Here is a 128,692-nt window from a genome sequence, read left to right on the forward strand (position 1 = left end):
TTTTTTTTTTTTTCTCCGGGTCGTCCGGATACATTTTGGCAGTAGAATTATGTAGAGTTCGATGGAAATCTACTGCGTACGACCAACTCACCTTGGGAGGGATGTTCTAGTTCAACCAGTTCTGGATTTGAAGGTCTTTGTTGATTTCAGACATAGCATTCAATGTTATTTTTTTAAATGATTCTTATTATTACAGTTCTGATTGCTAGTATTATCGTTGTTGTTGTTGTTGTTGTTATTATTACTCTTATATTTATTTTCCTTGCTACAACTTTTAAGGGAGAATGCAGTTCTCATTTAATCTCCCTTGTATTTTTCAAAGACCATCTTTACTCTACTTTATTTTCTATGAGCCTGTTCACTATCGGCACCATCCAATGAGACTGTACAAAGCTCCAGGTGCACTGTGGGGACTGTAGGCTTGTCCGTGTGTTTTGTATTTGAACAAAAGCTGAAACAACCACAAACTATGGACTTGAAACCCTGGAAGAATTTGAACTACATCTCCCAGCAGCAGGCTTCTAACACAGTCCATCTTTTGATGGACAAAGAAGCAACTTTTTGATACCTGGAACTAGTTGCAGAAACAGACTTTTGACAGTGATATTTTTCTATGTGTCTGTATATGCATACTGCAACTTTTTGTGGGCATTTGTAGCCCATCATCACAGTGATGGTATGCTACTAAACGGCATTGCGGGTAATGTGCACAGGATATTTTCCCTTCCCCATGTGGATTACAAACTACTACCTGTTGTGACTGTTATAAATAAACTACAAGTCACATGAGCACACCACTACCCATTTGCCCCAGTAATGTCTACTTATCCTGCCTATAAGGATGCTGAGGAATGTGATCTGGCTTTTCCCGAAAACACCAATAAAGACTCATCCTTACTCATGGAGAAAGCTTTTGTGGTGTCTTGTATGTTGTCGTGATTTTATATCTTCTCTCTGTGTGAAACTGCAGTGAATCGAAGTCACACAGCATCAGAAAGTACAACAGAGCTCCAATGGGGGGCACTAAGGCCCATTTAACATGGCGCTATTCTCCAGACCATATTAGACATCATAAAATGGCGGCCCGACGCTCCCAGTGCCACCTGTGACCAGTGGGCTGGTTCAGCTGTTCGTCGACATGGATTGCGTCAAGCAGTCCCCCACGTAACTCCATCTGCCATCTGTCCAATCAGTAGCAGCAGCAACAACATACCACCACACAGGTGTTAACTAACATGGGTTCAAATGATAGATCCACACGGACTCCCAGAGCATCTGTTTTTCTGACCACAGTACCATTTCACCACGGAAAGTTTGCTAGACTTTGCTAGACTTTCGGGGCTCAACTTGATGAAAAGATGATAAACCTCCATCTGATTTCCCAGGTGAATAAACATTAGGTTGTACATAACCATTTCGGATGTTTGTAGTTCCTGAAAGACACTAGCGCAGGTTGACTTGACGTGTGACGACAAGGAACCGTCCACAACCACTGGATGCCATTACATTACAATGATGTGATGGCAATGCAGACAATGTCTGAGTAGGAAAACAGTCTAGACTAAGTCATTGATCATCTAGCAGAGCATGTGTCACAGCGTCACTATCGCAAGGTAGGAATGCAAACATATGAGGCTATTCGATAGGAGCAAAGCCAAAGGCAAGTTTGTCCCTCAGAGCAGTGATCATTGAGCGGTGATTAAGTGGCGGACACACTGCAACCCTTTCAATTACCAAGGCCTCATAGTGTCCTTGACAACACTGCTGGGGGGGGGGGGACAAACGGGTTTCCTTCCATTGAGAGGAGAGAGGCGACTGTGAGTGTGTCCCATATGGCACCCTATTCCCTTTTTAGTGCACTACTTTTCAGCAAGACCCTCTTATCCAGGGCTCTGGTCAAAAGGAGGGGACTATAAAGGGAATAGTGTGCCATTTAAGACGCATCCAGTGTTTTGACCGCGGTATCAAGGCCTCGGCCTGCTACTGATTAAACCAGTACGGAGTGTTATTCAGATGTTGTCACTGAGCGCTGTGTGAAAGAAACCATAGATGGTAGAGAACAGGAAGATTACTTGAGGGATATAATTGTACTTATTGTTTTACTGCAAGGAGGGATGGGTGGAAACTGTTTGTGGGGGAACCTTTGAGAAGACAATTAGTCTAGTAGCTTACAAAGAGAGAATGTGCGTGTGCAAGTGCAAGAGTTTGAGCCGGAGAGAGTTGAAGAGGGAGACAAAGAGCTCTTGCTTGAGAGTGTGGCAGTGTAATGTCTCTGCTTGTTGAATGTCTATATCTGCGCTCTTCAAAGCCTCGCTCAGCTCCCTACGGAACTGGAGGAGAGGTTCCCTTCATTACGGCTGTGTTATGTGCCATGCCTCAATGTAAGGTCCCTCCCAGCGGTGCCCATCTCTTCTCCACCCTCTCACTTTTACATTTAAGTCACTTAGCAGACGCTCTTATCCCAGAGCAACATACAGCTGCAAATAGGGTTAAGTGCCTTGCTCACCTAGCCGGCTCAGGGACTTGAACCAGCGACCTTTCGGCTACTGGCCCCACCTCGCTATCTCTCTATGTACCCCCATCTCCTTCCCCCTATTTTCCTCCCTCTCACTTTTCCCCAATCCTCTTTCTCCTTCTCTCTTTTTCTCCCATAGTCAAAACCCCACAAACACCCCTCTCTCACTTTCTCTCCCCATCTTTTTCACTTTACCCCCTAGCCTACTGGACACCCCCCTGCCCCCCACTAACTCCTCACCCCCCCCCCCTCTCTTTCACCCTACAGTTTTCTTCAATAACCATTTTGACAGCCAAGGAAGACGGTTTGTACTCTCCTTACCTCCTCCCCTCCCTTCTTCAGACTTTTCCATCTCCCTGGCAAACCAACCTGTAACGCTATAGGATTGGGTGTGTGTTTGTGTTTGTGTTTGTGTTGGGGGTGGGGGGGGTCAAGCTGGGTATCCTGTCACATCATAGCCCAGAGACTCAGAGCCACCGCACGAGAATGTCACTCCAAATTGTCTCGGCATGGCCTCGCACACAGACACCTCCTACCCCCTCCTCCTACTTTCTCCTCCACTGTAGCCGAGCGTGCCGATGGCCTGAAGAGCGCTTCTGCGGCGGTGGCACGGGAGGTTGGCATATCTGACAGGTCTGGAAAAGCTGTCTCGATAATGAGCGAGCCAAATGTCACGGGCATACTGATTACCGAATCATCCTTCTAATTGTTTCCGGGTGGTATCGAGTTCCGTGCGCAATCAGATTCGAAGGCCGCCCAGCATTAATGAGCGACGGTTGTAGTTGGAGACATAAATCCCACTGATGATGTGTGCCTATTCAATCCAGGCTGTAATGTAATTAAGGCAGTGTGAGTGATCACCAGTGTGCTGGATATACATGGTGCAAGCCTGTCTGACGTGCAGGGTTGTCAAGAAATATGACCCCTGACCTTTGTAGTTTAGGTTGCAGTGCAGAGTTGACAGCAAAGTGAGCGATGAGTAATGAGGGGTGGGATATAGAAGACACTGGTGAATAACCAAGTGACACGGACAGGAAGGCCATACGCTACTTATTAACTGCTATAAGTAGTTTATTAACCATTAGTAAACTGTAAATCGTTGCGAATCCCTTTCTCCTGTAAGTATCAACACGATTAAGTACATCTATACTGCAGTAAAGTAAAAAAGGGGCAACACACTCCATAATCTCTGTTGCCTGCAGTTACGGCAAATGTCTCCATTTGCTTTGGAGGTTGTGTTGCGATGTCTACGGAGAGATACGAGTGATGAAATAGGACTTAAATGTGTTCTCAAGTTCACCTTGATTGTACAGTTCAGTTTCAAGCTCAGGCACAGCATATCAATGCACTGGTGTGGAACACATCAATGTATAAGTATCATTACTCTATTGCTGTATACAGGAGTGCAACTTTCACTGGGTCGGGGGGGACCCCACATTCTGAAATAGTTATATCATTGGAATGTGATACAAAACGAGGCAACGGTGTGCTTTCGGACCATGCGGACGCTTGCGGTCGGGTAGGCTGTTTGGAGTTCCTATGCATGTAACGGATCGAGAAGGATCGGGAGGACCAATGCGCAGTGTCCATAATGTTTAATCAAAACACTACAGAACACTGGAACAAAACAATAAACATGAATAAACAAAACAGTCCCGTGATGGCAACAAGCACTGACACGGAAAACAGAAAATAAACACCCACGAAACACAGGTGGAAAAAGGCTACCTAAGTATGATTCTCAATCAGAGACAACTAACGACACCTGCCTCGGATTGAGAACCGTACTAGACCGAACACAGAAACCAACATAGAAAAACAAACAGACTGCCCACCCCAACTCAGGCCCTGACCATACTGAAACAAAGACAAAACAAAGGAACTAAGGTCAGAACGTGACAATGTAACTAGACAAAATAACATCTAATAATAAGTTATGTCCCTCCCCACTTCTAAAACCAAAGTTGCACCCCTGGCTATACACAACAAAAAATAGTGGGACAATATAGAGGATGCGTCACATGTCAATGCACACTACCGTTCAAAAGATTGGGGTCACTTAGACATTTCCTTGTTTTTGAAAGCAAAACACATTTTTTTGTCCATTAAAATAACATAAAATTGATCAGAAATACAGTGTAGACATTGTTAATGTTGTAAATGACTATTGTAGCTGGAAATGGCAGATTTTTAATGGAATATCTACATAGGCCGATTATCAGCAACCATCACTCCTGTGTTACAATGGCACGTTGTGTTAGCTAATCCAAGTTTATAATTTTAAAATGGCTAATTGATCATTAGAAAACCCTTTTGGAATTATGTTAGCACAGCTGAAAACTGTTCCTGATTAAAGAAACAATACAACTGGCCTTCTTTAGACGAGTTGAGTATCTGGAGCATCAGCATTTCTGGGTTCGATTACAGGCTTCTAGGCAGAGTTCCTCTGTCCAGTGTCTGTGTTATTTTGCCCAACTTAATCTATTATTTTTATTGGCCAGTCTGAGATATGGCTTTTCTTTGCAACTCTGCCTAGAATGCCAGCATCCCGGAGTCGCCTCTTCACTGTTGACGTTGAGATTGGTATTTTGCTGGTACTATTTAATGAACCTGTCAGTTGAGGACTTGTGAGGCATCTGTTTCTCAAACTAGACAATCTAATGTACTTGTCCTCTGGCTCAGTTTTGCACCGGAGCCTCCCACTCCTCTTTCTATTCTGGTTAGAGCCAGTGTGTGCTGTTCTGTGAAGGGAGTAGTGTACAGCGTTGTGCGAGATCTTCAGTTTCTTGGCAATTTCTCGCATGGAATAGCCTTCATTTCTCAGAACAAGAATAGACTGATGAGTTTCAGAAGAAAGTTATTTGTTTCTGACCATTTTGAGCCTGTAATCGAACACACTAATCCAGATACTCAACTAGTCTAAAGAAGGCCAGATGTATTGTTTCTTTAATCAGGAAGAGTTTTCAGCTGTGCTACCATAATTGCAAAAGGGTTTTCTAATGATCAATTAGCCTTTTAAAATGATAAACTTGGATTAGCTCACACACCGTGTCATTGGAACACAGGAGTGATGGTTGCTGATAATGGGCCTCTGTACGGCTATGTAGATATTCCATTAAAAATCAGCTACAATAGTCATTTACAACATGAACAATGTCTACTCTGTATCTATTTTGTTGTTGTTTTTTTGTTGTTGAATTTGACCCCTTTTTCTCCCCAATTTTGTGGTATCCAATTGTTTTTTTAGTAGCTACTATCTTGTCGTCTCTACAACTCCCGTACGGGAGAGACGAAGGTTGAAAGTCATGCAGACATTTTTTGGTACCCTCCCAGAGATCTGTGCCTTGATACAATCCTGTCTCTGAGCTCTACGGACAATTCATTCGACCCCATGGCTTCTTATATAGACAGGCGTGTGCCTTTCCAAATCATGTCCAATCAATTGAATTTAGCACAGGTGGACTCCAATCAAGTGGTAGAAACATTTCAAGGATGAGCAATGGAAACAGGATGCACCTGAGCTCAGTTTCGAGTCTCATAGCAAAGAGTCTGAAAACGTATGTAAATAAGGTTTTTCTGTTTTATTTTTAATTTTTAACACATTTGTAAAAATGTCTAAAAACTGTTTTCACTTTGTCATCATGGGTTATTGTGTGTAGATTTATTCAGATAATTTTTTTTTTTGGTAATCCATTTTAGAATTAAACAAGTAAAGGGGCGTGAATACTTTCTGAATGCACTGTGACTAAAATCTATTGTCCTATTGCAGCTTCTCAATGGGATGGCGGAAAACGAATGGAAGGGGAAAGGGGTAGATTCCTAGCCAGTTGTACAACTGAATGCATTCAACTGAAATGTGTCTTCCGCATTTAACCCAACCCCTAACGTGAGGGAGCGACTCTCAGTTTGGTCCCTGAAACACTCAAGCGTCAAAGGAGGCCAAGTTTCCAGGAACACCAGGAAATTCCCAGATTCTGCTGGAATATTGTTGAAAGGACGTGTTGCTAGCTTCAACTGTACAATCTCTATAACCATCCCTCCATAGGCCTGCTGGGTCAGAGACACTTTCCATACTCTCAGGATGACATCACCATTTTACTTCGCCTACACACAGGCCAGGATTCAATCAGATGCGTTGTCCACAAGCAAACCGCATTGCATTCACAGAGATTGCATTCACGGTGAAGTAAATTAAATTACCTTTAAAAGTAAATTGCAGTACGCTTGTCACACTGCGCTTTAATTGATTCCTGGCAACAGGCAATTTGACTAAGTGGTGGAAACCAACTCTTTCCTGAGGTCATGTGCTTTAGGTTCTGACTATAATCTCTGTAATGTTTACCCTGAAGGAGGTATAGGCTGTCTACACTACAGAGCCTTCACAACATGCTGACAGTAACGTACAGTGTAGAGGCACATGTGGAGATTTGACAGTTATCCAGTGGTGTGGGGTGTGGAAGTGAAAACTGTTCTACCTATCCCGCAAAGCTTCACGGCAACCTCTCACTTCTACACCCCAAGAGCTCCTCTTCTCGCCTCTCTTCTCCCGCTCTTCTGTTGGGGTTAAATTTGACCTCTTTCTTCCTGGCCCCTGCCCCAGAGCCTTTTTCCCCACCTCCTCCCCCCTGCTTCCTCATTCTCCTGCTCCATATTTTCCTGCACCTCTCCTTTCCTGGACTTCCTCTGCCAGTTCTGCTTCGAAGATGACAGACCCCCAGCTCTGGATTGGCTGTCGCTATGGAGACTGGTGCTGGAGTGCTGTGGGGAGGGCTAGTGATGTGAAACTCGCTCATGTGTGAGAATGTGTGTGAAGTGTGTGTGTGTGTGTGTGTGTGTGTGTGTGTGTGTGTGTGTGTGTGTGTGTGTGTGTGTGTGTGTGTGTGTGTGTGTGTGTGTGTGTGTGCATGCATGCTGTGTACAATATGTTTGTACGAGAGAGAGAGTGTGAGTGAAGTAGAGGCGGTAATGAGGCTCTTGCTTGTCAGCTGGTCTAGCTGCCTGTTCTGGAGGGCATTCTCCACACTCCTAGTTACCCAGCAATGTGTACTATCCGTTGAGTGTGTGTTACAGTTATATTTCTGTATTCAGCCCACTGTACACATGCCTTTTGTTTAACTCTAATCATATGTCTGCAGGCAGGCTACAGTGAAGTGAAGTGGCGGAGTGTGTGTGTGTGTGTGTCAATGTGTTTCTGCGCTGTGTGGGTGGCAGCTGCAGTGGAGGCGAAGCTTCTTGTGTGACTGCTCCTTTTACACACTGGAGAGCAGCTCAGCTCATCTGGAGCCCTGGCTCCTGGCTGCTTGCAGGGGGAGTGCACCCCAGCACCCTGGATTTGGCTCCTCTCCTGGAGCACGGCTCAAAGTCAACAGGCACAGGACTAGGGAGGGAGGGAGGGAGGGAGGGAGGGAGGGAGAGAGGGAGAGAGGGAGGGAGAGAGGGAGGGAGGGAGGGAGAGAGAGAGAGAGAGAATCTGTCAGGGCCCTGACAGTAATAATGGTGTTCCAAAAAAGGTCCAGTTGCCAGGACCACAAATACAAGTTCTATCAAGACACCGTTGCCCTAGAGCACACAAAAAACGATACGTACCTCGGCCTAAACATCAGCGCCACAGGTAGCTTCCACAAAGCTGTGAACGAGCTGAGAGACAAGGCAGGAATGGCCTTCTATGCCATCAAATGGAACATAAAATTTGACGTACCAATTAGAATCTGGCTAAAAATACTTAGAACCCATTGCCCTTTATGGTTGTGAGGTCTGGGGTCCGCTCACCAACCAAGAATTCACAAAAAGGGACAAACACCAAATTGAGACTGCATGCAGAATTCTGCAAAAAAATCCTCTGTGTACAACGTAAAGCACCAAATAATGCATGCAGATCAGAATTAGGCCGGTACCCGCAAATGATCAAAATCCAGAAAAGAGCCGTTAAATTCTACAACCACCTAAAAGGAAGAGATTCCCTAACCTTCCATTACAAAGACATCACCTACAGAGAGATGAACCGGGAGAAGAGTCCCCTAAGCAAGCTGGTCCTGGGGCTCTGTTCACAAACCCAAACACACCTCACAGAACCCCAGGACAGCAGCCAATTAGACCCAACCAAATCATGAGAAAACAAAAATATAATTACTTGACACATTGCAAAGAATTAACAAAAAACAGAGCAAACTAGAATGCTATTTGGCCCTAAACAGAGAGTACACAGTGGCAGAGTACTTGACAACAGTGACTGACCCAAACTTAAGGAAAAGGTTGATTATGTACAGACTCAGTGAGCATAGTCTTGCTATTGAGAAAGGCCGCCGTAGGCAGACTTGGCTCTCAAGAGAAGACAGGCTATGTGCACACTGCCCACAAAAGGAGGTGGAAACTGAGCTGCACTTCCTAACCTCCTGCCAAATGTATGACCATATTAGAGACACATATTTCCCTCAGATTACACAGATCCACAAAGAATTCAAAAACAAATCCAATTTTGTGTGAAATACCACAGTTTTTATTTAACCCTACCGGGGAACAACTGCCTTGTTCAGGGGCAGAACAACAGATTTTTACCTTGTCAGCTTCGTGATTCGATCCTACACCTTTTCGGTTACTGGCCCAACGGTCTAACTACTAGGCTACCTGCCACCGCAGTCTGCCATCATATTTGTGACCTGTTGCCACAAGAAAGGGGCAACAAGTGAAGAACAAACACCATTGTAAATACAACCCATATTTAATTTCCCTTTTGTACTTTAAATATTTGCACATTGTAACAACTGTACATAGACATAATGACATTTGAAATGTCTTTATTATTTTGGAACTTCTGTGAGTGTAATGTTTACTGTTAATTTTAAGAGAGAGAGAGAGAGAGAGAGAGAGAGAGAGAGAGAGAGAGAGAGAGAGAGAGAGAGAGAGAGAGAGAGAGAGAGAGAGAGAGAGAGAGAGAGAGAGAGAGAGAGAGAGAGAGAGAGAGGACCCAAATCGAGGGGCAGAGGTCTGTTGGAGACAGACGACTAATGGACACTGTAGATGTGATCACGTAGGGCCTATATGTTAGATCAATAGGGCCTATTATATAAGTGCACAGTGCATTGCAGTACACCGTTCCAAATTCGACAAAAATATAATTTATTTGTATAGCTGCGGATATCTCTCTGTACTGTTCTAATACCCCCATTTAGAGCAGTCCCAGTCATTACAGTCATTGGGAGTTGCATGCATATCCCAGTAAATGATTGTACAGTAGTTGGCTCCAGGTCATGATGTCTTTTTGCTACATCAAAGGAAAAAGAGAAGAGTTTTGCACACAAAGAAGACTCCAATATCTTCCTTTTGCAGTTGCACTGTCTCGTCTCGCTCGCAGTACTGCAGCTGGAAAATCCTGACACAGACGTGTTGGTGTGTGTATTCAGTGTGTTGCATCAAAGGAGTAGTGCTGTAATAGAACTGTACTGTTTGCTACCACAGTCGGATAGCTAACGGCCACAGAATTTGCCAAAATGCTTGCTGGTGATCGAATATACTTTTAAAGGAAGAGCCACTGTATCACCCCTCGTTGGTAGGTCTTTACGGACTGTAGTGGTTTGTGGAGTTTTTAAATGGCACAGAGTCCGAATCCGATCTGGGCTCAAACACGTTTTGTAAGGGGCTATTTGAAAGCAGCTTGCTGTAAGCGGCTTAGCATTATGTTGCCATGCTGGCTATAACCAGCTATAACTAGCTATAGCCAGATGACCAGTAAGCCACATACTGTGAAATGAGAAGCATCTGAAATCCGTTCAGATTGCATATCATAAAATTGTGGCCTTTTTATTCCAGTTATGGCCTAAATCACCTAATATTTTTAACAGCACGTAGAACATTGACCTGATTATCTAAAATCTACCGAAACACCATTTTTGCCCATTTTAGTGAGGTATAAACAAAAACAGTGGTTGTAGGCTTTACAGAAAATGTCTGAAAAGGAAAAGATATTTCACAAACCTTCTCTTCTCTCGACTGTACATAAAAAACATCTGAGAACAAACATGACCCCTGTTACAGTTTTTCATTTCTGTTTTTGGAGCCACAGGAAAAGCCAGTTTAGTTTAATTTTAATCTGTTAAATTGCAGACTCTAAGTGCTATATTTAGATTCCTGTAATGTTGCATATTTGAAATAAGCCAGAGGGAACCCTTTCAACCTCCCCCTTCACCCCCCCCCCCGGAGTATCAAAGTATTATTTCAACCATGTAGTCGTTAGCATCTCTTTGATATCGCTTTGGTACGGCATGTAGCATCGACCGCATTCCCGCTCACTGCTTTTTAATTGGGCAATGCTACGCTATGCTACGCTATGCTACGTTAGCCTCATGTGACTGCCTTGTGCCTGTTCATGTGGCTGGCCTGCTGGGTTTTATACTCAGACCTGCTTAAGCGAACAACATCAACATTTTGTTGTTGAGTGATGGTGGGCGGTGGGGCCTCTCCTTGGATCTTTCCAACAGCACTTATCTTCAAAGTGCATTCATTTCCTTTTAGATTACTTCACAACTCTTGTATCTCTCCTTTCCTTTCCTTCGTTCTCTCTCCCTCTTCCTCTTCCTCTCCTGCACACTCATTTCCGGTCCCCGTCTCTTTCTCTCTCTCTTTCTCCCACCCCTCTATATGTCTGTTTCTGTGTGAGTGCCGGGAAGATTCGTCAGTAAGGCTGTGAGTGTGCCCCGCTATTGCCAAATGAAGATGCCGTGTGGAGGGTATATTGCCCAATGTCTCCAGATGTGTCTCTAACCCTCTCGCACAGCTGTGCCGTGATTGCTCACAATGCTTTCGGACATTTAAACACACGCCTGCACGCACATGTACACACACACACACACACACACACACAAACACGCACGCACACACAAACACACACGTACAGACACATGCCCGCCTGCATGTACGTACATGTACACGCACACACACTCTAAAATTATCTCCTTCCCTCAGGCAGAGGGCTTAGACAGATTTCTCTCATATCGGCGTGTGTGTGTGTGTGTGTGCGTGTGTGTGTGTGCGTGCATGTGTGTATGCGTCAGAGATGGAGAGCCAGCCAGATCTGATTCAATGTGATTTGTTTACCTTCACTCATCATTACACTAATCCTTTAAATGCCTTTCATGCTATTTTCCAATCCTATCATGAGTAATGCCAAATCTCACTGCTTCATACCTGATCCACACACCCAAAAGGATTGGAATCACACTGAAAACATTGACAATACTGTAGATTGGTCTTAATGTGGTTCATTAAGGTTTTAGAAGAAAAAGGATATCCTGATATTGACAGAGAAGGAGAAACAGAGACTCCTTTCTGCCTAAACACACACACACACACACACACACACACACACACACACACACACACACACACACACACACACACACACACACACACACACACAATTTTTTTTTTTTTTCAATTCAAATGAATGGGGAAAAAAATTAAGAAATATGATTTACATGACTAATCTGAACACAACAGGACAATAGGACTATAGGACAGTCTAATATCAAGCTGTAGCAGGTTAAACTATGGTCCTTCTGTGGCTCAGTTGGTAGAGCATGGCGCTTGTAACGCCAGGGTAGTGGGTTCGATTCCCGGGACCACCCATACGTAGAATGTATGCACACATGACTGTAAGTCGCTTTGGATAAAAGCGTCAGCTAAATGGCATATATTATTATATTATTATAAACTGGTTGGTCCCTGGGATATACTTTACAGACAGTATGTATTTTCATAGAAGTATGAAAAGTTGACAAATTAAATACTTAAATTTTTTTTTTTTTTTACAGTTCCTCTGCATCTCAACAGGGACACACGTTTACTTTTTTTGAAATAATTTGCTGCGACAAGCCTTTGACATAAAATTGGGACTAATGCTGACTAGAAGCTTGTGTATTATGACCGTTTTGCTTTTTTCAGACCCAGACAGCCTTCGTCATGCAGAAGAGCTCTCAAAAATGCATATTTGCATGTAAAACATTCAACACATAAACGAGAACGTATTAGCATGTAAATTATCGCTCCTCGTCGCCCACTGATTTGCATTGCTAACTGTGCAAAATAAACATCTCATGAATATGTCACCAAGGTTGTCATTTCAAAGCCATTAGCCAATCGCTAAACACCTCTTGATCCCCCCTCTCTCCCTGCTCTCTCTCTTCTATACATCTCTCCCTGCTCTCTCTCTTCTATATATCTCTCCCTGCTCTCTCTCTTCTATATATCTCTCCCTGCTCTCTCTCTCCTATATATCTCTCCCTGCTCTCTCTCTTCTATATATCTCTCCCTGCTCTCTCTCTTCTATATATCTCTCCCTGCTCTCTCTCTTCTATATATCTCTCCCTGCTCTCTCTCTTCTATATATCTCTCCCTGCTCTCTCTCTTCTATATATCTCTCCCTGCTCTCTCTCTTCTATATATCTCTCCCTGCTCTCTCTCTTCTATATATCTCTCCCTGCTCTCTCTCTTCTATATATCTCTCCCTGCTCTCTCTTCTATATATCTCTCCCTGCTCTCTCTCTTCTATATATCTCTCCCTGCTCTCTCTCTCCTATATATCTCTCCCTGCTCTCTCTCTTCTATATATCTCTCCCTGCTCTCTCTCTCCTATATATCTCTCCCTGCTCTCTCTCTTCTATATATCTCTCCCTGCTCTCTCTCTCCTATATATCTCTCCCTGCTCTCTCTCTTCTATATATCTCTCCCTGCTCTCTCTCTCCTATATATCTCTCCCTGCTCTCTCTCTCCTATATATCTCTCCCTGCTCTCTCTCTCCTATATATCTCTCCCTGCTCTCTCTCTCCTATATATCTCTCCCTGCTCACTCTCTTCTATATATCTCTCCCTGCTCACTCTCTTCTATATATCTCTCCCTGCTCTCTCTCTTCTATATATCTCTCCCTGCTCTCTCTCTTCTATATATCTCTCCCTGCTCTCTCTCTCCTATATATCTCTCCCTGCTCTCTCTCTCTCCCTCTCTCTCCTATATCTCTCCCTGCTCTCTCTCTCCTATATATCTCTCCCTGCTCACTCTCTTCTATATATCTCTCCCTGCTCTCCCTGCTCACTCTCTTCTATATATCTCTCCCTGCTCTCTCTCTCCTATATATCTCTCCCTGCTCTCTCTCTCTATATATCTCTCCCTGCTCTCTCTCTCCTATATATCTCTCCCTGCTCTCTCTCTCCTATATATCTCTCCCTGCTCTCTCTCTTCTATATATCTCTCCCTGCTCTCTCTCTTCTATATATCTCTCCCTGCTCTCTCTCTCCTATATATCTCTCCCTCTCTCCCTCTCTTCTATATATCTCTCCCTGCTCTCTCTCTTCTATATATCTCTCCCTGCTCTCTCTCTCTCCTATATATCTCTCCCTGCTCTCTCTCTTCTATATATATCTCTCCCTGCTCACTCTCTTCTATATATCTCTCCTGCTCTCTCTCTCTATATATATATATCTCTCCCTGCTCTCTCTCTCCTATATATCTCTCCCTGCTTACTCTCTTCTATATATCTCTCCCTGCTCTCTCTCTTCTATATATCTCTCCCTGCTCTCTCTCTCCTATATATCTCTCCCTGCTCTCTCTCTCCTATATATCTCTCCCTGCTCTCTCTCTTCTATATATCTCTCCCTGCTCTCTCTCTTCTATATATCTCTCCCTGCTCTCTCTCTTCTATATATCTCTCCCTGCTCACTCTCTTCTATATATCTCTCCCTGCTCACTCTCTTCTATATATCTCTCCCTGCTCTCTCTCTTCTATATATCTCTCCCTGCTCTCTCTCTTCTATATATCTCTCCCTGCTCACTCTCTTCTATATATCTCTCCCTGCTCACTCTCTTCTATATATCTCTCCCTGCTCTCTCTCTTCTATATATCTCTCCCTGCTCTCTCTCTCTCTATATATCTCTCCTGCTCTCTCTCTTCGATATATCTCTCCCTGCTCTCTCTCTTCTATATATCTCTCCCTGCTCTCTCTCTCCTATATATCTCTCCCTGCTCTCTCTCTCCTATATATCTCTCCCTGCTCTCTCTCTTCTATATATCTCTCCCTGCTCTCTCTCTTCTATATATCTCTCCCTGCTCTCTCTCTTCTATATATCTCTCCCTGCTCTCTCTCTCCTATATATCTCTCCCTGCTCTCTCTCTTCTATATATCTCTCCCTGCTCTCTCTCTCTTCTATATATCTCTCCCTGCTCTCTCTCTCCTATATATCTCTCCCTGCTCTCTCTCTTCTATATATCTCTCCCTGCTCTCTCTCTTCTATATATCTCTCCCTGCTCACTCTCTTCTATATATCTCTCCCTGCTCTCCCTGCTCACTCTCTTCTATATATCTCTCCCTGCTCTCTCTCTCCTATATATATATCTCTCTGCTCTCTCTCTTCTATATATCTCTCCTGCTCTCTCTCTCCTATATATCTCTCCCTGCTCTCTCTCTTCTATATCCTGCTCTCTCCTATATCCTCCTCTCTCTCCTATATATCTCTCCTGCTCTCTCTCTTCTATATATCTCTCCCTGCTCTCTCTCTCTATATATATCTCCCTGCTCTCTCTCTTCTATATATCTCTCCCTGCTCTCTCTCTTCTATATATCTCTCCCTGCTCTCTCTCTTCTATATATCTCTCCCTGCTCACTCTCTTCTATATATCTCTCCCTGCTCTCTCTCTTCTATATATCTCTCCCTGCTCTCTCTCTTCTATATATCTCTCCCTGCTCTCTCTCTTCTATATATCTCTCCCTGCTCTCTCTCTTCTATATATCTCTCCCTGCTCTCTCTCTCCTATATATCTCTCCCTCTCTCTCTATATATCTCTTCTCTCTTCTATATATCTCTCCCTGCTCTCTCTCTCCTATATATCTCTCCCTGCTCTCTCTCTTCTATATATCTCTCCCTGCTCTCTCTCTCCTATATATCTCTCCCTGCTCTCTCTCTCCTATATATATCTCTCCCTGCTCTCTCTCTTCTATATATCTCTCCCTGCTCTCTCTCTCCTATATATCTCTCCCTGCTCTCTCTCTCTCCTATATATCTCTCCCTGCTCACTCTCTTCTATATATCTCTCCCTGCTCACTCTCTTCTATATATCTCTCCCTGCTCTCTCTCTTCTATATATCTCTCCCTGCTCACTCTCTTCTATATATCTCTCCCTGCTCTCTCTCTCCTATATATCTCTCCCTGCTCTCTCTCTCTATATATCTCTCCCTGCTCTCTCTCTCCTATATATCTCTCTCTTCTTCTATATCTCTCCCTGCTCTCTCTCTCCTATATATCTCTCCCTGCTCTCTCTCTTCTATATATCTCTCCCTGCTCTCTCTCTCTCCTATATATCTCTCCCTGCTCACTCTCTTCTATATATCTCTCCCTGCTCTCTCTCTCCTATATATCTCTCCCTGCTCTCTCTCTCCTATATATCTCTCCCTGCTCTCTCTCTCTCTATATATCTCTCCCTGCTCTCTCTCTCCTATATATCTCTCCCTGCTCACTCTCTTCTATATATCTCTCCCTGCTCACTCTCTTCTATATATCTCTCCTGCTCACTCTCTTCTATATATCTCTCCCTGCTCACTCTCTTCTATATATCTCTCCCTGCTCTCTCTCTCCTATATATCTCTCCCTGCTCTCTCTCTTCTATATATCTCTCCCTGCTCTCTCTCTCCTATATATCTCTCCCTGCTCTCTCTCTCCTATATATCTCTCCCTGCTCACTCTCTTCTATATATCTCTCCCTGCTCTCTCTCTCTCTATATCTCTCTCCTGCTCATCTCTCTCTTCTATATATATCTCTCCCTGCTCTCTCTCTTCTATATATCTCTCCCTGCTCTCTCTCTCCTATATATCTCTCCTGCTCTCTCTCTCCTATATATCTCTCCCTGCTATATATCTCTCTCTCTCCTATATATCTCTCCTGCTCTCTCTCTTCTATATATCTCTCTATATATCCTGCTCACTCTCTTCTATATATCTCTCCTGCTCTCTCTCTTCTATATATCTCTCCCTGCTCACTCTCTTCTATATATCTCTCCCTGCTCTCTCTTCTATATATATCTCCTGCTCTCTCTCTTCTATATATCTCTCCCTGCTCTCTCTCTTCTATATATCTCTCCCTGCTCTCTCTCTCTCTCCTATATATCTCTCCCTGCTCTCTCTCTTCTATATATCTCTCCCTGCTCACTCTCTTCTATATATCTCTCCCTGCTCACTCTCTTCTATATATCTCTCCCTGCTCACTCTCTTCTATATATCTCTCCCTGCTCACTCTCTTCTATATATATCTCCCTGCTCTCTCTCTTCTATATATCTCTCCCTGCTCTCTCTCTCTTCTATATATCTCTCCCTGCTCTCTCTCTCTCTATATATCTCTCCTGCTCTCTCTCTCTCTCTTCTATATATCTCTCCCTGCTCTCTCTCTCCTATATATCTCTCCCTGCTCTCTCTCTCCTATATATCTCTCCCTGCTCTCTCTCTTCTATATATCTCTCCCTGCTCTCTCTCTCCTATATATCTCTCCCTGCTCACTCTCTTCTATATATCTCTCCCTGCTCTCTCTCTTCTATATATCTCTCCCTGCTCTCTCTCTTCTATATATCTCTCCCTGCTCACTCTCTTCTATATATCTCTCCCTGCTCACTCTCTTCTATATATCTCTCCCTGCTCTCTCTCTCCTATATATCTCTCCCTGCTCTCTCTCTCCTATATATCTCCCTGCTCTCTCTCTTCTATATATCTCTCCCTGCTCTCTCTCTTCTATATATCTCTCCCTGCTCACTCTCTTCTATATATCTCTCCCTGCTCTCTCTCTCTATATATCTCCCTCTCTCTCCTATATATCTCTCCCTGCTCTCTCTCTTCTATATATCTCTCCTGCTCATTCTCTTCTATATATATCTCTCCCTGCTCTCTCTCTCTCCTATATATATCTCCCTGCTCTCTCTCTTCTATATATCTCTCCCTGCTCACTCTCTTCTATATATCTCTCCCTGCTCTCTCTCTTCTATATATCTCTCCCTGCTCTCTCTCTTCTATATATCTCTCCTGCTATCTCTCTCCTGCTCCCTGCTCTCTCTCTCCTATATATCTCTCCCTGCTCTCTCTCTCTCTCTCTTCTATATATCTCTCCTGCTCTCTCTCTTCTATATATCTCTCCTGCTCACTCTCTTCTATATATCTCTCCCTGCTCTATATATCTCTCCCTGCTCTCTCTCTTCTATATATCTATGCTCTCTCTCCTATATATCTCTCCCTGCTCTCTCTCTCCTATATATCTATATACTCTCTTCTCTCCCTCTCTCTCTCTATATATCTCTCCCTGCTCTCTCTCTTCTATATATCTCTCCTGCTCACTCTCTTCTATATATCTCTCCCTGCTCTCTCTCTCCTATATATCTCTCCTGCTCTCTCTCTCCTATATATCTCTCCCTATATATCTCTCCCTGCTCTCTTCTATATCTCTCTCCTGCTCTCTCTCTTCTATATATCTCTCCCTGCTCACTCTCTTCTATATATCTCTCCCTGCTCACTCTCTTCTATATATCTCTCCCTGCTCACTCTCTTCTATATATCTCTCCCTGCTCTCTCTCTTCTATATATCTCTCCCTGCTCTCTCTTCTATATATCTCTCCTGCTCTCTCTCTCTATATATCTCTCCCTGCTCTCTCTCTCTATATATCTCTCCCTCGCTCACTCTCTTCTATATATCTCTCCCTGCTCACTCTCTTCTATATATCTCTCCCTGCTCTCTCTCTTCTATATATCTCTCCTGCTATCTCTCTTCTATATATCTCTCCCTGCTCTCTCTCTCTCTCCTATATATCTATATATCTCTCCCTGCTCTCTCTCTTCTATATATCTCTCCCTGCTCCTCTCTCTCTCTTCTATATATCTCTCCCTGCTCTCTCTCTTCTATATATCTCTCCCTGCTCTCTCTCTTCTATATATCTCTCCCTGCTCTCTCTCTTCTATATATCTCTCCCTGCTCTCTCTCTTCTATATATCTCTATATATCTCTCCTCTCTCTCTCTCTCTCCTATATATATCTCTCCCTCCCTCTCTCTCTCTCTCTCCTATATATCTCTCCCTGCTCTCTCTCTTCTATATATCTCTCCCTGCCCTCTCTCTCTCTTCTATATATCTCTCCCTGCTCATCTCTTCTATATATCTCTCCCTGCTCTCTCTCTCCTTCTATATATCTCTCCCTGCTCTCTCTCTTCTATATATCTCTCCCTGCTCTCTCTCTCCTATATATATATCTCCCTGCTCTCTCTCTTCTATATATCATTTCCTTCTCTCTCCTATATATCTCTCTCTATATATCTCTCCTGCTCACTCTCTTCTATATATCTCTCCCTGCTTCTCTTCTATATATCTCTCCTATATATCTCTCCCTGCTCTCTCTCTTCTATATATCTCTCTCTTCTATATATCTCTCCCTGCTCTCTCTCTTCTATATCTCTCCCTGCTCTCTCTCTTCTATATATCTCTCCCTGCTCTCTCTCTTCTATATATCTCTCCTGCTCTCTCTCTCCTATATATCTCTCCCTGCTCTCTCTCCTATATATCTCTCCCTGCTCACTCTCTTCTATATATCTCTCCCTGCTCACTCTCTGCTATATATCTCTCCCTCTCTCTCTCTCTCCTATATATCTCTCCCTGCTCTCTCTCTCCTATATATCTCTCCTCTCCCTGCTCTCTCTCTCCTATATATCTCTCTCTGCTCTCTCTCTTCTATATATCTCTCCTGCTCACTCTCTTCTATATATCTCTCCCTGCTCTCTCTCTCTTCTATATATCTCTCCCTGCTCTCTCTCTCTCCTATATATCTCTCCCTGCTCACTCTCTTCTATATATCTCTCCCTGCTCTCTCTCTCCTATATATATCTCTCCCTGCTCTCTCTCTCCTATATATCTCTTCCTGCTCTCTCTCCTATATATCTCTTCCTGCTCTCTCTTCTATATATCTCTCCCTGCTCACTCTCTTCTATATCTCTCCCCTCTCTCTCACTCTCCCTGCTCTTCTTCTATATCTCTCCCTGCTCACTCTCTTCTATATATCTCTCCCTGCTCACTCTCTTCTATATATCTCTCCCTGCTCTCTCTCTTCTATATATCTCTCCCTGCTCCTCTCTCTTCTATATATCTCTCCCTATATCTCTCTCTCTTCTATATATATATATCTCTCCTGCTCTCTCTCTTCTATATATCTCTCCCTGCTCTCTCTCTTCTATATATCTCTCCCTCTCTCTCTCTCCTATATCTCTCCCTGCTCTCTCTCTCTATATATCTCTCCCTGCTCTCTTCTCACTATATCTCTCCCTGCTCTCTCTTCTATATATCTCTCCCTGCTCTCTCTCTTCTATATATCTCTCCCTCTATATATCTCTCCCTGCTCACTCTCTCTTCTATATATCTCTCCCTGCTCACTCTCTTCTATATATCTCTCCCTGCTCTCTCTCTTCTATATATCTCTCCTGCTCTCTCTTCTATATATCTCTCCCTGCTCACTCTCTTCTATATATCTCTCCCTGCTCACTCTCTTCTATATATCTCTCCCTGCTCTCTCTCTCTATATATCTCTCCCTGCTCACTCTCTTCTATATATATCTCCCTCTCTCTCTCCTATATCTCTCCCTCTCTCTCTCCTATATATCTCTCCCTGCTCTCTCTTCTATATATCTCTCTCCCTGCTCACTCTCTTCTATATATCTCTCCCTGCTCTATATATCTCTCCCTGCTCTCTCTCTTCTATATATCTCTCCCCCTCTCTCTCTCTCTATATATCTCTCCCTGCTCTCTCTCTTCTATATATCTCTCCCTGCTCTCTCTCTGCTCTCTTCTATATATCTCTCCCTGCTCTCTCTCTCTTCTATATATCTCTCCTGCTCTCTCTCTTCTATATATCTCTCCCTGCTCACTCTCTTCTATATATCTCTCCCTGCTCACTCTCTTCTATATATCTCTCCCTGCTCTCTCTCTTCTATATATCTCTCCCTGCTCTCTCTCTTCTATATATCTCTCCCTGCTCTCTCTCTCTATATATCTCTCCCTGCTCTCTCTCTTCTATATATCTCTCCCTGCTCACTCTCTTCTATATATCTCTCCCTGCTCACTCTCTCCTATATATCTCTCCCTGCTCTCTCTCTCTCTCTATATATCTCTCCCTGCTCTCTCTCTCCTATATATCTCTCCCTGCTCTCTCTCTTCTATATATCTCTCCCTGCTCTCTCTCTCCTATATATCTCTCCCTGCTCTCTCTCTCCTATATATCTCTCCCTGCTCTCTCTCTTCTATATATCTCTCCCTGCTCTCTCTTCTATATATCTCTCCCTGCTCTCTCTCTCTCTATATATCTCTCCCTGCTCTCTCTCTCTTCTATATATCTCTCCCTGCTCTCTCTCTTCTATATATCTCTCCCTGCTCTCTCTCTTCTATATATCTCTCCCTGCTCTCTCTCTTCTATATATCTCTCCCTGCTCTCTCTCTCCTATATATCTCTCCCTGCTCTCTCTCTTCTATATATCTCTATATATCTCTCCCTGCTCTCTCTCCTGCTCTTCTCTCTTCTATATATCTCTCCCTGCTCTCTCTCTCTATATATCTCTCCCTGCTCTCTCTCTCTATATATCTCTCCTGCTCTCTCTCTCTCCCTATATATCTCTCCCTCTCTCTCTTCTCTCTCCTATATATCTCTCCCTGCTCTCTCTCTTCTATATATCTCTCCTGCTCTCTCTCTCTATATATCTCTCCCTGCTCTCTCTCTATTCTATATATCTCTCCTGCTCTCTCTCTCTTATATATCTCCCTCTCTCTCTCTCTCCTATATATCTCTCCCTGCTCTCTCTCTTCTATATATCTCTCCCTGCTCTCTCTCTCCTATCTGCTCTCTCTCTCCTATCTCTCCTGCTCTCTCTCTTCTATATATCTCTCCCTGCTCTCTCTCTTCTATATATCTCTCCTGCTCTCTCTCTCCTATATATCTCTCCCTGCTCTCTCTCTGCTCACTCTCTTCTATATATCTCTCCCTGCTCTCTCTCTCCTATATATCTCTCCCTGCTCTCTCTCTCTATATATATATCTCTCCCTGCTCTCTCTCTATATATCTCTCTGCTATATATCTCCTCTCTCTATATATCTCTCTCCCTGCTCTCTTCTATATATCTCTCCCTGCTCTCTCTCTTCTATATATCTCTCCCTGCTCTATATATCTCTCCCTCTCTCTCTCTATATATCTCTCCCTGCTCACTCTCTTCTATATATATCTCTCCCTGCTCTCTCTCTTCTATATATCTCTCTCTCTTCTATATATCTCTCCCTGCTCTCTCTCTTCTATATATCTCTCCCTGCTCTCTCTCTCTATATATCTCCCTGCTCTATCTCTCTCTGCTCCTCTCTCTCTATATATCTCTCCCTGCTCTCTCTCTCCTATATATATCTCTCCCTGCTCTCTCTCTTCTATATCTCTCCCTGCTCTCTCTCTTCTATATATCTCTCTCTCTCTCTCTTCTATATATCTCTCCCTGCTCTCTCTCTCCTATATATCTCTCCCTCTCTCTCTCCTCTCACTCTCTTCTATATATCTCTCCCTGCTCACTCTCTTCTATATATCTCTCCCTGCTCTCTCTCTTCTCTCTTCTATATATCTCTCTTCTCCCTCTCTCTCTTCTATATATCTCTCCCTGCTCTCTCTCTCTTCTATATATCTCTCCTGCTCTCTATCTCTTCTATATATCTCTCCCTGCTCTCTCTCTTCTATATATCTCTCCATAATATATATATATCTCCCTGCTCTCTCTTATATATCCTGCTCTCTCTCTTCTATATATCTCTCCCTGCTCTCTCTCTTCTATATATCTCTCCCCTGCTCTCTCTCTTCTATATATCTGCTCTCTCTCTCCTGCTCCCTGCTCTCTCCTATATATATCTCTCCTGCTCTCTCTCTCTCTATATATCTCTCCCTGCTATCTCTCTTCTATATATCTCTCCCTGCTCTCTCTCTCTATATATCTCTCCCTGCTCTCTCTCTTCTATATATCTCTCCCTGCTCTCTCTTCTATATATCTCTCCCTGCTCTCTCTCTCTATATCTCTCTCCTGCTCACTCTCTTCTATATCTCTCCCTGCTCTCTCTCTCCTATATCTCTCCCTGCTCTATATATCTCTCTCCTATATATCTCTCCCTGCTCTCTCTCTTCTATATATCTCTCCCTGCTCACTCTCTCTCTATATCTCTCTCCCTGCTCTCTCTCTTCTATATATCTCTCCTGCTCTCTCTCTTCTATATATCTCTCCCTGCTCTCTCTCTCTATATATCTCTCCCTGCTCTCTCTCTCTTCTATATATCCCTCTCTCCTCTCTATATACTCTCTTCTATATATCTCTCTCTCTTCTATATATCTCTCCCTGCTCTCTCTCTTCTATATATCTCTCCTGCTCTCTCTCTTCTATATATCTCTCCTGCTCTCTCTCTTCTATATATCTCTCCCTGCTCACTCTCTTCTATATATCTCTCCCTGCTCTCTCTCTCTATATATCTCTCCCTCCTGCTCTCTCTTCTATATATATATATCTCTCCTGCTCTCTCTCTTCTATATATCTCTCCCTGCTCTCTCTCTATATATCTCTCCCTGCTCTTCTCTTCTATATATCTCTCCTGCTCACTCTCTTCTATATATCTCTCCCTGCTCTCTCTCTTCTATATATCTCTCCCTGCTCTCTCTCTTCTATATATCTCTCCCTGCTCTCTCTCTTCTATATATCTCTCCCTGCTCTCTCTCTTCTATATATCTCTCCCTGCTCTCTCTCTATATATCTCTCCCTCTCTATATATCTCTCCCTGCTCTCTCTCTTCTATATATCTCTCCCTGCTCTCTCTCTTCTATATATCTCTCCCTGCTCTCTCTCTCTCCCTATATCTCTTCTATATATCTCTCCCTGCTCTCTCTCTTCTCCCTGCTCTATATATCTCTCCCTGCTCTCTCTCTTCTATATATCTCTCCCTGCTCTCTCTCTCTTCTATATCTCTCTCCCTGCTCTCTCTCTTCTATATATCTCTCCCTGCTCTCTCTCTATATATCTCTCCCTGCTCTCTCTATATATCTCTCCTACTCTCTTCTATATATCTCTCCTGCTCTCTCTCTTCTATATATCTCTCCCTGCTCTCTCTCTTCTATATCTCTCCTGCTCATCTCTCTCTCTATATATCTATATATCTCCCTGCTCTCTCTCTCCTATATATCTCTCCCTGCTCTCTCTCCTATATATCTCTCCCTGCTCTCTCTCTTCTATATATCTCTCCTGCTCACTCTCTTCTATATATCTCTCCCTGCTCTCTCTTCTATATATCTCTCCCTGCTCTCTCTTCTATATATCTCTCCCTGCTCTCTCTCTTCTATATATCTCTCCCTGCTCTCTCTCTTCTATATATCTCTCCTATATATCTCTCCCTGCTCTCTCTCTTCTATATATCTCTCCCTGCTCTCTCTCTTCTATATATCTCTCCCTGCTCTCTCTCTGCTATATATATCTCTCCCTGCTCTCTCTCTTCTCTTCTCTTCTCTATCCCTCTCTCTTCTATATATCTCTCCCTGCTCTCTTCTCTATATATCTCTCCCTGCTCTCTTCTCTATCTCTCCTGCTATATATCTCTCCCTCTATATATCTCTCCCTGCTCTCCTATATATCTCTCCCTGCTCTCTCTCTTCTATATATCTCTCCCTGCTCTCTCTCTTCTATATATCTCTCCTGCTCTCTCTTCTATATATCTCTCCCTGCTCTCTCTCTTCTATATATCTCTCCTGCTCTCTCTCTCTATATATCTCTCCCTGCTCTCTCTCTTCTATATATCTCTCCCTGCTCTCTCTCTCCTATATATCTCTCCCTCTCTCTCTATATATCTCTCCCTGCTCTCTCTTCTATATATCTCTCCCTGCTCTCTCTCTTCTATATATCTCTCCCTCCTCCCTGCTCTCTCTTCTATATATCTCTCCCTGCTCTCTCTCTTCTATCTCTCCCTGCTCTCTCTCTCTATATATCTATATATCTCTCCTATCTCTCCTCTCTCTCTCTATATATCTCTCCTGCTCTCTCTATCTCTCCCTGCTCTCTCTCTTCTATATATCTCTCCCTGCTCTCTCTCTCTATATCTCTCTCCTATCTCTCTCTCCTATCTCTCCCTGCTCTCTCTCTCTATATATCTCTCCCTGCTCTCTCTCTCCTATATATCTCTCCCTGCTCTCTCTCTCTATATATCTCTCCCTGCTCTCTCTCTCTATATATCTCTTCTATCTATCTATATATCTCTCCTGCTCTCTCTTCTATATATCTCTCCCTGCTCTCTCTCTTCTATATATCTCTCCCTGCTCTCTCTCTTCTATATATCTCTCCCTGCTCTCTCTATATCTCTCCTGCTCTCTCTCTTCTATATATCTCTCCTCTCTTCTATATATCTCTCCTGCTCTCTCTTCTATATATCTCTCCCTCTCTCTCTTCTATATATCTCTCCCTCTCTCTCTATATATATCTCTCCCTGCTCTCTCTCTTCTATATATCTCTCCCTGCTCTCTATATATCTCTCTTCTATATATCTCTCCTGCTCTCTCTCTCTCTATATATCTCTCCCTGCTCTCTCTCTTCTATATATCTCTCCCTGCTCTCTCTCTCTATATATCTCTCCCTGCTCTCTCTCTCTATATATCTCTCCCTGCTCTCTCTCTTCTATATATCTCTCCCTATATATCTCTCACTCTCTTCTATATATCTGCTCTCTCTTCTATATATCTCTCCCTGCTCACTCTTCTATATATCTCTCCTGCTCACTCTCTTCTATATATCTCTCCCTGCTCACTCTCTTCTATATATCTCTCCCTGCTCTCTCTCTCCTATATATCTCTCCTGCTCTCTCTCCTATATATCTCTCCCTGCTCTCTCTCTTCTATATATCTCTCCTGCTCACTCTCTTCTATATATCTCTCCCTGCTCTCTCTTCTATATATCTCTCCTGCTCACTCTCTTCTATATATCTCTCCTGCTCTCTCTCTCCTATATATCTCTCCCTGCTCTCTCTCTTCTATATATCTCCCTGCTCTCTCTCTCTTCTATATATCTCCCTGCTCTCTCTCTTCTATATATCTCTCCCTGCTCTCTCCTATATATCTCTCCCTGCTCTCTCTCTCTCCTCTATATATCTCTTCCCTCTCTCTCTCCTATATATCTCTCCTGCTCTCTCTCTCTATATATCTCTCCCTGCTCTCTCTTCTATATATCTCTCCCTGCTCACTCTCTTCTCTTCTATATATCTCTCCTGCTCTCTCTCTTCTATATATCTCTCCCTGCTCTCTCTTCTATATATCTCTCCCTGCTCTCTCTCTTCTATATATCTCTCCTCTCTCTCTCTTCTATATATCTCTCCCTGCTCTCTCTCTCTATATATCTCTATCTCTCTCCTGCTCTCTCTCTCTATATATATCTCTCCTGCTCTCTCTTCTATATATCTCTTCTATATATCTCTCCTGCTCCCTCTTCTATATATCTCTTCTGCTATCTCTTCTCTCCCTGCTCTTCTCTCTCCTGCTCTCTCTCTTCTATATATCTCTCCCTCTCTCTCCTATATATCTCTCCCTGCTCTCTCTCTCCTATATATCTCTCCCTGCTCTCTCTCTTCTATATATCTCTCCCTGCTCTCTCTCTTCTATATATCTCTCCCTGCTCTCTCTCTTCTATATATCTCTCCCTGCTCTCTCTCTCTATATATCTCTCCTGCTCTCTCTGCTCTCCTATATATATCTCCCTCTCCTCTCTCTCTATATATCTCTAAATATATACTCTCTTCTATATCTCTCCCTGCTCTCCCTCTCTCTCTTCTATATATCTCTCCTGCTCTCTCTCTTCTATATATCTCCCTGCTCTCTCTCTCTCTCTATATATCTCTCCCTGCTCTCTTCTATATATCTCTCCCTGCTCACTCTCTCTATATATCTCTCCCTGCTCTCTCTCTCTATATATATATCTCTCCTGCTCTCTCTCTCTCTCTCTCTATATATCTCTCCCTGCTCTCTCTCTTCTATATATCTCTCCCTGCTCACTCTCTTCTATATATCTCTCTCCCTGCTCACTCTCTCTCTATATATCTCTCCCTGCTCTCTCTCTCTATCTCTCCTAATATATATCTCTCTCTCCTGCTCTATATACTCTCTCTCCCTGCTCTCTCTCTATATATCTCTCTCCTCTCTCTCTCTCTCCTATATATCTCTCCCTGCTCTCTCTCTTCTATATATCTCTCCCTGCTCTCTCTCTTCTATATATCTCTCCTGCTCTCTCTCTTCTATATATCTCTCCTGCTCTCTATATCTCTCCATATATATCTCTCCCTGCTCTCTCTCTATATATCCCTGCTCTCTCTCTTCTATATATCTCTCCCTGCTCTCTCTCTCTATATATCTCTCCCTCTCTCCTCTCTCTATCTCTCTCTCTCCTATATCTCTCTCTCTCTCTTCTATATATATATCTCCTCTCCTCTCTTCTATATATCTCTCCCTGCTCTCTCTCTCTCTCTATATATCTCTCCCTCTCCTCTCTTCTATATATCTCTCCCTGCTCTCTCTCTATATATCTCTCCTCCCTGCTCTCTCTCTCTCTCTATATATCTCTCCTCTGCTCTCTCTCTCTCTATATATCTATATATCTCTCCCTGCTCTCTCTCTCCTATATATCTCTCCCTGCTCACTCTCTTCTATATATCTCTCTCCTATATATCTCTCCCTGCTCTCTCTTCTATATATCTCTCTCCTATCTCTCTCTCTCTTCTATATATCTCTCCCTGCTCCTCTCTTCTATATATCTCTCTCTCTCTCTCTCTTCTATATATCTCTCTCTCTCTCTATATATCTCTCCCTCTCTATATATATCTCTCCTGCTCTCTCTTCTATATATATCTCCCTGCTCTCTCTCCTATATATCTCCCTCTCTCTCTTCTATATATCTCTCCCTGCTCTCTCTCTTCTATATATCTCTCCCTGCTCTCTCTCTTCTATATATCTCTCCCTGCTCACTCTCTTCTATATATCTCTCTCCCTGCTGCTCTCTCTCTTCTATATATCTCTCCCTGCTCTCTCTTCTATATATCTCTCCCTGCTCTCTCTCTCTCTATATATCTCTCCCTGCTCTCCTGCTCTCTTCTATATATATCTCTCTCTCTATATATCTCTCCCTGCTCACTGTCTCTATATATCTATATATCTCTCCCTGCTCTCTCTCTCCTATATATCTCTCCCTGCTCTCTCTCTTCTATATATCTCCCTGCTCTCTCTCTTCTATATATATCTCCCCTCTCTCTATATATCTCTCCCTGCTCTCTCTCTCTTCTATATATCTCTCCTCTGCTCTATATATCTCTCCCTGCTCTTCTATATATCTCTGCCCTCTCTAATATACTCTCTTCTATATATCTCTCTCTGCTCTCTCTCTTCTATATATCTCTCCCTGCTCACTCTCTTCTATATATCTCTCCCTGCTCACTCTCTTCTATATATCTCTCCCTGCTCACTCTCTTCTATATATCTCTCCCTGCTCACTCTCTTCTATATATCTCTCCCTGCTCTCTCTCTTCTATATATCTCTCCCTGCTCTCTCTCTCTCTTCTATATATCTCTCCCTGCTCACTCTCTTCTATATATCTCTCCCTGCTCTCTCTCTTCTATATATCTCTCCCTGCTCACTCTCTTCTATATATCTCTCCCTGCTCACTCTCTTCTATATATCTCTCCCTGCTCACTCTCTTCTATATATCTCTCCCTGCTCTCTCTCTCCTATATATCTCTCCCTCTCTCTCTCTTCTATATATCTCTCCCTGCTCTCTCTATCTCTTATATATATCTCTCCCTGCTCTCCTGCTCTCTCTTCTATATATCTCTCCCCTGCTCTCTCTATATATCTCTCCCTGCTCTCTCTCTTCTATATATCTCTCCCTGCTCTCTCTCTCTATATATCTCTCCCTGCTCTCTCTCTTCTATATATATCTCTCCCTGCTCACTCTCTTCTATATATCTCTCCCTGCTCTCTCTCTCTATATATCTCTCCCTGCTCTCTCTATATATCTCTCTTCTATATATCTCTCCCTGCTCTCTCTCTTCTATATATCTCTCCCTGCTCTCTCTCTTCTATATATCTCTCCCTCCTGCTCACTCTCTTCTATATATCTCCCTGCTCTCTCTCTTCTATATATCTCTCCCTCTCTCTCTCTCTATATATCTCTCCCTGCTCTCTCCTATATATCTCTCTTCTATATATCTCTCCCTGCTCTCTCTCTTCTATATATCTCTCCCTGCTCTCTCTCTCCTATATATCTCTCCCTGCTCTCTCTCTCCTATATATCTCTCCCTGCTCTCTCTCTTCTATATTATATATCTCTCCCTGTCTCTCTCTCTTCTATATATCTCTCCTGCTCTCTCCTATATATCTCTCCCTGCTCTCTCTCTTCTATATATCTCTCCCTGCTCTCTCTCTTCTATATATCTCTCCCCTGCTCTCTCTCTTCTATATATCTCTCCCTGCTCTCTCTCTTCTATATATCTCTCCCTGCTCACTCTCTTCTATATATCTCTCCCTGCTCTCTCTCTTCTATATATCTCTCCCTGCTCACTCTCTCTCTTGCTCTCTCTCTTCTATATATCTCTCCCTGCTCTCTCTCTTCTATATATCTCTCCCTGCTCCTGCTCTCTTCTATATATCTCTCCCTGCTATATATCTCTCCCTGCTCTCTCTCTTCTATATATCTCTCCCTGCTCTCTCTCTCCTATATATCTCTCCCTGCTCTCTCTCCTATATATCTCTCTCTCCTCATATATATCTCTCCCTGCTCACTCTCTCTATATATCTCTATATCTCTCCTGCTCTCTCTCTCTCTCTTCTATATATCTCTCCCTGCTCTCTCTCTTCTATATATCTCTCCCTGCTCTCTCTCTCTCTCTATATATCTCTCCCTGCTCTCTCTCTCCTATATATCTCTCCCTGCTCTCTCTCTCCTATATATCTCTCCCTGCTCTCTCTCTTCTATATATCTCTCCCTGCTCTCTCTCTTCTATATATCTCTCCCTGCTCTCTCTCTCCTATATATCTCTCCCTGCTCTCTCTCTCCTATATATCTCTCCCTGCTCTCTCTCTCCTATATATCTCCCTGCTCTCTCTCTCTATATATCTCTCCCTGCTCTCTCTCTTCTATATATCTCTCCCTGCTCTCTCTCTCCTATATATCTCTCCCTGCTCTCTCTCTATATATCTCTCCCTGCTCTCTCTCTTCTATATATCTCTCCCTGCTCTCTCTCTCTCTATATATCTCTCCCTGCTCTCTTCTCTTCTATATATCTCTCCCTGCTCACTCTCTTCTATATATCTCTCCTGCTCACTCTCTTCTATATATCTCTCCCTCTCTCTTCTATATATCTCTCCCTGCTCTCTCTCTCCTATATATATCTCTCTGCTCTCTCTCTTCTATATATCTCTCCCTGCTCACTCTCTTCTATATATCTCTCCCTGCTCTCTCTCTCCTATATATCTCTCCATGCTCACTCTCTTCTATATATCTCTCCCTGCTCACTCTCTTCTATATATCTCTCCCTGCTCTCTCTCTCCTATATCTCTATCTCTCACTCATCTCCATCTTTCTCTCTCTTTTCCTAGTCTGTCTGTCTGTCTGGGGTCTTCTGAGACATGTGTGTCACCATCAAATCCCATCCTTTCTTCCTACTCTCTCTCTCACATATCAGATTGTTGGACTCTGTCAGGGGACCAGGATCTGGCAGTGCCCTCGCCCCATCTGTTAGACAGAGACTGATTGAGTGAGAGAGCGAGGGGAAGAGAGAGGGGGGGCATGTGTGAATGTGGGATGTGTGTGTGTGTGCTTGTACAGGAATGTGTAAATGTGTCTGTGTGCATGAGAATTTACGTTCGATCATGTCTGTGCAAATGCACGTGCACCCATGTGGGTAAATGGAAATACCTGTGTATTTGTGTTCGGGACTTTGTGTTAGTGTGTGTATGGCCCATGGGAACTTATGTGTGAGCGTGTATGTGGTCTGTGTGAGTGCGTATGTATGTGCATTTATGGATGCCTGTACAACATGTGAGATCGCGTGTGCGCATGGACATTTATACATGTATGAGTGTCTATGCGGTGAGTATACGCCGGGAGATAGAGAGGGGAACTGTGTCTGTGTGACTACATGAAAGCCCATGAGGAGCCACATAGCTCCACTCACTAATCAAACGCTGAGAGGACAGCCTGCAGGGCCCCCCAAAAAATATGTTGCAACACAGTGCTGCCACCTGCTGTTCACCAGCTGTAACTGTGGCCTGATACAGTAAGTGCAACTGCACTGGTGCCAACAGACTGCCAGAGGCAGACAGGGTACACCCTGTCCTCGGGATATGGACTGCACTGCTCTGCTCTGCTCAGAGAACTGCAACCACTGGCCCCGTTCAAATTCTTTAAACACGCCTCCTTCCTTTATCCTGTCCCTGAGGTGCTATCCCCGATTAGAAATGGAGTGTCAGGTGAACGGGGCCTGTGTGTATCAGCGAGGAAGAGGAAGTCAAAATACAAGGTCCATATTTGGTCGATATTCCAGTGAGGCAAAAACAGGTGGGGAAAAAAAGGGGTAAGATATTCAGGCTGTTGTATCTCAGAAGAGTTAATACACATACTCTGTATGCTGGAATTCACTCCATATGATCACATAATCAGTGCCTAATTCATCCAAGATTACCCAACAGAGCCAGGGGAATGCAAATCAGTGTGATAGCAGCGATGTTTAATTCCAATTTAACTCAAACAGCAGATGGGTTTGACTGAGATGTGAGGTGGGAGATAGAAAGGAGAGCCGAAGATTCTCTTCGTCCAGAAATGAGATCATCACCCCTAGATAATGTCCATTGCAAATTAATTGACTCCTGATTTGTCTCCACATTCACGTTGAAGGAAAAAGGAAACCGCACACTGCTCTTGATAGTATCCCCGATCTTTAATAAGCTGACGTATCGGCCACACGGCCTTCGTCACATTCCACATTCACTTACCATGAAGATCAGCACATTTCTGGGTTCTGGGAATCCTAAGGGAGGAACGTAAAGCTCCAAAAAGTTATTTCCCGAAATAGTTGAGAGTATATAACTTGTGTCAACCTTCGGAATCGTTTTGTAAGCGCTCATTTAACAAGAACGTTGTCACATGAAAGCATGAAGTGAAAATGAAACAGTGCCCCTGAAAGAAATGATTAAACCACAAAAATAATGTGCTAAAGTATGTACTGTACTACGTTAGCACACTGTATTGTGCTAATAATTGCCATTTTTGCAGTAGGCTTTAAGGCTGCCGGTGCCATATTTGATCAGGCTGCAGCACCATTGTTTGCTACTAAGAGGGATTTCAGGGGTGTATTCATTAGTCGGATTCTGTTGCAAAAACGTTTTGCAACGGAAACTGCTTACCATATACTCTAGGAACCAAGTGGAAGCATGTACAGCAAACACAATCAAGCGGGGAGGGGCCTACCTGAATTTGTCCAATAGAAACTCTTGTTTCTGTCGCAAAACATTTTACAGCCGACCAAACATTTTGCAACGGAATCCGACTAATGAATTAACCCCAGCGGTCTTTTCTCTAGATTCCACACCTCTTTTAGCGGAAAATAGACAGAGTGGTTCAGAGCCATCCGCATCCCTTGGACCTTACATTTTCTGGGATTACTTCTTTTAAGGGTTTTACCTTTGGATTTCAAATAGTTCTTGGAATTTGGGACTTTTTTCCCAATACTACATTTTTCAGTTACATTGTGAATTTGCTCATTGGGGTTTGTGTCTGTGACAAGACTATTCATTAGTTGAATGAATCATTGTTGAGGATCATTATTGTGATGTTAATGTGGAACCATTTTGATTTTCCTTTCCATACAGAAGTATTACACTGACCTCAGTAAAATATCAAGTTTGAGGTTCACAAAACTTTGTTACGACATATTAGCTCTAATAGTTCTATAGAAGACAAATCCTCCCATCTCCATCCAGTGAGGAAAGAAGTGGTGTGATTGAAATATAATTCAACACAACAGCTACTGTAGGTCACCTATACCGGAGTTGAGACCCTACAAAAGAGTGTCCTTGAACACAAAATCCCATCATTTTACCACAAAGTCGACAAACATGCAGAGAAATTCCCGATAGCAAACCGAAATCATCATAGTCCTAGAAATGTAATCTCATGGAACTATGACACTAGTCACAAAACCATAAAATCCATGGTATTCAGGGAACAGATACAATTGAGGCTCTACGTGATCTTTTATTTTACCTTTATTTTACTAGGCAAGTCAGTTAAGAACAAATTCTTATTTTCAATGATGGCCTCAGAACAGTGGCTGTTCAGGGGCAGAATGACAGATTTGTACCTTGTCAGCTCGGGGATTTGAACATGCAACCTTCCGGTTACTAGTCCAACGCTCTAACCACTAGGCTACCCTGCCGCTCAGTCTCTCCTGAGTTACGTTCTGGGAGCCCCCTGTGCACACTGGTATTCATCCTAACTTTGATCTGTCAATGAAGCAAGCATACACTGCGTATACAAAACATTAGGAACACCTGCCTCATATGGAGTTGAACTGCCTTTTGTCCTCAGGACAGCCTTCATTTGGTCGGGACATGGACTCTACAAGGTGGCTCATGTTGACTCCAACGCTTCCCACAGCTGTTTCAAGTAAGCTGGATGTCCTTTGCGGTGGTTTCGTGATACACACAGGAAACTGTGGAGCGTGAGAAACCCAGCAGCCTTGCAGTTCTTGACACAAACCAGTGAACCTGGCACCCACGACCCCCACCCCGTTCAAAGGCGCATACAGTTGAAGTCGGAAGTTCACATACACGTAGGTTGGAGTCATTAAAACTAGTTCACATACACTTAGTTTGGAGTCATTAAAACTCATTTTTCAACCACTCCACAAGTTACTTGTTGACAGAATATAGTTTTGGCAAGTCGGTTAGGACATCTACTGTGTGCATGACACAAGTAATTATTCCAGCAATTGTTTACAGACAGATTATTTCACTTATAATTCACTCTATCACAATTCCAGTGGGTCAGAAGTTTACATACACTAAGTTGACTGTGCCTTTAAACAGCTTAGACAATTCCAGAAAGTGATGTTATGGCTTTAGAAGCTTCTGATAGGCTAATTGACATAATTTGAGTCAATTGGAGGTGTACCTGTGGATGTGTTTCAAGGCCTACCTTCAAATTCAGTGCCTCTTTGCTTGACATCATGGGAAAATCAAAAGAAACCAGCCAAGACCTCTGGTTCATCCTTGGGAGAAATTTCCAAACGCCTGAAGGTACCACGTTCATCTGTACAAACAATAGAACGCAAGTATAAACACCATGGGATCACGCAGCCGTCATACTGCTCATGAAGGAGAAGCGTTCTGTCTCCCTGAAGATGAACGTATTTTGGTGCGAAAAGTGCAAATCAATCCCAGAACAACAACAAAGGACCTTGTGATGGTGCTGGAGGAAACCGGCACAAAAGTATCTACAGTGGGGCAAAAAAGTATTTAGTCAGCCACCAATTGTGCAAGTTCTCCCACTTAAAAAGATGAGAGAGGCCTGTAATATTCATCATAGGTATACTTCAACTATGACAAACAAAATGAGAAACAAAAATCCAGAAAATCATTGCAGGATTTTTTATGAATTTATTTGCAAATTATGGTGGAAAATAAGTATTTGGTCAATAACAAAAGTTTATCTCAATACTTTGTTATATACCCTTTGTTGGCAATGACAGAGGTCAAACGTTTTCTGTAAGTCTTCACAAGGTTTTCACACACTGTTGCTGGTATTTTGGCCCATTCCTCCATGCAGATCTCCTCTAGAGCAGTGATGTTTTGGGGCTGTTTCTGGGCAACACGGACTTTCAACTCCCTCCAAAGATTTTCTATGGGGTTGAGATCTGGAGACTGGCTAGGCCCCTCCAGGACCTTGAAATGCTTCTTACGAAGCCACTCCTTCGTTGCCCGGGTGGTGTGTTTGGGATCATTGTCATGCTGAAAGAACAAGCTACGTTTCATCTTCAATGCCCTTGCTGATGGTAGGCTTTGTTACTTTGGTCCCAGCTCTCTGCAGGTCATTCACTAGGTCCCCCCGTGTGGTTCTGGGATTTTTGCTCACCGTTCTTGTGATCATTTTGACCCCACTGGGTGAGATCTTGCGTGGAGCCCCAGATCGAGGGAGATTATCAGTGGTCTTGTATGTCTTCCATTTCCTAATAATTGCTCCCACAGTTGATTTCTTCAAACCAAGCTGCTTACCTATTGCAGATTCAGTCTTCCCAGCCTGGTGCAGGTCTACAATTTTGTTTCTGGTGTCCTTTGACAGCTCTTTGGTCTTGGCCATAGTGGAGTTTGGAGTGTGACTCTTTGAGGTTGTGGACAGGTGTCTTTTATACTGATAACAAGTTCAAACAGGTGCCATTAATACAGGTAACGAGTGGAGGACAGAGGAGCCTCTTAAAGAAGAAGTTACAGGTCTATGAGAGCCAGAAATCTTGCTTGTTTGTAGGTGACCAAATACTTATTTTCCACCATAATTTTCAAATAAATTCATTAAAAAAATATTTTTCACATCTGGTTTCATTTGCGTTAATTTCTGTGTGTATAATGGTAACCTGTTGCCTGCCTAAGTTTGTTACGGGATTAGTCTTTTGTTGTGAGGTGCTCGGTTCGGTTCCCCCGTTATTTGTTTTCACGGGTATATATATCACAAATATATGAGTGTCGGAACTTTGTTTGTTCCTCCGTGCCCTGCACGGCTTCTCTGTGGTCGAGGGCGTTGTACCCTTTGATTGTGCCATTCCTGTGTTGGTGGACTTTCTTATTAAAAAAACGCCTCTCAGACATCCCTTCTCAGACATCCCTGCGTCTGACTCCTACACCTACCACCTAGACGCACATTGTCACAGATTGAAGTGGATTTAACAAGTGACATCAATAAGGGATCATATTTGTTCTTGGATTCACCTGGGCAGTCTTATGTTATGTTATGTATACTCAGTGTACATTCAGGATGTGATACTGATTTTCACATTGGATCTTGATAATGATCTCACAGTCATCCTATGAGAGTCCTCCAGCCTAGTGTGAATAAAAACCAGCAATGTACAGGGCATCTCACGACCAGGTTTGGGAGTAGCTAATCTAACTCAAACTACTAACGCACCCATAGGCTAAACACAGTACATACATAGTTCGGTACATTGACTGTAGGTCATTTCAGGCCACAGTCCAATATCTCTGGTGGCGAACGGAAAAGTCCTCTGACTCATGACAAAGAACTCTGGGATAGTTTTGAACAGATGTCTGATTAGACTTTTCTTTTCTTTGACTTCTCTACATTTATGGCCATTTATATGGGTCTGGGGAATAGATGGAGATGTACTCCGGTTCACAGGTGCACAGAGGTAGCCTCTATTGGTTCCATTCGTACATGATGTTCATTACGATTAATGAGCAGAAAACCTGCCAGGAGATAAAGGATGTCCAACGATAGAGTCAACCATGCAAATAAAAAGGAGGTTGTCGTGGGTTTGTGGCACAAAGATTAGACTCACCGAGACTATAAAACTGGAGAGGATTACAGTTTCACGCCACATTAGGACCCCCTCGCCAACTGAGTGGGGGGGGGGGGTCAAAGGTTATCGGCTGTATTTACAGAGTTGCTGGGTGTCAATCGGTCTATCTCTCAACCTGTTTGTCTCTCTGACTGGCTGACTTTCTTTTGACCTGTCTACCTCTTTTTTACCTGTCTGTCCATCTGTCCGTCTGTCTGCCTGCACTTGAAAAAAACAAAAACAGGGCTACAGAATTGATACGGTAAATGCATATTGAATTATTTTTTATTTCAACATACATTCAAGGGATGGAGACACTGATTTGACTTTTGGTGAAACTTCTATTTCAGATCGGGAACCGAAGAAATTGCAGGCTCCCTTATCAGGGAGATGTTGAGATTCTGCGATTGGGAGGTCTGAAAAATGGCATTTCAATGATTGGTTGTGGTAAGAAGCAATTCCGGATGAATGAAAATAATGTGACCTAATCACGGAGAGGGAATGTATAAAAGTGATCTGCAGAAAGCAGACAGGCTGAGATTCCTAAAGCTTTTGCAAAGTTAAGCTAATCGTTAATATCCGTTTTGTTGGCCAAAAACCAATGTTGCACTAAAGCTGATAAATAAATTATATATATATATATATAGTGACCGTCTCAAGGTGAATGCTGATGTGTTATTCCAATATGAGATATTCAGTATATTTTAACAAGCTTTTAAGACTGTTGTGTTATATGAAACACTCACGGGTTTACATTGAACTTTAGTAATGATGCATTGTAAATTTGCGTAGCAAGCGGTGCATAGCCAATGCTAAACCAGTGCTAAAACACAGTTTCAGCACCTTGGACCAGTCCTCATATGTATATTAACGCTGCACTTTGTAGCAACACACTTGAGCAATAATGACTCATAAAATGTGATGCCACATTAGAAATATTTCAGCACCATGGAAAGAGAAAACCCACTAAAGCCTTAAAGTCATTTTAGCTTGGACAGCGCCTCCATAGAGCTCTTAATGAGAGACTATTTCTCACAGCTCTGCTGGGCTGTGGTTATAGGCTGGAATGCCTGCTGATAGATAGACTGTCAATTGATTTGTTATTTTCCCCATTCCCCCTAAACTTCGAAGTGTTCAACTCTAGGTAATAAATTGAATGTCATTGGACATACTACTCTCGGACTTCTTGCAATCTCGCTACAGTTGTCAACATAGCAGACCTGGGTTCAAATAGTGTACATTTTCTTTGAAATACTTTAGCTGTGCTTGTTTGAGCTTGCCTGGTGCAATGGATTCAATGGAATATTAATTGTCCCAAAGGGGCAACCACCCACCTGACACACCAGGCAGGGACCCCAAACGCTAGAAGTAAACAAAATAAAACAATTAACGAGTAAAAGGTGGGTAGGGTTAAGGTTATGCAACATAAACACACATCTTCATTAGTCTTATTATACTGATGAGATGCACACTTACAACAGAGCTCACCGTGGACGGAATGTAAAGCTTGTTATAGGAACAGTGAGCGAGTTAATGAGCCAGGGAATGAGTGAGTGAAGGAGGGATCTTGCTCTTTTTTTGTTGTTGCTTAATTGTGTCATTAGTAACATACATGTCACCAGTGAATGCTCCTATCAAGGCTATACGTGTTCAGTGTATTACACGTCTCCATCGTTAAGTCTGCAGAGATACTGACATGCCGTGGATGTCGCTGTCTGGGCGCCTCTATTAGGTTCCCTCTCACCAAGGCTGGGAGTTTACAAATCATCCTCCCAATGATCTGGCAATGTCTCCTGTCAAATTAGCTTCGAGGCTTCCTTGACCTGGCCAAGTTGCAGATCTGGATCTACATGATATTTGGTGGTGAGAGAGACATGTTTGGTGAAAATGCACTATTAATACATTTTGATTTGATTTGTTTTTCAGGCGACTTTTTGTTGTTGTTGTTGCTTAAAATTGGTCTATTTTTGGGAGCAAGGAGTGTCACAAGACTTAAAGTGATAGTTCGCTCCAAAATCAAGGTTTGCCAGATGTTTTCAGAGCTCCACAGTGGGTTAACGGCCCCGTGCCCATCTGCTCCAGCTTTATATCCATATTCAGCTATATGCGCCTCGATCTCTATTTTCATCGTCTCTATTTACTTGGGATTGACGACTCGTCTTGACATCAGACCACTATTGAGCTCGGAAAGCATCTGACAAACTTTGAGTTATAGCCTTGTTAAATAGAAAATGGTATTGTCACTTCACTGTATTCAGTCAAGCTACCACTTCATTCATGCCTTTTGCCTCAACTTTCCTTTTCTGCCGTGAGGGGGAAAAATTAACGTGTCAATTGCTTGTGTTTTTTTAAATAGAAAAACTCAAGGCAATTAACTCCATTGTATTCCCAGTCAGAACAGAGAAAGGGAGAATTCTGACATAACATTTTTATTGTAGACTAAATTAAAAGTATGCCGTCATATTTCTCTGAGAATATCGCTTGCTTTTAAACTAAATTATTAACAAAGAATGAATATGCTGCTTTAATTGTGCCATTCCAGTACTGAGGCACCGCCTTCAAACGTGTGCAGAAGTGCAGTGAATTCTTCATGGCGGCTTTCCAATACAATTTGCCTGTAATTATTCTCTAAGATGAATAGATTGGTTAGCTTAGGAGGATTTGGTCAGCTTTCGGATCTCCTTGAGGTATTTAATGACACACTCAGAACCAGTGACTGTACAGAAATGATAGAGCTTGTAGGGTAACAGCCATGTGGTTTTATAGCCACTTAGTACTGTTTTACCTTTGGCAGCTTGTTTCAGCTGTTCAACGATTTGTAATAGATTCAGGAAAAGGCTCCTTCAGGTTCCTATCCCTCACCTCAATATTCCTCCCATTACTCTCGCTCTGACCTCACGACGAAGAGGTCAGTGCCCTGGTCTTCCAATTACAAAACAACAGGGTGACCAACCAAGACGAGTGTCCACTTTTCCCGTTAATTAGGCACTATTTTTTGTATGTTTCACAGAACCGATCGGCGGCGTGGCAGCTCTATATTTACGCAGGAAAACAAGCCTGTAGAAAAACACCAGTGGTTTCACAGAGAATGTGGATTCACTTGAAACATAACTGGAGACATAGACACAGAAGGCAGAGGCTCACGCTCGCGCGCGCCCCAGCACACACACACACACACACACACACACACACACACACACACACACACACACACACACACACACACACACACACACACACACACACACACACACACACTCACACACACACACCATTTCCCTTAATGATTACATCAAGATAAAAGGGACGTGCATGGTACAGAGGCGCATCTCTTCTCTTCCTCTCTGCTACAGTCAAACATTTTATGTCCAGCATAGAGGACAAAATGGCTGGTGCTCAGCAGAAAATATCAAAACAGGATTTCCCTCTGTTATTCCCCGTAAGGGCTAATTATAGCACCTATTTACAGAAGTAGAACAATTGCAAAAGCCTAATGTTGTGACATCAAATAATTACCAGATCAACGCAGACAGGATTACAGTAATTGAAAAACACATTATCCTTCAAAGGTGTGTCTCTAACATATGCATGAATAAGTTATTTATCCGTGTGTAACAGTTTCAAGTCCCAAAATTCCCTTACAGTGGAAAAAGTTCAGCCCAGAGTTGAATATTATAGCAAACAATAGCAATGATCATGTATTCCCCTAAGGCACACATAACCACAAAGTGCAAGGCTTGAATTCTCTTTAGTGTTGTTTTTTTATATTTTTTATAAAGGTATCTATAAACTGACTTATTTTTTGCTTGGAGAGAGAGAGAAGAGATGTGGGTGAGGGAGCAAGGAGGAGGAATATAGGTTTACAGATGGGTTATGGGTTTAAGGGGAGGGGAAAAGAGAGAGGGAAGGGAGGGGAAAAGAGAGAGGGAAGGGAGGGGAAAAGAGAGAGGGAAGGGAGGGGAAAAGAGAGAGGGAAGGGAAGGAGGGAGTGAGATGGAGGGAGAGTTCTAATAAATATCTTGACAGCATACTGATACACCACTGAGAGTGTGTATCCATCCACTCCATCGTAACAAAAAAAAAAATCCACAACGACAAGTTTAGCATTCAACACGTGTCGCGGGAGTGATGAAGAGGGAGGTTGCTAGGTGACGAGGCGTATATACTGAATTTTAACAAAATAACTGGTGAGAGGGGAAAGAGGGAGGGAGAGAGATGTAGTCAGCAACATGTAGACTCGCTGAGTAAAGAAAAGGTCGATACTGTGTATAGGTGCAACATTTGAATACATAGGCTACACAACGGGAGATAACCCGCAGGATATGGCCAGGAGAGGAATGGATGTATTGTGGATGGAGAGACGAGGGGAGAAGAGAGTCTCGGGCTCCTGAAAAACAGTGAGTATTTTACTCCTTGCTGTGAGGGTGATATGTTTAGGTTTCCTTTAAGAAGTGTTCCAAGATTTGCCCTTCAAAAATGTGCTGAATGTTATGCACGGGGGACCGGAATAGTGGCGTGGTGTTTCTCGAGGCTAAATGTGTTCATATTGGCAGCTAGTTTGATGGATAGGCAACAACCGGACCGGTGAGCGAGGCTTTGACCCCTCTGTCATTGATGCGCTTGCATACTCCAAGTGCTCTGACTGATTTCCAGACGAACACTGCACAGGCATAACCTACTGTACATACACACACTGGCACGGGCATTTGTTCACACTCAAACACACACACACGTTCTGAGTCACCACACATAACTTACATTAGTGATGAAAGAAATGTGGACCTTTTCTTATCTCCCACAAATCGGCGTTTTTAATCTGGGTACATTACCAGTCGCGGATAGTGATACACATTGCCTTCGCTTGAAACCGGTTTATGCGCATTTGTCCTTTTCGATCGTTTTCTTGTCCACAGAGAACACGTTGTAGCCTTCTTTTTTTGTTCATGACACATCTCTTGGTATTTGCCCAAGGCAGCTTTCAGATGTTGAATCAATCCTTGAGCTTTCTGTACGTACCCATCTGTCAGCTGTGCTCCCGACTTTGTGTGAATTTATTGGAAGACAGCTCGTTGAATTGCAATTCTGAACTGTGCAGAAGGTGATTTGCTCTGATCTTATCAGAATTGCTTCGGCAAACTATCCCACGTGCACTGTTGGGTGTATATTGAGTAAATAGCTTATCTATTGGCTGGTGGCATGTTTGCGTCCTTAACCGGGCCATGCATATATTCTGATTCTTTTGAAAACCAATATTGCAGGCCTTTTAATTCTATCCTTGAGCAAGTTGGAACACGTTTTTTTTCTTCAAAGATCATTATGTAATATATAGCCTTGAAGGGACACCCTCCTCCATGTTTGGGGTTCTCAAGACTGTCTGCCTGAAAACCCATTGTTCAGTTGATGACACTGTACCATACACGTTTTCTTTTGTCAGTTGTTCTGGACTGGACCTGTGAGCACGAAAGAGGGTGGGATTTGCAATTGGATTATAATGGACCTAGTTTCATGTGTCATACGTTTCCACACACACACAATGTGTACCAGGGCCATACAGTCTAATTCAGGTCGTTTTCAGTGAAACCGATTGTCGAACTCGTCCTAATCCAAAATGCACCATTTCATCCAGTTAATCCTGGAAGGATGTTGAAAACACGTGTTACTTTGTCGTCGGCTGATATCATGGCCTCCGAATGACTTCGGCAAAGCAATCTCTGAGGGATTCCTTTATGGAGAGAAACAAATCTGACAATGACAGGCCCAAGTTGCTCAGGGGAAGCTTCTTTCAGGCCGTTGTTTCAGCTCTTGAGTAACTCTGGACTTGTGGGGACGTGTCCCATTAAATCATCAGACTAATGTGACACTCAGAAGTGCAGGTCCACTGAGTAGGAGACAGAGGAGGTGGAGGAGAAGGGCTGCACCTGTAGCGTCACCTTGGGATTCAGCTCTGTGCTTCCAACTTCCAGTTAAGGGTGGGTTGTGTTCATTCGGGGCACACAACGGGAAAACGATTTCAAGCAACAGAAAACCTTTTTTCTTTATGGACAAGTCCAGGTAGTTCCTTCCTGTTTGTCTGTTTTCTTCCATTTGATGCCTGATGCTCCTTGCATATCGAGCTCCTTTAGAAAAGTTATTCTTCATCCCTGAGAATTGCACTCAGTCTGAGGTGTTCCATTGAGTCGTTCGTGTATAAACGAATGGTTGCTGGCTGTGTGACATTATCAGTTACGCTGGCAGCCTTGGACTGAAATCCCCTGTTCTGCTAAGAGGGGGAACTGAGGCCATTTTAGCTTCATCTTCTTTAGAGACAAGCCAAGTGGCCCTGGCTTTCCTCAATGGCGACGGTGGTCAAAGTGTTGGTTGGTTTGGCTACGCCCGGGGGAGCCACCTTGAAACTTGCTCAACTTTCCTGGCTGGGAAAAAAAAAATGGATTAAAGCCTTGGATCCAACTTAACGTTAAAGTAGTGAGCTGGAGGCGAGAGGCCTGCCACGAGGTTGCATCCAAAGACGATCGCCTGAATGTACGTGACAGAATCATGTGATCCGAACCTCGCCTTCGACACACCCAGACCCTGTTTGAAGGCCACTCTGAAACTTCTGAGCCATATCTTCATTCCAAGTGTTCTATAGTCCTTGTCTGGATTAGCCGAGCTAGGACTGCTGCATAGCCTAGTCCCTTCAAAATCAACTTTGGACCTCGAAGCCAGTTCCGCACTTTTTTCGTGGGTTCCCCTCTAATCAGGGACTGATATAGACCTGGGACACCAGGTGTGTGTGCAATTAATTCTAAGGTATAACAGAAAACCAGCAGGCTCCAGACCTCTTAGGGTAAGAGTTGAATACTCCTGGCCTATTCAGATAGCTTACAATATGCTAGGCTAAAGGTAGGCCTAAAGGCTATCGTTCTCAGTATCAGAGCGCAGTGACCAAAGAAGGCGACCCTCTCGTTTATCACAAGCATACATCTGGGAGACGATATGTCCAATGTTCCAATTAACTTTCAAAACAAAGAAATGCTCCTTTTTTTTTTTCCCGGCTGTTGTGTAGTTCGGCAGGTCATAAATAAATGAGGGCTGCAATGATAACCGACTCAAGCTTCTTACCTCGGCGACTCACCGAACTGGTGTTTTAACGGTGCCTTTTCTATCACTGTTTCCATGTCCACAGTGCAGCCAGCCAGTGTCTATCCGTTGCAGATAGGCCCGTGGTATACCACGGCTATGGTGTCGGTGTTGCCATTTCTACTCTACGTCTAAAGCACAAAACCTGACAATGTCCCAACGATGAGGAACGGCGGAATGTTCATGGGTGAATCATTTGCCTTTACTGAGCGCTCTTTCCAAAAAGTCTTCAGGTTAAAAGAAACGTCCGTCGGCTGTCGTCTTGATCTAGTACATTCAGGGGGCCATATAACCTTGGTGGTTATTTATTTAATTTGTCTCTTTTTTTTAGGCTTGGGCAAACAGTTTGGTATGGAGGGACTCTGTACTTGACTATGGTGGGGCTGATACTTTCTAAATATATAATGCTAGCGATAATGCTTGGTGGACATCGTGGAACGGATTGCTTTGCTTTCTGTTAACATTGCGTTTTAATCGGGTCATAAATTCCATCTCCCTTAGCAGAGAGAGCTAACGTTTGGCTAATGGCATCGATTGTAAATCCCTTTCGATCAAATGTAAATTGACATTGCATTTGCACCTTTTGGCTTGATGAAGTTACTGCTTCTACCTGCTAGGCCACAGCCTCTTCTACCAGTGCACCCGGAAACGTCTGTCTTCATTTCGCTTCCTCTGAGGAGAGCAATTGAGCTTCAGTCAGCTACACTACGACTCTGACCGGCACAAATGATTACACATCTCGGATCAGCTGTGTTTTTGTATTTCTCTCTGAGTCAGTTCTACTGACAGGCAGGTTTAGTGTTCAGTTGCTTGATTGGTAGCTGGTTGGACGAATCTGACAGAGCCGATGAATACCATTTGATGAATCAGTCTGTGGACCTTATACACACAGGCAGGTTTTTGGCACAAAACCCCTGTACAGTATGTGCAGTACCTGTCTAGGAATAGAGAGAGAGAGGGAGCTGAATGAGGCATAAGAGAAAGACAGTGTATAGAGACCAAAATAAAGAGTTGACGTGTGTGCGTTGCCTCTGCTATACATTTTGTTTTATTTTCTCTATTCTTTCGTCTACCCCAGGCGTACCTTCCCCGCAAAAGCTGTGTTTGTGTACAGACCCTGACGATTTCTTTGTCTCTGTTTACTCTGTTAAAACTTTTATTCCACCTTAGCACCAAACCATCCAACAACAAAACAACAGCCAAGGGATTTTTACATACTTCTATCTGAAATAAATAGGCCTACTGTCAGACACATGGATTTAATAAAGCTGGTCATAGAGCTTTGTGTAACAATAAGGCCGCTCATTTGGGAGTTTCCATTGTGCCCGGGAATGCAACAGGTCGTTAATCTGCAGTGGCACCGCATTGGGCATGTAGATAGGCACCTTTGCCAGTTCTTTACTGTGGCGTGACAACCTAGACACCCACTGGAGGAGACCTGTAATCCGCCAGCTCCCCTGGGGTCAAAGTTGAGGATCGTGAGCCAGCTAAATACCAACTCATTAGGCCTGGCCAAATGAGGCTCTGGAGAAATAAAACCCTTAGAAGCATGTGAGAGGCTGAGGGAGCAAGAAATAGGAGAGTGGAGAAGGAGACACAAGGGAGGGAGAGGGATAGAGAGGGAGTGGGAGCAAGAGTATTTGTAAAACAAATTTGGTGTTATTTCTTACATACAGCCGGAAATAACTTTTGGGTATCAGAACTGCGATAACCAGCATTTCGACCAGAAATATGACTTTCCAGAATCGGATCCTTTGTTCGTACTCTCCAAGGCAATTTAACTTATCCCAGATTGAACACCATCCACCATTTCCGAGTTTATTACTCGCTAATGTTCAGTCCATGGACAATAAAGTAGACGAGCTCAGGGCAAGGATCTCCTTCCAGAGAGACATCAGGGACTGTAACATACTCTGTTTCAAGGAATCACGACTCTCTCCGGATATACTGTCCCCGTCCATACAGCCAGCTGGGTTCTCAGTACATCGCGCAGACAGGAATAAAGAACTCTCGGGAAAGAAGAAAGGCTGAGGTGTATGTTTTATGATTAACTGCTCTTGGTGTGATTGTGATAACGTAAAGAAACTCAAGTCCATTTGTTCACCCAACCTAGAATACTTCACAATCAAATGCAGACCATATTACCTCCCAAGATAATTTTCTTTGGTTATAGTCACAGCTGTGTATATTCCCCCTCAAGCCGATACCACAACGGCCCTCAAGGAACAAGGATCTACACTGGGCTTTGTGCAAACTGGAAACCACATATCCTGAGGCTGCATTTATTGTAGCTTGGGATTTGAACAAAGCAAATCCGAGGAAAACGCAACCGAAGTTCTATTTACATATTGCCTGTAGTACTCGCGCTTCAAAAACTCTCAACCATTGTTACTGTCCCTTCCGGGATGGCTAGAAGGCCCTCCCCTGCCCTCCCTTTGGCAAATCAGATCACCGCTACATTCTGCTCCATCCTTCCTATAGGCAGAAACTCAAACAGGAAGCACCTGTGCTACGGTCTATTCAACGCTGTTCTGACCAATCCGGAATCCATGCTTCAAGATTGTTTTGACCTCGCGGATATGTTCCGGGTTGCCTCTGAGAATAACATTGATGTGTTCACTGACATGAGGACTAAGTTCATCAGGAAGTGTATTGGGGATGTTGTTCCCACTGTGACTATAACAATCTACCCAAACCAAAAAACTGTGGATAGATGACAGCATTCGTGCAAAACAGAAAGTGTGAACCCCCACATTTAACCACGGCAAGGTGACTGGGAATATGATCGAATACAGACAGTGCAGTTATAACACAGTGGCCCTGACGCTCTCCTTCTCCGTGGCCGACGTAAGACATTTAAGCGTGTTAACCCTAGCAAAGCTGCCGTCCCAGACGGCATCCATAGCCGCGTCCTCAGAGCATCCACAGACCTGCTGGTTGGAGTGTTTATGGACATACTCAATCTCTCCCTATCACAGTCTGCTTTCCCTACTTGCTTCAAGATGTCCACCATTGTTCCTGTACCCAAGAAAGCAAAGGTAACTGAACGAAATACCTATCTCCCCATAGCATTCACTTCTGTCATCATGAAGTGCTTTGAGAGGATAGTTAAGGATCATATCCCCTCCACCTTACCTGACACCTTAGACCAACGCAGGAGCTGATCGTGGAATTCAGGAGACAGCATTGGAGAAGGTGAAAATCTTCCAAGTTTCTCGGCAAACACATCACTTTGCAACAGCGTCTCTTCAACCTCAGGAGGCTGAAGAAATTTGGCTTGGCCCCTAAGAGCCTCACAAACTTTTACAGATGCACCATTGAAAGTATCAAGTCGGGCTGTATCACTGCCTGGTACAGCAACTGCACCGCCCCCAACCGCAAGGCTCTCCAGATGGTGGTGCGGTCTGCCCAACGCTTCACCGGGGGCAAACTACCCGCCCTCCAGGACACCTACAGCACCCGATGTCACAGGAAGGCCAAAAGGACATCAACAACCCGAGCCATGGCCTGTTCACCCCGCTATCATCCAGAAGGCGAGGTCAGTACAGGTGCATCAAAGCTGGGACCGAGAGACTAAAAAACAGCTTCTATCTCAAGGCCATCAGACTGTTAAATAGCCATCACTAGCCAGTCTCCACCCAGTACCCTGGCCTGAGCTTAGACACTGTCACTAGCCGACTACCACCCAGTTACTCAACCCTGCACCTTGAGGCTGCTGCCCTATGTACATAGACATGGAATCACTTGTCACTTTAATAATGTTTACATACTGTTTTACTCATTTCATATGTATATACTGTATTCTAGTAAATGCCATCCTGTTCAACTAATGCTGTATATAATACTATTCTATCCTATATATTCTACAGATATACTAAATATTCTATTCACATAATGTCTATACATCTACCTACCTACACACACACACACACACACACACGGACTCCGGACTCCAACATTGCTCGTCCTAATATTTATTTTAGATTTGTGTGTATTATTGTGAATTGTTAGATATTACTGCACTGTTGGAGCTAGAAACACAAGCATTTCGCTACACCTGCAATAACATCTTCAACATGTGTATGCGACCAATACAATTTAGTTGGATTTGATTTTAGAAGGAGAGCGAGAGGAAGAAAGAGGTTAGGGAAAGAGGGACAGGGAAGAGAGACTGAGGGAGAAAGAGAGAAATATGGAGAATAAGATACAAGAGAGGGATAGATAGAGGGATAGATGGAGAGGGAGAGGGAGGGAGGGATAGAGGGATAGAGGGAGAGGGATAGATGGAGAGGGATAGATGGAGAGGGATAGATGGAGAGGGGAGAGGGATAGATGGAGAGGAGAGGGAGAGAGGGAGAGGGATAGGGGGAGAGGGATAGATGGAGAGGGATAGATGGAGGGATAGAGGGAGAGGGATAGGTGGAGAGGGAGAGGGATAGATGGAGAGGGATAGATGGAGAGGGATAGAGGGAGAGGGATAGAGGGAGGGATAGAGGGAGGGGGATAGGTGGAGAGGGAGGGGGATAGGTGGAGAGGGATAGATGGAGAGGGAGAGGGATAGAGGGAGAGGGATAGATGGAGAGGGATAGATGGAGAGGGATAGATGGAGAGGGATAGAGGGAGAGGGATAGATGGAGAGGGAGAGGGATATATGGAGAGGGATAGATGGAGAGGGAGATGGGAGAGGGATAGATGGAGAGGGATAGATGGAGAGGGAGAGTGATAGATGGAGAGGGAGAGTGATAGATGGAGAGGGAGAGTGATAGATATAGAGGGAGAGGGATAGACGGAGAGGGATAGACGGAGAGGGATAGATGGAGAGGGATAGATGGAGAGGGATAGATGGAGAGGGATAGATGGAGAGGGATAGATGGAGAGGGATAGAGGGAGAGGGATAGATGGAGAGGGATAGATGGAGAGGGATAGATGGAGAGGGATAGATGGAGAGGGATAGAGGGAGAGGGATAGAGGGAGAGGGATAGAGGGAGAGGGATAGAGGGAGAGGGATAGATGGAGAGGGATAGATGGAGAGGGATAGATGGAGAGGGATAGACGGAGAGGGATAGACGGAGAGGGATAGACGGAGAGGGATAGGCGGAGAGGGATAGAGGGAGAGGGATAGACGGAGAGGGAGAGGGATAGAGGGAGGGAGAGGGATGGAGAGGGAGACGGAGAGGGAGAGGGATAGACGGAGAGGGAGAGGGATAGACGGAGAGGGATAGACGGAGAGGGATAGATGGAGAGGGATAGATGGAGATGGAGAGGGAGAGGGATAGATGGAGAGTGATAGATGGAGAGGGAGAGTGATAGATGGAGAGGGAGAGTGATAGAGGGAGAGTGATAGAGGGAGAGTGATAGATATAGAGGGAGAGGGATAGACGGAGAGGGATAGACGGAGAGGGATAGAGGGAGAGGGATAGATGGAGAGGGATAGATGGAGAGGGATAGAGGGAGAGGGAGAGGGATAGATGGAGAGGGATAGATGGAGAGGGATAGACGGAGAGGGATAGACGGGAGAGGGATAGCGGAGAGGGATAGCGGGAGAGGGATAGACGGAGAGGGATAGCGGAGAGGGATAGCGGGAGAGGGATAGCGGGAGAGGGATAGACGGAGAGGGATAGCGGAGAGGGATAGCGGGAGAGGGATAGAGGGAGAGGGATAGAGGGAGAGGGATAGAGGGAGAGGGATAGATGGGAGGGATAGCGGAGAGGGATAGAGGGAGAGGGATAGACGGAGAGGGATAGCGGAGAGGGATAGCGGGAGAGGGATAGACGGAGAGGGATAGAGGGAGAGGGATAGAGGGAGAGGGATAGAGGGAGAGGGATAGAGGGAGAGGGATAGAGGGAGAGGGATAGAGGGAGAGGGATAGAGGGAGAGGGATATACTGAGAGGGATATACTGAGAGGGATAGACTGAGAGGGATAGACTGAGAGGGATAGACTGAGAGGGATAGACTGAGAGGGATAGACTGAGAGGGAGAGGGATAGAGGGAGAGGGATAGAGGGAGAGGGATAGACTGAGAGGGATAGACTGAGAGGGATAGACTGAGAGGGATAGACTGAGAGGGATAGACTGAGAGGGATAGACTGAGAGGGATAGACTGAGAGGGATAGAGGAAGAGGGATAGAGGAAGAGGGATAGATGGAGAGGGAGAGGGATAGATGGAGAGGGATAGATGGAGAGGGATAGACGGAGAGGGATAGACTGAGAGGGATAGACTGAGAGGGATAGACGGAGAGGGATAGACTGAGAGGGATAGACGGAGAGGGATAGACTGAGAGGGATAGACGGAGAGGGATAGACGGAGAGGGATAGACGGAGAGGGATAGACGGAGAGGGACAGACGGAGAGGGATAGACGGAGAGGGATAGACGGAGAGTGACAGACGGAGAGGGACAGACGGAGAGGGACAGACGGAGAGGGACAGACGGAGAGGGACAGACTGAGAGGGACAGACTGAGAGGGACAGACTGAGAGGGACAGACGGAGAGGGACAGACGGAGAGGGACAGACGGAGAGGGATAGACGGAGAGGGATAGACGGAGAGGGACAGACGGAGAGGGACAGACGGAGAGGGACAGACTGAGAGGGATAGACGGAGAGGGACAGACGGAGAGGGACAGACGGAGAGGGACAGACGGAGAGGGACAGACGGAGAGGGACAGACGGAGAGGGACAGACGGAGAGGGACAGACGGAGAGGGACAGACGGAGAGGGACAGACTGAGAGGGACAGACTGAGAGGGACAGACTGAGAGGGACAGACTGAGAGGGACAGACTGAGAGGGACAGACTGAGAGGGATAGACTGAGAGGGATAGACTGAGAGGGATAGACTGAGAGGGATAGACTGAGAGGGATAGACTGAGAGGGATAGAGGAAGAGGGATAGATGGAGAGGGATAGAGGGATAGATGGAGAGGGATAGATGGAGAGGGAGAGGGATAGATGGAGAGGGATAGAGGAAGAGGGATAGATGGAGAGGAAGAGGGATAGATGGAAGAGGGATAGATGGAGAGGGAGAGGGATAGATGGAGAGGGAGAGGGATAGATGGAGAGGAAGAGGGATAGAGGAAGAGGGATAGATGGAGAGGGAGAGGGATAGATGGAGAGGAAGAGGGATAGATGGAGAGGGATAGAGGGAGAGGAAGAGGGATAGATGGAGTGGGAGAGGGAGAGGGATAGATGGAGAGGGAGAACGGGACAGGCCAGGGATAGATAGAGAGGGAGAGGGATAGATGGAGAAGGAGAGCGGGACAGGCCATGGATAGATGGAGAGCGGGACAGGCCAGGGATAGATAGAGTGGGAGCGGGAGATGGACTGGTCGATAGAGGAGAGAGAGATAGAAGGCGTCAGAACAAACATGAGCAACATACCAGGGGGGGGGGGGTCGAGGGAGCATCAGACACCCTCAGAATCCTATATCCCACTGGGCGCACACTGGTTGAATCAATGTCATTTCCACACCATTTTAATGAAATTGCATGGATCCAACATGGAATAGATGTTGAATTGACGTCTGTGCCCAATGGGATCCGTTCCGCGGCTCATTTTTTGTCCTCATGTCTCTCCTTCATAGAAAAGTCATTTAGCAGACGCGTTTATCCAATGTAATTTACAGTCCCGCACGCAAAGATTTTACATATGGATGGTACTGGAACTCGAACCTACTACCCTGGTGTTATCTGTGCCATGATTTGCCAACTGAACTACAAAGGACCATGACATTAGCTAATCCACCCCCCACCCCTTTTTCTCTCTCTCACTGCCTGTTTTTCCTTCTTCCCAATCTGTAATGTCCTGAAAACATATAGCCAAAATCTGTTCCTCTGCCCCTTTATCCGTAACTCCCTTCACCAGCTTCTCTTTCAATCTAATGAAGGTCATGTTTATTAAAAACATTATTAGCGAGGTCACCGGCCAGCCTGTTGATTGCTTCTTTGCAGAGAGAGCAGATGCTCTTAAATACCTCTGTGCTTCCTCCTCGGTGCTGAGCAGGCCCGCGTTCATTCCTTCCTTCCCCTCCCACCATCCATAGCCGCAGCATATGGGAAATGAAGAATGCCACCAATGACCGTCAGCAAATGCATTGTGGTAGGTATTTTTAGAGTAGCAATTATTTCTATAAATGATATTGCTTCTTTGTATGCAAAGTGCTATGGGGCAAAGTTTGATCCCAGTACAATTTTCGCCACCAAATGACTTTCATGCGAAGACGATGCATATGAGGTAAAGCATCACATCCCCCAATAAATTGGAATGCGATAGTCCTTATTTTCAGCCACACAATCAGTGGTGATTTGGAGGTATAGTAGGAAGTGGCAAATATTGCTTCTTGTTTGTACTTATTTGGTGTAAAATTGAAAGAGAAAAACAAAATGTATAAAGTAATGATTGCATTTCATCCAGGCAAATACTTTATACCGTTTTATCTTAAATAGCCTCCTGAAAGTAACTGCTGTGCTGCTGACTGTGAGGGAATCTTTCTGGTTAAAGCTCAAGGAGTCCTGTATCGGTTCTGTTTTTCTCCTGGCACTTCTTTGGAAACAAGACCGATCACCCCAAGGGGATTTATCCTATGTGGAATATGTAGAAATAGAAGAAGATACAGTGCATTCAGAAAGTATTCAGACCCCTTGACTTTTAGCCCCATTTTGTTACGTTACAGCCTTAATTAAATAGTTTTTTTTCTCTCATCAATCTTCACACAATACCCCATAAAGACAAAGCAAAACATACATTTTGTTTTTTAAACGTAGCAAATGTGTATAAAAAAACTATATTTAGTCATGATGGGGGATGTGTATATTGATGAGGGAAAAAAAAGTATTTGATCAATTTTATTACAAGGCTGTAACGTAACAAAATGTGTAAAAAGAAGGGAAGGGGGTCTGAATACTTTCCGAATGCACTGTAAAAATAGTAACCGTCTGTCTGGCAATGTACACAGAGTACAAAACTTTAAAAAAAAAACCTTCCTAATATTGAGTTGCACCACCCTTTTGCCCTCAGAACAGCCTCAATTCATCGGGGCGTGGACTCTACAAGGTGTCGAAAGCGTTCCACAGGGATGCTGGCCATGTTGACGCCAATGCTTCCCACGGTTGTGTCAAGTTTGCTGGATGTCGTTTTTGGTGGGGGACCATTCTTGTTGCACAGGGGAAACTGTTGAGTGTGAAAAAACCCAGCAGCGTTCTTGACACAAACCGGTGCGCCTGGCACCTACTGCCATACCCCATTCAAAGGCACTTCAATCTTTTGTCTTGTCCATTCACCCTCTGAATGGCACACACACACAATCCATGTCTCAATTGTCTCAAGGCTTAAAAATCCTTCTTTAACCTGTCTCCTCCCCTTCATCTCCACTGATTGATGTGGATTTAACATGTGACATCAATAAGGGATCATAGCTTTCACCCTGGATTCACCTGGTCAGTCGATGTCATGGAAAGAGCAGGTGTTAATAATGTTTTGTACACTCAGTGTATATATTACAAGTGCTTCAAACTGTACCTACACTAGGTGTTGTAGTGGGAGGAAGACCTCTTTAACTGCGTGGAATTCCTTTTCTGTCAGACATGGAGTCACGGAATGCCTTGAAAAGCAGTTGGCTTTGACAAAATTGAATTGATTCTTACTCTGTGTGAGTGTGTATAAGATTGCCTTGTATATGAGAGTGTGTGAGTGCGTGCGTGTGTGTGAATGTCTGTGTGTGTGTGTGTGTCCGTGTGTGTGTGTGACAGGGGTAGTCAGGAGGGCCCTGACTTTTGGGTCATGGGACTGAAATATTTTGAGCATACGTGACGGACCATCACACTCCTGCTTATGGTGTCTCTGTGTGCCAAAGCGCCAGCGGATACCGCTTGGAGTAAGACAGGGCCAGGCAGTTCCTCATGACGCTCGCGCTGCTCTGAGAGTCTGCCAACACTTAGACGGCCATAAAGAGAGACTCGACATAATCACTCTCTGTCTCCCTCATGGTCAGTACAGTTACTTCAGCCTACCGGTTATCCCGTGGTCCAGATCGGGTTTTGCGCTGACCGTGCTATATGATCATCACAGAAGATTCACGTTGGAGCTGAATGTGCCGTACAACCCCTCACACAAGATTTTTTTTTTGTTTAGAGTGAAAATACTGTATGAGGACGTCCGTTCCTGGTGTATTACCCAGTAAGCCGTTGACAACCAATAGATATGGGGGAGGAGTTCACGGAGGTATAGCCTCTATGCTAATGCCTGGACAGATAACATGGCTACAGAGTTCCCGTACGGTACTGTACAACTGACACTGTTTCCGTCAGCCAGGATACACACGATCCATTCACCCAGCTGTGTGTTTTACAGTAACCTCTGACCTGTACTCTGAACTACTAACCAGTCTTCTCCCAACGCCATTTCCCTAACCACTATACCACTCCACGGCCATGATACCGCAGGGCCCATTTAACATAGGCAACAAACAATGCACTACTATATCAAGGGAAGACCATAAGACTGCCGTATGAGAGCCCCGGGGGAGTATGAGAGCCCTGGGGAGTATGAGAGCCCTGGGGAGTATGAGAGCCCTGGGGAGTATGAGAGCCCAGGGGAGTATGAGAGCCCTGGGGAGTATGAGAGCCCGGGGAGTATGAGAGCCCCGGGGAGTATGAGAGCCCTGGGGAGTATGAGAGCCCTGGGGAGTATGAGCCCAGGGGAGTATGAGAGCCCAGGGGGGAGTATGAGAGCCCAGGGGAGTATGAGAGCCCAGGGGAGTATGAGAGCCCAGGGGAGTATGAGAGCCCTGGGGAGTATGAGAGCCCTGGGGAGTATGAGAGCCCTGGGGAGTATGAGAGCCCTGGGGAGTATGAGAGCCCTGGGGAGTATTATGAGAGCCCAGGGGAGTATGAGAGCCCTGGGGAGTATGAGAGCCCTGGGGAGTATGAGAGCCCTGGGGAGTATGAGAGCCCTGGGGAGTATGAGAGCCCTGGGGAGTATGAGAGCCCTGGGGAGTATGAGAGCCCTGGGGAGTATGAGAGCCCTGGGGAGTATGAGAGCCCAGGGGAGTATGAGAGCCCTGGGGAGCCCTGGGGAGAGAGCCCTGGGGAGTATGAGAGCCCTGGGGAGTATGAGAGCCCTGGGGAGTATGAGAGCCCTGGGGAGTATGAGAGCCCAGGGAGTATGAGAGCCCTGGGAGTATGAGAGCCCTGGGGAGTATGAGAGCCCTGGGGAGTATGAGAGCCCTGGGGAGTATGAGAGCCCAGGGGAGTATGAGAGCCCTGGGGAGTATGGGGAGAGAGTATGAGAGCCCGGGGAGTATGAGAGCCCCGGGGGGAGTATGAGAGCCCAGGGGAGTATGAGAGCCCTGGGGAGTATGAGAGCCCTGGGGAGTATGAGAGCCCTGGGGAGTATGAGAGCCCTGGGGAGTATGAGAGCCCTGGGGAGTATGAGAGCCCTGGGGAGTATGAGAGCCCTGGGGAGTGACAACACAAGCTGAGTGGTTCAGGGCCAACGGATGGACTGCTAGCCTGGAATGATTGATCCGGAATCTGTATGGTCAGTAGTGCGGTTTGTACTGGATTCAGCCGTATGTCCTTCGAACTGAGTACAGAACCTGTGTGGTCTGTACTGGTTTCATAAGATCTGTATTTGTTTCATAGAGTCTGAACAGGATTAAGCCGCACGCCATTCCAGTCTTCCTCACGCTGAAAAATCCTGAGGCCGTTAGGTTCCGTGGCGGGCTCTGCCCATAGGCTTAACCGAGGTAGTAATATCCAATTGAATTATGCAACGGGGCTCGGATGAGCCATTCAAGCCGAGGTCTGGCTTTGTCTGAATGGTATATTGAGGGCAGTGTTAAATACTTATCTTTCTTGCCTACCCCATACTACCTACCGTCCCTTAGATATACTTCAGCAAGGCACTTAACCCTAATTAACGCCAGGGGAACCATTCTACTATGGCTGACACTGTAAAACAACACATTTGACTGCATCTATCTGGTGTATGTGACAATAAAATATATATATATATTTTAAATATATTTGTTATATCCTCTCTCAATACTTTTATTGTTTTCCCACTTTAAAGCCGCTGTGGCTATCTGGCTCACTGGCTCAATCCCCTATTTGCTCTCTGTCTTCCCCGACAGCCGCAGTATCTTTTCATTTCTCTACCCCCCCTCCCATCCGTTTCCCCCCAAATTGAGCACTTTTCGTCATCATAATCCCTCTATTTTTTCCTCAGATGATAACTCGGCGTCAAAAGGAGCAATGTAGGAATGTGAAAACGGAATTAGAGAGAAAGAGAGAGAGGGAGAGTGAGAGAACAAGGCAGAAAGAAGCTGTTTGTTTGGGGCAGTGAAGAGGAAGCCATCAGCAAGCCTTCTGGTTCGAAAGCAATGACATTAAGCCACGGACGCTATGAGAGAAAACGGGCAATATGAGAGGGAGTGACAGATACCGATTGTTGTTCTGCGTGTTAGTGATCCGGAGAGAGTGGGTTTTTGACTCTGTGTCTATTTGTGTGTGCCCCAGGGGGAGAGGGAGGGTTAATTAAAGAGAGTGAATGGAAAGGGGGTGATGAGAAGGAGGGGGGGGGGCGGCTGGGTTGGCACGCTAAGCGACTTCAAAATGATTAATTAAGTGTTGCTTGCGTTACATCACCTTACATTTCGTGTACAGTCCCATAGCGTCACTCAACTGCACAGAGCATTTCCCCACCTCAACCACAATTGTTTATAATAACATGCATACACACAACTACCTCGACCAAACTCGCCACCCCTCCCCAGTTTTATTTGTATTGTAATTTAGCCCTGTCCATTTAGATGTACAGTACCCATTGGTGGTTTATGGCTGCAAAGATTTATAGCTCAGCTTCAAAGCTCTCCAATGATGTGGGATCAAACCATGAATCAGCTCCTGGGCTAATGAATTCTGATGTCCCGGGGGGTTGAGTTCAAGGGGTGAACACTCCTACTCTAGTCCCCAAGCAGTGGGCTTATGTTCCTCTGTAGTTCACTGTACTTGGCTTTACGCTTACACTGACCTAAAGATGTTGATTGATTGTATGGTAGGTAATGCAGGCCCATTCCATCCATCCCTCTGTCTAGTGCAATCTCTCTCTCTCTCTCTCTCTCTCTCTCTCTCTCTCTCCTCTCTCCTCTCTCTCTCTCTCTCTCTCTCTCTCTCTCTCTCTCTCTCTCTCTCTCTCTCTCTCTCTCTCTCTCTCTCTCTCTCTCTCTCTCTCTCTCTCTCTCTCTCTCTCTCTCTCTCTCTCTCTCTCTCTCTCTCGCTCTCTCGCTCTCTCGCTCTCTCTCTCTCTCTCCTTTTGAAACCTGCTCTTTTTAAATGAGGCTCAGTGGGTAGCACCTCGTTTCCCATTACGCCCACCCCCCTCTCTCTTCCACTTGATTGTTTTTCAATAGTACCCCTCGCCACTGTAGCTCCTACTTACTTCTATGCGTATCATTGCTCCTCTCCTCACTTACTTACAGGCCTTTCATTCTTCAGACTTTCCCCCCTTGAATCCTTTTTTCTCACCTCTCCTCTCCACTCCAGGTCCTTCTTCGCCTGTGAACTGACGCCGTCGCTGCTCTGCCCACCGAACTGCTCCCCCCTCCCTCCCCCCCCCCCCCATGGCAGCCAAGCCCGCCCTCTCCCTCCTGTTGGCCGTGTTGGCCTGCACGGGGCCCGCCCGCTCCTCCCCTCCCCTCTTGCTCCGCCCCCGGGAGAGAGAGAGGGACTTGGGTGTAGTCAACATCGCTGTGGTCCACTCGGGCTCCTCCCTGCTCCCGGAGACGGCCGCTGCTGGGGGAACGGGTGCCACGAACGGGGGTCCTCAGGGGAGGGGGGCCTCGTCGTCATTGGCTATGGTGGCGGCGTCTGCGCCACTGGCTTCTGCTTCAGCGGCTCTGGTGGGCGGTAGCGTGATGACGCAGTATGGCCCAGCCAACGTGATCTACCTGACGGTGAACGAGAGCAGCCCGGCGAGCCTTCTGCTGCAGCTGTGTGAGCTGCTGGCCACTACGCCACTCCAGGGGCTGGTGTTCGAGGAGGAGAGGCCACCGCCACCCGACCAGGCTCCCCTGGCCCCCATGCTGGAGTTTGTCTCGGCCCAGACCGGAGTGCCTGTTGTGGCCGTGGGAGGAGGGGCCGGCCTGGGCAGGGAGCCACAGGTAACTAACTACCTGGCTGTGAACGTTCCCTTCTTAATGGATTTCAAGTAATTAATCAGTCCTAAGTTACTGTGTGTTGGAAGCCTCATCTTACCCAGTGGGCAGAATTTGGCACATGACGTCTTCATTTTCTGGTTGGAAACTGGGTTTCTGGTCGAGAAGACGCCTTAAAACCAGATTGCAACCAGCTGGTCTCTGTTACAACCAGGTAAAGATGTCTTTTACAAAACGTCATGGAAAAGACGTTGTATTTTGGTTGTTATCTGGTTGCTAAAAAGATGTTTACAAAACTTCCTCCATTTACAACTAGTATGAGGATGTCATCTTTGCGGTGTGGTCTGAGTAGGAGAACAGTACTTCAGTCCTCGAGTGGCTGCAGTCCTGCTGCTTTCTGTGTCTGCCTGGCACTTCCTGTAATGTAACAATTAATGTCCCTGATTGCTGAGAAAGTTCAACACTTGGTTTCCAAAGGCCATTTGATAAGACCGAAAACAGAGAGAGTGGCCCTCGAGGACTGGAGTTGTGCAACTCTACACTCTTAGAAAAAAGGGTTCCAGAAGGGTTCTTCGGATGTCCCCTTTTTGGTTTGCAGGTAGAACTATTATGAGTTCCATGTAAAACACTCTGTGAAAAGGGTCCTACAGTGCATTTGTAATGTATTGAAAAAAAAAAATAATCCTCATCAATCTACACCCAATACCCCATAACAACAAAGCAGAAACTGGTTTTTAGAAATGTTTGCAAATGTATAATTAAAAAATGACAGAAATACCTTATTTACATAAGTATTCAGACCCTTTGCTGTGAGACTCGAAACTGAGCTCAGGTGCATCCTGTTTCCATTAGTTTCTACATCTTGATTGGAGTCCACCTGTGGTAAATTCAATTGATTGGACATGATTTGGAAAGGCACACATCTGTCTATATAAGGTCCCACAGTTGACAGTGCATGTCAGAGCAAAAACCAAGCTATTATGTTGAAGGAATTGTCCGTAGAGCTCCGAGACAGGATTGTGTCGAGGCACAGATCTGGGGAAGGGTACCAAAACATTTCTGCAGCATTGGAGTTCTCCAAGGACACAGTGTCCTCCAAAATTCTTAAATGGAACAAGTTTGGAACCACCAAGACTCTTCCTAGTGCTGGCCGCCTGGCCAAACTGAACAATCGGGGGAGAAGGGGCTTGGTCAAGGAGGTGACCAAGAACCCGATGGTCACTCTGACAGAGCTCCAGAGTTCCTCTGTGGGGATGGGAGAACCTTCCAGAAGGACAACCATCTCTGTAAAAGGTACTGAGGAGTGGCTTCCGTCTGACCACTCTACCATAAAGGCCTGATTGGTGGAGTGCCACAGAGATGGTTGTCCTTCTGGAAGGTTCTCCCATCTCCACAGAGGAACTCTGTAGCTCTGTCAGAGTGACCATCGGGTTCTTGGTCACCTCCCTGAACAAGGCCCTTCTCCCCCGGTTGCTCAGTTTGGTGGTTTCAAACTTCTTCCATTTAAGAATGATGGAGGCCACTGTGTTCCTGGGGACCTTCAATGCTGCAGACATTTTTTTGGTACCCTTCTCCAGATCTGTGCCTCGACACAATCCTGTCTCTGAACTCTACGGACAATTCCTTCGACCTCATGGCTTGGTTTTTGCTCTGAAATACACTGTCAACTGCGGGACCTTATATAGACAGGTGTGTGCTTTTCCAAATCATGTCAAATCAATTGAATGTACCAAAGGTGGAAACATCTCAAGTTGTAGAAACATCTCAAGGATGACCAATGGAAACAGGATGCACCTGAGCTCAATTTCGAGTCTCTTTGCAAACGGTCTGAATACTTATGTAAATAAGGTTTCTGTTTTTAACATTTTCAATATGTTTCCAAACATTTCTAAAAATCTGTTTTCGCTTTGTCATGATGGGGTATTGTGTGTAGATTTGATGTACTCCATTTTAGAACAAGGCTGTAACGTAACAAATGTGCAGAAAGTCAAGGGGTCTGAATACTTTCCGAATGCACTGTAGACTTATGTTCTCCACACAGACTCATTGGGGATAAATACAGCCAACCCCTTCAGTTCTATTGCCTTTCATCAGTCCTTTCTTCTCAAACACAAATGTGTCATTTGATACTTAACCTATTTTTGCACACATATCCAACTGTGAACGTTTCTACAATTACAGGCCCCATTCAAGTCTCACTTGGCCTTGTTAATTGTGCATCGCTCACTGAATAATTAATATAGCGAGGGAGTTCAACGGTGGGCATTTACATGTGCATAATATAGTTCCATCTACATTGTATCCTTCTGATCAGAGATGGGCAGTATTTCTGTTACATGTATATGAAATGCGTATTTAAATGACCTTTTTATTTTTTTTGTCATTTGTATTTCACTGGCCTGAACTACCAATCCAATGTATTTTGTAACAAGATACTTTAGAGCTGTGTTTCCCAACCTCGGTCCTGGGGACCCCCCGGTAACACCACACAGCTGATTCAAATAATCATCAAGATGTAATAATTTGAATCAGCTGTGTAGTGCTAGGGAAGAAAAACTAAACGTGCACCCCTTGGGATCCCCAGGACAGAGTTTGGGAAATGCTGCTTTAGAGAGCTACATTTGTGTATTTTCAAAATACAAAATACTTTTCCGCTAAAAAAAATGTAGTGGTTCACAATTTTGTGGCCCCCTATCACCCCGAATTTGCGGCATTGGTATCAGAAGTCTGATGGCACTATGGTGGGATAAGAGCGTTTGCTAAATGACCAAAATGTCAATTGGAAAATTAACACTTGCATAGTACAATGGGCCACATTTTATTAAAATACTAATTGTTTGGGGGTGGAGCTCATTAGAATAATACCCAGCATGCAAGTGCACATTGTTTTAACATTTACATTTAGTTAATTTAGCAGACACTCTTATCCAGAGCATTCAAATAAGGTAGATAACCAACCACATCACAATCATAGCAAGTCAAATGTTTTTGTAACTGTTACCGACAATGTTGTTGTAGTTACAGTAATGGGGCTACTTACAAGTATTGCTATTAAATACATGACTTGGCAAAAGTATTTAGTATTTTACTTAGATATTTTGTAACAAGAACATTTTTTAAAAGTATCTTTGCCCATCTCTCTGTGTCTGTTATCTTGTCTGTCTTATGTATACTACTCTAGAAATCGTATCCTCTACTTGTACATGAACCTTTCAGTAGAGTATCTCCCTTTCCTCTCTCCATTCCCTTATCTGTTTTTATCCTAATATAATCTAAAAGAACTGAACAAGCATAGGCTTTCCAGTCTGGCCAGATCAGTGAAGATGAAGGAAAGGAGACATGGAGAGGAAGGCTAGTCTTTTTCATAAAAATAAAATCACGGTCTACAGTGCAATACAGAATCTCAAATCAAATCAAAATGATCTGTCACATGCTTTACAGACAACACGTGTAGACTAACAGTCCTTTTCTAACAATACAGAGATAAAGATAAGATTAAAAAATGTAATAAAAATAGAAATAATTGCACAGTGAATAAAGAATAATTGAACGTACTTCTGGCCAAACACAGGGACATATCGGCCGTGTCCCATAAATCCACCCTGTTCCCTACATAGTGCACCGCTTTTAACCAGGGGCCCATAAGGTTCTGGTCAAAAGTAGTGCACTATAAAGGGAATATGGTGCCATTTGGGACTGTGCCGGTGGACCCTACTGGAAAGCCTTCACAGTAGACAAGACAGACAAAGGGAAAATAAAAAGAAAGGGATGGTATTGAGACTGGAATTCAATTACAAATGGCCATATCGATGTTTCCGCTGTCTTTGTTTAAAAACTCCTACCCAGGCATGAAGTTCTTACTCTGAAAACAGGATGCTTTTCTTACTCTGAAAACAGGAAGCTTTTCTTACTCTGAAAACGGGAAGCTTTTCTTACTCTGAAAACGGGAAGCTTTTCTTACTCTGAAAATGGGAAGCTTTTCTTACTCTGAAAATGGGGAAGCTTTTCTTACTCTGAAAATGGGGAAGCTTTTCTTACTCTGAAAATGGGGAAGCTTTTCTTACTCTGAAAATGGGGAAGCTTTTCTTACTCTGAAAAAGGGGAAGCTTTTCTTACTCTGAAAACAGGGAAGCTTTTCTTACTCTGAAAACGGGGAAGCTTTTCTTACTCTGAAAACGGGGAAGCTTTTCTTACTCTGAAAACGGGAAGCTTTTCTTACTCTGAAAACGGAGAAGCTTTTCTTACTCTGAAAACGGGGAAGCTTTTCTTACTCTGAAAACGGGAAGCTTTTCTTACTCTGAAAACGGGAAGCTTTTCTTACCCTGAAAACAGGAAGCTGCTACCCCAAGGAGTTTATAAGTACCCTGAGACATTGTGTAATTATAAGCCTATTTAACCATGGGTAATATTGCTATGGCATGAATGTAAAGCCACTGAATAGGTAAGAAACTTGATGCACCACAAGTTTAATGTATCTTTCTTAACCAACGTTATGGTCTAAATAGGCCTTCATCAGACTAAGCCACACTGTCATTGAAATTTTACGTTACTCCTAACATTGGACGTGTTCAGTAGGGAAAATCTGTGTTCTTATTCGACAAGTTCAGGTGCCACCTTCCCGTTGAACTCTGTTACAAAATGTTTTCTCCCTATTAAATACAATTTTGACTCTACTGTATTCATAAAGTGTCTCAGCATAGGAGTGCTGATCTAGGATTAGATCTCCTGTCCACGTATCTTACGCGTTATGATCTAAAAGTCAAAACGGGTCCTAGATCAGCACTCCTACTCTGAGACTCTGTGAATATGAGGCCTGGATTCCTCCTTTCTATAGCAGAAAATGAAATTCTGTGTTCTTATGGACAGATACTACCTCCATCCTTCAGTTCACTGCACTCTCTCGCTCCCTCTTTCCCCCTCCCTGTCTTGAAAACCCATTTCACTCCTTAACAAACGGTTTCCTCCCCCAGGAAAGCGGCTCCATCTACCTCCAGTTCACCTGCTCCACAGCCATGCAGCTGGACGTGGTCTTTGAGGTGCTGGAAGAGTTCGACTGGACCTCCTTCTCCGTGGTGGCCACGCGTCACCACGGCTATGAGGACTTCCTGGCCATGGTGGAGGCACTGACGGACGGATCCTTCATCGGCTGGGAGAAGAAGGGCGTGGTCATGCTCAACGTCACCGACGACCCGGGAGGAACGCGCGCGAGCAGGCTGCTCAAGGAGAACGAGGCGCAGGTGAGACCATCTTGTTATGCTTTACCACCTGATGTCTGATGGTACAGAAGTGGAGGGGGATACTGATGAAGAGGGGAGACACAGCAGGAAGGACAGACACTGGGGGGTTGAACCCAGGTTTCTGATTGGGAGGTATGTATATGTACTAGCAGCGGGTTTGTTACCACTAGACCAAGGAGTCGACATTGGGGATCTTTTAATTCACTCTTCTTAATCATTTATTCATTGAGAGAGAATTTAAGGTAGAAGGGAGACGGGGAGAGAATACAGAATAGCTGTGGGACTGGGATTTGATCCCACACTGAAGGGGTAAACATGCAGTTGTGTTTACGCCCCCAGTCCTGCACATTCCCGGTCCGCACTAAAAGCTCCACGGACCATCGGACTGTATGGATGTGCTGCAGATGGTAGCTCGACCCGCTATGCCAGCCCCAGGTCTGTGAGACCTTTGCTGTGTTTCATGCCGTCGTCCCGTCTTTGCAGTGGACCTGTATTGCAGGGCAGTTTTTCTCCACCGTGTTCCATGGGACCCTGCTGTGCGGGACATGCCGTACCCCCTGCTGAGAAATGATTTGACACGGATTAGTACAGTATTGTCTTGGTAGCCAATCACCTGAAAGACACTCCAATCACCCATATTTAGGAATACTTAATAAGATACCGGGCATACTTCAAATAGTTTGATTTGTCTTTGTTACGTTAACAATCAAGAAAACCAAACATTTTGTTCAAACAGAAGGGGGGGGGGGGGATCTAACAAATAGTCACCGACAACAACCGAAACGTGTAACGAAATGTGTAACGGCACACGGGAGCACTCTATGGTACTTTTCCGATAACCCATCAGGTTCCTCTACTCTGGGTTCCATACGAACGACAGGATTTGGCCAAAATGAAAGAGACCCCCCTTCACCGGTACGCTAGGCCTCACTCCAGTGACGGCGGAACAAGAATGAAGGTCAGACTCGAGATCCACATTACACGAAGGAGCTTCCATGCAACCCATCTCCGCACCTTGTACGAACACGCTGTAACCAGTTGCAGAAGCGTCAGAAAAAGGCAAAAAACCCCTGAAGGACTTGCCTGCCTGCCCCAGTGTCTCGCTGTATCTTCACCGGCTGCTTCACAGCATCGCCACTCGGCAGAGACGTCGACGTTTCTGAAGCAAAGGGTTCGTACACATCTGATACCAAATCTTGTTTAGGAGACACCAGTCCCAACCAGGGACGTAATGGGCTGCAGTGCTCTCACGAGAATTAAATGTATTTTTCTCCCCCTCGTTGGTCTGTTTCAACGTAGGACACAGAGACCCTGTGTCCTTTCTCAGGGCAGTATAAACTGTATGGAACTGTCGTCTGTGTGCTTCTGGGACCAACTCGTAAGCCTGACGCTTTAACCTGCTTTAACCTTTTCATCATCTGAACTCTGGTCAAGAGATGAAGCGGCGGACACATTCTGAGCCTTTCCCACGAGAACACTTCGAAGGAGCAGTGACCAAATATCTTGCAGCCATTTTAGGGATGTGGCAATCCGCTCAGACAGAGCACAAATATACATCCACCTCCTTTTCGTTGAAAGGCGGTACAAGCCGGCTGTTCCGACCAAGATTAAACTCTGTGGAGGGTGCGGGATGGCCTGACTGGATTGGGAGCACTTCCAGATCCATCTCTCTTAATCAAATGGCATGCACAGGTTATTCTTGTTCTTGCTCTAGTCTGCCTGCACGTTCTCTTTTATTTGTGCTCAAGCACTACTTTTTGTTGTTCAAGCTCTAATGTCTGTCGTTCAAGCTCTGTCTGTTTGTCCATGCTCTAATGTCTGTTTGTCCATGCTCTAATTTCTGTTTGTTCACGCTCTATCTGTTTGTTCACGCTCTAATTTCTGTTGTTCACGCTCTAATGTCTGTTTGTTCACGCTCTAATTTCTGTTGTTCACGCCCTGTCTGTTTGTTCACACTCTAATTTCTGTTGTTCACGCTCTAATGTCTGTTTGTTCACGCTCTAATGTCTGTTTGTTCATGCTCTAATGTCTGTTTGTCCATGCTCTAATTTCTGTTGTTCATGCTCTATCTGTTTGTTCACGCTCTAATTTCTGTTGTTCACGCTCTAATGTCTGTTTGTTCACGCTCTAATGTATGTTTGTTCACGCTCTAATGTCTGTTTGTTCACACTCTAATTTCTGTTGTTCACGCCCTGTCTGTTTGTTCACGCTCTAATTTCTGTTGTTCACGCTCTAATGTCTGTTTGTTCACGCTCTAATGTCTGTTGTTCACGCTCTAATGTTTGTTTGTTCACGCTCTAATGTCTGTTTGTTCACGCTCTAATTTCTGTTGTTCACGCCCTGTCTGTTTGTTCACACTCTAATTTCTGTTGTTCACGCTCTAATGTCTGTTTGTTCACGCCCTGTCTGTTTGTTCACACTCTAATTTCTGTTGTTCACGCCCTGTCTGTTGGTTCACGCTCTAATTTCAGTTGTTCACGCTCTAATGTCTGTTTGTTCACGCTGTAATTTCTGTTGTTCACACTCTAATTTCTGTTGTTCACGCCCTGTCTGTTTGTTCACACTCTAATTTCTGTTGTTCACGCTCTAATGTCTGTTTGTCCATGCTCTAATTTCTGTTTGTCCATGCTCTAATTTCTGTTGTTCACGCCCTGTCTGTTTGTTCACACTCTAATTTCTGTTGTTCACGCCCTGTCTGTTTGTTCACACTCTAATTTCTGTTGTTCACGCTCTAATGTCTGTTTGTTCACGCTCTAATTTCTGTTGTTCACGCCCTGTCTGTTTGTTCACGCTCTAATTTCTGTTTGTTCATGCTCTAATGTCTGTTTGTTCACGCTCTAATGTCTGTTTGTCCATGCTCTAATTTCTGTTGTTCACGCTCTAATGTCTGTTTGTTCTAATTTCTGTTTGTCCATGCTCTAATTTCTGTTGTTCACGCCTAATGTCTGTTTGTTCACGCTCTAATGTTTGTTGTTCACGCTCTAATGTCTGTTTGTTCACGCTCTAATTTCTGTTGTTCACGCCTGTCTGTTTGTTCACGCTCTAATTTCTGTTGTTCACGCTCTAATGTCTGTTTGTTCACGCTCTAATGTCTGTTGTTCACGCTCTAATGTCTGTTTGTTCACGCTCTAATTTCTGTTGTTCACGCTCTAATGTCTGTTTGTTCACGCTCTAATGTCTGTTGTTCACGCTCTAATGTCTGTTTGTTCACGCTCTAATTTCTGTTGTTCACGCTCTAATGTCTGTTTGTTCACACTCTAATTTCTGTTGTTCACGCTCTGTCTGTTTGTTCACGCTCTAATGTCTGTTTGTTCACGCTCTAATGTCTGTTGTTCACGCTCTAATGTCTGTTGTTCACGCTCTAATGTCTGTTGTTCACGCTCTAATGTTTGTTTGTTCACGCTCTAATTTCTGTTGTTCACGCCCTGTCTGTTTGTTCACACTCTAATTTCTGTTGTTCACGGTCTAATGTCTGTTTGTCCATGCTCTAATTTCTGTTGTTCACGCTCTATCTGTTTGTTCACGCTCTAATTTCTGTTGTTCACGCTCTGTCTGTTTGTTCACGCTCTAATTTCTGTTGTTCACACTCTAATTTCTGTTGTTCACGCTCTAATGTCTGTTTGTTCATGCTCTAATTTCTGTTGTTCACGCTCTAATGTCTGTTTGTTCACGCTCTAATTTCTGTTGTTCACGCTCTAATGTCTGTTTGTTCACGCTCTAATGTCTGTTGTTCACGCCTAATGTCTGTTTGTTCACGCTCTAATGTCTGTTGTTCACGCTCTAATGTTTGTTTGTTCACGCTCTAATGTCTGTTTGTTCACGCTCTAATTTCTGTTGTTCACGCCCTGTCTGTTTGTTCACACTCTAATTTCTGTTGTTCACGCTCTAATGTCTGTTTGTCCATGCTCTAATTTCTGTTGTTCACGCCCTGTCTGTTTGTTCACACTCTAATTTCTGTTGTTCACACTCTAATTTCTGTTGTTCACGCTCTAATGTCTGTTTGTCCATGCTCTAATTTCTGTTGTCCATGCTCTGTCTGTTTGTTCACGCTCTAATTTCTGTTGTTCACGCCCTGTCTGTTTGTTCACACTCTAATTTCTGTTGTTCACGCTCTAATGTCTGTTTGTCCATGCTCTAATTTCTGTTTGTCCATGCTCTAATTTCTGTTGTTCACGCCCTGTCTGTTTGTTCACACTCTAATTTCTGTTGTTCACGCTAATGTCTGTTTGTTCACACTCTAATTTCTGTTGTTCACGCTCTAATGTCTGTTTGTTCACGCTCTAATTTCTGTTGTTCACGCCCTGTCTGTTTGTTCACGCTCTAATTTCTGTTGTTCACGCCCTGTCTGTTTGTTCACGCTCTAATTTCTGTTGTTCACGCCCTGTCTGTTTGTTCACACTCTAATTTCTGTTGTTCACGCTCTAATGTCTGTTTGTCCATGCTCTAATTTCTGTTGTTCACGCCCTGTCTGTTTGTTCACACTCTAATTTCTGTTGTTCACGCTCTAATGTCTGTTTGTCCATGCTCTAATTTCTGTTGTCCATGCTCTGTCTGTTTGTTCACGCTCTAATTTCTGTTGTTCACGCCTGTCTGTTTGTTCACACTCTAATTTCTGTTGTTCACGCTCTAATGTCTGTTTGTCCATGCTCTAATTTCTGTTTGTTCTAATTTCTGTTGTTCACGCTCTAATTTCTGTTCTGTCTTTGTTCACACTCTAATTTCTGTTGTTCACGCCCTGTCTGTTTGTTCACACTCTAATTTCTGTTGTTCACGCTCTAATGTCTGTTTGTTCACGCTCTAATTTCTGTTGTTCACGCCCTGTCTGTTTGTTCACGCTCTAATTTCTGTTTGTTCATGCTCTAATGTCTGTTTGTTCACGCTCTAATGTCTGTTTGTCCATGCTCTAATTTCTGTTGTTCACGCTCTAATGTCTGTTTGTCCATGCTCTAATGTCTGTTGTTCACGCTCTAATGTCTGTTGTTCACGCTCTAATGTCTGTTGTTCACGCTCTAATGTCTGTTGTTCACGCTCTAATGTCTGTTGTTCACGCTCTAATGTCTGTTGTTCACGCTCTAATGTCTGTTGTTCACGCTCTAATGTCTGTTGTTCACGCTCTAATGTCTGTTTGTTCACGCTCTAATTTCTGTTGTTCACGCTCTAATGTCTGTTTGTTCACGCTCTAATTTCTGTTGTTCACGCCCTGTCTGTTTGTTCACACTCTAATTTCTGTTGTTCACGCTCTAATGTCTGTTGTTCACGCTCTAATGTCTGTTGTTCACGCTCTAATTTCTGTTGTTCACGCTCTAATGTCTGTTGTTCACGCTCTAATGTCTGTTGTTCACGCTCTAATGTCTGTTGTTCACGCTCTAATTTCTGTTGTTCACGCTCTAATGTCTGTTGTTCACGCTCTAATGTCTGTTGTTCACGCTCTAATGTCTGTTGTTCACGCTCTAATGTCTGTTGTTCATGCTCTAATGTCTGTTGTTCACGCTCTAATGTCTGTTGTTCACGCTCTAATGTCTGTTGTTCATGCTCTAATGTCTGTTGTTCACGCTCTAATGTCTGTTGTTCACACTCTAATTTCTGTTGTTCACGCTCTAATGTCTGTTGTTCACGCTCTAATGTCTGTTGTTCACGCTCTAATGTCTGTTGTTCACGCTCTAATTTCTGTTCTTCACGCTCTAATTGTTGTTGCTCCAACTTTGCCTTTAGTTCTATCGCTCTCTTAGTTTCACATCTACGGGGTGTACTCTGCCACCCGTAGGACCCTTTTCATCAGCCTCCCTCTCCGGAAAGATGTCCTCCTCCACCAAAGCAGTACCAATCAACTCTTTGACTACTGCTTTTGGATCGCCAGATGTCACTTTGGCATAATGCTTTGCAATGATGAGCAGATTCACCTTTGTACATTTATCTAGTATTTCATATTGTTTTCCACAAATACTTCCAACTTACAGTCCATGGCTTTAGTTTTATAAGCCGGTGTGTTTGTGCAACTTTCAAACTGATTCTACCATTCTCATTACCCCTCAGGGTGGATGGCAGTGACAGAAACGCTACCACAAAAGGCTATTCTGAACACAGCAGAGCTTCAGAGTAGGTGATTAGAGCGGCTACCACACTCATGGGAAACAAGATCCTGCATGTGCCTCCCCATTTTGTTAAATTCCCCAGCAAGAAAACCAAAAATTGTTGCTCAAAAAAGGAACTAACCAAGAGTCACCGACAACAACCAACCCAGGTGGGGATTTAGGAGGGGTTCCAAAAGACACTCATGAGGGTGTCCACTGAATGTTGTCTAGCAACAACAACTGCAACCTGAAAGACACTCACCATGAGCTCCCACTAAATCTGCCCACTTAGAGGCAAACAAAACTCACACCGGACTTTTAAAGTCAGGAAGCCAAGCATAAAAGTGGAGCAAAACAAAAACGGGGAAGATCAGATAAAGGATTGTTTTTCTAGCAGTAGGGCGATCCAACTAAAGGTGTTAACCCTCCCACGTCTTTCGAGACCACAGAAAAACTGGGCTAACCACTCTTAAATAGCACTTGGGCCAGCACAGGTGAAACACCTACCCACTAATGAGACGGCAACCAGCACAGGTGTAAAACATACTGACTAACGAGGTGACACCAATCGGTGCACCCTACGTGCTAACGTGCAGTACGTGCTAAAGTCCAACCTCAGAACATAAATGAAAAAAATGTAAACCTGCAACACATGTAATTGAGATCCAGCTGTAGATGGTGTTTTTGACATACACTACATGACCAACAATATGTGGACACCTGCTCGTCGAACATCTCATTCCAAAATTATGGGAATTAATATGGAGTTGGTGCCCGCTTTACTGCCATAACAGCCTCTACTCTTCTGGGAAGGCTTTCCACTAGATGTTGGAACATTGCTGCAGGGACTTGCTTCCATTCAGCCACAAGAGCATTAGGGAGGTCAGGCACTCATGTTAGGAGATAAGGCCTGGCTCGCAGTCGCCGTTCCAATTAATCCCAAAGGTGTTCGATGGGGTTGAGGTCAGGGCTCTGTGCAGGCCAGTCAATTCTTCCACACCGATCTCGACCAACCGTTTCTGAATGGACTTCGCTTTGTGCACGGGGGGCAATGTCATGCTGAAACAGGAAATGGCCTTCCCCAAACTGTTGCCACAAAGTTGGAAGCACAGAATCGCCTAGAATTTCATTGTATGCTGTAGTGTTAAGATTTCTCTTCACTGGCCTAGCCCGAACCATGAAAAACAGCCCCAGACCATTATTCCTCCTCCACCAAATTTTACAGTTGGCACAATGCATTGGGGCAGGTAGCGTTCTCCTGGTATCCGCTAAACCCAGATTAGTCCGTCGGACTGCCAGATGGTGACGTGTGATTCATCACTTCAGAGAACGCGTTTCCACTGCTCCAGAGTCCAATGGCGGTGAGCTTTACGCCAATCCAGCCGACACTTGGCATTGCTCATGGTGATCTTAGGTTTGTGTGTGAATGCTCGGCCAAGGAAACCCATTTCATGAAGCTCCCGACGAACAGCTCTTGTGCTGACGTTGCTTCCAGAGGCAGTTTGGAACTCGGTACTGAGCATGGTTGTGTGCTCAATTTTATACACTTGTCAGGAATGGGTGTGGCTGAAATAGCCGAATCCACTCATTTGAAGGGGTGTCCACATACTTTTGTATATATAGTGTATGTAAATAAGAAATCGGAGAATGGACAAAAAGAAACAGAAATTATGTGACGATATAACATTTCATGCCAAATACTGTCCACTGCTGCAGCCTGAATGGGAAATGGTCTGAGTTTAGATGTTTTCAAAGAAGGCAGTGAATGGGGTCAGCAACCCCAAAACTGCTACAGTGTGACTGACATCATTTGACCCAGTTCGGTGCAACAAGACTCCCACTTAACCACTCGCTCTGTCCCCCTCTCCCTCCTCCCCCGCTCTTTCCAGGTGCGTCTCCTCTACTGCTCCCAGGAGGAGGCCGCTCTGATCTTCAAGGCGGCCTGGTCCTCGGGTCAGGCCGGACACTCCCACATGTGGTTCGCCGTGGGGCCAGCCCTGTCCGGCCTTGGCCTGGAGGGCCTCCCCAAAGCCCTGTTCGCAGTGCGGCCGCAGGGCTGGAGAGACGAGCCCCGTCGGAGGATTGCCAAAGGGGTGTCTGTGCTAACCCACGGAGCCATGGCTCTGAGGAAGGAGTACGGCTGGGCCCGAGGGCCACACTACTTCGCAGGCAACTGCCAGACAGATGGCAACCAGACGCAAAGGGTGCCAGACAGGATCAGGTGAGGACAGCGTTATGTGTTCCTTCAGAACTTCTCCTTCAGAACTTCTCCTTCAGAACTTCTCCTCTGTGGCGGAGGAGTGTCACTTGCTACTGCTGGCTGCTCCTTTCTCTCTCTCGCTCTCTGCTTCTTTCTCGCCATCTCCTTCTCTCTCTATTTCTCTGCCTGCCTCTTTCTGTCCATCTGCTTCTCTCTATCCTCAGTGTGTCTATGCCTTTCCTTGTCTCTCTTCTCTTTCTCCCCCCTCTCACTTTCCATCTCTTCCTCTCTCTCTCGGTCTGCCTTACTCTGTCGTCTGTGATTCTCTCTCTGTCGGTCTCTGCCCCCCCCTCTCTCTCTCTCTCTCTCTCTCTTTCTCTGTTTCTCCCCCTTGTCTACCTCTCTCTCCCCATCAACAGCTGGAACACCTCTACCCCTCTCTCGTACTTTCTCTCTCTCTCCCTCTCTCATTGTCTCTCTCTCTCTCTCTCTCCATGACTGGTTCCCGGTTGTGTATGAGAAGTCGCTGTATCTCCCTCCTCCTGTCTTTTGCTGCCTGTCAGCCGTGTCTCATAGTTGACTCCTCCAAGTCCCTCTCATGTCGTTCATTCAGTACACTTGGCTGAAAGATAGATGAGCCATGTGTACATGCGTGTCCGTCCATATAGAGTACGTGTCAGAATAAAGTCATGAGCCATGTTCCTGTGTTGAATTAACAATGCGTGAACCTTGTTCATTTGTGAATCAAGTTAAAGATACAAGCCTTGTTGAGTCCCTGCTAATCAAGTTGAAGATACAAGCCTTGTTGAGACCCGGCGAATCAAGTTGAAGATACAAGCCTTGTTGAGTCCCTGCGAATCAAGTTGAAGATACAAGCCTTGTTGAGTCCCTGCTAATCAAGTTGAAGATGCGTGACTTTTCTACGTGAATCAAGCTAGATTTCTTTTAAACATGAGTTTAAAATAAACCCCGTAAGCAACGTTAACTTATTAATAACAGTTCTGTAGTGGGGCCACCTGAGTGGTGAGGCGGTCTAAGGCACCGCATCGCAGTGCTTGAGGCACCCGGGTTCAATTCCCTGTCTGTGTCGCAACTGACCGGGAGTCCCATAGGGCGGTGCACAATTGGCCGAGGGGGGTTCATTGGAGGGTGATAAGAAGTGCGGTTTGGTGGGTTATGTTTCGGAGGAACCATGACTCGACCTTCGCCTCTCCCAAGGCCGTTGGGGAGTTTCAGCAATGAGACAAGATTGTAATTGGGGAGATAAAGGGGATAAAATACACCCCCCCCACAAAATGTTTTAATCCAGCTCTTTAGCAATGAGGTTTGTGCAGTAAGCTATAGGCCCAAGACTCTTGAATTGCCCTGCCAATGTTGTTCTTCTCAGACCAATTTGAAATTATATTTAAAAGAATAATGGTATATGATCATATGATAATTTGTTGTATTACTTGTGAGGCACAGCATAATAATTAGCTTCTTATTTTTTTTACTGGACTGATGGCCTGATTCTGACACAGCCTTCTAGCTGATGGCAAAACTCAAGTCACACTGCATTATTTTTTGCCTCATGCGCCAATTCATGTTGTTACTCCTTTGACCAGAGAAAGTCGGAACACGTTGATATACTCGTTAATTGCAGCTGCAGTGCTGGTTGTAGCGTCAGTGGAAGTAGGAAGATTGTGCATTTTGTGGCTTGTAAAAGTGTTGACAGTGCTGAATAACTTAAACATGAAATTACTCGTCAAAACATCCGCTCTTGCTGTATTCTTCTTTTTACAGTCTATGGCTCGAGGAAACTGTGCAGACACGGTGATCTGAGCTATCTGAATAGCCAGCGGTAGGCCTGTAGGTGCACTTGATTTGCTCCCTGGGCCTGCCGGGTAGGCGGAGTTCTACCTTCAGACACATGAAATGGTTCAAATTGGGAACACTTACCTACCACCAATGGCGCGAAACAAATAACAAATTGAAGAACGCAAGGCTTTATCATTGTTTTTTACAGAAATGTTTGGTGATCAACTAGGAATTCCTTGGAGATGACCAGTCGATTGGGACCGGTTGGTGACCACTGGGCTAGGATTAAGTTTAGGGTAAGGGTCAGGGTCAGGGTCAGGGTTAGGGTTAGTAGGCTGTTAGTTGAAAAGAGAGGGTCAGGGTCAGGGTTAGTAGGCTGTTTGTTGAAAAGAGAGGGTCAGGGTCTGGGTTAGTAGGCTGTTTGTTGAAAAGAGAGGGTCAGGGTCAGGGTTAGTAGGCTGTTTGTTGAAAAGAGAGGGTCAGGGTCAGGGTCTGGGTTAGTAGGCTGTTTGTTGAAAAGAGAGGGTCAGGGTCAGGGTCAGGGTCTGGGTTAGTAGGCTGTTTGTTGAAAAGAGACTGATAGTCTGTAGATACAGTGCCTTCAGAAAGTATTCATACCCCTTTCCTTATTCCACATTTTGTTGCGCTACAGCCTCAATTCAACATTGATATTGTTTGTCCCCCATCTACACAACCTACTCCATGATGACAAAGTGTTGGCAATGTTGACAAAATGTTGGCAGTGTTATTGAAAATGAAATACTGAAATATCAAATTTACATAATTATTCAAACCCCTGAGTTATTATGTTGTAGGAGCACCTTTGGCACCAGTTACAGCTGTGAGTCTTTCTGGGTAAGTCTCTAAGAGCTTTCCACACCTTGGTTGTGCAACATTTGTCCATTACTTATTTCAAAACTCTTCAAGCTCTGTCAAATTGGTTGTTGATCATTGCGAGACAATAATGTTCAGGTCTTGCCGTATATTTCCAAGCAGATTTAAGTCAAAACTGTAACTCAGCCACTCAAGAACATTCACTGTCTTCTTGGTAATCAACTACATTGTAGATTTTGACCTTGTGTTTTAGGTTGTTGTCCTGCTGAAATGTGAATTCATCTCCCAGTGTCTGGTGGAAAGCAGACTGAACCAGGTTTGCCTGTGCTTAGCTCCAGTCTGTTCATTTGTTATCCTGAAAAACTGCCCAGTCCTTAGTGATTACAAGCTTTTCATTGCGCGATGCAGACACCACTATAATTTAAAGTAGGGAGAGTGGTTGTATTGTGTTCTATTTCATTTGCCCCAAACATAACACTTTTGTATTCAGGACAAAAAGTGAATTGCTTTGCCACATTTTCTGCAGTATTACTTTAGTGCCTTGTTGCAAACTGACGGCATGTTTAGGGAAAATTGTATTCTGTACAGGCGTCCTTCTTTTCACTCAGTGAATTAGGTTAGTATTGCAGAGTAACTACAATGTTGTTTATCCATCCTCAGTTTTCTCCTATCACAGCCATTAAATTCTGTAACGAAACCCTGTAACTGTTTTAGTCACCATGGGCCTCATGGTGAAATCCCCGAGCGGTTGACTTCCTCTCCGACAACGGAGTTAGGAAGGACGCCTGTATCTTTGCAGTGACTGGGTGTATTGATACACCATCTAAAGTGTAATTAATAACTTCACGATGCCTAAAAGGATATTCAATGCCTGCCTTTTTTACCAAATGTTTTATCCAATAGGAGGTCTTCTTTGCGAGCCATTGGAAGACATCGCTGGTCTTTGTGGTTGAATCTGTGTTTGAAATTCACTGCTCGACTCAGGGACCTTACACACAGAGTGCAACTTATTGTGCGACTTTTTAAGATGTTTTTTTTTTTTACTCCTGAACGAATTTAGGCTTACCATAACAAAGCGGTTGGATACTTATCGACAAGACATTTAAGCTTTTCATTTTGAATTCATTTGTAAAAATGTCTAAAAACACAATTCTTCCACTGACGTTATTACCGAAAACCTGACGTTAATTACAACAACAAAAAAATCTCAATTGAATCCATTTTAAATCCAGTCTGTAACACAACAAAATGTGGGAAAAGTCAAGGGGTGTGAGTGCTTTCTGAAGGCACTATAGTCTATAGAGCATCTACAGATGGACTATCCAAATAAAGTCTAACCAAAAAAAAAAAAAATGAATATCCACTTACTGTTCATTCATTGTTAACGTATCAGCTATAATGGGTCTCTTTTAATGCATTTCTTTGACCAGTCAGGGTAATACTACAATTATCTACCTCCCACCACTCTCCCCTCTTTATCTCACAATAATTATTCCTGCATCCCCTTCTGAACCTCTCTGCTCCTCTCTTATCCCTTCACCCCTCCCTCTGTCTCTCCCACTGCTCTGCTCCTCTCTTATCCCTTCACCCCTCCCTCCTCCCTCTGTCTCTCCCACTGCTCTGCTCCTCTCTTATCCCTTCACCCCTCCCTCCTCCCTCTGTCTCTCCCACTGCTCTGCTCCTCTCTTATCCCTTAACCCCTCCCCCTCCCTCTGTCTCTCCCACTGCTCTGCTCCTCTCTTATCCCTTCACCCCTCCCTCCTCCCTCTGTCTCTCCCACTGCTCTGCTCCTCTCTTATCCCTTCACCCCTCCCTCCTCCCTCTGTCTCTCCCACTGCTCTGCTCCTCTCTTATCCCTTCACCCCTCCCTCTGTCTCTCCCACTGCTCTGCTCCTCTCTTATCCCTTCACCCCTCCCTCCGTCTCTCCCACTGCTCTGCTCCTCTCTTATCCCCTCCCTCCTCCCTCTGTCTCTCCCACTGCTCTGCTCCTCTCTTATCCCCTCCCTCCTCCCTCTGTCTCTCCCACTGCTCTGCTCTTTATGCTTTGTTTTTATTCCGCCATTCAATTTCATCCTCAATCTAATCTCATTCTCTCTCCCCTCCGTCCCATCCCCGCTCCTTCCCTCCCACGCTCTCCCATATTATTGTCAGTTCGCAGCCCTCTCTCTCCTCTCTTTCTCCCTGGCTCGCTCTCTTTTTCTCATCACTCCCCCTTCTCTTTCCTCCCTCCCCCTCTCTCTTCCCTTGGCCCGACTTTAAAAGGGATCTGATGCGGCATCGTTTTACATGTAAATTGGATAATTGGTTATGGTGGTGTAATGCAAGGTAGAAATATCGGAGGCGGTTACACACAGCCGCAAACAGCCCCCCCACCACCACCACCACCACCACTAGGCCCGTCCAGTTTCCTTCTAATGAAGAAGCTGGCATCCGTAAGGCATGGGAGAATCTAATAAAGAGGGCACATACTAATGTAGCTCAAAAGAGAGTACATTAAAATCCGACTGAATGTTTAAACAGCTAGTCATCCCCCCCAAACCCTCCATCCCTTCTCTCTCTCTCTCTCTCTCTCTCTCTCTCTCTCTCTCTCTCTCTCTCTCTCTCTCTCTCTCTTTCCCTCTCTGCCTATCCTCTCGCTCTCTCTATCCCTGACTCCTCTCTCTGTCTGAAAGCGTTAGCCATTATGAGTTGTCTTTGTTTCCGACACGGGAGACAAATCTACATTCAAATAGTCCGCAGCGTCTGGTTGTTTGTTCACCTCACAATGTTCGGCATCAGAGGAAACACATGTAATGTCAATGACTGTGTGTCGCCATGACAACATGGCACTCACCAAGAGCAATCAGTGGCATTGCAGAGTTGAAGTGAATGCTAACATTGTCTTTTTTTTCATCAAATAAGAAAGGCAACATCCATACGGTGAGATGAATAGTTATTGGTCAGCAGATCTCTTTTCTTCCCCCTAAGCCATAAAAGGATCATTTGAATGTAGAATAGAGACCAAGGGCGTTTCCTACGTTAATTTCTCTATGCTTGGGTCAGTGTTCTCTTCGTGGACTTGCTTTGACGAATCGCGTGTGACCGTGATTGTGTGTATTAGGGTATGGGTGTGGGTGTCGTTAAAAAAAAGTCATGAAACCCTTTATGTCTTCTTCACACAGCCCTTCCTGTATAAGGCCCTCTAGCTCATTTGTATTGCATTGCATTACTTTGCATGGCATCATTGCCCGTTTTATGTACAGTAGCAACAGGATGGATATGAAAAGCAACATAGCCCAAAGCCACACCATAGGGCTCCAGCCAGTCTGACCATGTGCCGGGATGCATATAATTCCTCCGACTGTATGATATTGAAAAACCCATCAATTATAAATCATAGTTCAGCTCATTTCTCTTGGGAAGTCAACGAGAGGGCAGTGTTTAAGGCGTAAATAAAAAATCTCATATTGTGTAGTAGGCTTTTTATGTGACAGCCTCGTATAAATAATGGCCAAAATAAATAGGAAAGTGGAAAATGAAATGAGGGCATCTTCAATCAACAATTGCTGCATCATGAAAACAAGAAAGCGCTGCCGACAAATTCCAAATGCCTTTGGAAAGGACAGGAGAGAAAAACAAAACCGGTGTTGGGTTTTTTAACATTCTATCTGACTGGCGGCGTCCTCTGTGAATGGGGCTTTTAGGTGCAGTGTTGTCATGGTGACACAGAAGCATCTCAGACTCTGCCACAGACGGACTACCCCTAACAGCAAAATATTCCACATGAAAGCCAACAACTAGTGTGGTTTGCTTCATAGCTTGTACCCCTGATTATCAGAGTGGGGCTAGGAAGCCATTAGCACTCTCGATATCAAAGAGTTACAGATGCGTTGAAGATTAGGGAAAATGGCCTGCCTACCATACCTCTCTGCATACCGCAGTCGTTGCAAGTCCCAAACACTCACACACACTGCACAGTATCCATGTGATATTCAGAAACGACCTGCCTTTTTGTAGAACTCTGGTTACTCTACAGCGCCTCTCTTGAGAGGCAAGTTCACATGTTTGGTTCATCAAGTCCTTGATTTACTTCATGTCAAGTCGCTTGCCTGTAACTGTACATGGCTGGAACATAATAACAAGCAGCTTGCCTGTAACTGTACATGACTGGAACATAATAACAAGCGGCTTGCCTGTAACTGTACATGACTGGAACATAATAACAAGCAGCTTGCCTGTAACTGTACATGACTGGAACATAATAACAAGCAGCTTGCCTGTAACTGTACATGACTGGAACATAATAACAAGCAGCTTGCCTGTAACTGTACATGACTGGAACATAATAACAAGCAGCTTGCCTGTAACTGTACATGACTGGAACATAATAACAAGCCGCTTGGGACATAGGCACTACACTAGAGATCTCTAACAGCCCACCTGCAGCCTGCTGTCTCTCACCCTGCCACTCTGCCACTCTGCCACTCTGCCACCCTGCCACTCTGCCACTCTGCCACTCTGCCACTCTGCCACCCTGCCACTCTGCCACCCTGCCACTCTGCCACTCTGCCACCCTGCCACCCTGCCACTCTGCCACCCTGCCACCCTGCCACTCTGCCACCCTGCCACCCTGCCACTCTGCCACCCTGCCACTCTGCCACCCTGCCACTCTGCCAACCTGCCACCCTGCTGCTCTGCCACCCTGCCACTCTGCCACCCTGCCACCCTGCCACTCTGCCACCCTGCCACTCTGCCACCCTGCTACTCTGCCACTCCCCCCCTTCCATTTGTTGTAGCTTGCAGCTGAAGACTCATGGAAGATACATGACAAAAGTATGTGGACACCGGCTCATCGAACATTTCATTCCAAAATCATGGGCATTAACGTGGAGTTGGTCCCCCCCTTTGCTGCTATGACAGCCTCCACTCTTCTGGGAAGGCTTAGGGCGAGATGTTGTAGCATTGCTGCGGGGACTTGCTGCCGTTCGGCAACAAGAGCATCGGTGAGGTCGGGCACTGATGTTGGGCAATTAGGCCTGGCCTAATTGGCCTGGCGAGCTTTACACCACTCTCGCCGACGCTTGGCATTGCGCATGGTGATCTTATGCTTGTGTGCAGCTTCTCGGCCATGGAAACCCGTTTCATGAAGCTCCCGACGAACAGTTATTGTGCTAACTTTGCTTCCAGAGGCAGTTTGGAACTCGGTAGTGAGTGTTGCAACCGAGGACAGATGATTTTTACACGCTACACGATTTAGCACTCGGCGTTCCCGTTCTGTGAGCTTATGTGGCCTACCACTTTGCGGCTGAACCTGTTGTTGCTCCTAGAAGTTTCCACTTCACAATAAGAGCACTTACAGTTGACCTGGGCAGCTCTAGCAGGGCAGAAATTTTGATGAACTGACTTGTTGGAAAGGTGGCATCCTTTGATGGTGCCACATTGAAAGTCACTGAGGTCTTCAGTAAGGCCATTTTAACGCCAACTTTTGTCTATGGAGATTGCATGGCTGTGTGCTCGCTCTCTCTTTCTCTCTGCCACTCTCATTGCCTTCATTGTCACTTCCAGCTAAAAAATGAAGCTTGCTTCTCCATTTCTTTGTTTGTCCGTTTGTCCGTTTGTCCGTCTGTCCGTCTGTCCGTCTGTCCGTCCGTCCGTCCGTCCGTCCGTCTGTCCGTCTGTCCGTCTGTCCGTCTGTCCGTCTGTCCGTCTGTCTGTCTGTCTGTCTGTCTGTCTGTCGTGCCCCTCTATTTCTCTCTGTTTCCCTGTTTCTATTTTTCTCTTTCTGTCTGCCATTCTCTCACTCCAATCCCTGTCTTCCAGGTTCTTCAGTAACATTACGCTGAGTGGCCGGGACTACTCGTTCAACAGTGACGGCTACCTGTCCAATCCAGTGCTGGATGTGATTTCCTACACCGAGGGAAAAGGCTGGGAGGAGGTCAGTGAGTTAGCGCGCTAGCCTCTAATTAGCTGACACGCTCGCTAACCACCATCCCACACCCCATCAAGTCTTGCTAACACATCCACACACACACACACACACACACACACACACACACACACACACACACACACACACACACACACACACACACACACACACACACACACACACACACACACACACACACACACTCTCCCCTCACCTTGCTAACCACACTAACTGCACTATAACAGTCCATCGGATGTGCCTACGTGTACCCCTCCTTCACGTTTTGGAAACCTTGTTAGCTTTCGTTGACAGGCTAACTCGACGTCGAATGCTCATGCCTCAGCTCTCCGTTCACTCCATTCCTGCTGTTTTCAACTAACCTTTCAGTACTCTGTATGTTTACCCACGTCGTTGCCTCAAGGCCTAGCGATTCCATGGATATCCATTCACAACAACCAGAATTTGTTCAGCGTGAATCGTGATATACTCCTTCATACGGTGGTAGAAAAAGTCCCCAAATGTCATACTTGAGTAGAATTAAAGATGTCTTCGTAGAAAATGACTCAAGTAAAGGTGAATGTCATCCATTAAAATACTACTGGGTAAAAGTCTAAAATTATTAGGTTTTAAGTATACATACGTGTCAAAAGTAAATGTAATTGCTAAAATATACTTAAGTGTCGAAAGTTCAACTATTAATAATTTCAAATTCCTTATATTAAGCAAACCAGATGGCAAGATGCTCTTGTTTTTTACGGATAGCCAGGGGCACACTCCAACACTCAGACATCATTTACAAACCAAGCATGTGTGTTTAGTGATTCCACCAGATCGTCTGTAGGGATGACCAGGGATGTCCAAGTGTGTGTCATTTTTCCTGTCCTGCTCAGCATTCAAAATTGAAAATAGTACTTTTGGGTGTCAGGGAAAACATATGGAGTAAAAAGTACATTATTTTCTTTAGGCGTGTAGTAAAGTAAAAGTTGTCCAAAATATAAATAGTCAAGTAAAGTATAGACACCCCCCAAAAAACATCTTAAGTAGTACTTTAAAGTATTTAAAAAAAAAACGTAATTACTTTACACCACTGCCTCCATACTGTCAGTGTCAAGGTGGGCTAATCTGACCCAGTTGCAGCTGAACGATAACATGGTCCCTGTGGTGGGGCTCCTTCAGTTCATTTCCCATCTCCTCCGAGTATATTTACTGAGCACTCTGGGCTCAGATCAGGTGAGGGGAGTGATCAAGCAGTGGATGATTGAGCTCTGGGACCAGTTTCTGACCCCAGACCATTATATGATGGGAAAGTCAGACCACGTATGATTTACAGTGCGTTCATAGTCTCCATAGTACTGTAACTTACTGTTCCCTATAGTATATCATAACCACAGTTCAAAATATGAAGATAATAATATACAAATGTAGGCCATTCCATTCCATACTAATACATTGTAGCTGGTCATATTCGAACCAGACGACTTCAAGTGACCCCAGAAGGAGAACTGATGAATTGGTGCTTCAGAAAACAGTGACTTACTTCAATTAATTTGTGAATCACTTCAACACGGGTCGCGGTCGCTTCTGGTTTTAATTCCCCCCAGTATGCAGTCTCCTATGTTAGCCTGACCGCTGAGACACTGGAACACCCTCAACGGGTTTAGTACATGCCCCACTTACCACAGTGGTGAACAAAATAGACACTGCGTCGCAGAAAGGTTTCCTTTTTCCACCTCGCGCTCCAGATACTTCCTAAGTGTCTCTGAATGATCTCCCGCAGGTTGGCACGTGGCAGAACGGTGTTCTGGATCTCATCATTCAGCCGTTTTCACGCTACGGCTCCTTCCTCAAGCCGCTGGATGACACCCAGCACCTCAAGGTGGTCACCCTGGAGGAGAGGCCCTTTGTCATTGTGGAGCCAGCCGACCCAGGCACCAACTCCTGCATCCGGGACTCGGTGCCCTGCAGACTACCGCTTAACACCACCAAGTAAGGCCTGCTACTGGGGCAGATGTTTTACCATGACCGACCGTGGTCTAACCATGCAGATGTTATACCATGACCGACCGTGGTCTAACCATTCAGATGTTATACCATGACCGGCCGTGGTCTAACCATGCAGATGTTTTACCATGACCGACCGTGGTCTAACCATGCAGATGTTTTACCATAACCGACCGTGGTCTAACCATGCAGATGTTTTACCATGACCGACCGTGGTCTAACCATGCAGATGTTTTACCATGACCGGCCGTGGTCTAACCATGCAGATGTTTTACCATGACTGGCCGTGGTTTAACCATGCAGATGTTTTACCATGACCGACCGTGGTCTAACCATGCAGATGTTTTACCATGACCGGCCGTGGTCTAACCATTCAGATGTTTTACCATGACCGACCGTGGTCTAACCATTCAGATGTTTTACCATGACCGACCGTGGTCTAACCATTCAGATGTTATACCATGACCGACTGTGGTCTAACCATGCAGATGTTTTACCATGACCGACCGTGGTCTAACCATTCAGATGTTATACCATGACCGACCGTGGTCTAACCATGCAGATGTTTTGCCATGACCGGCCGTGGTCTAACCATTCAGATGTTTTACCATGACCGACCGTGGTCTAACCATGCAGATGTTTTACCATGAACGTCCGTGGTCTAACCATTCAGAGGTTTTACCATGAACGGCCGTGGTCTAACCATTCAGATGTTTTAACCATGACCAACATGTAACCACCGTAGTTTAAATGTTGTAACTATCATAAGTGTAAAGGGGAATTTCATTCAAAAATCGTGGTCGGCAATGTTGATCCTCATTATTCATATAGTTTATTGAGAGTGTGTTTCATATATGGAACTGCCGATCTGCGGCCAACAAGGCAGAGTTCATCTCAGCCTATGCCTCCCTCCAGTCCCTCGACTTCTTGGCACTGACGGAAACATGGATCACCACAGATAACACTGCCACTCCTACTGCTCTCTCTTCGTCCGCCCACGTGTTCTCGCACACCCCGAGAGCTTCTGGTCAGCGGGGTGGTGGCACCGGGATCCTCATCTCTCCCAAGTGGTTATTATTATTATTATTATTATTATATTATTAAGTGGTCATTCTCTCTTTCTCCCCTTACCCATCTGTCTATCGCCTCCTTTGAATTCCACGCTGTCACAGTTACCAGCCCTTTCAAGCTTAACATCCTTATCATTTATCGCCCTCCAGGTTCCCTCGGCGAGTTCATCAATGAGCTTGATGCCTTGATAAGCTCCTTTCCTGAGGACGGCTCACCTCTCACAGTTCTGGGCGACTTTAACCTCCCCACGTCTACCTTTGACTCATTCCTCTCTGCCTCCTTCTTTCCACTCCTCTCCTCTTTTGACCTCACCCTCTCACCTTCCCCCTACTCACAAGGCAGGCAATACGCTCGACCTCATCTTTACTAGATGCTGTTCTTCCACTAACCTCATTGCAACTCCCCTCCAAGTCTCCGACCACTACCTTGTATCCTTTTCCCTCTCACTCTCATCCAACACTTCCCACACTGCCCCTACTCGGATGGTATCGCACCGTCCCAACCTTCGCTCTCTCCCCCGCTACTCTCTCCTCTTCCATCCTATCATCTCTTCCCTCTGCTCAAACCTTCTCCAACCTATCTCCTGATTCTGCCTCCTCAACCCTCCTCTCCTCCCCTTTCTGCATCCTTTGACTCTCTATGCCCCCTATCCTCCAGGCCGGCTCGGTCCTCCCCCCCGCTCCGTGGCTCGACGACTCATTGCGAGCTCACAGAACAGGGCTCCGGGCAGCCGAGGCGGAAATGGAGGAAAACTCGCCTCCCTGTGGACCTGGCATCCTTTCGCTCCCTCCTCTCTACATTTTCCTCTTCTTTCTCTGCTGCTAAAGCCACTTTCTACCACTCTAAATTCCAAGCTTCTGCCTCTAACCCTAGGAAGCTCTTTGCCACCTTCTCCTCCCTCCTGAATCCTCCTCCCCCTCCCCCTCCTCCCTCTCTGCAGATGACTTCATCAACCATTTTGAAAAGAAGGTCGACGACATCCGATCCTCATTTGCTAAGGCAAACGACACCGCTGGTTCTGCTCACACTGCCCTACCCTGTGCTCTGACCTCTTTCTCCCTCTCTCTCCAGATGAAATCTCGCGTCTTGTGACGGCCGGCCGCCCAACAACCTGCCCGCTTGACCCTATCCTCCTCTCTTCTCCAGACCATTTCCGGAGACCTTCTCCCTTACCTCACCTCGCTCATCAACTCATCCCTGACCGCTGGCTACGTCCCTTCCGTCTTCAAGAGAGCGAGAGTTGCACCCCTTCTGAAAAAACCTACACTCGATCCCTCCGATGTCAACAACTACAGACCAGTATCCCTTCTTTCTTTTCTCTCCAAAACTCTTGAACGTGCCGTCCTTGGCCAGCTCTCCCGCTATCTCTCTCAGAATGACCTTCTTGATCCAAATCAGTCAGGTTTCAAGACTAGTCATTCAACTGAGACTGCTCTTCTCTGTATCACGGAGGCGCTCCGCACCGCTAAAGCTAACTCTCTCTCCTCTGCTCTCATCCTTCTAGACCTATCGGCTGCCTTCGATACTGTGAACCATCAGATCCTCCTCTCCACCCTCTCCGAGTTGGGCATCTCCGGCGCGGCCCACGCTTGGATTGCGTCCTACCTGACAGGTCGCTCCTACCAGGTGGCGTGGCGAGAATCTGTCTCCTCACCACGCGCTCTCACCACTGGTGTCCCCCAGGGCTCTGTTCTAGGCCCTCTCCTATTCTCGCTATACACCAAGTCACTTGGCTCTGTCATAACCTCACATGGTCTCTCCTATCATTGCTATGCAGACGACACACAATTAATCTTCTCCTTTCCCCCTTCTGATGACCAGGTGGCGATCGCATCTCTGCATGTCTGGCAGACATATCAGTGTGGATGACGGATCACCACCTCAAGCTGAACCTCGGCAAGACGGAGCTGCTCTTCCTCCCGGGGAAGGACTGCCCGTTCCATGATCTCGCCATCACGGTTGACAACTCCATTGTGTCCTCCTCCCAGAGCGCTAAGAACCTTGGCGTGATCCTGGACAACACCCTGTCGTTCTCAACTAACATCAAGGCGGTGGCCCGTTCCTGTAGGTTCATGCTCTACAACATCCGCAGAGTACGACCCTGCTTCACACAGGAAGCGGCGCAGGTCCTAATCCAGGCACTTGTTATCTCCCGTCTGGATTACTGCAACTCGCTGTTGGCTGGGCTCCCTGCCTGTGCCATTAAACCCCTACAACTCATCCAGAACGCCGCAGCCCGTCTGGTGTTCAACCTTCCCAAGTTCTCTCACGTCACCCCGCTCCTCCGCTCTCTCCACTGGCTTCCAGTTGAAGCTCGCATCCGCTACAAGACCATGGTGCTTGCCTACGGAGCTGTGAGGGGAACGGCACCTCAGTAACTCCAGGCTCTGATCAGGCCCTACACCCAAACAAGGGCACTGCGTTCATCCACCTCTGGCCTGCTCGCATTCCTACCGCTGAGGAAGTACAGTTCCCGCTCAGCCCAGTCAAAACTGTTCGCTGCTCTGGCCCCCCAATGGTGGAACAAACTCCCTCACGACGCCAGGACAGCGGAGTCAATCACCACCTTCCGGAGACACCTGAAACCCCACCTCTTTAAGGAATACCTAGGATAGGATAAGTAATCCTTCTCACCCCCCTTTTAAGATTTAGATGCACTATTGTAAAGTGACTGTTCCACTGGATGTCATAAGGTGAATGCACCAATTTGTAAGTCGCTCTGGATAAGAGCGTCTGCTAAATTACTTAAATGTAAATGTAAATATACAATGCTTTCCTCCACACTAACTAAAAAGGACATAACTCCTAAAAGTATGATGTCACAGGGTTACATACCCTCTCTTCGAGCCATTCAGGGAAAATAATTGGAAAGAATTTGTAAAGATTTAGCATCTGAATTGTGGTAAATAAATAATAAAGCCTTTGAACTTAAAAATGTCTTTATACACTGAAGTGTACAAAACCTTAGGAACAACTGCTCTTTCCATGACATAGACTGACCAAATGAAAGCTATGATCCCTTATTGATGTCACTTGTTAAATCCATGTCAATCAGTGTAGATGAAGGGGAGGAGACAGGTTAAAGGATTTTTAAGCCTTGAGACAACTGAGACATGGATTGTGCATATCTGCCATTCAGAGGGTGAACGGGCAAGACAAAAGACTTAACTGCCTTTGAACAGGGGGAATGGTAGTAGGTGCCAGGCGCACCGGGTTAAGTGTGTCAAGAACTGCAACGCTGCTGGCTCTTTCATGCTCAACAGTTTGCCATGTGTATCAAGAATGGCCCCCCACCCAAAGGACATCCAGCCAACATGACACAACTGTGGGAAGCATTGGAGTCGACATGGGCCAGCATCCCTGTGGAACGCTTTCGACGTCTTGTGGAGTCCGTGCCTCGACAAATCGAGGCTGTTCTGAGGGCAAAAGGGGGTGCAACTCAATAATAGGAAAGTGTTCCTAATGTTTTGCACACTCATAACATGATCATTTGAAATATTAAAAGGTTCCAAACAAAACCTCAAATGTGAACTTTTTGATTGAAGTTTCCCCTTAGAGTAACTTTTTGATTGAAGTTTCCCTTAGAGTAACTTTTTGATTGAAGTTTCCCCTTAGAGTAACTTTTTGATTGAAGTTTCCCTTAGAGTAACTTTCTGATTGAAGTTTCCCCTTAGAATAACTTTCTGATTGAAGTTTCCCCTTAGAGTAACTTTTTGATTGAAGTTTCCCCTTAGAGTAACTTTTTGATTGAAGTTTCCCCTTAGAGTAACTTTTTGATTGAAGTTTCCCCTTAGAGTAACTTTCTGATTGAAGTTTCCCCTTAGAGTAACTTTCTGATTGAAGTTTCCCCTTAGAATAACTTTCTGATTGAAGTTTCCCCTTAGAGTAACTTTCTGATTGAAGTTTCCCCTTAGAGTAACTTTCTGATTGAAGTTTCCCCTTAGAGTAACTTTCTGATTGAAGTTTCCCCTTAGAGTAACTTTTTTGGATGCAGCTTAGTCTAACCGGTAAACACGTGCTTTGCCCGTTTTACTTATTGACATCCTGTGTATTCTCTCTGGTCCTCTTTTATAAACTCTCACTCAGTGTTTCACAGTCTGCCCTGGTCTCTAACGGTCTGATGAGTGTGTTGTGTGTTCCGCCAGTCTGTCTCTGATGCCTGGTAACAAGGCCCGCTGAAAGGTCCATCAATTTGATTTGCTCGGGGAGATTGGCCCATTTTAATCTGCCTACTTTGAACATTCCATTAGAATTTTAAAACCTACACTGGTGGGTTATCACAGTGGGCACACAGGGAGGGATCACACATTGATATTTGCCCAGATGAATGTAGCTTTTGATCTACCATCAGGCCTTTTCTGTCAACTTACCTGTTGTAAAGCTACATGCTTGGAAAGAGTCCACGTATGTCCTGTTAAATCTCCTTGTCCCCCGCTGAGGGTAAACCACACAGAAAAATAGCATTTAATCCTGTTTTAATGCAGTCCTCCTGTCTGTCCTGATGTGCATCCCCTCTCTAAAACTGAGCAGTCCAACTACAGGCAGTATTGATCCAGCTACTACAGCTCTTGCTAATAATTCATACATTCCTCCTTGCCCTACTGTGTCTCCCTTCTGTTTCTCTCTCTCTCCTCTGCCTCTTGTCTCTACCCTCTCCCTCCTTGTCTTTCTCTCCTTCCCTCCCCCTCTCTCTCTCTGTAACCACAGTGTGCCGGTGGATGAGAAATCGTCGAAGCACTGCTGCAAAGGCTTCTGCATTGACGTCCTCAAGCGATTGGCCAAAATAGTGGGCTTCTCCTATGACCTCTACCTGGTGACCAATGGCAGACACGGGAAGAGGGGGAGTGATGGGCAGTGGAATGGCATGGTCGGGGAGGTCAGGGGTCATGCATTTCTTCTTCTCCCTTTCTTTTCATATTCAAAAACCTATTCAAGGAGTACCATGCAATTCCTCCTCTAAATCCCCTAAAAGTAAATGTGGAGACAGAATGAGACTCAGAACTGTCAAATAGATTAGTATTCCCATGGAAGAGTAAGTGGAGTGTTTGGCTTGGAGTCTTGGGCAGATGCCTCGTTATTTCCAGGGAAGCCAATCCCCCTCTGAGGGCCGGGATTAATACGGGTGGTTAACAGAGAAGGGGATGTTATATACCAACACGGCTAAGGGTGTGTTGTTGTACTTACACAGCCACCGGGTACTAGGCTCCTTCTACGAGGTGCCGGTGTCCCTTTTCTCTCGCCGCGAGGCTCCACAGTCGCTCAACTCGCTCTCGGATCTCGTTACCGTAACCATTTCACTACTGAGACAGCTGGAAGTGAGTGCCTGTGAACGTGAATGGGACCGTTTTTTTTCTGTTCCTAACTGCAGTTCCCCTCCCGCCCACCAGGTGGTTTATAAACGGGCCGACATGGCCATTGGCTCCCTGACCGTCAACAAGGAGAGGTCGGAGGTTGTGGAGTTCTCAGTGCCCTTCGTGGAGACAGGCATCAGCGTCATGGTCTCCCGTAGCAACGGCACCGTCTCGCCGTCGGCCTTCCTTGGTGAGCAGGGCTGACTAAGAGCTTATGAAGGGCATATGATGTGCTATGAAGGGGCTATGAAGGGCCTACGATGGGCTGTGAAGGGCTTCTGATGGGCTATGAAGGGTCTATGGTAACACACAACACCTGACAATCCAACCAACAAGGAAAACCTTGATTTCTCTCTCTTGGTTTAGTATCAAAGTTGTCAAGCAATGTTTCACAGGCTTCTCAAATAAAATCCATAAACCCATTCAGTATTCCAATGGGCTATGTCGCTCCTCGGTAATGAATGGTGAAAATATTTCAGAGTAAAATATGTCTCGAAGGTAACGCCTCGACATTTCAAATCGCCTTAGCGTAATTCTAGTCTTTGTTCAACCATGTAGAGAGACTCAGTCTGTTTTTCTTTTGAAGCCAGAAGGAGACTAGTATCAGCTACATTTACGCCTTTACTAGACTATGGGGATACTTTATATATGAATGCTTCCGCTCAGTGTTTGACATCCATGGCACTTAGAGATTTATTTTAAACTGCAAAACCCTTACGCACCACTGCACTTTGTATACCAGGGTTGGCTGGCCTTCTCTAGTCACTCGTAGGCTCAGTCACTGGTATACTCTTGGGTTTACCACCTTTTTATTTGGGAATTTTTATTGTTCAGAAATGTGGTGGGTCGTCTCTTCGTTCGCTGGACTTCATCCTGCAAACTGTTCCAAATGTCCGAACTGAATTTGGTAAAAGGGCTTTCATGTACTCTGCGCCATTGTCTTGGAACGCCTTACAAAATACTTTTAAACTGGAAGAACTTGTCCCGATTGGTGTTTTTAAATCACTGATGAAGGATTTTGAGGCTGATTCCCTGACCTGTCAATGTTTTTAATTTGCTGTTTTTTAAAAAATGTTATACTCTTGTGAATTCAATGGTTTTTACTAGATTACATGTAGTTTTTCATGGTGTCTGTCTGTAGTTTTTTGTAATGACTTGGTGCTGCCTATCTTGGCCAGGGCGCTCTTGAAAAATGACTTTAATCTCAATGAGCCCTTCCTGGTTAAATAAAGTCTGCAAACAAGGCAGACATTTTAATCCTACAGCTGTCGATTGAGACTGGATGGTACGTTTAAATCTGCAGCCGGATCTTAGATTATACAGTGTGAAATGCACCGAGGTAATGGCAGCTCATTAGATATGACTCAGTAGTACACAGCAATCTGGCCATTGGAGACGGCTGTGCTGGACGTAAAACGAGCTAGTTCAGGTATGAAGTCAAACAACACAGGCTGGATGTCGTCTTAGTTTCAGACACTCAAACAGCACAGACTGGATGTAGTCTTAGTTTCAGACACTCAAACAACACAGACTGGATGTAGTCTTAGTTTCAGACACTCAAACAGCACAGGCTGGATGTCGTCTTAGTTTCAGACACTCAAACAACACAGACTGGATGTAGTCTTAGTTTCAGACACTCAAACAACACAGACTGGATATAGTCTTCGCTTCAGACACTCAAACAACACAGACTGGAAGTCGTCTTAGTTTCAGACACTCAAACAACACAGACTGGATGTCGTCTTAGTTTCAGACACTCAAACAACACAGACTGGATGTCGTCTTAGTTTCAGACACTCAAACAACACAGACTGGATGTCGTCTTAGTTTCAGACACTCAAACAACACAGACTGGATGTCGTCTTAGTTTCAGACACTCAAACAACACAGACTGGATGTAGTCTTAGTTTCAGACACTCAAACAACACAGACTGGATGTCGTCTTAGTTTCAGACACTCAAACAACACAGACTGGATGTAGTCTTAGTTTCAGACACTCAAACAGCACAGGCTGGATGTCGTCTTAGTTTCAGACACTCAAACAACACAGACTGGATGTAGTCTTAGTTTCAGACACTCAAACAACACAGACTGGATATAGTCTTCGCTTCAGACACTCAAACAACACAGACTGGAAGTCGTCTTAGTTTCAGACACTCAAACAACACAGACTGGATGTAGTCTTCGCTTCAGACACTCAAACAACACAGACTGGATGTCGTCTTAGTTTCAGACACTCAAACAACACAGACTGGATGTCGTCTTAGTTTCAGACACTCAAACAACACAGACTGGATGTCGTCTTAGTTTCAGACACTCAAACAACACAGACTGGATGTAGTCTTAGTCTCAAACAACACAGACTGGATGTCGTCTTAGTTTCAGACACTCAAACAACACAGACTGGATGTAGTCTTAGTTTCAGACACTCAAACAACACAGACTGGATGTAGTCTTAGTTTCAGACACTCAAACAACACAGACTGGATGTAGTCTTAGTTTCAGACACTCAAACAACACAGGCTGGATGTAGTCTTAGTTTCAGACACTCAAACAACACAGACTGGATGTCGTCTTAGTTTCAGACACTCAAACAACACAGACTGGATGTAGTCTTAGTTTCAGGCACTCAAACAACACAGACTGGATGTAGTCTTAGTTTCAGACACTCAAACAACACAGGCTGGATGTCGTCTTAGTTTCAGACACTCAAACAGCACAGACTGGATGTAGTCTTAGTTTCAGACACTCAAACAACACAGACTGGATGTAGTCTTAGTTTCAGACACTCAAACAACACAGACTGGATGTAGTCTTCGCTTCAGACACTCAAACAACACAGACTGGAAGTCATCTTAGTTTCAGACACTCAAACAACACAGACTGGATGTCGTCTTAGTTTCAGACACTCAAACAACACAGACTGGATATCGTCTTAGTTTCAGACAATCAAACAACACAGACTGGATGTCGTCTTAGTTTCAGACACTCAAACAACACAGACTGGATGTCGTCTTAGTTTCAGACACTCAAACAACACAGGCTGGATGTAGTCTTAGTTTCAGACACTCAAACAACAGAGACTGGATGAAGTCTTAGTTTCAGACACTCAAACAACACAGGCTGGATGTAGTCTTAGTTTCAGACACTCAAACAACACAGGCTGGATGTCGTCTTAGTTTCAGACACTCAAAAAACAGAGACTGGATGTAGTCTTAGTTTCAGACACTCAAACAACACAGACTGGATGTAGTCTTAGTTTCAGACACTCAAATAACAGAGACTGGATGTATTCTTAGTTTCAGACACTCAAACAACACAGACTGGATGTCGTCTTAGTTTCAGACACTCAAACAACAGAGACTGGATGTAGTCTTAGTTTCAGACACTCAAACGACACAGACTGGATGTAGTCTTAGTTTCAGACACTCAAACAACACAGACTGGATGTCGTCTTAGTTTCAGTCACTCAAACAACACAGACTGGATATCGTCTTAGTTTCAGACACGCAAACAACACAGGCTGGATGTCGTCTTAGTTTCAGACACTCAAACAACAGAGACTGGATATCGTCTTAGTTTCAGACACTCAAACAACACAGACTGGATATCGTCTTAGTTTCAGACACTCAAACAACAGAGACTGGATATCGTCTTAGTTTCAGACACTCAAACAACACAGGCTGGATGTAGTCTTAGTTTCAGACACTCAAACAACACAGGCTGGATGTAGTCTTAGTTTCAGACACTCAAACAACACAGACTGGATGTAGTCTTGGTTTCAGACACTCAAACAACACAGGCTGGATGTAGTCTTAGTTTCAGACACTCAAATAACAGAGACTGGATGTATTCTTAGTTTCAGACACTCAAACAACACAGACTGGATGTCGTCTTAGTTTCAGACACTCAAACAACACAGACTGGATGTAGTCTTAGTTTCAGACACTCAAATAACAGAGACTGGATGTATTCTTAGTTTCAGACACTCAAACAACACAGACTGGATGTCGTCTTAGTTTCAGACACTCAAACAACACAGGCTGGATGTAGTCTTAGTTTCAGACACTCAAACAACACAGGCTGGATGTAGTCTTAGTTTCAGACACTCAAACAACACAGGCTGGATGTAGTCTTAGTTTCAGACACTCAAACAACACAGGCTGGATGTAGTCTTAGTTTCAGACACTCAAACAACACAGGCTGGATGTAGTCTTAGTTTCAGACACTCAAACAACACAGGCTGGATGTAGTCTTAGTTTCAGACACTCAAACAACACAGGCTGGATGTAGTCTTAGTTTCAGACACTCAAACAACACAGACTGGATGTCGCCTTAGTTTCAGAAACTCAACCAACACAGACTGGATGTCGCCTTAGTTTCAGACACTCAAACAACACAGACTGGATGTCGTCTTAGTTTCAGACACTCAAACAACACAGGCTGGATGTAGTCTTAGTTTCAGACACTCAAACAACACAGGCTGGATGTAGTCTTAGTTTCAGACACTCAAACAACACAGGCTGGATGTAGTCTTAGTTTCAGACACTCAAACAACACAGACTGGATGTCGTCTTAGTTTCAGACACTCAAACAACACAGGCTGGATGTCGTCTTAGTTTCAGACACTCAAACAACACAGGCTGGATGTAGTCTTAGTTTCAGACACTCAAACAACACAGACTGTATTTAGTCTTAGTTTCAGACACTCAAACAACACAGGCTGGATGTCGTCTTAGTTTCAGACACTCAAACAACACAGACTGGATGTCGTCTTAGTTTCAGACACTCAAACGACACAGTCTGGATGTAGTCTTAGTTTCAGACACTCAAACAACACAGACTGGATGTAGTCTTAGTTTCAGACACTCAAACAACACAGACTGGATGTAGTCTTAGTTTCAGACACTCAAACAACACAGGCTGGATGTCGTTTCCCCCCTGAATGATTCATGTCAGACTTATATCTGTCTGTCAACGAAGATTTAGTAGACAGTCTGGACATGTTCTGTATCCAATGGCCACCCAGAAGTTTATTTTATTTTTTACCTCAAGGCCATTTAGTCTGAATAAAGGGTCACTGATTTGATGGTAACCTAAGGGTCATTGGTTTGCTCTTAGTGTGTATTAGCTGGCCAGAGCCCAGAGTAATCTCTTGCCAAGAAAATCTTGGCTCTTCAAGCCTGACTCTTTTTGTAAGGCTGTTTTCTTGAGACCTTCAACCATTTTCTCAACCATCCTGTTTTGACCTTAATATTTTTGATATTGTAGGTTACTCCTCTATGACTAAGGTCAGACAGAATCTGAACCTCCAACAATGATTTAAAGACCATTCCCGATTCCTCGTGTGATAACAAAAACGGCTTCATTTCACTACCATTACAGAGCAATTGCTTCATTGCTTTGTAATAAACATGAATAATTAGTTACATCACAGGTATCCAATCAACATCGTGTTACCACAAAACAATCCCTTTGAATGTCTATCTTTACCTATTTTTAAAAAATGTATATTTTACCTTTATTTAACTAGGCAAGTCAGTTATGAACAAATTCTTACTTTCAATGACGGCCTAGGAACAGTGGGTTATCTGCCTTGTTCAGGGGCAGAACGACAGATTTTTACCTTGACGGCTTGGGGATTCGATGGCACGAGTGTAGTGGTTTGAGAATGGCTTTTTTTTTTGTTGAATTCTCTCCTAGGCTATGTTCCAATGTCAATGCTAGCATACCACTTCGAATGCATGCCTGTAATCTGTCTGTATTGTTAAACACACATCACTTGTTAGTTTTTACATGGCCCAGCAACCCTCTGACATACACAAATGCTCCACCACACACACTTATATATTTAATAAGGCTAGTAAATGCACAATGTGCATCCACTCTTGGATCGAAACTTTGCCCATTTACAAGCCTTATTAAAGGGATGAGGTCGAGCGACCGTCTAATGCGTGTCCAATACATTGTCTGTGTCCCGATTGCACCCTGTTACCTATGTAGTGTACTACTTTTGACGGAGGGCTCAATGGGCTCTACCAAAAAAGTAGTGCACTACAGTGGGGTCCCAAATTATTGACACCCTTGATAAATATGAGCCATTAATGATTGTATAAAATAAATAATTTAAATACTGAGCTATATTGTATTTAAAGAATATATATATATATATTGACACCCCTAAAGGTTCTTATAAATAAAAACGAGTCAAAAGTTGAGTATTTGGTCCCATAATCCTCGCATGCAAGGACTGCATCGTGCTTTACAAACTTGTTGGATGCATTTGCAGTTCGTTTTGGTTGCATTTCAGGTGATTATTGTGTCATTTCGGAGTCACTTTTATTGTCAATAAGAATATAATCTGTTTCTAAACACTTCTACATTCACGTGGATGCTACCATGATTAGGGACAATCCTGAATGAATCGTGAATAATGATGAGTGAGAAAGTTACAGCGGGTCAAAGATCATACCCCCAAGACATGCTAACCTCCCCTGTTGTTGGTAATGGTGAGAAGTGAGCATGTCTTGGGGGATGCTAACCTCCCCTGTTGTTGGTAATGGTGAGAAGTGAGCATGTCTTGGGGGTACGGTCTTTGACCCGAAGTAAACTTCTCACTCATCATTATTCACGATTCATTTAGGATTATCCACATTAACGTAGAAGGGTTTAGGAACATATTCTATTCTTATTTACAATAAAAGTGAATCCAAAATGACACATTACAATATTTACAATGGATTTCTATTGGGCACAAAACAATCTGAAACAAAACCAAAATGCAAAATGTCTCCAACAAGTTCGTAGAGTCACAAGCTTCGTGTAGACGTTGTGTGCTAGGAATATTTGGACCCAATGTAGAATATGGGATCAAATGTAGAAACATGTTGAAAGTATTTTATTTTATACTAATACTGCTCAGAGAAAGAGATTTTGTTTAACAAGTCATATTTTTTTTTCTCAAAAAGGTAGGGGGCAAAATGATTGACACCCCTAGATATTATTTCAAATAAAGTAGTCAAAGGTTTAGTAACCCTTGACTACTTTATTTACAATAATATTTAGGGGGCAAAATGATTGACAACCCTATCTTTTTGAGAAAAAAGGTTCGACTAACTAAATATTTTTCACTAAGCAGTTTTATTAGTATAAAATAATATAATTACACAATTTTTGGGAGCATACAATATAGCTCACGGTTCTGATTATTTATTTTATGCAATCGTTATTGCTCATCTTTATCAAGGGTGTCGATCATTTCGGACCCAACCATATATAGGACATTTTAGGGAACCATTTGGGAAACGTCAATAGCTTCATTCTAAGTAGCAAGCTAGCAACATCCTTGGAACAGAACCCTTGTCTTTCTGATGCGATGTTTCAGAGCCATACAGCCCAGCTGTGTGGGTGATGATGTTCGTCATGTGCCTCTCCGTGGTCGCTGTCACAGTCTTTATTTTCGAGTTCTTCAGTCCCGTCGGCTACAACCGCAGCCTGCAAAGTGCAAAGAGTAAGTCATTTATTACAGTATGGTCATTATTATTTCAGGTTATCACCATTGAAGCAATTGAAGTAGTCGTGATGAGTTTACATACCAGTGTGAGTAGTACCCTGGGGATGTTTCTATTCCATTCAATGTCCATTTCTCTCTCTCCCTGTCTCTCTCTCTCTCTCTCTCTCTCTCTCTCTCGCTCTTTCACTCTCTCTCTCGCTCTCTCTCATTGTCTCTCCCACTCCCCCCTCTCTCTTCCCCCCGACCTCTCTCTATCCAGAGACAGGGGGCTCTAAATTCACCATAGGGAAGTCTATCTGGCTGCTGTGGGCATTGGTCTTCAACAACTCAGTGCCTGTGGAGAACCCCAGAGGAACCACCAGTAAGATCATGGTGCTGGTGTGGGCCTTCTTTGCGGTCATCTTCCTGGCCTCCTACACGGCCAACCTGGCAGCCTTCATGATCCAGGAGGAGTACATCGACACTGTGTCTGGCCTCAGCGACAAGAAGGTGTGTGAGCGAGGAGGCCATTCTGATCCAAGGCCAAGATGGCTATAATGTCTTTTTCCATAGCACAGTGACGCCTCAATTCTTCACACTTCTCCCAATGTGTGCACTTGCACATTACCGGTCTATGGATTTAAAAGCATTGCGTTGGGGAAGGCAGGGCCGGATTCATGCGGGGGCTTACCAGGGCTGTAGCCCCTTGGCCCAGCCCTTTGGGGGGCCCAAGAGGAATCAAACAATTATATATGTTTTACAGTTGAAGTTTACATACACTTAGGTTGGAAATCATTAAAACTCATTTTTCAACCGCTCCATACATTTCTTGTTAACAAACTATAGTTTTGGCAAGTAGGTTAGGACATCTACTTTGTGCATGACACAAGAAATCTTTCCAACAATTGTTTAGACAGATTATTTCACTTATAATTCACTGTATCACAATTCCAGTGGGTCAGAAGTTTACATATACTAAGAGAACCATGAGAAACACCATGAGAAAATTAAAAGAAATCAGCCAAGACTTCAGAACAAAAAATGTGTAGACCTCCACAAGTCTGGTTCATCCTTGGGAGCAATTTCCAAATGCCTGAAGGTACCACGTTCATCTGTACAAAAAATAGTATGCAAGTATAAACACCATATGACCACACAGCCATCATACCGCTCAGGAAGGAGACGCGTTCTGTCTCCTAGAGATGAACGTACTTTGGTGCCAAGAGTGCAAATCAATCCCAGAACAACAGCAAAGGACCTTGTGAAGATGCTGGAGGAAACAGGTACAAAAGTATCTGTATCCACAGTAAAATTAGTCCTATTTTGACATAACCTGAAAGGCTGCTCAGCAAGGAAGAAGCCACTGCTCCAAAACTGCCATCAAAAAGCCAGACTACGGTTTGCACCTGCACAGGGGGACAAAGATTGTACTTCTTGGAGAAATTTCCTCTGGTCTGATGAAACAAAAATAGCACTGTTTGGCCATAATGACCATTGTTATGTTTGGAGGAAAAGGGGGGAGAACACCATCCCAACCATGAAGCACGGGGGTGGCAGCATCATGTTGTGGGGGTGCTTTGCTGCATGAGGGACTAGTGAACTTCACAAAATAGATGGCATCATGGGGAGGGAAACTTATGTGGATATATTGAAGCAACATCTCAAGACATCAGTCAGGAAGTTAAAGCTTGGTCACAAATGGGTCTTCCAAATGGACAATGACCCCAAGCATACTTCCAAAGTTGTGGCAAAATGGCTTATGGACAACAAAGTCAAGGTATTGGAGTGGCCATCACAAAGCCCTGACCTCAATCCTATAGAAAATGTTTGGGCAGAACTGAAAAAGCGTGTGTGAGCAAGGAGGCCTACAAACCTGACTCAGTTACACCAGCTCTGTCAGGAGGAATGGGCCAAAATTCACCCAACTTATTGTGGGAAGCTTGTGGAAGACTACCTGAAATGTTTGACCCAAGTTAAACAATTTAAAGGCAATGCTACCAAATACTAATTGATTGTATGTAAACCCACTGGGAATGTCAATAAAAGCTGAAATAAATCATTTCACATTCTTAATTCCTAAGACAGGGAATTTTGACTAGGATTAAATGTCAGGAATTGTGAAAAACTGAGTTTAAATGTATTTGGCTAAGGTGTACGTAAATTTCCGACTTCAACTGTATATATTTATACAGAACAGAAATATAAACGCAACATGTAAAGTGTTTGTCCCATGTTTCATCAACTGAAATAAGAGATCCTGGAAATTTTCCATACGCACAAAAAGCTTATTTCTCTCAAATTTTGTGGACAAATTTGTTTACATCACTGTTATTGAGCATTTTAACTTTGCCAAGATACTCCATCCACCTGAAAGGTGTGTAATATCAAGAAGCTGATTAAACAGCATGATCATTACACAGGTGCACCTTGTGTTGGGGACAATAAAACGGCACTCTAAAATGTGCAGTTTTGTCACACAACACAATGCCACTGAAGTCTCAAGTTTTGAGGGAGCGCGCAATTGGCATGCTGACTGCAGGAATCTTCACCAGAGGTGTTGCCAGAGAATTGAATGTTCATTTCAATATCATAAGCCACCTCCAACAGGTTTTTTTTGCCACGCCAGCCCAGGACCTCCACATCCAATTTCTTCACCTGTGGAATCATCTGAGACCAGCCACCCGGACAGCTGATGAAACTGAGGAGTATTTCTGTTTGGATTGGCTGGGCCTGGCTCTCCAGTGGGTGGGTCTATGCCCTTCCAGGCTCACCCATGGCTGTGCCCCTGCCCAGTCATGTGAAATACTATAGATTTGGGCCTAATGAATTGATTTCAATTGACTGATTTCCTTATATGAACTATAACTCAGTAAAGCCGTTGAAATTGTTGTATTTTGCGTTTATATTTTTGTTCAGTATTAGTATATATATTTTGTGCCTAAGCCCAAGATGCAAAAAAAAAAAAAAACACATAAAATGGTGTTATTTTTTGTAATATTGAATAGTTTTATCACACCACACCAGAGAGCATCATTTTGCCACAGAGGATCAATAGTTACAAATAAATTATTGTGGATTTATTTTTTTACCACATTCACATACAGGTATCTGCCAAAATAAAGGAAACACCAACATAAAGTGTCTTAATGAAAATGGTGTTGGGCCACCAAGAGCTGTCAGAACAGCTTCAATGCGCCTTGGCATAAATTCTCCAGGTGGACCTAAACCATGCCAGGAAAATTCACATACTTTGTATCCCTCGTTTACTCAAGTGTTTCCTTTATTTTGGCAGTTACCGGTAAGCCTCCAGTCAGGAATGCTGCTCTTTGGCCAGCATGCGTGCCAAATATACAGCTTGTTGCATTGTGGCCATAGACATATAATCCATAGAAAGGTTTTATAACTTCTTACCCTGGCAATTTGACTGTTAAACTCATGGGTACTCTAGCAATGGATGCCAGTCCAGACTTGAACTGCCATCTATGGATTATATGTCTATGGTTGTTTGCGGTTGTCGTTTTGCCTTTTTGAAGATTTCAAAATACAATTGTGGGAAAAATGTACAGTTTGGAAAGCAAATCCCTACTTCTGAAAAGTCTGATCTGTCTGTAAAACCGATAGAAACACATTTTTCTCAACAACTCCCATTTTGTTTTGCGAACAGCAGCGCTGTTTATCAAAGTAGCTCATCATGAGATAGGCTATTGCCACGATGAGCGCATCGGCCATCACTGTGAGTAGCCTATGGCTTAATCTTTATCATTAGGTGAGACATTGTCCCACTGGAAATGTTATTATGTAGCCTACTGTAGGCAATGGTATATACACTATATATACAAAAGTATGTGGACACCCCTTCAAATTAGTGGATTCAGCTATATCAGCCATACCTGTTGCTGACAGGTGTATAAAATCAAGCACACAACCATGCAATCTCCATAGACAAACATTGGCAGTAGAATGGCCTTACTGAAGAGCTCAGTGACTTTCAACGTGGCACCGTCGCAGGATGCCACCTTTCCAACAAGTCGTCAAATTTCCAATAAGTTTGTCAAATGTCTGCCCTGCTAGAGCTGTCCCGGTCAACTGTAAATGCTGTTATTGTGAAGTGGAAACTACTAGGAGTAACAACGGCTCAGCCGCGAAGAGGTAGGTCACACAAGCTCACAGAACGGGACTGCCGAGTGCTGAGGTGTGTACCATGTAAAAATCGTCTTTCCTCGTTTCAAACACTCACCATCGAGTTCCAAACTGCCTCTGGAAGCAACTCAGCACAATAAGTGTTCGTCGGGAGCTTCATGAAATGGGTGTCTATGACCGAGCAGCCGCAGGTCAAGCCTAAGATCACCATGAGCAATGCCAAGCGTCGGATGGATTGGTGTAAAGCTAGCCGCCACTGTACTCTGGAGCAGTGGAAGCACATTCTCAAGAGTGGTGAATCACGCTTCACCATATGGCAGTCTGACAGGACGAATCTGGATTTGCCAGATGCCTGGAGAATGCTATCTGCCCGAATGCATAGTACCAACTGTAAAGTTTGGTGGATGAGGAATAATGGTCTGGGGCTGTTTTTCATGGTTCAGGCTAGGCCCCTTAGTTCCAGTGAAGGGAAATCTTAACGCTACAGCGTACAATGACATTCTAGACAATTCTGTGCTTCCAACTTTGTGGCAACAGTTTGGGGAAGGCCCTTTCCTGTTTCAGCATGACAATGCGAGGTCCATTCAGTAATGTTTTTTGAGATCGGTGTGGAAGTACTTGACTGGCCTGCAGAGCCCTGACCTCAACCCCATTGAACACCTTTGGGATGAATTGGAACGCCGACTGCGAGCCAGGCCTAAATCAGGCCCAACATCAGTGTCCAGCCTCACTAATGCTGTTGTGGCTGAATGGAAGCAAATCCCTGCAGCAATGTTCCAACATCGAGTGGAAAACCTTTCCAGAAGAGTGGAGGCTGTTAAAGCAGCAAACGGTGGGACCAACTCCATATTAATGCCCATGATTTTGGAATGAGATGTTTGATGAGCATCTACGTACTTTTGGACATGTAGTGTATACACTGTACAGTTGAAGTCGGAAGTTAACATACACCTTCGCCAAATACATTTAAACTCAGTTTTTCACAATTCCTGACATTTAATTCTAGTAAAAATTCCCTGTCTCAGGTCAGTTAGGATCACCATTTTATTTTAAAAATGTTAAATTTCAGAATTAGTAGAGAATGATTTATTTCAGCTTTTATTTCTTTCATCACATTCCCAGTGGGTCAGAAGTCTACATACAGTCAATTAGTATTTGGTAGCATTGCCTTTAAATTGTTTAACTTGGGTCAAATGTTTCGGGTAGCCTTCCACAATCTTCCCACAATAAGTTGAGTGAATTTTGGCCCATTCCTCCTGACAGAGATGGTGTAACTTAGTCAGGTTTCTAGGCCTCCTTGCTCGCACACGCTTTTTCAGTTCAGCCCACAAATGTTCCATAGGTTGAGGTCAGGGCTTTGTGATGGCCACTCCAATACCTTGACTTTGTTGTCCTTAAGCCATTTTGCCACAACTTTGGAAGTATGCTTGGGGTCATTGTCCATTTGGAAGACTCATTTGCAACCAAGCTTTAACTTCCTGACTGATATCTTGAGATGTTGCTTTAATATATCCACATAATTTACCCTCCCCATGATGCCATCTATTTTGTGAAGTGCTCTTGTCCCTCCTACAGCAATGCACCCACACAACATGATGCTGCCACCCCTGTGCTTCACGATAGGGATGGTGTTTTTTCGGCTTGTGAGCAGTTCTATTTTTGTTTCATCAGAGCAGAAGGCATTTCTCCAAAAAGTATGATCTTTGTCCCCATGTGCAGGTGCAAACGGTAGTCTGGCTTTTTTATGACTGTTTTGGAGCAGTGGCTTCTTCCTTGCTGAGTGGCCTTTCAGGTTATGTCGATATAGGACTCGTTTTACTGTGGATATAGAAACATTTGTACCTGTTTCCTCCAGCATCTTCACAAGGTCCTTTGCTGTTGTTCTGGGAATGATTTGCACTTTTGGCACCAAAGTACGTTAATCTCTAGGAGACAGAACGCGTCTCCTTCCTGAGCGGTATGACGGCTGCGTGGTCCCATGGTGTTTATACTTGCGTACTATTGTTTGTACAGATGAACGTGGTACCTTCAGGCATTTGGAAATTGCTCCCATGGATGAACCAGACTTGTGGAGGTCTACACATTTTTGTTCTGAAGTCTTGGCTGATTTCTTTTGATTTTCCCATGATGTCAAGCAAAGAGGCACTGAGTTTGAAGGTTGGCCTTGAAATACATCCACAGGTACACAATTCCAATTGACTCAAATTATGTCAATTAGCCTATCATAAGCATCTAAAGCCATAACATCATTTTCTGGATTTTTCCAAGCTGTTTAGAGACACAGTCAACTTAGTGCATGTAAACTTCTGACCCACTGGAATTGTGATACAGTGAATTATAAGTGAAATAATCTGTCTGTAAACAATTGTTGGAAAAATGACTTGTGTCATGCACAAAGTAGATGTCCTAACCAACTTGCCAAAACTATAGTTTGTTAACCATACGTTTGTGGAGTGGTTGAAAAATGAGTTGTAATGACTCCAACCTAAGTGTAGGTAAACTTCCGACTTCAACTGTATATATATTTCCTCCTAACATTGTACAATCTGTGTGTCGCCTTCATTGGCCTGGGCCATTGATTGTTTGAATTCAAGACCAGATTGTCCTCAGTTTGTCAGTCAGAGTAGCCACTTATTTTGGCCATTTGTGTGGTATTATGAAATATACATCTCATGTCTTCTGTCATGACAATTTATTCATTGATCCATCCCTAATGTTCATCCCTCTCACTTCTCTCCCGTTCTAAAGATCTTTGTAATAAAAATGCAAGCAGAGAAGAATTCTGTTCTCTTTTGGGGGGAGAAGAATAAACCGTCTTTTAAATGAGATCTAAGGAAGTTGGGTGGACACCGGACAGCACCACGAGATGCAGCCCAAAATCACAAGAACATCTCAAAAGATAGATGCTCAACTTGTTGAGTTGGTTTTTGGAGATTTGAGCACCAATCTTTTCGAATGTTCTTGCATTTTGGCAGTTCTATGATTTTTGACATGTTGCTTGATGTCTTGTCCAACTGTCCGACTTCCTTAGATCACGATGCATGCATTATTTACGTTGTAATGTACTGTTGTCACTCAACACTTACCCTGAATCCCCACATCAACCTCTAGTTCCCCCTCTATTCCCCCCAGTTCCAGCAGCCCACTGAGCAGTACCCCCCGCTCCGATTTGGCACCGTCCCCAACGGGAGCACCGAGGAGAACATCCGCAGCAACTACGCCAACATGCACAACTTCATGATCCGCAACAACCAGAAGGGCGTGGAGGAGGCCATCGACAACCTCAAGACTGGGTCAGTTTGTGTGTTTCCGAAGATGACATCCCCGTTCATTTCATTGCATTCAACCAGGACCATGTTCATTAGGCACCAAACGGAGGAAACATGGAGGGACTACCTAGACTTGTCCAATAAGAAACGCTACTTTTCGTTTTCCGTTGCAAAAATGTATTTTTATATACGTTTTCTGTTGTGTGCCCTAATGAACATGACCCTGCATAGCAGCCTCTTAGTAACAGTTATCTCCCCATGCAGTCCTGTCCTACTGTATGTGTGTTTATGTCTCTGCTGGGGTTTATAGTGCAAACTCTACTGTATGAATTATGCTTACATTAGATAAACACACACTTATTAGAGTAGTTGTCACAAATTGTGCGCCTCATGCCGAGGGGAGACACTTCCCCAAGACGACTTGACCACCAGAAGCTTAGTCCTCAGCCGGACTTGACGTACCGCGTTATTAAACCTCACATTCTCACTTATCATTTCACCCTCATCCCCTCTTCTCTTTCTCTCCTCCCCTCCCTCCCTCCCCGTCAGTAAACTAGATGCCTTCATCTATGATGCGGCTGTGCTAAACTACATGGCGAGGAAAGACGAGGGCTGTAAGGTGATGACCATTGGCTCGGGCAAGGTGTTTGCCACCACGGGCTACGGCATCGCCCTTCATAAGAACACCCGCTGGAAACGCCCCGTGGATTTGGCCCTCCTGCAGCTGGTGGGAGACGGTGAGGAGAGAGAAAGGAGTGTGTGGGGGAGAGGGGTTGGGGACAGGCAGGAGAAGTTGATAAATGTGCTGGCTTGTTAGCGGCGGGCTGGCAGCATCAATCTGTCTCTGCTTTTAGTGGTGGATTGAAGTGAGGGGAGGGGGGGGGGACCACTTTCCTGCAGTACCTTCTGCTTAATTCAGTTGAATGCTGTTCACATTCACGGTTTTACACTTTGTCCTGCATACTGTACATTGTACAGTAGACCTACATACTACAAGTAACTGCCAAATTAAAGGAAACACAAACATAAAGTGTCTTAATAGGGCGTTGGGGCACCACGAGTCAGAACAGCTTCAATGCACCTTGGCATAGATTCTACAAGTGTCTGGAACTCTATTGGAGGGAGGCGACACCATTCATCCTCGAGAAATTCCATAATTTGGTGTTTTATTGATGGTGGTGGAAAACACTGTATCAGGCGACACTCCAGAATCTCCCATAAGTGTTCAATTGGGTTGAAATCTGGCCTGAGATGGGTATGGCATATGGTTTACATCGTTTTCATGCTGAACAAACCATTCATTGACCACTTGTACCCTGTGGATGGGGGCATTTTCGTCCTACGGTCATGGTGGCCAAAATATTGGCAAACAATATTTGTAAGCATCACCCTAAGCATGATGGGATGTGAATTGCTTAACTCAGGAACCACACCTGTGTGGAAGCATTTGCTTTCAATAGACTCTTTGTGTCCCTCGTTTACGCAAGTGTTTCCATTATTTTGGCAGTTACGTGTATGTCTTCTGTGCAATCACCCCCCCAGAATGTTTCACAAATCCTAACATCCTAAAAGGTCTTAAAGGTTCCATATATGTGTTCTCAAGCACGGTGTCATACGTTGCGTTGCTAATTTCACAATTGGGGACTTACTTTGTTACACATCTTTATGTGACTGTCTCTCATTTGTTCCGGTTCTGTGATTAGAAGGTGGCGTTGTTCCTTCGGCTTGTGCTGAGGATGTTGGAGCTCCGTCTCAGCTCAAAGCAGCTCTACGAGGCCCTGAGTTTGGTCACGAGTAAGGGTCGAATATGAAAGGGAGCGGGGGGCTTATTGAAATGTGATGAATGGGATTAGGAGTCTGTCACAGTTTATGATCACGCAAATTAGCATCTATTGTTAAAAAAAACAACAGCAACATAATTGGCGGTGAAGTAGGGTGATTTTCGTCGTCTAGCTCTTGAATTTTTCCACTGACTTTGCGGATCGATACTTTATTGGGGGGGGGCTTACTATGACTGTGGGTGTCCCACCTTGCTATTTTAATATGAATGCAATAACTGTAAATCACTCTGGATAAGAGTATCTGCTAAATGACTAAAATGTAATCATAGAGATCACTTTAGCTCCTGACCGTGAACTCTTAGCTACACATTCTGGGAAGAATATTTCTGTTGGGTAGATTCCTTTTTATTTTATTTTATTGGAGTGGATTATGACATTCCAGTCAACATGGTTAATTCATGTTTTTCTAATCCATGTAGTTTGGGCTTTACAATTTCCAACACAGGGCAGTTGACCAAAGTTTAATATAGTTGAATGTCTCACTGTTTTAACTCTGATGACCAGGGATTTTGAAACGCACTTGAAGTAGCTACTCTTACAATGCAGGGTGCTTTAGCCGCAAGACGTGGCTGTCATTTCAATACATGTTGTCTGCTCTTCGCTGAGCACAAACTCTGGGTTTTCCTCCATTTTTTCCCCTTCACAGTGTAACAGTTGTTTTTGCTGTATGGAACTAATGGTTTGTGTTGGGACTCCTATTAGTGTCTGCTGCCTTTCATCTGTCGAGGTCACTCTTAACACGGGAGACTCTGTATCCAGGCCATTTCCGACATCCATCAAAGCTATGCGGCTTCTCTCTCTCCCCCTTTCCTCCCCCCCTCTCTCACACACACACAGGCTTACTCTCTCACATTCTCACCCCCCCCCCTTCCCCCACACACACTATTTTCTCAATTTTCAGCTTTCTTTTTTGCCATCATGCAACAGCTCTGAGCCGGACACACCCCTCTTCCTCCTGACCTCTCAACTATTACCTTCCCAGCTTCCCCCGTCCCCCTTGGGGCGGCAGCGTAGCCTAGTGGTTAGAGCGTTGGACTAGTAACCGGAAGGTTGTGAGTTCAAACCCCCGAGCTGACAAGGTACAAATCTGTTGTTCTGCCCCTGAACAGGCAGTTAACCCACTGTTCCCAGGCCGTCATTGAAAATAAGAATATGTTCTTAACTGACTTGCCTGGTTAAATAAAGGTAAAATTATTATTTTTTTTTTTAAAAGGTAGAAAACTAATGCCTGTCCCATAACAACAGCAGATAATCCCTCCTTGTAGTTTTTAAAAATGTCTCTCCCATCTCCTCTTCTCCCACCGCCAGACGAGATCGACATGCTCGAGCGCCTGTGGCTCTCGGGGATCTGTCACAACGACAAGATTGAGGTGATGAGCTCCAAGCTGGACATCGACAACATGGCGGGGGTCTTCTACATGCTGCTGGTGGCCATGGGGCTCAGTCTGCTGGTTTTCGCCTGGGAGCACCTGGTGTACTGGAAGATCAGGCAATGCCTGGGCCGTTCCGGTGGCATGGACTTCCTATTGGCTCTCAGCAGGGTGAGTTACTGACTGAGTTATAGTGATGGAAGTGATGTCCCCTGGTGGTGGTGAAAGGGAAAGGGCTTGGTGCATCAACACATCACAGGCTATGTTTAGGCAGTACTGTTCAAAAGGTAGGTCCTCGTACCTCGTTTTTAAAAGTGACCTCGTTTTCTCCAAGATTTCAGGTGACATTGTGTCTTCCTCCTCCTGCTGCGTTCTACGTCGACGTTCCGGGATATCTCCGACTGTTACTCCCGCTTTCAATTTCACCGAATGTTCATTCACGTCCATCGGATTTCTGTCCCGCTGTTAATTGCGATTTCAGTGGGATGACTCTTGATTTTCAATAAGACATATTGGTATTGAATGAATCCTCTTCAAGTAAAGGTGATAAAGCTGTTATGGTTTACACGGCTCCGCCCATTCAACACACTTAACCAATAATGGTGGCCTATCAGTCTTTCAAGGCTGTAAATGACCTGCATTTAGAACACGAGTTCCTCCTCCGCCCTCATTAGTATTTTGTGGTCAGTTGCCTCCTCTCCGAGAGTACAAAGTAGAGAGAGATTGCATAATAGAGGGACATCCGCCATCATTCATTGCACGTCACGTTTTGCGCTAGAGAGGAAAGAGAGGACAAATGATTATCTTTTAAAGAGTCAGTTCGGACTTACTGTTTGACCACTGCGCTAGGAGCTCCCGGGTGGTGGTCATTTAGAAAGATCAGTCGAACTGAAGTTTGAGTGAACCGTAATGGCAGACACTGAGGTAAGTGTATGCAGACCTCTACGGGGACACATTTCTGCCACAACTTATGTACATATGTAACCTAGTTTTACGAGACTTTACGAGACTTGCGTGACTTTCCGTGTCCATGTTCTCGTCTAGGGATACTGGGATGTGGAGTTTGCTAGCTGTATCCTAACTAGCTTCCCCTTCTATGTCTACACAGGGTATGTACAGTTGCTGCAAGTTTGAAGATGAAACCGTCTCTGGAGGCCTCCGAAACACACTTCCCCTTTATCAGAGTGTTCCCACAATGCCGCCTCCACCCCAGTCCCACATCTCAGCGGCTGTAACCTGTAACACCACTCTTGCCATGGTGCAGCAGCAGCAGAGGCATCATCACCAGCAGCATGAGCAGCAGCAGCAGCAGCAGCAGCAGCAAGCATACAGCATGTTTCCTGCTGGATCTCCTCCAACTACTGGGCACTCTGCAATGGCCCTTGGGCCATCAAACAGTCCCCTTTTGGAGGGTCCTATGCCGTGCTCCACTTTTCTGCCTCGCCATGACCGCAGATTGGCTGTGGTAGACCGCTGGAACCGTCCCAAGCCCGGCACGGACAAGCCTATTGGTGGCAGCGGTGGGATCCCAGACATGGCACAGTTTCAACAGGGCTTGCCCCCTCACTGGGCTGGGGGAGCCAGTGGAGGGGACGGTAGTCTGGATGAATACAAGCGATACTATGGCCCGATCGATCCAGAGGGCTTAGGGGCAAATGCTGACCCACAAACAGGTGGCTCTCAAACCCCCAAAATGAACCAGAGGGGGACAAAGTCCTCAGGAATGCCACGGCTACCTTCTAAAGGACCGCCCCCTGGTCACTTAATGTCCAAGCCCCCTTTACCGCTCCCCTCATCCCCACATCCACCGCCATTTTGGAGAAGAGGCAGCCTCCCGAAAAGAAAGGGCTCTGGGGGGCCTCTGTATGAGAACATCCTCCCTTTGGGGAGAAGAGGGGGAGGGCGATACGGAGTAAGGGATGGAGGTGGCAGGCGAGGCCGTCGCCCTCCCCCACTCCCATTGCCTGTCCCTGTCGCGTCCCCTGCCCTCACTACCCCTACCACTCCCTCTCACTCCGCCCTCTACACCTCCAGCTCCTGCTCCTCCACCTCATCCAGTTCATCCTCGTCCTCATCCTCCGTCTCCCCCTCACGCTCCAACTCCCCCTCATCCTCCACCATCACATACACATCGTCCCAGAGTTTTAAGTACAGGGCTGGCAGTAGGGATGTTGAGGACGTCTATGACTCTGATGAGCTGACAGAGGAGTCTAGCCTCCTGCTAGGACGGAGAAAGGGCAAATCCCGACGCATGTCCTCTCGCTCACTGCCTTGCAGTCCGCCCCCACCGCCTGTGCCACCCCGCAAGCCTCGTCTGCAGTATGAGAGAGAGAGGGCTGGGAGCCAGCTAGCCCAGCTGCAGGAGTGGTGGGCCTCCTGGGGCGAGAGAGAAAGACGCAGAGGAACAGGAACCAGGGCCGAGGGGAAGGAGGAGAAACGGCATCACAAAGAGCGAGAAAGGGAGAGAAAGAGGAGGAAGAAAGGACGGAAGAAAAAAAAGAGAGAGGAGAAGGAGAGGGAGCGGGAGCGCAAGCAGCGTAAAGTGAAGGAGAAGAAGAAGAAGAGAGAGGACAAGGCGAAGAGAAGAGACCGGGGCAAGCGGTCAGAGCACGAGGAGGGAGGTGGTGAGCAGAGAGGGCAGCTCAAAGCGATAATGCAAGAGGCCTACTCCTCCTACCCGGCCCTGAGGCGTGACTCTATGAGGAAAAAGAGTGAAGGTTCTATCAGAAGTTACGGATGGGATATTCCAAGGGAGGAAGAGAGGAGGGACAGCGAGGAAAAGGCAAGAGATGGAGAGGACACTAGAGGCAAGGAAAGGCACAGAAGTCCTTACTCTCGCCACAGGCATGCAGGTAGGCCTTCCAGTTCCAGCAAGCAGTGCCAGAGCCCCAGAAAACCCTCAACCGCTGTCAAGTTCTGGGGAGCGGGAAACCCATCGTCAGAGATTCCTTCGTCTGCATTTCTGCCACTGATCCCTCTCTCGTCCAGGCGCAGGAGTAAGGGTTCAGGTAGAGCGGCCCTGGGGAAAGAAGGGGAGACGCGCCCCCTGTTGGCCAGGAACGAGAGAGTGGAGGTTCACTCCAAAGAGGGTCTGTGGTTTCACGAGTGGGACTCCGAAGATGCGGATGAAGATTCCGAGGAGGAAAGGAGAAAAGTGGAGCAAGAGAAGAGACACGAAAGAAGACGAAGGACCGCATCAGAGTCCGAAAGGGAAAGTGATAAGATGGTGGGCATCTACTCAGACGATGACGGCTCCTCGGGAGAATTTGGAAAGTTCGAAAGGTACTGGGAGGGTCATGAGGGTAGAGCGGTTGGGGGAATAGGAGGGGGAGGCTGGTTTTTCGGCACTTATCCCGCCAGAGAAAAAGCCGGCAGCATAAACAGTAGGGATGGCTCGTTATTGGGCCGTGGGGAGGGATGGGGCGGAGCAGGGGGAGTAGGGGAAGGTGGCTGGGGATCAGGGAGGATAGGTGGTACACAGTGGCCTCCACCTCCATTGACACCACCAGCTCCTCGAAGATACTGGTCCGTGGACAAGCTTCCCGTGAAGGAGGAGAAGAAAGAGAGACGGAAGGACAAGGACAAAGGGCGAGGTGATGTGGCTTGCAACTGCCAATCTGCCCTCGAACATCAACACGCTCACTCTAAATTGGCCAAGGTGAGCTCCCCTAGCCAGGAGGAACTATTTCTACACTGTCAAAGCTTTGTGACCAGCGCCAATTCCAAACGGCATTCCTTCAAACCCGACCGGACCCAGAATCAACCCAAATCGGGAAGCCAGTCCAACCTCAGCATCCAGCGGACAGACCGCATTCGGCAGCCTTCTACATCGCAGGTCCTCATCCCCTCCCTCCCTCCAGCAACACTCCCAGCCCTTCCTGCCCCTCCCTCCTCATCCCATCCCATCCACATCCCTCCTCCGAACTCCTCCTCTTCGGTCTCGTCTCCCTCTGTAGTATCCTCCACCCCAGGCGCCCCCCAGCCGTCTTCTATGGCTTCTGCGAGTGCCAAAGTCCTGTACCAGAGACTGCGCTCAGTGCCTCCGCCCCAAAGGTTACAGTCACCTCACCTGCCCCTCAAGGCCAAGAGCCTCTGCTCACGGAGGGGGTCTGCACACTTCTCCAGTGTGGAGAGCGAGGTGTGAGGCGAATCATAGACACCTACCTGGGTGGGAAACACCGACCTATTCAGACAACCTTGGGTCATGACTGTTTGGCCACCGCAGTTTTGTATCTCGGCCCCCTGTAACTCTTTTGCACAACCCCCATTGTCCAGTCAAAGGGAGTGCACAGTAATGTCATGTTTACTGGGGCTCTCTTCATTCTGGTCAGAGTATCTGTGAGACTACATGTATTGTTGGTGAACTGAAATTGGTGTCAGAAGTGGGATCTCCCGAAATGGGGCCGTCCTCCTGACACGGCGGCGTCTTTGGGTCTTGAAGTGAAGTGGTTGTCATTGTTCAGTTATATTTGTTCACGAGGGCTCAGGTACTCGTTCATAGGCCTCCCTACTGAGGCCTCCAATGCAGGAACATTTGACTCACGTCCCTGAAACATGAACCTCCAGCGTTCCTTTACCAATCGGTTTCCACCTCACAGGCCTGTGAGATCTGAGGGTCATAGTTGTGTATGTTCTATGTGTCACGTTTAGGGAGAATAGAATAGTAGCTAGCTCTCTCGGTTTTCTCCATTCCACCCTCTCAAACTCACATTTGATGTTCTGTGTCTGTGTTTTACCGTGTTTGTATTCTTGACAACAGGGTAAGTCGACTGTGACTGATCTTATACTGTGCCAAACTTCAGTGGAGCTTACATACAATGCTGTTTCCTTGACACCACAGGTACTCCCCCATTCATGACCCTCTTGAGCAATACATTACCTGCAGACCAACAGTTCATGCATTTTATATTTTAAAAGGTTATTTTACTATAGTGTTATTATAATATGAGACAAATGTTTTAATTTTGACAAAATGTGAGCACTGTGCTGTACTATATTGGGTACAAGCAAAATGTTTTCAACTACCTAACATCATTGGCAGCCCCCCATAAGACAGAATGTAGCCTTGACCTAGTCTGCTGCAACTATGAAGACACTATAAGATTGTAGCATTTGGGGGGGGGCTAGATGGAATTGTTGGACATGTGGCCTCACAGGTGACCAGGATTCATTCTGTGTCCCAGTAATGATGTCACCACGATAGGTGCCTGAATGATGCTACCAGAGATGCGTTTGAAAGTCCGTAATCACGAGCTAGCTTGCTCGTAGCAATTTGATGGTAAAAAGCTGATACCTGCACAGTCAGACGTACTTTCAAATCAGCCAGTTTTGTGTGTGTGTGTGTTGTCAGTAACCCACAAGGCTAGTTCCATCTTCTCCATATAGTCTGTTTCGCTCATTCATCTGCCTCTGACTGCATCTGAGACATACTTCAGCTGAAGAAAAAAGAGTAACCTTAGTTAACACAAAATTGTTGTGTAAAGTTTGTCTGCATTTCTTTGAATATCTAGATATATATCGCATATATATTTGTGTAGTTGGGTAGCATTAGAGTAATTGTTGTTTAGCATCTTGATATGGGGATATTGTTTATCATTCCAGTGCCATTCCAGATATGAATATTCCATGTGAAGGAAATATCTCCCTTTCTTTTTTTTCATCTGCAATTGAGAGCGCTCTTTGTTGCTAAAAGTCTAGGTTTTTATTCTTAAAACCTAGTTGACCCGAGAGTGACAGGAACACAATGGAAGCAGTGCTTTGCTTGTTACAATCAACAGCTTGCAAGAATCCAATGACGAGGCAAACCGTGGGTGAAATGTTACCTGCTAAGGTATTTGTGCCACAATTGAACCGAAATCCCTGTCCCTTCTCCTCGTCTATTTGTTGTGTTGATGAGTGTCTGCAACTGTAAACCGTTCTATTTTTTATTATGTATCTGTGAATATTTCTTTCATCTCAATAATAGCATATCTACTATGTATAATAATATATCTCAAAGATAATATCTTATCTGTTAAGTTTGTCCACTAAATTGACAGTATTATCTAGGAAGCTGGCTTTTTGTCTGTCTTAACTTGTCTCAAAACCCAGTGAAATCAGAGACCAGTACCTGACTGTGTTCTTACCGACCATCCACCACGATTAGTTAACAATGATATTCGCCATGTGATGGAGGTGTGTGTCTGACGACCGAGTCACTGTAGTAGTGTAAGTTTGGGCCTTGGCTATAACACATTATTAATAACCATTCTAATATATTAGGTATTTTTTACCAGGGCATAGTCTGCTCAGTAACACCAATGAGAACTGAGCATGGATTTCAACTTCTTTAAACACCAAAACGCAATGTGGTCTAGCGGGCAGCAACAGGCTTTTTGTTGCGTCATGCAGCAGTTTACTATCCATGGTGAGCCATACCAGGACGGTGCCGTGTGTTCCCTCTCTGCAAACCTGTGTCTGTCGTGCTGAACTAAACAACAAACAAAAAAACACACTGTGTTCCTCCATAACAATCCCCACTGTAGCGCCCCGTCCAGCGCTGTCTCCGTCCGCTAACCCTGCGCGGTCTTTACTCCACACTGTGTCCAGGCGGACTTGCACTGCGTCACTGTGTGAGAATCAATGTGCCATACTTAGGGCAGGACGCAGTTGCTACGTTGGGCTGCCGCGCCACTGGAAAGACAATACTGTGCTGTACTGCAAGCAGAACAGAATAAAAAATAATTTTCGTATTAAAACCTCTTCCGTTCATTTCCATTTTTTTCTTTGTGTCGGCCTCAGAGAAGCGGGTGCGAGAGGGATGATTGGGAAAACGTGGAGCGAGGGATAAATCTGTTCACATATCTCAATGAGGACGTGTTGTGCAGGAGTCCGTCCTGAGAAAAGTGCAACGGTTTTATCACAGCGAGTGACACTGTGGTGGAGAGACTAATAGAATGAGGTGTTCTCATTCACACATACAGCTGCAGCCCATGGTTAGGGTCCACGTCCAGTTCAATTCTTTTACAGGTCAAGTTCATGTGTCATATTGCACATTGTGTACACAATTACAATTCAATTCTTACTTGCAGGTTCACCTCTCAACAATGCAACGACAATAGGGAGAGAAAGGCGGGTTCGTCGAGGCTCACATCCAAAGTGTTGACTCAAATGTGTTTTTACCACGTACGGAAGCTCATTAATGCCAATAACACATTTCATTGAGATGGAGCCCCTCAACAGATGTTGGTGCATTTACAGAGCAGTGCATTGTTACGAGTTAGCTCGGGCCATTAATAAACACCTTCATGGATGTTGGTTGACTGCCATTTTGTGCCAGAGTGCCTTTCTCCCATCACCCCTCACTGCAAGGTCAGTTATCACCCACACAGTTAAAGTGAAAAAGGATTAGATGGATCTGTATAAGATATTGTAAGAGAAGGAATGGGATTTTGTTTTATAAGGGGTACTGATATAAAATATATTTTATAAACATTATTTCCTCTGAATATCAAATATATTTATATTGATTTATAGTTTGTTGTTTTGGTGCTCCAGTCCATGTCTAATATCTACTGTATTCACATTTTGCCTTTGACAGTGCATTCGGAAAGTTTTTAAACATTTTTTATTATATATTATTATTTATCTGTTATTTTACCAGGTAAGTTGACTGAGAACACAGATTGGGAATTTAGCCAGGACACTGGGGTTAACACCACTACTCTTACGATAAGTGCCATGGGATCTTTAATGCCCTCAGAGAGTCAGGACACCCATTTAACATCCCCCTACACAGGGCAGTGTCCCCAATCACTGCCCTGGGGCATTGGGATATTTTTAGACCAGAGGAAAGAGTGCCTCCTACTGGCCCTCCAACACCACTTCCAACAGCATCTGGTCTCCCATCCAGGGACTGACCAGGACCAACCCTGCTTAGCTTCAGAAGCAAGCCAGCAGTGGTATGCAGGGTGGTATGGTGCTGGCAAAGTATTCAGACCCCTTTACTTTTTCCACATTTTGTTACGTTACAGCCTTATTATAAAATTGATTAAATCATATTTTTTCCTAATCTATCAACACACAACACCCCTTTTAATGACAAATCAAAAACAGTTTTTTACACATTTTTGCGAATGTGTTCAGAATAAATACCTTCATCACTACATAAGTATTCAGACCCTTTACTCAGTACTTTGTTGAAGCACCTTTAGCAGTGATTACAGCCTCGAGTCTCCTTGGATATGATGCTACAAGCTTGGCACACCCGTATTTGGGGAGTTTCTCCCATTCTCCTCTGCAGATCCTCTCAAACTCTGTCAAGTTGGATGGGGAGCGTCGCTGCACAGCTATTTTCAGGTCTCTCCAGAGATGTCCAATCGGGTTCAACTCCGAGCTCTGGCTGGGCCACTCAAGGGCATTCAGAGACTTGTCCCGACGCCACTCCTGTGTTGTCTTGGCTGTGTACTTAGGGTCGTTGTCCTGTTGGAAGGTGACCTTCGCCCCAGTCTGAGGTCCTGAGTGCTCTGGAGCAGGTTTTCATCAAGGATCTCTCTGTACTTTGCTTCATTCATCTTTCCCTCGATCCTGACTAGTCTCCCAGTCCCTGCCTCTGAAAAACATCCCCACAGCATGATGCTGCTACCACCATGCTTTGCCATAGTAGGGATGGTGCCAGGTTTCCTCCAGATATGGCGCTTGGCATTCAGGCCAAAGAGTTCAATCTTGGTTTCATCCGACCAGAGAATCTTGTTTCTCGTTGTCTGAGAGTCCTTTAGGTGCCTTTTAGCAAACTCCAAGTTGGCTGTCATGTGCATTTTACTGAGGAGTGGCTTCCGCCTGATTGGTTGAGTGCTGCAGTGATGGTTGTCCTTCTGGAAGTTTCTCCCATCTCCACAGAGGAACTCTGGAGCTCTGTCAGAGTAACCATTGGGTTCTTGGTCACCTCCCTGACCAAGGCCCTTCTCTCCCGATTGCTCAGTTTGGCCGGGCGGCCAGCTCTTGATGGTTCCAACTTCTTCCATTTAGGAATGATGGAGGCCACTGTGTTCTTCAATGCTACAGACATTTTTTGGTACCCTTCCCCAGATCTGTGCCTCGACACAACCCTGTCTCGTAGCTCTGAAATATACAACTATGATATACAACTGTGGGACCTTAAATAGACAGATGTGTGCCTTTCCAAATCATGTCCAATCAATAGAATTTACCACAGGTGGACTCCAATTAAGGACGATCAATGGAAACAGGATGCACCTGAGCTCAATTTCAATTCTCATAGAAAACGGTCTGAATACCTATGTGAATAAGGTACTTTTTTTATTTACAATCTTTTGAAATGTGCAAAAATGTCCTCAAACCTGTTTTTGCGTTGTCATTCAGGGGTATTGTGTGTAGATTGATGAGGACATGTTTTTATTTGATCCATTTTAGAACAAGGCTGTAGCGTAACAAAACGTGGGAAATGTCAAGGGGTCTGAATACTTTCCGAATGCACTGTACGTGAAGTAATGTCTTCTCCCGCGAGATGGATGTGCACGTAGTCTATTTCTATTCCATTACTAAGGTCCTCACTTTCTGATGCAACCATCTGACAGACTTGGTATTCAGGCAGACACTCTTGGTGTGAGAGCCACGATCCAAGGCGAGGCAGACGTGATGATCTGCCAAGAAGATAGGCTCTCGCCCTGAGTTGCCATTGTTGCCTGTCTCAGCAAGTGCTTGTGTTCTGCCTTTCACCATAATCGCCCCTTAAAATTCTCTGAATTGTTGTCACACCGCAATTACACGATACAATACAATTGTCCTTTATTGCAATACTTAAATTATATCACCACTTAAAATGATATCACTAATTCCGCTATTATTGGGCGAGTCAAAACTGAATTAATTCACGGCGTGTTTATTGTGCAACATATGTATGTAATGAATGTTAATGTATTCTATTCTATGTATAGATGACAGAACACCTGTCATATTGTCTGAACAGCCTGTTCACTCTCCTGTTCCTGCTAGACAAACTAGAACAGAAACCAGGCCAAAGTAAACCCTGACAGTGCACAGGAGTTGAGAGACAGGAAAACAGAGAGAGAGACGCACATTAGGGGAGAGAGACGAAGAGGGGGAAATAGAGAGAGAGACGCACGAGGAGAGGAGAGAGAGAGAGAGAGAGAGAGAGAGAGAGAGAGAGAGAGAGAGAGAGAGAGAGAGAGAAAATGGAGAGAGAGAGAGAGAGAGAGAGAGAGGAAAATGGACAGACACGAAGAGAACAGGAAAAAAGAGAGAGTCACACACACAGAGGGGAGGGGGAAAAGAGAGAGAGAGAGTCACACACACAAAGAGGAGAGGGGAAAGGAGAGAGAGAGGCATACACACAAAGAGGAGAGGGGGAAAAGAGAGAGAGAGTCACACACAAAGAGAAGAGGGGGAACAGAGAGAGAGAGAGAGAGAGAGGAAAATGGAGAGAGAGACACGAAGAGAACAGGGAAAAAAGAGAGAGTCACACACACAGAGGGGAGGGGGAAAAAGAGAGAGAGAGTCACACACACAAAGAGGAGAGGGGGAAAGGAGAGAGAGGCATACACACAAAGAGGAGAGGGGGAAAAGAGAGAGAGGCATACACACAAAGAGGAGAGGGGGAAAAGAGAGAGAGAGTCACACACAAAGAGAAGAGGGGAACAGAGACTTAGAGAGAGAGAGAGAGAGAGAGAGAGAGAGAGAGAGAGTCACACAAAGAGGAGAGGGGGAACAGAGAGAGTCACACACACAGAGAAGAGAGAGGAGAGAGAGAGAGAGAGAGAGAGAGAGAGAGAGAGAGAGAGAGAGAGAGAGAGAGTCACACACACAAAGAGGAGAGGGGGAACAGAGAGAGAGAGAGTCACACACACAAAGAGGAGAGGGGGAACAGAGAGAGAGAGAGTCACACACACAGAGAAGAGGGGGAACAGAGAGAGAGAGTCACACACAAAGAGGAGAGGGGGAAAAGAGAGAGAGACACACACACACAAAGAGGAGAGGAGGAAAAGAGAGAGAGAGTTACACACACAAAGAGGAGAGGGGGAAAAGAGAGAGAGAGTCACACACACAAAGAGGAGAGGGGGAACAGAGAGAGAGAGTCACACACACAAAGAGGAGAGGGGGAAAAGAGAGAGAGAGTCACACACACAAAGAGGAGAGGGGGAAAAGAGAGAGAGAGTCACACACACGAAGAGGGTGGGGGGAGGAAAAGGCTAGAACCCAAGAAAGACATGGAGAGGAAGGGAGAGGGGGACTTTGACAGACAGAGAGAAGGGTTCAGAGACATGGGGGAGAGAAGGGGGGGGGGGTGGAGAGGTGAACACAGAGAGGAGAGGTGTAAAGAGCAACCTGTCGGGCTGTATCACTGCTGTATCACCTGCTACAGCAATTGCAACGTCCGCAACCGCAGGGCTCTCCAGAGGGTGGTGCGATTAGCCCGACTCATCACCGGGGGCACACTGCCTGCCCTCCAGGACACCTACAGCACCCGGTTTCATAGGAAGGTCAAGACGATCATCAAGGACCTCAGCTACCCGAGCCAAGGCCTGTTCACCCCGCTACCATCTAGAATGCATCTAGAATGCAGAGAGCATACAGGTGCATCAAAGCTGGGACATAGAGATGGCTTATATCTCCAGGTCATCAGACTGTTAGTCACCACTGGCCTCCACCCAGTACCCTGACCTGAACCTTAGCCACTGTTACTAGCCGGCTATCACCCGATACTCTACTCTACTCTGCATTTTTGAGACTGCTGCCCTATGTACAGAGAGTCATTGAACACTGGTCACTTGAATAATGTTTGCACACTGTTGAACCCACTTTATATGTATATAGTGTATTCTAGTCATGGTTCATCCTATATAAGTGCTAATGTACACACCTTTTGCTGTTCATATATTGTCCATGCTGTCGATCCACAACAGGGTAGTCTAGTGGTTAGATCATTGGACGAGTAACCGAAAGGTTGCAAGTTAAAATCCCTGAGCCTACCCCCCCCCCCCCCCAGCTGAGCTGACAAGGTACAAATCTGTCATTCTGCCCCTGAAAAGGCAGTTAACCCACTGTTCCTAGGCCGTCATTGAAAATAATAAATTGTTCTTAACTGACTTGCCTAGTTAAATAAAGGTTTAAAAAAATATATGCAGTGCATATTCCAGACTGACATTGTTTATTCTGATATTTCTTAATTTAACTTTTTGGATTGTGTGTGTATTGTTTTGTCTTGCTAGGCATTACTGCACTGTTGGAGATTTTTACTCGTCTACCTAGACATCACACACGAAAATGTTATATTCTGTTACATATACTCTCTTTCTTTTAATATATACGAGGAGATAAAATTGGGACCAATTGAATAACATCCAGTCCCTTGACAAGGCCTCTGAACTGTAAATCATTTATAGTGTAATTAAAGAAACTACATGAAATTAACATGTGATGGTCAGACGAGCCGGTGGTCATTGAATATGTATGAGTCATAATAGTGGTCTGCTGTTCTGCAGCACAGTCCTCCTCACTCCACCAGAGGGCAGCAGAACCACCAGAATGGGACCAGGGAATCCCCACTTACTGTACTCACCTAATGCAAATAAATCAAATTAGTGTTTCGATCACTAATTAGTAATTACTATCTTAGCCCTCTCTCCTTTTGAACTCTGATTTTACTAAGAGCGGCTTCGGCTGCCTTCACGACCCACAAGCACCAGCGACCTCGGAAACGTCAAAGCTCTTGTGCTGTCCGAACACATTACATTTCATTTGGTGTTGGGAGTTTGTATGCATGAAAAACGCTGCGGAGGGTGCAGTACTCTGTTTCCGCCACCATGGAGCAGGTGGGGTCCTCTTCTGCAGCAGAGCGTGGCGGTTGCCAGTGGAATGAATCACTCACTATACGCATATTCCTGGAGAACTGCCGGCGCACGACGGCGATGAGGCTAATTTCAGCCCCGTTCCCATGCCGCCTGGACGCCTTCGAAGGATCTGGCCAACGCCACCACTGAAATGCTGCCGACTCAGGCCCAGGTCTATATCGATTTAGATACAGAAGTGATCACACATTTGGAGTTAGGTACATTTTCTCCTATGCAGGAGGGATGGGGGAAAGAGGAGGTAGAGTAGACGGTAGTAGAGTCAGATGGTAACAGTCACAGAACGATCCAGTGCTGTGCCCCCGGATAGGGTCTCACTGCACCACACTGAGAATATGAGATGCGGAGGACCAATGAGGACGATGGTGGGGTGTGAAAATGTGACAATGAGAGATATGGAGAGTACGTGAATGAGTGCACATTCTGACAAGGAAGAGTGTGTCTACGCAGAACATGTGTGTGTGTGTGTGCATGTGGCAGAGGGATAAAGGGGGATATTGTGTGCATGCGCGTGCATACAGTATGTGTGTGTCACAGGAGGTTGGTGGCTTGTGGTAATGGCTGGAGCAGAGTAGTGGAATTATATATATTGAACAAGTGGTTTCCACGTGTTTGATACCATTCCATTTGCTCCATTCCGGCCATTATTATGAGCCGTCCTCCCCTCAGCAGCCTCCTGTGGTGTGTGTGTGTGTGTGTGTGTGTGTGTGTGTGTGTGTGTGTGTGTGAGTGTGAGTGTGCGTGTGCGTGCGTGCATGCGTGCACATAGCAAGGGGGAACAGAGTGTGTTTATGCAGAGGAGAGTGTGAATGTGACAGAGAGGCGAAGAGAGTCATTGTGGGCTTGTGTTCAAGCTAGAGAGAGTGTGTGCAGAGTGTGTCTGGCCATGAGCATGAGGCTGCTGGAGAGTGAGGTTGATTGATGATGAGAAGTAAATATGTGTGTGTTTAAACAGGCAGTGGTAGTGTGTACTCTGCAGTGTGTGTAAAGAAAGTGTGTGTGTGTGTGTGTGCGTGTGTGTGAGGATATATTTACATAACAGACAACGGAAACCAAAACCAAGTGTATATGTTCTGTATGCAAAATACTCAGCTTACATACTTATGTAGCAGATGTCTCCTAGCAGAATAAAAAGGCCCTTTGCAGTCAAAAACATTATTTTCTGGTGTTTTATATACATTTCCACACTATGGGGTTGGAATAATACTCTGAAATTGTGAAAATTAGGATAATGGCGTTTTAGCGTAAGAGCTGTTTGAAAAGGTTGCCTGAAATTTCAGCCTGTTTCGGTGAGATGGAATTTCGACCTGCCTGGTGACATAACCAGGGGTGGTAAATTAGTTATTAGACCAATAAGAAAGAGGGTTCCAAACCCCTCTGCCAATAACAGGTAATTTTCAGATTTCCCCTTCCCCACTAAGACCCAGACAGTCCTAGAAAAATTATTGCTTGAGAAATTGCTCTTTTCTTAGAAGCTATGTTTATTTTTGTATTTTTTCCCCCCCAATTGTTAGTAGCTACTATCTTGTCTCATCGCTACAACTCCCGTACGGGCTCGGGAGAGACGAAGGTTGAAAGTCATGCGTCCTCCAATACACAATCCAACCAAGCTGCACTGCTTCTTAACACAGCGCACATCCAACCCGGAAGCCAGCCGCACCAATGTGTCAGAGGAAACACTGTGCAACGTTGGTTAGCGCGCACTGCGCCCAGCCCGCCACAGGAGTCGCTGGTGCGTGATGAGACAAGGATATCCCTACCGGCCAAACCCTCCCTAACCCGGACGACACTAGGCCAATTGTGCGTCGCCCAGTACAGCGCCCTTAACCACTGCACCCCCCCGGGAGGCCTGTTATTTTTGTGTTTTTTTGAAAAACATTTTAATTTAAAACAATCACAGGAAAGCATTTAATTGTTACCCAAAAATGATTTGATATTGAGATCAAAACGGCTGCATTTGACCTTTAAAGTTAATGTCCCAGGTCAGCAGTCCTGGGAAGGAACTCAAGCATTACACACACACTGTATGTCCTGTCCCGTCTACGACAGAGAACTTGAGGGTGTAGGAAGGATAGATAGCCACACACTGTCGGAAAAACAAGGAGAAAACCAAAATGGAGGCTCAGGTGCAAAAATCCATCTTATTTATTGAGGACATGATGCCCTAAAAAGTGGAAGAGGTGTAATTGCCAAATCATCGCCAGTGTCATAGCGAGGGTGTGGACACACACACGGCTCATTACGAAAGGCTTAACAACTACACTACACGAAATGAGAGACAATGTATATACGAAAGCAGAGAAGGGAACACTGATCACCCCTTGTTGTCCGGTAATATGGGGACAGTAGTATGGGTAATATATGTGAACAGGCAGATAACGAGGGGTACCTTTTAACCGTCGGTCTCATAGGTGTTCCACCCACTTTAATGTTCAACGCTGGCACACTTCAGTGCTTTAATTAACCAAGTTCATTTTTAAAAGGAGCCTGCGTCTCCTAACAAGGCCATTATTAACAGTCATGCGCTGGGGTGTTTAACAAGAACAGATTGCTCTTGCGTTTTGACCTCAAGCGCGTTACATAATGTGTGTGTCGGATATGTGAGTGTAAAAGCGAGCATGTGCGCGTGTGCGCGTGCATACGTGTGTGTGTGACGGCGAGATAGTTATCTAACGATTGATTACATCTCACATTTCTTAGAGCCACCTCTGTCATTCCATATTCATAATATATCTTCATGCTCACTGATGTGATGACATTGACACATCAATCTATTAATCGGAAACCTGAAATCTAAATGGTAAATACCTTTGTAACATTTTACTGCCTCGGCCCGGAGGCACAGTTCACAAGATGCCTCTGCACCTTAGGAGCAATGGTTCGAGTCCCTGTTGCAGCTCATTAGAGTTCCCTTTCAGTTGGTATTTGACTGGTGTGGTAGCAAGCACTGCTTTTTGGCGTAACCTTTAAAGAATTGGAAACTATTGGAAACTGTCTCGTACCAAATATTTGAATGAACTGCAAAGTTGGAATAATTATGAGGTCATTTTCAATGCCACATACACCATTGGAGCAGCAGCTAAATGAAAGACCTTCCGAAAGATCTACATGAAGACCTTCATAGAACTGTAAGATCTAAACAGCCACAGGCGGCAAAGTGAGGACATGGCTCATTCAGTCCTCAAAGACACACTGGGGGAAAAATGAGGACACGGGTCAATAAGTCCTCACAAACACACTGGCTATCAAAGTGAAGACACGGGTGATTGAGTCCTCACAAGCACACTGGCTATCAAAGTGAAGACACGGGTGATTGAGTCCTCACAAGCACACTGGCTATCAAAGTGAAGACACGGGTCATTGAGTCCTCACAAGCACACTGGCTATCAAAGTGAAGACACGGGTCATTGAGTCCTCACAAGCACACTGGCTATCAAAGTGAAGACACGGGTCATTGAGTCCTCACAAGCACACTGGCTATCAAAGTGAAGACACGGGTCATTGAGTCCTCACAAGCACACTGGCTATCAAAGTGAAGACACGTGTCATTGAGTCCTCACAAGCACACTGGCTATCAACGTGAAGACACGGGTCATTGAGTCCTCACAAGCACACTGGCTATCAAAGTGAAGACACGGGTCATTGAGTCCTCACAAGCACACTGGCTATCAAAGTGAAGACACGGGTCATTGAGTCCTCACAAGCACACTGGCTATCAAAGTGAAGACACGGGTCATTGAGTCCTCACAAGCACACTGGCTATCAAAGTGAAGACACGGGTCATTGAGTCCTCACAAGCACACTGGCTATCAAAGTGAAGACACGGGTCATTGAGTCCTCACAAGCACACTGGCTATCAAAGTGAAGACACGGGTCATTGAGTCCTCACAAGCACACTGGCTATCAAAGTGAAGACACGGGTCATTGAGTCCTCACAAGCACACTGGCTATCAACGTGAAGACACGGGTCATTGAGTCCTCACAAGCACACTGGCTATCAAAGTGAAGACACGGGTCATTGAGTCCTCACAAGCACACTGGCTATCAAAGTGAAGACACGGGTCATTGAGTCCTCACAAGCACACTGGCTATCAAAGTGAAGACACGGGTCATTGAGTCCTCACAAGCACACTGGCTATCAAAGTGAAGACACGGGTCATTGAGTCCTCATAAGCACACTGGCTATCAAAGTGAAGACACGGGTCATTGAGTCCTCACAAGCACACTGGCTATCAAAGTGAAGACACGGGTCATTGAGTCCTCACAAGCACACTGGCTATCAAAGTGAAGACACGGGTCATTGAGTCCTCACAAGCACACTGGCTATCAAAGTGAAGACACGGGTCATTGAGTCCTCACAAGCACACTGGCTATCAAAGTGAAGACACGGGTCATTGAGTCCTCACAAGCACACTGGCTATCAAAGTGAAGACACGGGTCATTGAGTCCTCACAAGCACACTGGCTATCAAAGTGAAGACACGGGTCATTGAGTCCTCACAAGCACACTGGCTATCAAAGTGAAGACACGGGTCATTGAGTCCTCACAAGCACACTGGCTATCAAAGTGAAGACACGGGTCATTGAGTCCTCACAAGCACACTGTAACCGAAGGCTTTCAGTAAACGTAAACACCTAAACAGCCACAGATGGCAAAGTGAGGACACGGGTCATTGAGTCCTCAAAGACACACTGTAAGGATGCCAAGAAATGAGATCCCTATGTCCTCACAATCCCACACATGGCAAAGTGAGGACTCAAGCCTCTAAGTCCTCATAAACACATGTTGGAGGTCCAAAAGGCTTCTGTCACAGATGTGCCTGAGCTGAGTAGCTAGCGGCTAAAAACACAGCTTCCCAGAGTACCTCTCACTTGCGCAGACAAGAGTCCCTAACTGGGTCAATAGGCCCAAAAAAACACTCTTAACAGCCACTTAATATTCCCCAATAGCCCTAATGTATGTAGTCATTGAATCCATATGAATCCAGGTGCATGGAAGTGCGTTAAGGCAATACATCCGAATCCGATACACGTGGATGTGTCTGGATATTCTCGATAGAGAGAGATGGAGAGGAGTCAGTCACGTTCACTGCCAATGCCCTGTAGGCTCCTGCACCTTCTGCCAATAGAACATGGCTTCTGTGGCTTCTGCCCAACGCGGGAGGAAGGAAGCTGCTGTTTTTAGTGGAAATGTGGGGCGTGTGATCAGTGTGTTCGGTCATGTGTGTCCCCGTGTGGATACGTAATATGCTTCTAAATATGTGTTTGCGTCGTCTGTTCATTTCTGCTAGATAGTATGTACACTACCGGTCAAATGTTTGGACACGCCTACTCATTCAAGGGTTTTTCTAGATTTGTACTATTTTCTACATTGTGGAATACTGTGTTAGTGAAGACATCACAACTATGGAATGACACGTATGGTATCATGTATAGTAAGCAAAAAAAGTGTTGAACAAATCCAAATGTATTTTATATTTGAGATTCTTCAAGTAGCCACCCTTTGCCTTGATGGCAGCTTTGCAGACTCTTGGTATTCTCTCAACCTATACGGGCACATTGAGAGACCCAGACGCAGACACGAGAGGCAGGTGGTTTGAGTCTTTGATATTTATTAATCATCCAAAATGGGTAGGCAAGAGAATGGTCGCGTGGACAGCCAAAAGGTCAAAACCAGTTCAGAGTGCAGGAGGTACAGTGTGACAGGCAGGCTCGAGGTCAGGGCGGGCAGAATGGTCAGGCAGACGGGTACGGGGTCCAGAAAACAGGCAAGGGTCAAAACCGGGAGGACTAGCAAAAGAGAATAGAAAAGGTAGGAGCACGGGGAAAACACGTTGGTTGACTTGGAACATACAAGACGAACTGGCCACAGGCAGACAGAAAACACAGGTATAAATACCCAGGTGATAAATGGGGAAGATGGGTGACACCTGGAGGGGGCAGAGATAAGCACAAGGACAGGTGAAAACAGATCAGACACAACCAGCTTCATGAGGTCGTCACCTGGAATACATTTCAATTAACAAGTGTGCCTTCTTAAAAGTTCATTTGTGGAATTTCTTTCCTTCTTAATACGTTTGAGCCAATCAGTGGTGTTGTGACAATGTAGGGTATACAGAAGATAGCCCTATTTGGTAAAATACCAAGTCCATATTATGGCAAGAACACCTCAAATAAGCAAAGAGAAACGACAGTCCATCACTACTTTAAGACATGAAGGTCAGTCAGTCCGGAAAATTTGAGCTTTGAAAGTTTGAAAGTTTCTTCAAGTGCAGTTGCAAAAACCATCAAGTGCTATGATGAAACTGGCTCTCATGAGGACCGCCACAGGAATGGAAGACCCAGAGTTACCTCTGCTGCAGAGGATACGTTCATTAGAATGACCAGCATCAGAAATTGCATCTCACAGATAAATGCTTCACAGAGTTCAATAACAGACGCATCTCAACATCAACTGTTCAGAGGAGACTGTGTGAATCAGGCCTTTATGGTCAAATTTCTACATAGAAACCATTACTAAAGGACACCGATAAGAAGAAGAGACTTGCTTGGTCCAAGAAACACGAGCAAAGGACATTAGACTGGCGGAAATCTGTCCTTTGTTCTGATGAGTCCAAATTGGCGATTTTTGGGTCCAACCGCAGTGTCTTTGTGAGACCTGGTGTGGGTGAACGGATGATCCCTGCATGTGTATTTCCCACCATAAAGCATGGAGGAAGAGGTGTTATGGGGTGAGGGTGCTTTGTTGGTGACACTGTCAGTGATTTATTTAGAATTCAAGGCACACTTAACCAGCATGGCTACCACAGCATTCTGCAGAAATACACCATCCCATCTGGGTTGGGCTTATTGGGACAATCATTTGTTTTTCAACAGGACAATGACCCAAAACACACCTCCAGGTTGTGTAAGGGCTATTTGGCCAAGAAGGAGAGTGATGGCGTGCTGCATTGATGTCTTCACTATTATTCTACAATGTAGAAAATTGTTTTTTTTTAAAGAAAGAAAAACCCTTGAATGACTAGGCGTTCTAAAACTTTGGACCGGTAGTTGTACGTGCATGACTATGTCATGTATGTTCACTGTGCACCTCCCTTTTCTCTCTTTTTTTAATACACATATTCATTAGTGCAGCATCTCCAGTACTGTAAGAATGTATGACAGCTAACTCACATTTTTCCAGATTGTATATGTGCCCCTTGTGTTTTCTCTCTCCTGTGAAGGAGATTATTATTATTAGCATTTATTTACTTATGTCATCCAAAGGCTTGGCAAAGTTTGTCTGTGCGACAAAGTAGCGATTATATACTGAACGAAAATAGAAACGCAACATGCAGCAATTTAAAAGATTTGACTGAGTTCCAGTTCATATAAGGAAATGAGTTCGTTGAAATACATTTATTTGGCCTTAATCTATGAATTTCACAGGACTGGGAATACAGATACGCATCTGTTGGTCACACATATCTTTTTGTTTTAAAGGTCGGGGCGTGGATGAGAAAACCAGTCAGTATCGGGTGTGACCACCATTTGCCTCGTAACACATCTCCTTCGCATAGAGTTGATCAGGCTGTTGATCGTCGCCTGTGGAATGTTGTCCCGCTCCTCTTCAATGGCTCTGAGAAGTTGCTGGATATTGGCGGGAACTGGAACACACTGTCGTACAAGTCAATCCAGAGCACCCCAAACATGCTCAATGGGTCAATGGAAGAACTGGGACATTTTCAACTTTCAGGATTTGTGTATGGATCCTTGCGACACGGATCATCATGCTGAAACATGAGGTGATGGAGGCAGATGAATGGCACGACAATGGGCCTCAGGATCTCATCGTGCTGAAACATGAGGTGATGGCGGCAGATGAATGGCACGACAATGGGCCTCAGGATCTCAACATGCTGAAACATGAGGTGATGGCGGCAGATGAATGGCACGACAATGGGCCTCAGGATCTCATCATGCTGAAACATGAGGTGATGGCGGCAGATGAATGGCACGACAATGGGCCTCAGGATCTCATCGTGCTGAAACATGAGGTGATGGAGGCAGATGAATGGCACGACAATGGGCCTCAGGATCTCATCGTGCTGAAACATGTGGTGATGGAGGCAGATGAATGGCACGACAATGGGCCTCAGGATCTCATCGTGCTGAAACATGAGGTGATGGCGGCAGATGAATGGCACGACAATGGGCCTCAGGATCTCATCGTGCTGAAACATGAGGTGATGGCAGCAGATGAATGGCACGACAATGGGCCTCAGGATCTCATCATGCTGAAACATGAGGTGATGGAGGCAGATGAATGGCACGACAATGGGCCTCAGGATCTCATCATGCTGAAACATGAGGTGATGGAGGCAGATGAATGGCACGACAATGGGCCTCAGGATCTCATCGTGCTGAAACATGAGGTGATGGAGGCAGATGAATGGCACGACAATGGGCCTCAGGATCTCATCGTGCTGAAACATGAGGTGATGGAGGCAGATGAATGGCATGACAATGGGCCTCAGGATCTCATCATGCTGAAACATGAGGTGATGGAGGCAGATGAATGGCACGACAATGGGCCTCAGGATCTCATCGTGCTGAAACATGAGGTGATGGCGGCAGATGAATGGCACGACAATGGGCCTCAGGATCTCGTCACGGTATCTCTGTGCACTCAAATTGCCATCGATAAAATGCAATTGTGTTCATTGTCGGTAACTTATGAATACCCATACCATAACCTCTCCGCCACCATGGGGCACTCTGTTTACAACGTTGACATCAGCAAACCTCTCGCCCACACCACACCATACTCATGGTCTGAGGTCATGAGGCCGGTTGGACATATTGCCAAACTCTCTAAAACGACGTTGAAGGTGGCTTATGGTAGGGAAATTAACATTAAATTCTCTGGCAACAGCTCTGGTGAACATTCCTGCAGTCAGCATGCCAATTGCACGCTCCCTCAAAACTTCACCAAATTTGAGGAAAATAAGCTTTTTGTGCATATGGAATATTTCTGGAATCTTTTATTTCAGCTCGTGAAACATGAGACCAACACTTGCTCAGTATCTTTTACAGTGGGACCAAATTAAGAGGATGAACACTGTTGTTGCTTTCATGCTCCGATATTTGGTGGAATTTGCCTCATATTATACAGTGTGTTATTATACAGTGTCATCCTCCAGTATTTATGCTGTAATAGTTTGTGTGTCGGGGGGCTAGGTTCAGTCTGTTATACCTGGTGTATTTCTCCTGTCTTATCCGGTGTCCTGTGTGAATTTAAGTGTGCTCTCTCTAATGATCTCTTTCTTTCTTTCTCTCTCTCTCTGAGGACCTGAGCCCTAGGACCATGCCTCAGGACTACCTGAGGAACGCCGCAGCCCGTCTGGTGTTCAACCTTCCCAAGTTCTCTCACGTCACCCCGCTCCTCCGCTCTCTCCACTGGCTTCCAGTTGAAGCTCGCATCCGCTACAAGACCATGGTGCTTGCCTACGGAGCTGTGAGGGGAACGGCACCTCAGTACCTCCAGGCTCTGATCAGGCCCTACACCCAAACAAGGGCACTGCGTTCATCCACCTCTGGCCTGCTCGCCTCCCTACCACTGAGGAAGTACAGTTCCCGCTCAGCCCAGTCAAAACTGTTTGCTGCTCTGGCTCCCCAATGGTGGAACACACTCCCTCACGACGCCAGGACAGCGGAGTCAATCACCACCTTCCGGAGACACCTGAAACCCCACCTCTTTAAGGAATACCTAGGATAGGATAAAGTAATCCTTCTCACCCCCCTTAAAAGATTTAGATGCACTATTGTAAA

The 128,692-nt window shown here is 45.1% G+C and overlaps 1 protein-coding gene across 2 annotated transcripts; it reads left to right on the forward strand.

The window, feature by feature from the left end:
• Nucleotides 1-40,162: 40,162 nt before the first annotated feature.
• On the forward strand, nt 40,163-111,058 carry LOC118398943 (glutamate receptor ionotropic, NMDA 2D). 2 transcript variants are annotated; one of them, XM_052471989.1, is made up of 14 exons: nt 40,163-40,565; nt 56,824-57,440; nt 62,405-62,671; nt 70,632-70,963; nt 79,374-79,488; nt 81,260-81,468; nt 87,262-87,430; nt 87,942-88,095; nt 95,290-95,415; nt 95,678-95,907; nt 102,670-102,830; nt 103,356-103,543; nt 105,956-106,188; nt 107,126-111,058. In XM_052471989.1, exons 2-14 carry the CDS (start codon nt 56,901-56,903, stop codon nt 110,159-110,161), a joined length of 5,760 nt encoding a protein of 1,919 aa, XP_052327949.1. In that variant the 5' UTR covers nt 40,163-40,565; nt 56,824-56,900; the 3' UTR covers nt 110,162-111,058. The 2 variants fall into 2 exon arrangements, with proteins under 2 accessions (XP_052327949.1, XP_052327950.1); XM_052471990.1 differs by lacking the exon at nt 56,824-57,440.
• The last annotated feature ends 17,634 nt before the right edge of the window (nt 111,059-128,692 follow it).

Source organism: Oncorhynchus keta, chromosome 20, assembly GCF_023373465.1.
Source record: "Oncorhynchus keta strain PuntledgeMale-10-30-2019 chromosome 20, Oket_V2, whole genome shotgun sequence".
NCBI classification, from domain to species: Eukaryota; Metazoa; Chordata; class Actinopteri; order Salmoniformes; family Salmonidae; genus Oncorhynchus; species Oncorhynchus keta.

What these genes read in the sequence shown, in the direction of transcription:
- LOC118398943 (XM_052471989.1), top strand. Translation starts at nt 56,901, where the DNA reads ATGGCAGCCAAGCCCGCCCTCTCCCTCCTGTTGGCCGTGTTGGCCTGC. An exon ending in GCCTGGGCAGGGAGCCACAG is followed by an intron (nt 57,441 to 62,404) that starts GTAACTAACTAC and finishes TTCCTCCCCCAG; the next exon opens with GAAAGCGGCTCCATCTACCT. An exon ending in CTGGCCTCAGCGACAAGAAG is followed by an intron (nt 95,908 to 102,669) that starts GTGTGTGAGCGA and finishes TATTCCCCCCAG; the next exon opens with TTCCAGCAGCCCACTGAGCA.